A 134,059-nucleotide genomic window follows, 5' to 3' on the forward strand; every position below is an offset into this window, starting at 1 on the left:
GCTGTGGCACCGGACACACACAAAGGGACCAATGGAATAGAGCAGTAAATTCATAGATGATCCATGTGTGTAGGACTGTAACCTAAGGCACTGTCATTGTCTTGGTGTTTCAGCCAAGGCCCCGTGGCCGAGAACAAGAGATGACAGGTACCCACGTATTCTAGAGATGCCGGGCCATCTACGTGGACATCGCTCAGAGGTGCCCCAGACACAGTCTCCATCGAGGTGGGGCAGTGATGGGAAGAGAGGGGAGGGAGGTGGTCAGCGGGGACTTGTCAGGGCAGCGGTACTGCCCCTCGCTGCCAAGGAGGAGGAGAGGTGCAGCTCCCCACCACCACCAGCGAAGGGACTGCAGCCCCTGCCCCGGAGCAGGAAGCAGTGCCGGGGTGGGGGGCGTCAGACCCTGCGGAATGCGAGGAAGTTTGACGGAGCAGCTGAGGAGAGATTATTCCCTCTGCTTCTAAGCAATCCCTGACAGCTGAATGCGGGGTGAGTGTGCTCCTGGGGGTGTGCTGTGCTGCGGGGGGACCCCTCCCCGGCCTCTCCAGTCAGCCTCCTCCGGGATAAACCCGGGCGGGGGCGGGGGGAGGTCAGGTTACCAAGATGCCATTGCACCCGCCAGGGCTCTTCCTGTCCTGCAGCCTCTCTGAGCTTCCCACCTGGTCCCTAGTGAAGACAGGAGGCCGGCTGGCGTCACCTGATCCAAGTAAGCCCCAGGAAAGGAGTCCCGCCCTCTGCTCCCTCCAGGTATGGATTTGTTGGCTTTTACTGGGGCATTTCGCACCAATGTTAATACATTCACTCTGCTGTACGGACCCAGGATTGCAGCTGGGAGGCTCCAAACTGCTGACCGACCCTAGGCTGGTAGGACGCCCAAGCATCACCGACAGAGGCCAACACTGGACGCCAGGAGCCCCAGATGATTCACTGGTCTTGACAGATGTGTGGTGACCTCCTCATGCCGACGCCTTTGGACATGTTTTTCTCTTGCTTGTAACTCCCACCTCCCGACTCCGCCCACCCCAAATCCTCGCAGCCCCAGCGCTTTCCCCAGGATACCTTCCAGCCCATGCCTCTCACCCGTGAGTCTGCCCAGATCACGGACACCTGGGGATGTTTTCTCCAATTGTCTCCGGTTGGTTTTGTCTCCAGGTCCCACTTGCCAGCTGGGTTTTTGTTCGCTTGCAGGATCTCAGTTCCCTGACCAGGGACTGAACTCGTGCCCCCTGCAGTGGAAGTGCAGCGTCCTAACCACTGGACCGCCAGGGAAGTCCCCCCGCAACTGGGTTTTTGATGCTGGCCCTAGCATCCTTTCCTGACTGCCAGTCCCCGGGCTCTCTTACATGATGAGCTCCATGTAGATATTTTCAACATTTAAAGAAGGAACATTTGTGTATGTTTGGAAAACTACATAATAAAAAGTCAGTTAATACATAAATGTGAGGCTCCTCAAAATATTAACACTGGCTCCCCGCTACACTCCACCCTGAGTCACTCGGGGCCACGTGGTGAGATTACTAAGTAATCACCAAGTAACGCAGCTGACAAACCATTGCCAAATACAGTCCGTTGTGCTTCAACGTGACATCTGTGTTCCTAAAAACCACTGCTGGACACAAAATCACTCAATAAACAGCACCGGGCTTACGGGAGTAAATGGGGCCCAGAAACAACAAAATACCAGGGACACGTTCAAAACAGACAGGACCCGAGCGAAAACGGTAGCAGTTTTAACATGATAGATGGCTCATAAACACAAACATAGGAAAATGAGCACGGCACTTTACCTTGGAAATGACCTGAAGCGGGCTTGCGAACGGGGGGCTGGGCGGGGCTGCAGCCTCCTTGTCCTCGAGGACGGTGGAAAGTGTGACACCCACGGGGAACGGGTAGGGCCCGCTGTCCTCGGTTTTCCTTGACACTGTCAAAGGGAAGCAATCTTTCCAGCCTTTTATCCTGAGGCATGTGTTTCTGCCTTGGAGAGAGAGGGCCTTTGAAGCAAGCGTTTACAGTAAATATCTGCGTCATCAAAGTTGAAAATCTAAGCCAACATTATAGACTTCTTTTACAATTAACTTGGTAATCACTGCTGGACATCTGTATTCGACCTTTTCGTTTTCTATCACCGGCGCTCCGTGCTTTGGCAACTGCAGCGGGGCCTGAAACCACTGAGCCAGCCAGGACGGCGTGGAAACGGATGGCTCCTGCAGCACTGGCGGATCTGGGTGAAGGTGTGCACACACAAACGATGCCTTCCCCGCACGTGCTCCCTGGAGTTGTGAACCTGGAGCCTTAGACGTGGGCGGCGTGGAATGACTGTTTCTTCGTTTTTCTTTAATGTAGAAAAGCTCACCTGTGCAAAAGCAGAGGAAAGCCCAGTCTTTTGGGACCACAGGCGTGGTGAAGTGAGCTCGCCGGGAGCTGCCTGAGGCGTCCGGCTACCTACGTACGCGTGCATTGTGCGTGCTCGCGCCTGTGCGTGCGTACGCGTGCGTGCGTGCGCGTGGACGCGGGCTGTGCGTATGTGCGTGCGCGCATGCGTGTTTGTACCGGACTGTGTGCGCGTTGTGCGTGTGTGCGTGCTCGTGTCTGTGTGTGTACGCGTATGCACGTGCGCATGTTGAGAACTCCTGCCCCGCTCAGTTCAGTTGGATACGGCTTGATGCTCACGGGCAAACGCAAAGTTCGCGTTATGTTTTTCCCTAACCTATCAGTTGCTTTGGAACAAATTCACAAGAGTTATAAACAAAACTAACTGCAAGTGGAAACTTACACGGAGACATCCTTTCTTCTGAACACCACTCTCTCCTCGGTATATTATTTACTGATTTTGATCAATAAATACTTTATTTCATCAACACCTGTAACCCTCCTGAATCTAGGTTTTATCAACTAGAAAAAAATAGATTTAAAAAAAAAAAAACTTTAAAAAACAGAAAAGGAGAACAGGAGGAGGAGGGAGGCCTGGAGGAGGGGCTGCACCTGTTCCTGGTGGCCTGCACGTTTTCGAGGGGTGTGTGTGTGTGTGTGTGTGTGTGTGTGTGTACTTGTACATCTCTCTCCACATACTAAGCATAACTCCAGGGTGTTGATAGGAGCTTGCAAAATGCTCCGTCCTATCAATAGAGCATGCACAAAAGATACTGAAGATGGTATTAGTGGTATCTAGATGGCATTCTTCTCCTTCAGGCTAGGAACTCTCAAGTCATATCCAATTTCAGCCCTAAAGTTACCTACTCATAATGAGCGTGTCCTCTAAAATCCCACTCTCCACCCTCTTCAGTGACCCTGGGCTCAGCTCTCTCGCCCTCAGCCCTCACCAGCGCCTGTCAGCAGGAGAGTTAGTGTGTTTAAATACCCACAGACGTGTTTACAGTTTAGACATTTCCCAGGAGAGGCTGCCTCTGTGCTCTGCCCGAGTCCCGCGCCTTGATGGTAGTAAGTCCTTTCAAAGACCTTACTATTCCTGGTGATAATAATCCCAATCACAGTGACAGTCACCTTGTTTTCAGCACATCCTCTGTATGTGCTGGGGTCAGAGATAAAGGTTTGAGGCACGTGATCACATTCTACATTTACCACGACCCTGTGAGCCAAGTATTACTATCATCCTGGTTCAACAGATGAGCAAATAGACTCAGAAAAAGTAAGTAAATCACTTGCCCAAAGACACACAGTTAATAGGTGTGTGTTAAAAAGTCACCAGACACTCCGATTGCTCGCTGCCGCCTCTGCCCTTCCCCTCCCCCCCGTCTGGTAACCTATCTGAAACCACACCTCTTCCTCCATCTTTCCTTATCCCTTCCTCTGCTTTATTTTTGTTCACCCAATTTACCTGACCTGACCTCATATCATATCAATTATTTGTTTATTGTCAGTCCCCCCTTGAGACTATTAAGTCCTCAGAGGTGGGGACTTGGTTTTGTCGCTGCTGAATCTCCAACATCTAGAAGACGCCGGTCCACAGAAGTCACTCCAAAAAGATTTGTTCAGTGAATGAATATATCTCACGCTAATTCAAATTAGGCAAAGGTGAAATGGTGTCATGCAAAATATTATTAAAGCTTCACTTTGCCAACGATTCGAATGTTTGCAGATCGTAAGAATTCATCAAGAAGCACACAATTTTGGGCTTCTCTGGTGGCGCAGTGGTTGAAAGTCCGCCTGCCGATGCAGGGGACGCGGGTTCGTGCCCCGGTCCGGGAAGATCCCACATGCCGCGGGGCGGCTGGGCCCATGAGTCATGGCCGCTGAGCCTGCGCCGTCCAGAGCCTGTGCTCCGCAACGGGAGAGGCCACAACGGTGAGAGGCCCACGTACCGCAAAAAAAAAAAAAAAAGCAGCACACAATTTCAAAGCTGGTAGAACAGGGAAACTAAAAGTTGTGTTTATACTGCAAACCATAGTTAAAAGAAGAACCTCGGCTTCTATACTCCAAACACTTCAGATACTGAAGTGTGGGTTTTTCCACACCAAGCAACACTGACTGGGTACCCTACAATTTAACTCATTTCTGACACTGACCGCCCAGAGTCAGCCCAGACACCACAGGTTAAGGGCCCCATCCCACAAGACTGTCCCCAGCCTCAGACACCAGTCACAGGGAGTGGCTCCCCAGGTTAGCCACAACTTCTGCCCAGCTTGGCTACAAATTGGATGTTCCCACAACCCCCCGTCAGGTTCAGTAATTTGCTAGAACAGCTCACAGAACCCAGGGAAACAGTTTACTTACTATTACCAGTTTATGATAAAGGCTTCACCTCAGGAGCAGCCACATGTAAGGGATGCACAGGGCCAGATGTATGGGAAGGGGCCTGGAGAGTTCCAGGTGCGCCTCCCTCCCAGACCTCCAGGTGTTCACCTACCTGGAAGCTCTCCAAAGCCCTTGAGTCTGGGTTTTCATGGAAGCTTCGTTACAAAGGCTGATGGATTGCATCCCTGGCCTTTGGAGACTGGACTCAATCTCTGGCCCTACCCCCTCCCCAGAGGTCCAGGGGTGAGGCTGAAAGTTCCAATCCTTTAATCACAGGGTTGGTCCCTCTGGCAACCAGTCTCCATCCTCCCAGAGCCACCTCATTAACATAAATTTGAATGAGGTCAAAAGGGGCTTGCTATGAATAACAAAAGCTGTTCCAATCACCTCTATCACTCAGGAAATTCCTAGGGGGCTAGAAGCCCTGTGCCGGAAACCTGGGACAAAACCAAATATATATTTTTATTATACATACAATATCACCACGGGGGCACCATTTCAGCTGGAAGCTCTGGGTTCAGGACCCCCTGAGCCAGGCTGTTCTTAAACGATGGAAATCCTGGGAGTGATTTTGATGAGTCCTGCGCTATTATTTTCTCATTCACTAACATTATAATTTAAAGTATTCTGGGTGCCTATAAAAATATCACCCAAGTATTTACCATGTGCACATGGTGAAAAATTTGCCTGAAGTTCACCAACTTTGGAGCAGAAGTTAGATGAGATGAAGCACTCTATAAGGAAGCCCAAACCGCACCCTGGACCCTACCCTGTTCATTTAGGGGAGAGGACTCCGAGAAATGACAGAGCCACTGGCTGAGAAAACGGTGGAAAAGAAAGTACAAGCCCCAGATGGAGCCATTTGTGCCTCACCCTCACCCCGCAGCAAACCAAGGCTTCATGGCAGTTTCTTTCTTTTTTTTTTTAAGAGTTTTTGTTTTTTGTTATTTATTTATTTATGGCTGCGTTGGGTCTTTGTTGCTGCGCGCGGTCTTTCTCTAGTTGTGGCGAGCAGGGGCTACTCTTCTTTGTGGTGCACGGGCTTCTCACTGCGGTGCCTTCTCTTGTTGCGGAGCACGGGCTCTAGGTGGGTGGGCTCCAGTAGTCGTGGCTTGCGGGCTCCGTGGTTGTGGCTCACGGGCTCTGGGATCTTCCCAGACCAGGGCTCGAACCCGTGTGCCCTGCACTGGCAGGTGGATTTGTAACCACTGCGCCACCAGGGAAGCCCCTTAATGGCAGTTTCAATCCCTCCTAGAAATGTCACCTTTAAAGCAGCCAATCTGCAATTTCCTGATCAAGGTTGGTGAGGTACGACCCCTGCCTCCCCTTCTCCCAAAAGGGATCAGCCTGGCCTGGAACAATCCTTTCTTTTCTTTGGCTAATAGCTCCCCTTCCCCGCCCTCCTTCCCCCTATAAAAACCCCTCCAGCTCCCACCTGGATGGGATGCTGCCCATTCATGACTCAGCTAAAAAAGCCAATCAGATCTTCAAGTTTACTCAGGTGAATTTTGTTTTTATAACAAAACATAAAGCAACTCTACAGCAACAACAATAATAGTTAGTGACTTCTTTCCTTTGTCTCGCTACTTTGTATTTCTGTGGCAAAATAGGTCTTGAATCACGTGAGCCAAAAGCCACCTCTTGCCTGTAACGCGACCACCGGGCTACAGGGCCCCAAGTCTCGCCTTGTCTGTGGTTCCTGACTCAGCTTCACCTGCAGGGTTGGCTGCGGGAGACGGGACCCCGCCGTCAAGCCATAAGGGTAGTTTTCCAGCCACTCCGTACCCCGGGGGGGGTCCCCAACCCTTCACGGCCAGCCCTGAGCTGAGGTTTCTTCTCATCTGGATTGCAGGGGGTCCAATCAGCTGCCCAGAATAAGCTGGACGGGAACCCTGCGCAGAAGCCTTCGCTGATGCAAACCCGTGGCTCCCCTAGGCCACCAAACCGTACGCGGGGCCCTGTGAGAAACAGGTCACTCCTTTGTCCGGAACCCTCCTGTCACGGGCTCAGCTAAACGTTTGCTGCTCTTTCAAACACAGAACCAACTGCCAACTCATATGCAGAAGAGAATAACTTGAATGCTAACTTCCCCCACCTTCTGGGGCCCCGCACCCGCCTGTAAGGAGGAAACCAGAGTTACCTTTGAACCTTGAGGCAGCTCAGTCCATCTCCCTCAGACCCTCCCTGCTGCCTGGCTTCATCCGTTGGCCCAGATCCCATGGCACTTTCTCCCTCAGGGCTGTCCAGTGATCTGACAGCCTGGGAGACCGTGGCATGCTGAGAAGGCCAGTAGGTGGCCCTGGGGGACAGTCAGGACACTGCGATGTAGGAGGAAGGGCTGGGGGTGCAGGGGGGCGAGGAAGGAGGGAGGCTCTGTCCACAGCGAGCGCTTACCGCATTCCAGGTGGGGCTCGGCCCTGGGGTGCAAAGACAGCAGGACATGACTCGGCTGACCAGAGGGGCAGAGCCGGGGGCCTAAGGCTTGTGCACCAGCAAGTGAGGCACCTACCGGGGATCCTGCAGAGCAAGGACTTTGGGCAGGTGTTTGGGCTTCCAGGACTGCCAGGAAAGTGGCCCTCTGTGCAAGGAAGAGTCGCCTCTGGATAGCTTCTCTGGAGAGCGGGAAATGAAACCAAGGAAATGAATAAGACAAAGATGGAAAATATGCCGGGCGGGGTAACGGACAGACCACAAGCCGAGGCCAGAAACACGAGGGCTAACGCTGAGCTCTTCTGGGGACTGGCTAGGGGGGTGGGGCAGAATTCTTCAGGCTCCGATTTCCTCAGCCAAGCAAGGCTCTGGCTTGATGAGGAATAAGCCTACTGTGCACAGGGCCTGACCCCCAGGCAGGGCACTGAGAGGCAGCTACGGCTCTCAGCACGGGGACGCTCAGGTCCTGCCCGTGCACTGTCAGATGGGGGTAAGAGACACCCCAAGGATGCATCGACTTCAAACTGAAGTCACTGATTTCCACGATGCCTTGACACTATCCCCAAAAACATGTACTGAACACACTCAGCTTCAGAGGTAGGAACTCAGGGGGCAAGCCCAGCTGACCGTGACATCCCTGGGCCGTGGGTCATTTTGTTTCATCCCGAGAGTTGCTTCCAAGTTAAGGGAGGCGTTCAGCTGTGTACCAGCTCCGTGGAGCCATGTCACTCTGACCCACGCCAATACTCACCAGCCGTTTTCAGTGTGAAAATTTAGGTGCAGGCAGTGCCTTGCACTGAAGAGCATTTAATAAGTGTTTTGGGGAGAGGAAAGCATGCATCATATGCTCTGCTTCGGAAACAGATGGATTCTGGAGCTCCCATGTCTCCTAAAAAGAAGGAAGTGCTGCAGCCCGACCCAAGGTGGTACCACAGGGTCCATTCTGGAGGCAAGAGCCGGCATCTCCTCCCTGTGTCCCTGGCCGGCATGTCTTCTCCGTGTCCCTGGCGACGACGCACGTGACTGTGGAGGAAAAACTAGTTCTAGATCCCGGGGAAAAACACACAAGGAATGAGATGAAACGTCCTACTTAACTGGCCCCTGAACTCTCACAACCTGTTTTTCTGCTCTTTTCTACTTTATAAGCGTCCGTCCAAACTTTCTCCCGCTGTCACACCCACAGCCCTCAGGCCTGGACCTGCCTTCTCACATGTCCCCACCCTATCCGTCCACGTCCCTGCACACTGGTCCCGGCTCATCCACAAAAGAGCTAAAACAGGTTGTTGCTGTCTCACATCAGCCTCAAGGAGCTAAGGTCCTTTGTCTATAAGTTCAAGACAGAGAATAAGGCCTGGAGCTCACTGTTTTGACCTGCCAAGTAATTTCTAACTATAGAAAAGAGGCATGCAGGCTTCCAAATACTACTCAGTCACACACACACACACACACACAGACACACACACACACACAGAATGACCCAGCATGCACAAACAACGGGCATCTAGGTCCTTGGGTGGAGATGTCATTTTGAAATTGCATCTGTAGATCTGGAGGAGAATCTAAGTTTACCCCTTTCTTTCCCAAAGAGAGTTTACTGAACAGACAAGAATGCCGGGCCGTTGAGGCCAAAGCACAGAGGGCCTGACTGAAGGAGTGCATTTGGGGTTTTAGGCTCCATATCAGATTTAAGATACATGAAGATTAAAAACACTGGAACTCACCCAATAAGACAGTGTTGGTTGATCCCATACTAGTGAACTTATTACTTACAAGGGCACAATTCCAATGACTGTGGGACCAGGGGACCACTGATTTGGGGGCTGGAGCGCTCAAAGAAGGTAGGACGTTTCTTGGTGAGGTGGAAAGCCGGGCAGGTCCGGAAGGTCCCCACTTGTGAAGTGCACAGACGCACATGGTCTCTCTGCTGACCAGCTTTAAGGTGACACTAGGCAGAGATGAGCAAGGGGGTGAGTCAGAATCTGGCTTCGGCCGCCGTGTCCGCAGTGACACGCACACAGATGGAAGCTATGACCCGCTGGCCTGGGCCAGCTCCATTCCTGTCCTGTCGCCAAGCCCAAATTCCAGACTCCACCGGCCTCTCGGGGCAGCCGAGGAGCCTGCATCTCGGTTGAAGGGGTCTAGGCTCCTGTTCACTGCCCAGTAACAAGCCCTATAAGCCCCAGAACACCCTCCACCCCAGGCCCAGCTCCTGAGTCACCCACAGCAGAGCCCCAGCCTGAGTCACTCCACTGTCATAAATGCCTTCGCATTTCAAAGCTCCTCCTCTGAAAATACTGTCGATAACCACATCACAGCATAGAAACAAGAGCCTTAGAAACCGAATCTCAGAGCGGTGGGGTGAGCACGTGGAAAAGCCGTGTGTGGGCAGCTGACCCCCCAGCCAGCAGGTGTGCCGATGGGGAGCGCTGTCCTCAGGGCTCTGCTCCCCGCTCCCCGCCTCCTTCCAGTCCCCAGGAGGGTGTGGACTGAGGGTCCCCCAACGTCTCTGAGCCCCAAGGGCCGGGCGGCTCAAGGGGGTCAGCCTGACTCTCTCTCTCCTGCCCTCTTGGGCTCACTCAGCAAACTCACTCCCTCTGGCTCTCTAGGATTTCTAGGATCCTGGAGGCAACAAGGTTAGAAGTCCAAAACTGACTTCAAAGCAAAAAGCATCCACAGAGGGCTTCCCTGGTGGCGCAGTGGTTGAGAGTCCGCCTGCCGATGCAGGGGATGCAGGTTCGTGCCGCGGTCCGGGAAGATCCCACATGCCGCGGAGCGGCTGGGCCCGTGAGCCAGGGCCGCTGAGCCTGCGCGTCCGGAGCCTGTGCTCCGCAACGGGAGAGGCCACGACAGTGAGAGGCCCGCGTACCAAAAAAAAAAAAAAAAAGCAGCATCCACAGAGATAAGAAGGGTCACTTCGTAATGACAAAATGATCACATTTGGACAGTTTCCCACGTGGGGCTGTCCGGTGTTACCGGCAATGCACAGTGCTCTTATCAACAATCTTGCGTTGAAATCAAAATTGTTTTGAATATGATCAATTGACCAAGAAGATATAACAATCTGATATATCTAATAACCTAGATTTAAGTATATAAAGCAAAAGCAATGACTGAACTAAAAGGACAAATAGACAAATCTACACACACAGTAGGTGATTTTGACATACTCTTCTCATAATTAACAAACATGAAAGTCAGCAAGGATATAGATTTGGACAACCCAGATACCTCTTTGAAAAACAGTTCAGCATCATCTTTAAAATTACAGATATGCAAACCCAGAACTTCCATTTCGCAAGGTACAGCCCACAGAGAAACTGCACATGTGACTCATATTCAGAAATATTCATAACAGCATTGCCCACTGCCAGCAGCCCCGTACAACGGCCGATCCCCAGTCTACAGTCAAATGAATACGTAACTGTGGTCTACTCACTGGAGAGAATCCTATAAGCAGTGAAAACCAGTGCACTAGGTCTGCGCACAACAGCGTGGATGAACCTCAAAGCACGATGCTTTGAGGAAGAAGCAGGATAAAGGAACGGAACGTGACTCCATTCCCGCTGAAGCACAGTGTTTAAGGTACACACACGCGTGCTCGCACTATAAAGGGCAGTAAAGAGATGGTTATCACAGTCAGGTTGTCGGTCATTCTGGGAGGTCGGGGGTTGACCAGAAAGACGCACACAGGGGACTCCTAGGCTGCCAGTATTGAATTGTACCTATATTTTTATGCAACTTCAGGTATGCTGGTTGCTATTTACCAGTAAAAGCAATATTTTCAAAACTTAATAAAAGCTGGTCGAGCGCCCCCAGGAGCTGTCCTGCCTGGAGAAGCGCCACCCTCTCCTCCTCTGGTCCCTCCAGGCACCTGATTCTGCCCGCACCCTCAGCCCCCTCCCCACCCAGACGGCCCAGGGAGGTAGGCAGCTCATCCTGGGATGGAGGCCCGGGCTCTGGCCTCTCCCTGATGGGCAGGCCCTTTCTAGGCAGGAATGCCTGTTTCCTACCAAGAAAGAGGCAGGTGTGGGCTGCAAAGCAAGGCCCACCTCAGCCTGTTTGGGTTCGGGGCCCTGACCTGCCTCCAGCCCAGGAAAGAGGAATCCCTCACAGGGGCCACACTAGATTGTAAGGACCCACGTGGGGCTTTCTTGTTATAAAAAGCACATGTCTGCCTTCACCTCCCTGTCTCGGGCTTATCAAGGGCAAGCAAGGCTGTGCTGGGGCAATATTCAAAGATTTAGGATCTTCAACCTGTTGGCATTGGCTGTTCCCAAGGGCCGGAACCGAGGGGTAGAGGCAGAAATGGCAGAAAATTAAAGCCAGGCCGTCGGGGTAACATCTCTGACCCATGCTCCTTCTTCCATCCCTCCGGAAATTCCTGGTCCCCAAGGGGGACCTCATGCAGGGTATTCCCGGTCCGCGCTAGGGACCCAGCCAGGTCCTCAGGCTTCCGGGAACTTTCTTTTTTTTTTTTTAAATAGATTGCTTTCACCTGTATATAAAATACATTCCCATAACAGACATTTTCCAAAAGCCTTCCAACCGGAGAGCGTCTCCCTAAAGCCTGGGAAGTGTCAGCCTCTGGCTTGTTTTCCCTCTGGGGAATTCTACTGAGCCGCTTCCACGGGCGGCGCCGCCAAAAATGGGCAAGAGCGGCCTGGGCCCTCCTCCCAACGCATCAGCTGCGGAGACGGACGGAAAACAGGCTTCCTCGTCGTCGCTGAACCCAGTCCCGCCATCTTCCCTCTGATGGACTCAAAGGCCGCAGCACCTCGCCCTCCAGGGCGCCCCTCCGCTCCCATCCCCCCAGGACGCGCCACCACCAACATCCCTGTCCCTTCCCTAAGCCCCCCCTCCCCCTCCCTTCCGTGTCCATCAGGCCGCTTGTAGGGGTCACTCCCTCCGCCTCCGCCTGCTTCTCTCGCTCCCCCGCACCTCCCTGGGCGTCCGGTCCTCCCTGCTCGTCCTCCTGGGCATCACCGCCTGGGCCCTGTCTGTGCCATTTGTGACTTCCGGCTTCCACCTTTGCCCCTCTATCTTCAATTCTCCATACAGCAGCAGAGCGGCCTTTTAAAATGAGAAATCAGGGCCTCCCTGGTCGCGCAGTGGTTGAGAGTCCGCCTGCCGATGCAGGGGACACGGGTTCGTGCCCCGGTCCGGGAAGATCCCACATGCCGCGGAGCGGCTGGGCCCGTGAGCCATGGCCGCTGAGCCTGCGCGTCCGGAGCCTGTGCTCCGCAGCGGGAGAGGCCACAGCAGTGAGGGGCCCACGTACCGCAAAAAACATAAAAATAAAATGAGAAATCAGACCTAGCCAGGCTCCTTCCTCCCATCCCTCCCACCACGTGGCTTCCCTCATTTTCTGGGTAAGATCCAAAGTCACCCCCACGGTGACCTGGCCCTGACGGTGTCTCTCCTCGCTCCGAAGTACTCGCCTTCCAACCCGCTCCCCCAGGTTCCTTCAGTACGTCCAGCTCAGGCCCGGCTGGGGGTCTTGCCCCACTGGTCCCTCTGCCCCTATAGTCTTCCCTTTGATCTCCACGTGATTCCCTCTCTGCTCTCACGTGTCCTCATTACAGAGGTCTTTCCTGCCCCTGCCTCCTCACCCCATCACCGGCTCTGCTCACCTGCACGGTTCACAGAGGTGCATGACGTCACAGGTATATATTACACGCCTGTTTCCTGCCGACTCCTACACTAGAATGTACATTCTGAGCACAGGGACTTGGTTGGTCTGAATCATTTCTGCATTCCCAGAGCTGAGAACACTGACACATAGTAGGCACTCAATAAGTATGTGTTAAATGGATGAATCAGTGATTTAAAAATTATATAAATACTTTAAACATTTTATTTTACCTTAAAACACATATATATGGCCACTTATTTGCCAGTATTTTGACCCAGGGCCAAAGCCTTTTCTTTGTGCGGTGCCCCAACTGGGGATTCTTGCTGTCTCCTTTTTCTGCATAAGTCACACCTATAATGTGTTATCTACAATTTCAAAATCTGATTACTTTAAGTGGGCAGGAGATCTTACAGACTGTTGAAAAGCAATTTCAGTACAGAATGCTTCCGTTCTTATTTTCCCCCAGTCTCCCCTACACTTACTTTAAAGCAAATCTTTAAGTTACCTGTATTGAATCTTTCCAAATCATTCAACTTAGCTTTCAGAGAAGCAGTTCTCCCTTTTACACTCATGTTCACATACGTAATAGTTAATGGGCTGACTTCTTAGTGTGTAATCACATTTCCTAAGTACAATAACATGAACCATGGGCATCAGCTGGTTTAGGAACCCAGCTCCCCTCAAAGGTGTGCAGGTGAGCTGGGGAGACTCCAGGTTCATTGCTACTGCCAGCGAGTTTGCTCCAGTGAGACAGCATAGAGGAGGTCGGAAAATAGGACTCCTGTAGAAAACAAGTCCCTGACGCAAGCGCATGGTTTATCTGATGGAAACCGGTCTGGGTCCCACAGGAGAGAATCAGAAAAGCAAAATTAGGGCGGCTAAATGTAGCGAAGATCCAAACACAGCCTAGGCAAGAGATTTCCTTCTGCCCCTCCTGGCCAAGGAACTAGCGTTCATGAGAAGGAACTAAAGTTAGTATCAGAGCCATACTGAACGCTGGGTTTCAATCAATACAGTTAACCTGTATCATTGGTTAGTAAACAACCTAGCTCTCACTCTCTAGTAAGAAAGACCGGACAGTCATCCTCAATTCTTTGGTGATCCTTTAAATTCTAAATAAATTAATCCTTTTTAAAAGACAGACTTCTGGGGAGTTCCCTGGCGGCCCAGTGGTTAGGACTCGGTGTTTCCACTGCAGGGGGCCCAGTTCAATTCCTGGTCAGGGAACTAAGATCCCCCAAGCCACTCGGTGTGGCCAGAAAAAAAAAAAAAGACAGACTCTGAACCCGAAGTGAACCTAACTTTGAGCTCCTGCTTTCCTCCCTGGGTAACATTTTATACAGCCCCAGTGTCTCAGTCACCCTGTTCTTCTGGTCATTTGTCACCCACGTGCTGATGGGGAACGATGGCCTCAGCTGTGGGTCTCCTCCCATCCGGTCACTCATTGACACCCTCTTCCTAATGTCCCCCTGCTGGGAACCCGGCCTGGCAGGATCACATGCACATTGGTCATGGGATGTTCATCCTCTCCTCAGATGTACGAGCTTCAGAAGCTGCTGGGCCCTGGTCCACCATCCCCAACTTGGCCCAGATGTGGAATCAGTAACGAGCTCTACAAGCCAAGTTAAATGTTTATAATCCTTCAGGTAAAATTTTAGCCACAGCTTTCATGGCAGTTTTCAAATCTTCCTTGGGAATGAGGACAGAGCTCAAGGCCCAGGTCCTTTCCTCTGGGGCACTCATATGTATGTTTATGACACCTGCTCTCATCAAACCAGAGCTACAGGGACTTCCCTGATGGTGCAGTGGTTTAAGAACCCGCCTGCCAGTGCAGAGGACATGGGTTTAAGCCCTGGTCCGGGAAGATCCCACGTGCCGCGGGGCAACTGAGCCCGTGAGCCACAGCTACTGAGCCTGCGCTCTAGAGCCCATGTGCTACAATCACTGAAGCCCACGTGCCCTAGAGCCTGTGCCCTGCAACAAGAGAAGTCACCATAATGAGAAGCCCGCACACCACAGTGAAGAGTAGCCCCCGCTCACCGCAACAGCAACGCAGCCGAAATTAAAAATAAATAAATTTATATTAAAAAAAAAAACAGAGCCACGGTCCAGACCTTCCCCTTCTCTGATGGAATGACCAATCATTCTGTTAGACACAGATGTGAGCTAGTTCTGCTGCCTTGACTCCCATTCTGGAATCCATTTCTGAATGACCTGATAATGGTGACCTGCAAAGGTGATCTGGAAGCAAACCGACGACATGCCGTGCAGACCGATTCACGGGTGACAAAGGACCTGGCAAGGAGGGCCGGTGCATCCAGCCTTCCCAAAGGGCACATACCCTTCGTGGGATCTCAGGCCAGATGGCACTTGGGGCCACTTCCTCTGTTCCGAGTCCTTCCTCACCATGTGGCTTCCTTAGGAGTTTGCTTAGAGGGAAAATATGCTGTTCAGGCCAACACATATACTTGGTCAGTTTGACGGGTATATTTTTCATCATAAATTAATAAGACGACATTCAGACCTCTTCATTTGAATCTCACCATGTGTCTGTCTCTCCAAGACCAATGACCTCGAGGGTTCTGATAAGAGTTCTGAACGTATGAGGCTGAAGGCCAGACCCCAAGCGAATACCACTGTGAGGCTTCCTGACGTCTGGTCAGCCTGTCCCAGCTGATTAGGACGCAGAGCAGGGCTTCTCAGCCCTGACAGCGCATTAAGTGCGTGTTTAAAAGAATGTGGAAACACAGAATTCCTAGAAGAAGACACGGGCTCTTTGACATCAGTCTTAGTAATATGTTTTTGGATCTGTTTCCTTGGGCTAGGGCAACAAAAGCAAAAATAAACAATTGGGATTACATCAAACTAAAAAGCTTTTGCCCAGTGATGGAAACCAGCAACAAAATGAAAAGGCTGCCTACTGAATAGGAGAAGACATTTACAAGCGATATATTTGATAAGGGGTTCGTATCCAGAATCTATAAAGAACTCACACAACTCAATATCAAAAAAACAAACAATCGTTTAAAAACGGGCAGAGGACCTGAGTAGACATTTTGCCAAAGAAGACATACAAATGGCCAATAAACATATAAAAAGATGCTCAACATCACTAATCGTCAGGGAAATGCAAATCAAAACCATAATGAGGTATCACCTCACACCTGTCAGAATGGCTATTGTCAAAGACAAGAAATAACGAGTGTTGGCAACGATGCGGAGAAATGGGACCCTCCTGCACTCTTAGTGGGAATGTGAATAGGTGCAGCGGCTATGGAGGTTCCTCAAAAACTTAAAAATAGAACTACCATACGATCCAGCAATTCCACTTCTGAGTATGTATCTGAAGAAAATGAAAACACTAATTGGAAAAGATACGTGAGCCCCTAAGAAATCTTGCCATTTGTGACAACATGGATGGACCTAGCGGGTACTATGCTAAGTGACATAGGTCAGGCAGAGAAAGACAAATACCATATGATTTCACTCATATGTGGAATCTAAGAAACAAAACAAACATAACAAAACAGAAAAAGACTCATAGATACAGAGAACAAACAGGTGGTCGCCAGAGGGAGGGGTGGGGGGGATGAGTGAAATAGGTGAAGGGGATTGCGAGGTACCAACCTCCAGCTCTAAAATAAATAAGTCACGGGGATGTAACGTACAGCATAGAGAATATAGTCAATAGTGCTGTAATAACCTTGTACGGGGACAGATGGCTACTAGATTTACCGTGGTGGTGAATTCATAATGTACATAAATTCAAATCACTATGGTGTACACCTGAAATCGTATAATATTGTACGTCAACTATTCTTCAACTGAAAAAAAAAAAGGGAAGAACACCCGGCCTCATCCCAGATCAGTTAAAAGCAGAATCTCTGGGGCTTCCCTGGTGGCGCAGTGGTTGAGAGTCCGCCTGCCGATGCAGGGGATGCGGGTTCGTGCCCCGGTCCGGGAAGATCCCACATGCCGCGGAGCAGCTGGGCCCGTGAGCCATGGCCGCTGAGCCTGCGCGTCCGGAGCCTGTGCTCCGCGACGGGAGAGGCCACAGCAGTGAGGGGCCCGCGTACCGCAAAAAAAAAAAAAAGCAGAATCTTTGGAGGTTTCCCAGGAGATTCTAATGAGCTGCAGAAACTGAGAACCACTGGCTTAGTGTATTTCCCTTTCTACGATGAAGAAAAAGCCCTTGGGTTCTGGAACCAATGCGTACAGTCTTCTAATCTGAGTTCTACTAAGCATTAGTAATAGTACTGGTTACCATAACCCGAGGGCCTAATCTTTGCCAAGTACTATGTTATGCACTTTTATATACAGTATCTGAACACCTACAAACAACCGTATACGGTAGACATTGTTATCCTCATTTTAAATGTTTTATTTCATTTGTTTACCTGAAAAAATAGACTCAGAAAGGTTAAGTAACTTGACCAAAGCTCACACAGCTGGTCAGGTAAAGAATCCAGGTTGATCTGATTCCAAAGTCCAAGCTTCCCCATTCTGCCATGTTGCCTCTTAGCCTTTAATGATTGTAGGACGCATGATACAAATGTTCAGATTAGTAATGTTTTGGCCAAAATTCCATCCATGGAAAATCCAAGCTAGGAAGGCTGTTTCTCCAGAGACAGTTGACGTGAGGGAAACGGCTTGTGTTTAAGAGGGTCAGCTCATTTATGACTGTAATCTAATTTTGCAGAACAGCAAACTAGAGGATGATTTTGAGCTGAATTACGTTTGTATTTTTAATCAAGGGGCCAACATTATTGAGTATGTAATAACCCATCCTCTTAGTTTATTTTAATCCTTGAGAAAACAATAATTTCCCCCATTCAACTCACGCCCCCCCCCCCCCCCCCGCCTTGATTTTGGCGACTCACTGCCTGAGTTTGACAAGACTCCCGCATGGAACCAAATTATGTGCATAAAATATCAAAATGAAGGATTGCTCTTGCAGAAGCAGTTGCTGAGATGTAAAGGGTAAACGGCACTAGGCTAGAAGCACTTGTGGGGAGTGGCCTCCCGTCTCTCCACACCCCCAGCCTGCCCGCCCTGTTCCGGAGTCATCAGTGGATCGCGCACGGGCTCTCGGTTCCATCACAATTGCTGGGAAACCAAAAAGCTGGGCTGAGTTGTGCAAACACTGCCCTGCACGGAACTCTGATCCCGTCTCACACTGCTCACCAAGGTAATATCCTTTCATAAACTGGAGAATCAGGCTTCAGCGGTCAAGGTCAATGACGTGCACAGCGTCAGGGGCGCTGGCGTCCACGGTGCAGGTGCAGGAAGGACCCTCCTAACAACATGGTTGGATGGTGTGTCCAGACATTTTACTTTCCTTTGCGAGTTTGTGATGATCTCTCCACTTTGATGCTCTCAAACCCTGGACCCGCAGCCTGAACCCTGAGACACTGTTCCATGGAAACAACGGGTAAATCTGACGCTTAGCCCCGTGCCTGGGCGGGAGGTTCGTAAGTATCTGTTGAGTAAACGAGGGAGATGGGGGCAGGTGTGGCGTGTGCCCAGGACTTTGGTGGGGGCCGTATTGCGTTATTGCATCACGTAAACGTCACTGCTCTACCCAGCCGGCCTCGCCGTGGCGGGTCCTGGGTTTGAGAGGCGGCTCCATACGTTCGTGAGGATCCATCCTGCCCGCAGGGGGCCCGGCCGGCCACGGCCCTCTGGTGGCCAGGAGAGCCCAGGACACGACGGCCCAGGGCGGCAGTGACATCCTGCTGAGGGATCCGTGAGGGTACGATGAGGATGAGGGCAGAGGGCACGGCCTGCTCTAAGGCCCGGGGCAGAAAAGCTGGGCCTGGGAGTGGAGGTAGGGTGAGGGCGGTCCACTGTGCAGGCTGCAAACTCGAGCCCGGCGTCTCCGGGGTCCAGATCCCAGCCCCCTCTTTCCCAGCTCCCGCAGGGGAGAAGCGCCAGGCAGTGCGAGGGTAGGGCGAGCCCCGGCCTGCTCACAAGTGCTCCTTAAGTCGCCCCGTCACTCCTGTTCCTGGGGCTGCAGCCACAGTGCGGCATGACTGAGGACAGGGCATGGGCAGAAGCAGCCTTCCACCCCAGCACTTGGCACACTGCTCGGTAGGTATTAGACATTCGTCGGAACACAGCCCCTGAATCTCCCACCCTTCCCAGTAAAACAGAGGGCGTGGCCGCTGCTCCAAAGGGTTGAGGTGGGGATTAAACGAGACGAGACACCTGAAAGCTTTCCTGCACGACACCTGGCCGGAGCAGGTGCAAGTAAAAGCCGCGTGAGTCTGACCTCCTCCTGGGTCAACAAGCCTGCTGGGCCTTTCTAAAGCAAGATGTACAAGTTCAGTATTTCTCAAATCCAGGGAATGCCTGTGTTCCACGGGACGCCAATAGCATTCTGTGAAAATAAAAATCAGTGCCCAAATACTTTCTGAAATGTATTAAATAGTCAGACAGAAAGCACTAGGCACTCCTGTATGCTTGTCTGTATTATTTTTCACTGAAGCGCTACTAAGACGTGAAGACCATGGGGTTCACAGCTATGTGGTCCTGGGACTAGACAGGCAGGTCTGGACGCCGAAGAGAGGGCCCCAGAGAGCTCCCAGTTCATGCGGGATTTCAGGACCTGATGGAGGTGGCATTTCTTCAAATCAACGGGGCAAAGAGGTTTTATCCAGGGAATGACATCGGAACAAGGAGCTGGCTGTCTGATTTCTCCCTTGACTACTTCCAGGAAACATTCTATGATGTGCACAGAAGATGGATGTAAAATTTTTAAGCCATTTTTCAAAATCTCCACCTAATGAATATTCAGACATTTGCACTCAGCAAAACACTTGCTCCGTTTAAGACACAGCAGTGAAGCCGCTCATGGTGAGGATTCCCAGTGAATCAGCCACACGATCTCGTTCTGCACTAGCTCGGTCCCATTTCATGTGTGCGTTTTAGATGAGTTCTTCCAGCATGTATCCAGGAAGTGTGCGCGCTTTAAAAAGAGCCCTCAGGGGCTTCCCTGGTGGTGCAGTGGTTAAGAATCCGCCTGCCAATGCAGGGGACACGGTTTCGAGCCCTGGTCCGGGAAGATCCCACATGCCGCGGAGCAACTAAGCCCGTGCGCCACAACTACTGAGCCTGCACTCTAGAGCCACAACTGTGAGCCACAACTACTGAGCCCGCGAGCCACAACTACTGAAGCCCGTGGGCCTGGAGTCCGTGCTCCGCAACAAGAGAGGCCACCCCAATGAGAAGCCCGCGCACCGCAACGAAGAGTAGCCCCCGCTCGCTGCAACTAGAGAAAGCCTGGGCACAGCAACGAAGACCCAACGCAGCCAAAAATAAATAAATTAAATTAAAAAAAAAAAAACAAGAGCCCTCAAATTTCACTGCGGGGAATGGATTTACCGAGGCCAGGACTGGAGGCCGAAATGCTGACTGGGAGGCACAAGGTGGTGGCGACCTGGACCAAAGCCATGGCCTAGAGATGTCAAAGTAGGTGGGCTCAGGAGATTTAGAGGGTTGTCCTGAGAGGACTTGAGGTCTGGATGTATTGGCAGGATGGACATAAAGGCACGGAGGACGATTCCCAGTCTCTGACCTGTGTACGTGAGTGAGGGCAGGATGGGGGTTGAGCCAGTTGAGTCTGAGGTGTCTGTGTAACATCTGGATGGAGCGGCCCACGTGACAACTGGCTAGAAGGGCCTGGAGCTCAAGGCACCTAGGCAAGAGGTAAAGATTTGTCACTAGCATAGCTGATAGTCGGAGGCGTGGGGTAGGTGAGGTTGCCCCACCGGAGCGTGAAGAGAGGGACCAAACGGCCTGCAAGAGAACCCGCAAGAACCCCACCACGGCAGTCACGTCCTAAAGATCCTATCTCAGCATCTGGTGTCCCAAACCCGCCCGCCATCCCCAAAGCCGCCCCTTGGCCAGGCTCTCACGCCTTCTCAGCTGGATGCCCACAGCCTTCTCACTGGTCTTCCTCTTCCAGGCAGGAGGAATCCACTAAAAGGCTCTTCGCGAGCGTCGCTCTGAGAAATCAGTCCTCTACTTAGAACCCTCCCGAGGTCCCCTCTCTGCCTTTTAGGAAAATCCAGACTCCTTACCTGATCAATTACGCTCTTGGATTTACAGCCCCACCTTCCTTGCCTCTTGGTTCTGGCCACACTACAGCCGCACTTCCCAAGGAGGCGACGCTTCCTGTCCACAGCACTTTCTCACATACTGTCTTCTTTATAATCAGAGGCGTCCCCTCTCTATCCCCTCCTTCTTCTGAATAACCCTCACTTCTCCTGGAAAGCTCGGCTCAAGTGGCGTTTCCTCTGGGCGCCTTCCCTGCCTGCAGTCTGATTTAGATGCTCTGCCTCTGTGTTCCTGCATTGTCTTACTTACGTCCCCATCAGGGCTCTCCACACTCCGTATCCTTGCAGTTAATTACTGGCTCGCCTGTTTCCTTCACTGAGCCGCACGAGGCCTCGCTCTGTGTTCTTGGCAGCTGGTGGCACACAGTGGGTGCCCAATCACAGGAGCTGCATCAATAGATCCTTGCTGGCACTGGCTGAGCCCCTGCAACGCAATCCTCACCCTCTGGACCCTCAGGCAGCATCCACAGTGATGTCTAGTTCACAGGCCAGGAGCTGAATGAAGCCCGGCGTTTGCTCAGCTGACACGTGGAGCGGGGCTGGGATGCGCTCTAAACCACATGAGTCTCCTCTGACAGCTCCTGCGGAAACTGAAGAACATTTTACTCACGTTTTGTCTTTCTTCCTCAACTATGAGCTTACTTTCTACACTGTGAGCGCCGTGAGAACAGAAATGGTGTCTTAGCCATCTTTACATCCCCTGCAGCAACTGAAGGGATGCTTTTCACGTAATAACTCTCTTCAATATCTAAGAAGTCAGTACTAGGTTTCCGCTGAAGTTTCTAGACAACGCTGTTGAGGGACTGTCGCCCTGAACTGTACCAGGTGTATCTTACATGTATCTCAATTCCATTTATGACATTCCTACAAGATAGCCTTACTTCTGCCATTTTATAAATGAGGAAAGCAGGCTTATGGGCTATGGGACTGGGTCCTGAGGCTCTGAAGGGCTGGCTCGCTGCCCACTTAATGTGTGTCTGATTAGCTCAGCATATAAAGGAGAAGGCAATGAACATTACGGTCACCAAGTGACCACCAGTGCAGATCTAGATTGGTGCTGGGAAAGATGCCAAGAGACCTGTGTCGGAGAAACTTGTCGCGTCAGCAGCTGTCTCTGACAAGAGTTCCCCCTGGAGAGAATGGAAGCATGTTCGATACCAGTGAACCCGGGACTGCAAGGCTGCCCTGGAATCAGCCCTCCTCCTATGGGACTGCAACGCCTGCATCTCACAGAGTGGCACCCGGCTCCTGGGGCAGGTCCATCAGATTCATCGGACTGGACTTCCATCCGTCTAGCAGTAAATTCACTTCACAAAACTTCCTTTGAAAACTTTGCAAGTTGCCCTTCAACTGCATTTTTTTTTCTCTCGTTCTAAAGCCCCTCCACAGTCCTTAAGACGTATCACCTTTCCATAGAAGGAAATTATTTATGCCAGAGCAGAGGATAGATACGATTCATTTCCAATAAAAGCTTTCAAGACACCCAACATTCTTCACCATGAGGCTGCTAAGCTTATCAATCTGTCCTCAGTTATTAAATAGCTCGGAATCACTGTAGACCTTGTAACACGTTCTGGGAGTTCCCTGGCCACAGAGTAATTATCTCAGAAGTACAAGAGCCATTTCAACTTTGTACCTAATCTCAAATTCTACTGTTAAAGCTTTGCCCCGTGGCATGTGGGACAGAGGCTAATAGATCCTGAGCGTGTGAATTCCAGTGATTCCCCAGCCATCAGGGCTAGGCCTCCCCGAACTGCCAGGCAGTGTGAGTTTGTTAAAAGCAAATGCTTATGGGGCTTCCCTGGTGGCGCAGTGGTTGAGAGTCCGCCTGCCGATGCAGGGGACGCGGGTTCGTGCCCCGGTCCGGGAGGATCCCACATGCCGCGGAGCGGCTGGGCCCGTGAGCCATGGCCGCTGGGCCTGCGCGTCCGGAGCCTGTGCTCCGCAACGGGAGAGGCCACAACAGTGAGAGGCCCGCGTACCACAAAAAAAAAAAAAAAAAAAAAAAAAGCAAATGCTTATAAAGAAACCGTGGTATTCATACCGTGGAGTACTACGACCTAACCCCCAAGCCTGGCCCTCCTCCAGGGTTCTCAGCAGAAGGCTTCTATCTCATAAGCTGTGCCAGCGACACAAATCCAGGAGTCCTCCTAGACACTGCTCCCGTCGCCTGCACCCCAGCCAGCCCGTGGCAGGGTCCTGTTGCCCTGAAGCTTCAACACACACACCCACTCTGGCCCCTCCAGACCCCTCTCCACACCACAGCTCAGGATTTCCTTCTCAGAGCACAAATCTCCCCACCCCTGCCTGCCTGCTTTGGGATAGGATCTTAAGCCTTATCTCACTTTGTAACTACATTCAGTAAATCAATGTAATTTCAAACTGGTTCTCGTCAATAGCTTAATATATAGTAAAACAGAGTAGATATGATGTATAGAAGTCCAGACACTACACCGCTCATACTTGGGTTCACGATAGGAACTTAAAATATACATCTTTTGGGCAGAGTGCAATAATTGAGATGGCTTTTAGAATGATAAATACATGTAATGCTGGGAAAACAGGTAAGATGCTTATATTTTCTGAAGCTTCCATGATCCCATCTAATCATCTTATCCACGGACAGGCCATTTTGTAAGTCTACTTTCCTCATCATCCTATCATCCCTTTTTATTTTTCCTTAAATAAGTGCGACACTCTGGCAGGTTATTAAAAACTAACCAGTCAAGTCCAGCCAAGAAATTCTTTTTTCTTTTTTTTTTTTTTTGCAGTACTTGGGCCTCTCACTGCTGTGGCCTCTCCCGTTGCGGAGCACAGGCTCCGGACGCGCAGGCCCAGCGGCCATGGCTCACGGGCCCAGCCGCTCCGTGGCATGTGGGATCTTCCCGGACCGGGGCACGAACCCGCGTCCCCTGCATCGGCAGGCGGACTCGCAACCACTGCGCCACCAGGGAAGCCCAAGAATTCATTTTTGCATCCTAAAACAAACTCCATTTGGAAAATGGTTCCTTCCTGAAGGGAAAAGCCACCAGCAAACAGAAGTTTCAGTAAATAGGTTATAAACAACACAAGTCATCATTTATCACCCCAAAACGTGCACAGACAGTATGCGATCACTGTCTTGTTCCTGGGCCTTGCAGCGGGTGAGACTTTGGAACGACATGGCCGAGTACAGTAAAATCACGTCTCTTCTTCCGCAATCTTGTCAATGACCCAACATGCACTTTCCAGGATTTACTGGGCAAGGGGTGCACCACCTCACAAGGTGAGCCATCGCTCCTCGGTCACTTTTTAATGTCTTCTATCAAGTTGGCCACAATTCGGAGGTTCCTAAATCTGAAGAACCAGAGTGTTCTCCAAAGGAAAGTATGTTGAGAGACGGTGGAGTGCATCTTTAATGCAGGGTAGGTTCACCCAAGGCCGTTGTGCCCGCACAAACTGAAGGAATACGAAATCAACTCCTGCCACCTGAAACCTAGAGACTGGCGTGCTTTGCTCAACCCACCTACCTCTTTTCAAGTCAGGGACAGGCGAAGGGGTGCTTCCCACCCTAATGACCAGTGCAATCTAGATTCTCCCTGCGGTACATGATAGCACCCGACGTCCAGCTAGTTTAAAAGATGCAGGGCAGTGTGATGTGGAGCTAATACGAGCCCTGGCCTAGGATGCATGGCTCCCTGTCCGCCCTGTCCCTGCAGCCTCACGTGGGAAGGAGCTTGTTTTTCTAGCACAACCTCTGAGCCAGTCTAGGCACCCCACCTGCCAATGGTAAGACGCGCCTGCTCGAGGCTTCATTTCTTATCTTCTCTCACTGCTGAACCAACAGAGAGCTCTCCCTGGTACTTAAGGGCCTTTCTGCTCTTCCCACTGCTCTGTCCCAACTCAACCCTAGAAACAAAACACCCCCTAGACGGCAGCCCTTCAAATGCTGTACGTAAAGACAAAAGTTCTGTCCCTCTTAAGTATCCCATGAGTATTCCTTAGATGATTTCACTTTTCGACAATGCTCCCAACAGGTCAACTCCAGGTTGGCAGTGAACTTATAGAAACCCTGATCTAGAACTTCAGGTGAGTTCTAACACGGGCCCAAACCTGGATGATGAGAATCACCTGGGAGCCCTTGAGACCTCCATTTCTCATCTTCAGTCAAAATCTTCGGGGATGGATCTCGGGAATCTGAACGTTTGTAAGATTCCTCCAGTGATTCTGCTAATTATCCAGATTTGGGAATGACTTCTCAGTAGAGTGGGACTGTTTTTTTGATCTTCAAAGAGTTTTGCTTCTTTGAAAACAATTAGAAGGTATGACGTTTTCATTAAGGCCTAGATCAGTTTAATTATAGGGGCACATCATTGACAGCAGGTGAGGAAACTTAAGAAGGGAACCCAGTATTAAGGTGGATTATAGTTAAGCGGTATATGAGGAATCGTGTAAGCTTGTTTTTTCAGAAATCAGGGGTCCATAGTGGCTGCTTGAGGGAGAATTCCTGAGAGTAATTTAGAACCTTCCACAGGGAAACAAGGGGTTCAGATCCTCTGACACCTGGATCTACTACCTTCCAGCTGAGTGACTTTGGGAAAACTCACTCAACCTCTGAAAAGCCTTAGTTTCCTCTTTTGTAAAATGAACCTCATAGACACGGTCTTCAAGATGAATCTTTTAAAAAGGTAAAATGCTGAGTCCAGGGCCTATCACATGCTCAACTCAAAAATGATGGGTTATTTCAGCAGCTCTGGAGATTTAAAAAAAAAGGGTTATCACAGAAAACACATCAATGAGGACAAGAGGAAGAGCTTTCAAATAACAGGTATTGGAAGCTTTCAAATAACAGGTACTGGAAGACAAGGGAACTTGGAAAACGGGAGGGGTGGTCCTGGCTTTTCCACAGTCCACGAAAAACTCTTGAAAACAGACAGCGTCATTTACTCAAAGTTCAACACGATACAGATGATCATCTCAGCTCCCCACCTCCGGGTACTGTGTTCACTCTGAGAACAGTCCTTCAGGGACGTGAATAAACAAGAGCGCCTCCAGGCCAGGGTTCCCAAGAATGGTGAGGATAAATAAACAGCAGTCCCTCAACAGCTGACGAAGCTTCAAGTTCTCAAGTTCAAGTGCTGATTTTACAGGCGCAAGTACTACCCTGGAAGGGAGGAGGGGTGCTAGCAACAGTGACTGTTAAGATATCTTGCCCTCTGAGATTCTAAGTTTACATTTCTAAACTTGGGATTTGGGGAAAGACAACGCTACTAAATAAAGACAGATAAATGCAAGGTACGTGCTGAAGAAACACGCAGGCACGTACGGAATGCTATTTTACACAAATGGGATGTGTTCCGGGAAAACCTCTTTGGGTCACAAAAGTAGTAACTTCTGAGCAAAACCAGTAACACAGTGTCCTGTCCGAAGTGTGTACTTCTAGTTTGCAAATGCATCTGAGGAAAAAAGGAAAAAACACACAAAACCCGACAAGCACAAATAAACCAACTTTAATAGATATTATTTTGTATTTATATAGCGCCTTCTTCAAGAACCTTAGATGCTTTACAGACATTATATCTAATTAATCCCCACAACAACCCTGTGAGGTAGGTATTACTCCCATTTTACAAGATAGGGAGACTGAAGCACAGAGAGGTTAAGTGACTTGCCCAAGGTCACACAGTTAAATTCACTGAGGAGCCAGGACCTGAGCGCCTTAGCCTCCCAACTCCCAGGTAAATACCTCATGAGAGAATCGTTATTGAAAAGTAGCTTTAAAGAAAGTATCAAGAGTAGTAAGTTATGGGAGTGAGGTCTTTCTACTGCCGTCAAGGAAAGAAAAAACCCTACACGGATGGTCAGAGGCGACGAGACCCATATATTACATTCCTCACCTCTTCTCTTTGCCTAAAGTCTCAGGGCTCCTGTCTCGAGCCAGCTTCTAAAGGTAAAGCCGCCAAGACAGAAGCCATGTGACTTAGAAGTGAGACTTAATTTAGAATATTTACTTTCAGTTACGATAATTTATAGAAATTTTTATTCCAATATACAAAATATGGGATAGCCATCCCAACAAACAAGTACACAGTTAGACAGCAATCAGCCACCATTTACAACTGAAACCCGCCCCTCAGTTCCATCAGTCGGACCAGCACACCACCTCACAATGCGTTCTATATGGGTCACTTTTCTTACTTACTGTATCTGCATTTTTCCCCCCCGACCCTAACCCTACATGTTTTTAAAGTATACTGTATTTCTGAGAAGCTTCAAAACATTTTACGTAGGTGCAGCTGCACTCAGAGTGTACGAAGAAAATTGACAACCACCACCGCATCGCCCGCTCCTGACAAGTCATCCTATTAAACCGGGTGTAGATGTGAACAGTGTGTGACTACCATGGAACTCAAAAACAACGCTAGAACTTGCTTTAATAGGAAATTTAACCTTGGCTTTTACTTCACTGTATGTTTTTTTAAATGCAAAATGTAAAAACAAACACAACATAGTATCCCAATGCTGTACCTTTTTGCAAATGACTTCATCTATCTTTCTCATACATGTTGTGGCCCAACGCAAGGAAAAACTGGTTCAGCTTCACGTCACTCCTCGTCTCCATACTGAAAGCTGCAGAAATTTCGCTTTATAATTCCAAGACAATTTGGCTGAAGCCCTCAAAATAAAAAATGCACCCACCTCCGCAGCTATCGCCTTGCCCACATTCTTGGTTGTGATTCTCTGTGCCATGGTGGTAGATCGGGCAGGCCATATAATTTGTACCAGAACCATTCCAGCCAGGGTAAGGCTTTAGAAACTGTCTCTTAAAAAGCAATCTGTCAAAACATATCATCATTTTCTCCCAGTACATCTGTTTCAACAGTCCCATTAGCTAAGTGACCCTGTTAAAGATCGATCCATGGAACGAACAGGTGAAGTCATTTCCTGAGCTAAAAGATACAGATAATAAATGTTAATAATAGCAGCAGACAAAACATTTTTTTGTTGCTTGTTTTTCAGATTCAACAGTATTAGTAAAATAAGTTTACAAAATTACAACGATTAAAAGAAAAAGATTCCTGCCTGGAAAAAACATGAATAAGGAACATCTAAGGCCTGATTGCTATTATCTTGAATATATATTCAATTATTTTCAGCAAGTTACATTCGGCCACCGTCAGACAACTTCTTGATGCATGGCAAAGTGTCAACTGCAACGGTTTACATACATCTTACATCACACATATTACTTCTTGAAACTGCCAACAGAATGAAGTCTTAAACACAAAGTTAAATTCCAATAACATCTGTAAAGGCGGAAGGGGGAAAGAAAAAAAAAAAAAGACTTGCTTTCAAAGTACTTCTGGTCGACCTCATTAAAATGTAACCCTCACAGGGTCTGTTAGCTCTCCAGGAGCTGGGGCTGGGATGGATCACTTCTTTCCAGGATAAAGAACATTTGAAAGTAACGTAGCTGCTACGACATGAGTTTTCTAAACGTGGCCTCAACCTGAAGCAGAGCACTGACGAACTCTCAAGGTCGCACACCACTGCTGCACCAGGACTTCTTAGATCATTCCACAATGACAGGGAATTTGGGATAGTTTTTAATTTTACTGAAATTAAAACTGAATGAAATAACTGACTGACAACTAGGACAAATATTTAGCCAGAGATATCAGTTCCTCCCGAAAAAGAATATGTACCTCCTCTCATTGCAATTTTTCTTAAGGTAACTTATGATTTAAAACAGAGTTTAAAATTCATCTTAAAAACAGAAACAAACAAAAGGATTAGTTAAGCTGACAAAAACTAATAAAAATATGCTGAAATTTACTGACAGAATCATGGGCACTTCATACAATACTTAGACTCTACCAGTTTTAAGTAAAATAAATAAGGAAAAAAATTATAATTACAAAGCCAGTCTTTCCCCTTGGGGAAACAAAAAGCCACTTTTGACCAACTGTTCCCTAGATATACATATACTGTATATTATTATAAGCTTCTTCAGAGAAGCAAACGTATTTGTCTTCCTGACACTGGATTCTAGTATCTGTTAGTTTCTTTACATCAGGAAGGCAACTGCAAGTGTTGGGCCCAAAAGTATTTCTGGTTTACGCTTGAAAAGACCACCCAGTATTGCTTCTCGATGTGTTCAACCAGGCAAATGTATGCAGTGTGTCCAACATCATCTCCTGCAATTGTTGGTACAACCTCACAGATTCCTTTTCTTTCTACTGCACCCCCAAGGAGTTCAATCATTATTGGTGCAATTAATGAAGAGAAAATGCATGTCAATTACTGGAAGGCTGTTTTACAAGAGGAGCTGGTATCTCTGATTTCACTGCCTTGTTGTATGGAACTGCGCAGACAGCATGATACCTGAGCAAATCAATCAACTACCATGGTAGGAAGAGCGCGTTAATCCAGTCTTTGCTTTACTGTGTGCAAAGTGTGCTACTGCCCCCTGAGCTTCCTGCATTTCTCTTTTCTTGGAACACTGGTGCTTGATCCTTTCCCAAATAACCAGAGAAGAAATGAGGCAGAAAGTCTCTCTTTATCGCAGTTCCCTCAGTCCCGGGACTGATAGAAAAGGATGTAGCCAGACTCAGAGTTCTTTGAGATATCTGACGTCAACCCGTAGAATTCTTCGATAGCTTGTGCATCTATTTTCTGTGAGGCAAAACATAAACTTTAGTACAAAGACAAGCTCTTTGAACTGCTTAAATGCAATAAAATCTTCAACCTTTCTTAGAATAATGCCTTTCATTTTCTCATTCATAAAACAGCTCTGCACAATCCAAATGGCTTAAATTGAAAAGACGGATGATGCCAAGTATTGGTGAGAATGTGGAACAAATGGAACTCTCATTCATAGCTGGGAGGAATGCAGAATGGCACAGATGCCGGGGAAAATGTTTAGCATCATCTTCTAAGGCTGAACATCCAATTACCCTGTGTGTGACCCCGCAATTCTATTCCTGGGTATAGGCTGAACTATAGGAAACCACTAATTGTCAACCATTGGGGACCTACAAAAATGGCTGTTTCATATGGTTCAATCTAAAATGTACCCAAGAAAAATGAGGGCCTATGTCCAATAAAAGACTTGTACAAGGATAATCAAGGCAGTTTTATTTGTGATAGTCAACAATGGACAAAAAGTCCAGTTTCTAACGTGGTATATCCGTACAGTGGGAAATTAGACAGCAATAAAGAAAGAACTACTATTGCAGGCAACAAGAGCAAGCTGCACAGGTACTGATGAGTGAAGAAAGCCAGACACAAAAGCACTCACACTGGATGAGCCCCTTGTATCCAAACACAGGCAAACTTCATCACAGTAACATAGTAAAATTCAAAATAGGGGATTCCAGGGGATGGTGGGTAGGGGAGGAAAGCTGTGGGTACTGACCAGGAGGAGGAATAAGGGAGCTTCTTGGGGTGTTGAAAATATACTATATCTTGATCTAGATGGCGGTTATGTGTGCATGTGTGCATTCACGTAAAAATTTAAGTTGTTTAAAATTTGCATACTTTACTGTGCCTTATAGCTCAATAAGTTATTTTGTTAATAGTGTGGTTTTTTTTTTTTTTTTTTTTTTGCGATACGCGGTCCTCTCACTGTCATGGCCTCTCCCGTTGCGGAGCACAGGCTCCGGACGTGCAGGCTCAGCGGCCACGGCTCATGGGCCCAGCCGCTCCGCGGCATGTGGGATCTTCCCGGACCGGGGCACGAACCCGCGTCCCCTGCATCGGCAGGCGGACTCTCAACCACTGCGCCACCAGGGAAGCCCTAGTGTTTTTTTTTTTTTAAACTAGCTCTGTTGTTGAAAGATTTCCCTTGTTTTATTCTAAACATTTAAAAAATTTTTATTTATTCATCTATCTATCTATCTATCTATGGCTGTGTTGGATCTTCGTTGCTGCATGCGGGCTTTCTCTAGTTGTGGCAAGCAGGGGCTGCTCTTGGTTGCTGTGCAGGTGTGAGGGCTTCTCATTGAGGTGGCTTATCTTGTTGTGGAACACAGGCTCTAAGCACGCAGGCTTCAGTAGTTGTGGCATGCGGGCTCAGTAGTTGTGGCACGCGGGCTCAGTAGTTGCGGCTCGCGGGCTCTGGAGCGCAGGCTCAGTAGTTGTGGTGCACAGGCTTACGTGCTCCGCAGCACATGGGATCTTCCTGGACCAGGGATCAAACCTGTGTCCCCTGCATTGGCTGGTAGATTCTTAACCACTGTGCCACCAGGGAAGTGCCTATTCTAAACTTTTTTTTTTTTTTTTTTTTGCGGTATGCGGGCCTCTCACCGCCGCGGCCTTGCCCATTGCTGAGCACAGGCCCCAGACGTGCAGTCTCAGCGGCCACGGCTCACGGGCCCAGCCGCTCTGCGGCACGTGGGGTCCTCCCGGACCGGGGCACGAACCTGTGTCCCCTGCATCGGCAGGCGCACCCTCAACCACTGCGCCACCAGGGAAGCCCTCTAAACATTTTAAAGGTTAGCTGACCATTATAGCAATGGGACTGGATGTTAGGGAGCAAGAAGTAGAAATTAGACTACAATCTGAAGACCTGTCATATACAATGAGAAGCTGGAAGGAAAAAGTTAAGAGCAAAATACACACACAACTTTGAAGAAAAACAAGAAATTAGGAAACTACTTACTTCTACAATGTCGTCATCAAACAACAACCAAAAATCATGACTCTTAACTATTGCAATATAATGGCCTCGATTGGGACCACTAAAACAAAGAGAAATAAAAGTTAATTTTATACAAAGTTTATTAGCATTGCTCTTCTATGCCCTATATTCCACGTTCTATAAAGTAGAAAAACTGAAACAGATAAAAATATTCCTTATCTATTCTTTCCCCCAAAAGATCAAGCTACATTGATCTGAACTGGCATTCAATTTTAAGACCAAATAATCGGTACTCTACTTTGAGAGATATAACCAGTATTCTCTTTACATAAAGCTATACTATAAAATTCTTTGTGCCTTTTAAAATTATTATTATTATTATTTTTTTTTTTTTTGCGATACGCGGGCCTCTCACTGTTGTGGCCTCTCCCGTTGCGGAGCACAGGCTCCGGACGCGCAGGCTCAGTGGCCATGGCTCACGGGCCCAGCCGCTCCGCGGCATGTGGGATCCTCCCAGACCGGGGCACGAACCCACGTCCCCTGCCTCGGCAGGCGGACTCTCAACCACTGCGCCACCAGGGAAGCCCTAAAATTATTATTTTTGAAGTAATTTTCCAATTTGCTTCTATAAAAGATTGAAATAAAAATTTCTAGCATGTTTTGGGGGGAGGAGAGGTGATCACAGGCAGAACATGCTGAGTTAAACTACAAAACAATGCATGTAGAGTTATTTCTGAGTCTTAACCCTCGGCAATAGTTTTTCTTGAGGAAGGATTCCATGTGATGCTTGAAAAAGTAAAGATATCGAATCCTTGGCTCTGAAATCAAGCTCCAACTTCATAAACTTCTTTAAACAAGTGACTTTTTTTTTAGTATTATTAGTGCTAGCTTTAAGTACTTAACTCTTAGCGCCATTATAATTATTATAATTGCCTCTGCATCTCATTTTCAACAAATCTGGAATACAGAAATCTAGAAAAATGTAAAAATAAAGGTGGGATTATTTCTTTTAAAAGAAATTCTTTTTTTTTTTTGGCTGTGCCTCGTGGCTTGCAGGATCTTAGTTCCCTGACCAGGGATCGAACCCCATGTCCCCTGCAGTAGAAGCGCAGAGTCCTAACCACTGGACCGCCAGGGAAGTCCCTAAAAGAAATTCTTTACAAAGAACACGTCAAAGATTTTTAACCTCTCCCAGTTTAAGTATGACTCACTATAAAAGCTTATATATACTTTTTAAATCAAATTATAATTCTACCACAATTATTATATTACAGACTTTGAAGTAATTTTCAACACAGATTATTCTTTATGGTGAATACTACTTTAAAAGTAGCAACCTCAGATATAAGAATAAGCTGCCTCCAAGTTCCCTCAGATCTTTGATTCCATAGTTGAGATGAATATCTCAGGTGACAAAATGACACAAAGAGAGTACTTTTTCACTGTAGAGGAAAATACCTCAAAACTTAAAAAAAAACACCACTTTTAATGCTAAAATAAACCTCCAGTCTGATCATTACACCAGGGTTCTGTAAGGTACCCGATATCGTTTTCCTCTGCTCAGATGTCATCACTCTTCTTCAGAAACATAATGCTCCAAAAATGGAAAACAAAGATTACTGCTGAGGATAAGAGGCAGGAGATGGGCTGACACAGACCATGGAGGTTAAAGACTGTGACAGAAGTGGACTCCCTCGCAGCTGTCCTGACATATTCTGAGCAGAGAGCTGGGAGAGGGAGGGACAGCTAAGGAGAGGCTGGAGTACAACACGCTGTTAGTACAAGTTTCCAACAGCCAGGGGGAAAAGGATGAGTGACCTGTTTTAAAATTATTACAGGAGGAAATTCCCTGGAGGCCCAGGGGTCAGCGCTCGGCACTTTCACTGCCAGGGCCTGGGTTCCATCCCTGGTCGGGGAACTAAGATCCCACAAGCTGCGCAGTGCGGCCAAAATAAATAAATAGAAAATAAAATTATTACAGGAAATTCTAAATAGTCAATGAAGACTGTATGTTCCAAATATAAATGTTGATTATGTGACACTCTTGTGGTTTGAGAATTTTTTGAGCCATTCTATAAATTAAGATCTATAGATGAGATAGTACACTCTATTGGCTAACAGGAAACACACGGACTTCTAAAATCAGAAAGCTTATCTTTGAAGATTATCTCCAAAACCTTTTAAAGTGTTTTTCACAATCATTAACATGATGAACATATCCAATTAATCTCAGAAAGAACTTATTTTGTAAAATCGCTTTAAGCAGTGTTTTTTTTTTTTACCAATAATCAAGAAAAAAGGAAACGAAAAACTAACAGGACTTAAAGTTCCCAGAATAATATTTAAATAATAAGAACAAGTATCAAATCCAGGCAATAACACACTATTTTAATATGTAAAGGTTTTAAGAAGGAAATGGTAAAATGCATCTGAAATATCCATTTGAAATAAACTTATTTTCGTCCTACAGCACCGAGGGCTACGGAAGCCTCCACAGGGCCTGCATATCCGAGCATCCTGTGCGTGCACCTGCCCACCACCGAGCATCCTGCCACCATGGCCCACGGCCCTGTTACCTTCCACAGTGAACCACGACGGCCACGAGGTCGTACATTCTGTCAGGATTGGTTGCATCGCCTGAAGTGTTAAATAGACGAAGTTCTAAAGGAAAAACTACCCGGTAAGAAAGTTTTGTGTATCGATGGAGTTGATCCATGTATTTAAATCTTTTCAGATGCAGAGCTAGAATCATGGGCAGCTTTTTAACTTTCATCCTGTTAAAATAAACATGAAAACAAAATTTCATAAGACGTTCACCATGTCCTTAAAAGAACTATCAAACTTCACGATTCAAGTAACAGTTGATAGTTTTCATAGCCGGGCACTGCCCACTTGTACATATTTCTACTCATGACTTTTGTATTAGCAAAGCAAAATTCTGAAAGTCTTAAGACGGCCCCTGCCCCCCATCATCACCAAACCACATAATCTGACACAGCACTTGGTACGGCTCCCAAAGAGATATGATGGCACATTCCTTTATTAACAACTCTGTACTTCTGAAATATAGGTCACTGTGCCCGCTGCAGGAAAAAGCAGTTCCTTAAGGCCGCTCGCTCCTTCGGAGGTGAACGGAGGCTGGATCCATTTGTTCTATTCAGCTATATAATTCAGTAACAGACTGAGAGCAGGAGACAGTGAGAAAAGCATTAAAGACCATCCATTAAAGGCGTCTGCCAGAGACAAGGAACAGCTCCTTAGTAAGAGCGGTGGCTGCGTGCACCCTGGAAAGGGAATAAAATAACCTGGAAACGCAGGAGTGAAGCTTTCACCTGTAAAGCACGGGCCTCCCCATCCCCCAACGCCCTGAAGGACCCCTCCGGGCAGCCTCTCCCCGAGATGCCTCTGCTCCCCCAGTTCACTTCAGCGCCGACGCCTGATCTTCTGGCGCAAACAGCTGTTCTCCTCAACCCTCCATCAGCACTTTACACACTCACGTCATATCTGTACAGTTTATTACACTATAAAACACTTAGATGAGTACGGGTCGTTCTCTTCTAGGGCCTGGACTCCGGACGGACAGGGAGCATCTCTTTTATTATATTTATCCATCTAGCACACCTAGGTACCTGACAAACACTAGAGAACTGAATTCTGTGTGTGTTCAGTGAAGCAAAACACTGTTCGTGATTAAAAAACGACACTTGGTAAACCTCTGCCTCTGCTGAAGTGAAAACAACTCGTGTTATAGCATCATTCTAGATCTGCATTCTACAGATCTTACATGTGGTGCGGCAGCTGATTCCAGAAGTGTTTATTAACCTGGCTTTTGGGAAACATCAGCGAAAATAAATGTAAAACCTAATCGTTCCTGGAAAGCAATCTAGCAATACGAATCAACAGCCTTTGTGGCCTTTGCCTCAGTAATCGAAACTAAATATATCATCTCAAATACAAGATTTCTGAGAAGAATTCAGTTCTGGAGTTATTTTATATTGTGAAAAAGTGGGAGAATCCTAGCTATTCAACAACGTGAAACGCTGAAATACATTACAATACAAACACAACAGAATATTTTACAACTTCAAACAATGCTGTTGCAAGTTTCTAAATGGCATGGGAAAATACTTACGGAAAGTAAAAAAGTCAAGATATATATTTATATATACAGTAATCCAACTCTTAAACATCAGATGTTCAATTAAACTGGTACAGAGTTGCTAAAACAAACTCTTTCAAAACAATAAAAGCAAACTATCCTTTGAAAATGTCCAGTGAGGTGCAAACCCACAAGGATTTTTCTATGTGTTAAATATGTTAGTAGTGTATTAGATGCAGGCAGTTAAGATTAGGAAGAGGAACCAGATATGGCCTGGGGGTTAGGAAAAATGTGCTTTTAGAAATTAAGCCAGAGCAGAGGGGGAAAGGCCCAAATGGAGAAAACAGAACATGTCCAAATGCTGGCTTATAAAATACGCCCCATCAGACAACACGGGAGGAACACGAATCCTCCCAGCAGCACTTCTTCCCAGAGGAAACCCGACACTTGTGAAGAGACACAGGATAAAGTCAAACACAAATATTTGTGGAGCCACATTTTAAAGATGATGAGAGACTATCTCACAAAATTTTTCTCATACTGACATGGCTCAGGAAGAAATGAACACATAGATAAGCTGAGTCAAATTCATTATGGAGATTGTGAAGCAGAAGGAAGAACAAAGAAGTTGATTTCCTGCTTGAAACACCAATTCCACCAACACACCAAAGAATTGATAGGATTCTGGTTTTCCTTCCATTCAAACACGTGTGGAGAAAGGTGACCTTAGGGAGCTCTTGATCTCTGTCACTGTTGTTAAAAAAGTGGTCTCAGAATGTAATGTTTTCTCCAAAAGACAAATATGCTGAAGAAAAAAAGGGGAGGACAGAGAACTTTTTTTTCCTTTTTAGTTAAAGTTTGAAATAGACATTGATTTTTAAAATGTATTGATTTATGTATGCACGCACACATGCACGCATGCGTGCATGCTGTGCTGGGTCTTAGTTGCAGCACGTGGGATCTAGTTCCTTGACCAGGGATCGAACCCGGGCCCCCTGCATTGCGAGCACAGAGTCTTAAGCCCTGGACCACCAGGGAAGTCCCTGACATTGATTTTTATCTTCTGTAAACTGACTTATAAATTAATTTTCCATTTAGATTTTTTTAAATGGCATTTACACAATGATTAAAATTTGGATGAATTTACGATATACATTTTCTTGCTTTTACATCTTTAAAACAATAAGGTGTGTTCTTTTTGCACTAACGTAAGAGGTATTTACCTTCCTTTTATCTAATTATAGTTAGATAATATCTAATCATAATTTAAAACTATTTTTAAAAAGCAGAAGGATGGAAAAAGACATTAACAAAGTCAGCAAAGCTGGCTCTGGCTGATTCTAATATCAGACAAAGTAGAACCCAAGCCAAGGAGTGTTACTAGAGATAAAGAAGGACATTCCAAAAAAAAAAGAAGAAGGACATTCCATAATAAAGAGGGCCAACTAATCAAGAGGACACAATCTTCAAGTACCAAATACCAAATTTGATAGAATTAAAGAAATAAACAGATAAATGCACAGAGTTAAAGTCTTTAACGGACTTCTCTAACAAAAAAAGTCAGTAGGAATAGGGAAGGTATGAACAACCAAATTATGGATCTAATCAACATTTATGGAACACTCCATTTCAAACTGAAGAATATATGTTCTTCTCAAGTACAACTGGACATTCATTAATGTACTGGACAATGAAAGAAGTCTCAATAACTTCCAAAACACAGAGATCACAGGATATATTTTCCTGACAAAAATTAAAAAACAAAAAAATAGCAAAATCCCCCTGAAATATGGAAACTAAGCTATACACTTCTAAATAATCCATGGGACAAAGACAAAATCACAAGGGCAATTAGAATAGATTTTTAAATGGATGATAACGCAAATACAACATGTTAAAATTTGTGGGAACACAGCCAAAGCAGCGTTTAGAGGAAAAGTTATAGCTTTAAATTTTTATATTAGAAAAGAAAAAGGGCAAGTCTTGACCACACAGAAAAGCTTAATAATTGTACATAAAATTCCAGTTTCCTCTTATAAACTTAATGTCAAGCACGACTAACTGGGGCACATAGTGCTGGGGGTGAGGGGAACACGACCTATGACCATGTGTGACTGTCAGCAGACATTTAAGTTGCCTCCACCTCTTCTTGGTTATTGTAAATACTAGAGCAATGAACATGGGAATGCACATATCTCTTTGAAAATCCTGTTATCAGTTCTTTTGGATATGTACTTAGAAGCAGAATGCTGGATCATACGGTAATTCTATTTTTAATACTTTTGAGGAACCTTCACACTGTTTTCCACAGTGGCTGCAACATTTTACATTTCCACCAACAATACACAGTTCCCTTTTCTGCATATCCTTATCAACACTCATCATTTTCTCTTTTTATTTGAAAGTGGCCATCCTAACTAATGTGAGGTGGTATCTTACTGTGGTTTTGATTTGCATTTCCTGGATAATTAGTTACGTTATCTTTTCATATGCCTGTTGGCCATCTGTATGTCATCTTTGGAGAGATGTTTACTCAAGTCCTTTGCCCAATTTTTAATTGGGTGATGTGGTTTCTACTGTTGAGTTGTGTGAGTTCTTTATATTCTGGATATTAACCTCTTATCAGATATCTGGTTTTCAAATATTTTCTCCCATTCTGTTAATATTCTGCAAATATTTTCTCCCATTCATGTCATTTCATTCCGTTGTTTCCTTTGTTGCACGTAAGTTTTTAAGTTTGATATAGTCCCATTTATCTATTTTTGCTTTTGTTGCTTGTGCTTTAGGTGTCATATTCAAGAAATCACTGCCATACTCAACATCGTGAGGCTTTTTTTCCCCCTATGTTTTCTTCTAAGAGTTTTATAGTTTCAGGTGTTATGGTTAGGTCTTTAACCAATTTTGAGTTAATTTTTGTGAATGGTATGAAGTAAGGATCCAACTTCAATCTTTTGCATGTGGATACCCAGTTTTCCCACCACCATCTGTTGAAGATCATTGAGCATATAAATGCAGGTTTATTTCTGGGGGGCAGGGGTGCGGTGATAAGCCTGGCTACCTACAGGGGCACTGACCAAACTATTAAATACATAAGGATAAAATATATATATATATATATATATATATATATATATACACACACACATAAGGATAATGGGAGCCAATCTGTACTGTCAGAGGAGGGGCTTACAAATATTAAAAAGGAGAAAACCAGAATAAACCCTATGGTGTTGGATGAAACTGGAGGTACTGTTGTGAATTTGTGGTTTTTCGATACAGATAGACCAACAGATAAATAAGTACAGATGTAAATATGTGTACATATGTACACACACAAGCACGCATGTCCTCCAGCTCTGTTCACTAAGTGGGCCCAGGAACAGTGACACGGCAACGGCAACGAGCACACCTATACCACGGTCCTGGTTTTTAAACGTTATTCTCCCTCTAAAAGGAACCAGGGCTCCTTCGAGAAACGGCTGGTACCAGTGTGGGGGGCAAGGAAGGTACAAAGCAAGCCTGGACATCTTGTTGCACTACAGAGTAAAGAGGGGCTGGAGAACAAAGGGACGGGACAAAAGACACCAGAGGCAGCGGGAAGGGGCTCCTGCTGGCCAAATCGGGATAATGTGAACATGAAAATAAACGAGACAATCATTACCCACAGGATAAAACAGGAATCTCTGAGTCCTCACTGAGATTTAAAAAATGAAAAAAACTGTAAATATCCCCATTTCTCACCGAACTTTCAATCTCAAAATACATATGAATTACAACTGGGGAAAAGCACAGCTTCACAGTGAAGAATCCTGGGAGACAGCACCTTAGTCAAGTGTCCAAAGAGAACAGTACCAGTCACGAGATGTGCAAGACAGAGTACCAGAGCAGGCCTCAGACTGTCCTCGGAAAGGCCGGGTGCAAGGATGGTCCTGGGCTAACATCTGGGAACTTGATCGGGGGGTGTCCCCACTGTTCCCTAACTGACAAGCGTGTCTCGATGCCCCTGAGAACTGTCTGTGCAAATCATCTGGTTTATGCTGAACACCTGCTTCCCTTCCGGAAGCCTGGAATTTTGGTACATGCCAGGCAGAGGATGCCTACGTGTCCAGCCCCCAATAAATCTCGGCCACCGAGTCAGTGAGGAGCTTCCCTGGGAGACAACATTTCTCCCATGTTGTCACATTTGGTGCTGGAGGAACTAAGTACGTCTGTGTGACTCCACGGGGACAGGACTCTTGCAAGCTGGCCTGGCTTCCCCTTGGCTGATTGTACTTGTCCCCTTTCCCTGTAATCAATCTCAGCTGTGAGCACGACTATGTATGTTGAGTCCTCCAAGTCCTTCTAGTCAATCACCAAATCCAGGAGTGTCTTGGGAACCCTGACACTTGACACATAGAGAATCGTGTGCCATTTAAAAGAACACAATGAGAAGAACACAGCATCACTTCTGTGCGATTCCTGCCCAAAATACATAACCTGAACCTAATCATACAAAAACATGAGACAAACCCAAAGAAGAACATTCTATAAAATAACTAATCTGTAATTTTCAAGTGCCAAGATAATGAAAGTCAAGAAAAGACTAAGGAACTGTTCTAAATGTAAAAAAGACTAAAGAGACATGAATACTAAATGCAATGTGTAATTCTGGACTGGATCCTTTTTTCTATAAAGGACATTATTGGGATCTCTGGTGACACTAAAATAAGGTCTACGATAACAGTAACACATCAGCGTTACTTTCCTGACCTGGATGGATACAGTACATAGGAGACTTCCTTTTTGGTAGGAAACAGCTACCCAAGTGTCCAGGATCACATCATATCAGGAACTCACTCTCGAATGGTTTAGGGTAAAGAAAAAACATTGTTAGTATCGTTCACGCAACTTTTCTGAGCTTGATCCAAAATAGAAAGTAAAATAATCAGGATGACGATGATGATTCAATTCCTTGATACCGAAATACCGTCTTCATAATAATATACTGAGAGAAGGTACAAAATCCTATGCAGGAACAGTGGAAACCAGGGTGAGGGTGAGTAAAGTACTTTCCCCTCGTCCTTCCTCACCAAGAAGAAGTTTACATTATCAAGAAAGCTTCAAAGCAAAATATTTTAACTGTATTGGTTTATGATTATTAAACAATCACTAAATGCAGAAAGTCACCTGAGGGTACAGAGTTGGATACTGTTTATCTAGGAATTACCTAATGAGTCTGAGCTGTTGGTGATGAAAGAAATGTTTTCTCATCGCAAATTGTCATAGATCGCTTTCAGCTAGAAAAGCCCATCCACAACACTGCCAAAGAATCACTATAAATGTTAAAAACACTGACTTACCGTTTGTGTGCTTCCTGTTTGCTGCGGCATTCTTCACAGTAGTATTTGTATTCACTGCATAGAGTTTCTGTGTTGCTAAAACCCCTGTGTAAGACACAAAATAACTGTGTCTATTCCAGAAAGTTACGTATTCATTTAAAAATATTCTAAGCCCAAAGACAGTCATTACATGTCAAAATAAATAACTCTGCACTCACCTTAAGCAGTGAGTAATGGATGTGTTTTGTTCCACGTCAACAGAAAGGTCTAAAAAATCTTCATCTTTGCTGCTTATCTGTAAAAATAGGGAAACATTTTTGATTTCTTTTTTTTTTAAACATCTTCATTGGAGTATAATTGCTTTACAACCTTTGATTTCTTTAATCACTGTTCCAAAATGATAGAATTAAGTGCACTCTATTATTAGTATTATTAAGTATAATTAAGTATATAAAGAATCCTTTTTCCCCCCAAGTTATCCAAAAGGACACTGAATGAATAACTTTCATTATATGTACAGGTAAAACACCAAAGTGCACCTGTGACTGATTTTCTTACTGGCAAAGGCTAGTGTGATGTGAAATTCCATTACTTCTCCTAATCTTGGTAATACTGTGAAGCATAAAACAAACTGTACCATATACGCTATTTCTTAAAAAACACAGGCCAAGACTGAATGAGAATGTTTGGCAAAGGATGTGATATCTGTATTGTTTTATCATTTAAGAAAAAAATTTAGCCCAAAATGCCAAACTGTAATCTTCACTTATGACTTTCTTTTATTTTCCCCCAAAATTGAACAATGTTCTGTTTGAATTACGCATAAATCATCTTATAAAAATGAAGTTACTATTTATTCATCTGAACTGGAGTAGGACAGAACTTTAGTCATCACTTTTCCTACGTGCAAGGAGACGACGCGATGCAATGGGAGGGACCTCTGACTCGGTTCCCGGGGCCTCCCACTCGCAACGACTCTACACCCGCTGATGGTTTGTGATGACTTTTCAATACAACACCAAAAGCATTTAAAGAACATCGAAAGCACTTCCATGAAGGAAAAGACTGGACTTTATTAAAATTAAAATTTAATACTTAAAATTTAAAACTTCTCATCTACCAAAGACATGGTTCAGAGGATGAGAAGACAAGCCACAGACTGGGAGGAAATCTCTGCAAGAGACACACCTGATAAAGGACTGGTATCCAAAATATACGAAGAACTCTTAAAACTCAACGACAGAAAAACAAACAACCTGATTTTAAAAATGGGTCAAAGACCAGTACAGATACCTCACCAAAGAAGATGTACAGATGGCAAACAAGCACATGAAAAGATGCTCCACATCACATGTCATCAGGGAAGTGCATATTAAAACAACAACAAGACGCTACTACACATCTACAATAGAACAGCGAAAACCCAAAACGCTGACGACAGCACCCGCTGATCAGGAACCCTCACTCATAGCTGGCGGGAATGGCGCAGCCACGCTGGCAGCGCCTCACACAACTAAACATACTCTTCTCACCACACGATCCGGCAACTGTGCTCAGCGCCGTACTAACCAAAGAGGCTGGGAAGTTATGCCCACACAAAAACCTGCACACGCACGGTCCTAACAGCTCTGTTCGTAATTATCAAAACCTGGAAGCAACCTACATGTCCTTCAGTAGGTGAATGGATATACTCTGGTACCTCCAGACAATAAATCGTAATTCAGCAGTAAAAAGAAATGAGCTGTCAAGCTGTGACCAGACATGCAGGGACCTCAAATACGCACTGCTAAGTGAAAGAAGCCAATCTGCAAAGGCTGCATACTCTGCGATTCCAACCACATGGCATCTGGAAAAGGCAAAACTATGGAGGCAGGAAAACAAGCGGCGGCTGCCGGGGGTTGAGGAGGAGGGAAGCAGGAATCCGTGGAGCACAGAGTGAAACCACTCTGCAGGATACTGTAGTGATTGACACATCATTATACGTTTGTCAAAACAAAAAGAAATCAAAGAACAGACAGCACCAAGAATGAACCCTTATGTAAACTATGGATTTCAGATAATAACGTATTGACATTGGCCCAGCAACTGCAACAAATATATCTTACTAATGCCAAGGATGTTACCATTAGGGGGAAGTGGGGAGGGGGGCAATTTGGGAACTCTCTGTACTTTCCACTCCATTTTTCTTAAATCTATTTAAAAAGAAAAAGAAAAAAGAGTTCCTTATTAGTCTCTGCCAGTGTAAGTTTATGTGATTCAGTTAACCGAGTAGACTATGTTATTCTTTCCAACATCCATAAAGCATTTCCCTTACTTTTCTAGCTTGTGGACTCTTTTCCAGTTGACCACGCTACTCTCCTCTGCTATTAAAAACTAGCAGTACAACCATCACAGTAAAGACTGGACTGGGCAAAAATCATCAGTGAATGCTAAGTCTGGGGGGAGATTTTGATGAGGAACAAGAATATCTGTGTCTCCCACAGTCTCCCTACTAGTTACAAGGGCATAAAAAAGTCATTATGAAGTGGAGAAACTGAACAACATCGTGAATCGGAGATCAAAATTAATTTTACCAACGAGGGGCAGAAGGAACTGTGTGCCTGTATGTGATATCCTGACGAAGACATATTAACTATGAATTGTTCCGGTCAAGAATGTACAAACCGGGGCTTCCCTGGTGGCGCAGGGGTTAAGAAACCGCCTGCCAATGCAGGGGACACAGGTTCGAGCCCTGGTCCGGGAAGATCCCACATGCCACGGAGCAACTAAGCCCATGCACCACGACTACTGAGCCCACGTGCTGCAACTACAACTACTGAAGTCCGTGTGCCTAGGGCCCGTGCTCCACAAGACAAACCACCGCAATGGGAAGCCCGCGCACCAAAACGAAGAGTAGCCCCCGCTCGCCGCAACTAGAGAAAGCCAGCGTGCAGCAACGAAGACCCAACGCGGCCAAAAATAAAAAGTTAATTAATAAAAGAAAAGAAAAAAGAATGCACAACCTGCATCTAATTAGAAGGAAACATCAGGCAAACTTGATACGAGGAATGTTAGATTAAAGGGGGGAGGGGCACAGTCTTTAAAAATGTAAGTATCATAAAAGAGGAGAAGACTATGAACATGTTCCAGATTGCAGGAGGCTAAAGGAAGCATGGTGACCACATGCGACGCAAACCACTAAACTCTAAAACCAGACCCTGTGCTGAGAGGAGGCGGTGCTGTAAAGGGGGTCAGTGGCAGAACTGGATAAAGGTCCCTAAGTAAGAGTCTGACCTTTCATTCGTCAAGGGAGAACAAGGTAAGAACTTAACAGGAGGCCTGCGTCATCCGACCCTACGAGTAAATCGTTTTCAAGAGATTTACCTATTGCTCATCTTTACAAACTACCCAGCAAGTGGGTAGTTTCCCTCCTTAAGTGTACACAGGAGGCTTCAGCTTTTATTCCAACCATAAACAACAAACATAATTGTAGGAAAAGGAGCAACAGATTAATATACTTCCCTGACCTGTAGGTTTTACGAGCTCAACTAAGACTATAATTTCCAGAATATGGCTCTACGGTCTCTTGTAGCGAAACAAACTCAAATAGTTCAAACAGCAGCAAGTGTTTCTCTGCCACCTCAGTATTCACTATGAACAAGCGGACAACTGAGAGGCACATCTGTCACAGTCATATACTCTACCCCTGAGGATTACAACTTCCCAGTTCATCTCTCATACCCACTCTCAAAGAACACTTCATATAATGGATGAGATTTGTTCTACACGAAATTTTATGATATACTTACAGTCTCACAAGTAAGACATCTGGTTTCATTAGTTAATGTTCCCTGAAAAATCTCATGAACCCACGTTGGGTCTGGTGTGCTGTTGTTGTTTTCACTGTCAATATTCCCGTTGGGCAAACGACCATTCTGCTTTTCCTGCTTTCTCTCTTCCTGTAAGATGTCGGCGATCGTGTTCAGCAGGTAATTCAAGAACTCGTGGGCATCCTGCTGCATGTAGTTGTCAAAGAGCTCTGAAAGTAAGCGCATTTCAGAATTAATAACTTCATGAAAAAACTAAACTAAAAAAAAGAACAGTATTCCATCAGAGCTAAGTAAAATGTTTGGAACTGTTAGAGTAATGTACAAGAAATAGGTATCTTTCGCATATACACATTATGACTGAATTTGGAGAAAACAGTTACGATGAAAGAGAATCTTTAAAAGAATACTAATAGGTCAATGAGAAAAGAGCAAAACCTATCCTCACACATAATGTACTGAGGAGATAAGAAACAACCGCTTTTTATTAACTCATTTAATCTATTACTCCACAAATATTACAACATGGCAAGTTTTTTTTATTTTTGGCTGCTGCATTGGGTCTTCGTTGCTGCACGCGGGCTTTCTCTAGTTGCAGCGAGCGGGGGCTGCTCTTCGCTGCGGTGCGCGGGCTTCTCACTGCGGTGGCTTCTCTTGTTGCAGAGCATGGGCTCTAGGCGCGCAGGCTTGGGTAGTTGTGGCACGTGGGCTCAGTAGTTGTGGCTCGCGGGCTCTAGAGCGCAGGCTCAGTAGTTGTGGCGCACGGGCTTAGTTGCTCCGCGGCACGTGGGATCTTCCTGCATCAGGGATCGAACCAGTGTCCCCTGCATTGGCAGGCGGATTCTTAACTACTGCATCACCAGGGAAGTCCCAACATGGAAAGTTTTAAAGTAGAAGCTGGACAACCTCTTGGCAGTGCCAACGCAAATGCATAAGAACCACAGAGGAAGTTGTTCACATTAAAAAATACTGGGCCATACATGCTAGAGATTCTGATTAAGTCAGAGATGAGGCCTGGAACCTGCACTTTTCAAAGCTCCTCCAGGTGACTCTGCTGTGCAGTCAGGCTTAGGGAACAAAGGCATCATGAACTACCTATTTAATCCAGATTTTCTCTAAGGCCCCTTCCAAATGTGAGGTCTGTAACTCTGTGGAACGTTTCCTGTAGTTACAGGAATAAGTAAATGACGTGGAATCCTGAGGGTCGCTAACATTAAGTGCTTGACCTGTGCTTGCATAACGCACCCTGAGCCTGAAGAGGAAGGACTTCAGGGTCAGGGTCTCATGCCCTGTGACATTGCTATTAACGGTATTTCACAAGCGAGGAAAGGGGATCAAGTGGTAAAGTCACTGCCAGGAAGCGGCAGGGCCCGGATTCAAGCCAGGCCGTCCGGCCCCAGCGAGCCACATACAGGCAGCCGGGGCCACCTGGCCACACAAGGCGCCCGCGGTCCAGCCAACAAAAAGCACTCAGATGACCACCCAGTCAGGAAGCTTCACCTTCAGAGCTTCCGTAAACATTTAATAAGTGCCAGGAAGTTCACAGTTTACAGTTTTTTAAACGATAGAATAGAAATTGAGAAGAAAATTTAAGGAGAGCCTTCCTAAAATAAAAGGAATTTAAAAATTACATTTTAGAAGAGCTACAGACATGACTGCATAAAACTAAGTTCCATGCATTAGAACTCATTGAAAAAGTTAAAAACAGTGAAACCTGAAAGTTATTAACATCTTCAACATATAATATAAAGAGTTTATCTCAACATAACAGAAAACACAAAGTTGGCAAAGGACTTGAAATCAACAATTTATAGAAACAAAACTCAAAAGTTTAAATAAAACACACGAAAAAACATTCAACCCCACTGTAACGAAAAACGTCTTGATTTTCCTGTCTCTAAAATGGAATACCATCTTCCTCTGCAAGGTTATTATAAAGATAAAATGGGAGCAAGTGAAAATATTCATTTTCATGAATATTAAAAGAAAATAATGATTTTAATTTACGTGTCAAAAAAGATCTTTGAAAAGTATCACATTTAAGATGCGGGTGCTAGAGCAAGACTGTCTGGATCCATCCTGTGGTTCCACCTCTGGTCATGGGCATGTCACAGGCCAACACAATGATGCTAGGACTGCACCTGGAGCCACACTTCACTTCTCTGCTATAAGTCTGTCTTGAGGGGTTTGATTAGCCTTAAACAAACTCCCTATGTTATTTTTAATAACAATAAAAGCCCTGTGTCCTAAGAGTTCCTGCATTAGTGCATGTGGACTTAACCTCTAACTGATCTTTAATTTGCTGTACTGCGTGTCTTCTGGGTTTTGCCCACGAGGGACAGTGGATCCAAAGCATCTGACACCACTCCCACCACCTGCTCCGGCAGATGTCACTGCACACCACCCACACCGTGAGACACCTGCACCTCTGCAAACCCTCCAGCCATCCTCTCCGTCTCCGAGATCAAGCCAAGTCATGCTGGGAACCCTCAGATGGTGCCGCCAATGGACTGGTCTATGCCAAAGCTGAGATAACTGAGGTCAATGACTTTTCCCCTTGCCTCTCAAGGCAATAACCTCCATCCCTAAGAACACCACCCTGCCCCTCACCCCAGTCTCCTAGTCTCCACTATTATTGTACCTCATTTCCTTCCTCATCCTTGGGATTTTCTTCTTTCGCAACCCTTTGTCTGCTGTTCCTTCTAAGAGCTGCTTTCTGTTCTAAACTCCCCATTTCTTCAACCTTTGGCATCTTCTAGCTTCCTGCTGCCACCCCTAAACCACTACACTTTCACTTGCATATAAAAACTCTCCCTCAATCAAGAAAGCGCGTAAGATCTGGCCATCCTACCCTTAACCCTCACCCTTCTGTGGTCATGGCTAACCTCCCCTCGCCCACTAATGGCCTGACCCATGGTTTCTCCATCCACCCCGACTCCTGCCCTAACCTGCTCTGTGTCCAGGCAGCTCCTGGACGTGAATGGGGCCCCTCAAAAACCAAGAGCTTCCATCTCTCACTCACCCCTCCCCAGGTCACAAATCTAGAATCACCAACCTCAGGAGGCCCACTAAGACGAGGACTGCAGGGAGATTATGCTAGAGGCGATTCGGGGTCTTGAACAAAGTGGAAACGGACTGGGGGGGGGGGGTCATGGAGAATACAGAGGGAGGGATGATGGGAGAGGGCCAGGAAAAAGACTTGTAACCACTGCTAAGGGCCTGGTTAGGGTGAGGGATGGATAATTCACCACAGTGGGTAGTGATGGCTTAATGCCACAAGCTAGACTCACTCTCCCTCTTAAATTATTTTAGCATACATGCATGTTTCTCAAAACAAATATTTTTTGTAAAGCAGAAATATGCAAATGTTTTTATTTTTTTTAAAGATGAAATATCTTTTGGGAGGGTATGTTCCTTTAATACAGAACAATGACATCATATTCAAAGAAATACCTCAATTGACCTGAATGCTCTACAAATGAGATGCAAAGTAAATCAGAAAATACTCTATTTTGTTCAAATATTTTAAATATTATCATCCATTTTCTATAAACATAGTAAACCGAACATACCAGAACCTCGCAGAGCCTAAACTAAGAGCAGCCACTGTAGTTTTAAACATCAGCCAAGATCACATAAACCTCCAGACATCATGGACTAAACGGCCTCACAACAATCCCTGTAAACTGTATTATATTTGATTTCTAAACTCTTAGCTTTCTTATGGGTGGCTTTCTTCTCTGCAAAGTAGCATAATGGGCAAGGCGGACTTCAAACTTGCTTTGGCAAATTAAACAAATTCACTCACTCATTCACTCACCCAACAAATATCTAGTAAGCACCCCCGATGTGCCGGGAACTGGATTAAGTCCTCGGACTACAAAGGTGCATAGAAACAAATGGCTCCCGACACAGTCTAGCGGGAGAGACAGACAATGTCAATATTAAATAAACGTATATGAAACGTATAAGCTATCAAAGTCCTGGTACAGCTGTAACATCAATGCAAAAAAAATAAAAGAGGGAAACTGAATCACTGCCTAAAAGTAAGTTTTCTTCATAATTCAGAAATAGCTACAGCTTTTCATCATACAAAATATCTTTCATGCTCTTTTGCAGAAAAAGCATTAATGAATATGAGAAAATATTTACTAAAATCTATTTAATAGCTGTTATTTCCTCGCTTGAGGAAGATGTGTTCATATTTTTGTATCTGTGTCTCTCCATAGCACCTGAAACGCTGCTGTGCACACACGGGTTCCCTGAGAAGCAGCACCCTTCCTCCTGCATTCACTGCTGTATCCCCAGCACTCAGAACAGTCCTGCCACACATTAGACGCGCCTGACATTTCTTGAGTGAATGAAGGAAGGAACGAACAACAGGGGTTGGAACAGCTACGACGACATGAGAAGAATCAACTTGGCCCCAAACAACAAAGTGAAAAATGCACTTTGTCTCGAGCCGGCTGGTCTGACTTCAAGTCCTCCTTGATGATCCAGCTGAGTCAACTCAGTTGGTTAGGTCACAAACCTGTGTGTTAGCTCTTCTAAACGAGGGAGAACTCAGTTGGTTAGGTCACAAACCTGTGTGTTAGCTCTTCTAAACGAGGGAGAACTGACAGGAGTCAATCGTCACAAGCAGATGGCTTCGTCTCCTACCTCCGCAACTGCAGCGGTCTCCCGGCCAGTCGCCATGCTTCTCGCATTGCCCGTGGGTGCCCCTTCCTGCCGCCAGGCCCCCGGCAGCCAGGGGACCTTCTGATGCAGAGCGGAGCCCTCCAGGGGCCTCCCGTGGCTTTCACAATAAACCGGGAGCTGCCTGGCCCTTCCTTCTCTCTGACTTGACCTTCATCTCACTCCTCTCTACCTGCAGTAATTTTCTTGCTGTCCTTCAAGCACTCAGGGCAAGTGCAGTTTCTGTTCTACCTGCTTGTAACAACCCTGCTTTTGATCTTCAAATGACTTGTCTCTCACTTCACACCTCTGCTCTCACACCACTCATCAACTCCCTCATCCTCCACCACCTTGCCCTGCTTACTTTTATTTGTAGCAATGACACATTATCTTACGTAACTGTTTGTCTGTCTTTCTCGCTAGAATGTCAGCCCCATGAGGGCAGAGGTCTGTCTTATTTCATTATCCCTAATTCCTGCACAGTGCCTGGAACACAGTAAAGACTAAGCATATAATCATTAATGCGATGCAAATATCCCTGTCATCAGAGACAACATATATATGGAGCAACTGTTGTCACACCAGGTGCAGGAGCACAGTGCTATAGTGTCTTCTGCTGTGATTAGGTAACATAAATGAAAATTTTAAAAACAAAAATCCATTACTGAAATTAAAACAGATTCTTTCCAAGGGATATCTAAATGATTAGTAATATAAAGCAATAGCGGTTAAAACAATATAGAGCTAACATCCACTGGGAATACAGAATGGGAAGTTTTTAACATAACATGGAAGGAGATTGATTTAAGAACACTCCAGAAAATACATTCTAAGATGGCGGTGTGGGAAGATGCCGAGTTAGCGCCTCCCAACTAGGGTGCCTGCCAGCCACTTGTGGGGACCTTGACGCCCAAGGAGACGGGAGGAACCCCTAAGTGAACCGGTAGGGCATCGGGGGACTGAAGCAGGAGAAGTGGAAGCCAGACAGGATCGGTGCCCCTGAAGCCGGGGAGATCAGGAGAGGCAGGCGGGAGGGGCCCTTCGGGAGGAGTGGGAAAGGAACAGAGGGCAATGGCCTGGCCCACTTGCGCCAGGAAGCCTGCTAAGCGCCCAGGCTGGTACCCCTGCTCGAAAGCCCCCTCCAGGCCTCGTGGGCCAGGAGGGAGGCTGGGGAGAGCAGGAGAGGCAGATGGGAGGGACCCTCCCGGAGGAGAGGGAGAGGAGTGCAGGGCGTGTGCCCTGCCCACTCGGCCTGGGGAGCCTGCTGGGCTCCCAGGCCGGTCCTCTGCCCTCCAGGGCCCACCCCTCCCCCTGGCCGCACTGGTCCCGGGGGCATAGGAGGGAGGCCGAGGGGAGAACAGGAGAGGCAGGTGGCAGGAGCAGGAGAGGAGAGGAGGGCGTTTGCCCAGCCCACTCGAGCCCAGGAAGCCTGCTGGGCTCCCAGGTGAGGTCTCTGGCCCTCTGAGACCAGGGATGGGGGGCACGCCTGGGCCCCTTCTGTTCCTTCAGCCTAAGCCCCACCCCCCACAGCCCCAAGGCCTTTTCCAGTCCTGTGGGTCCGAAGAATAGGCCCCGCCCACCACCCAAACCTCGCCCTTGCTTAGGCCCCGCCCTCCACAGCCAAGGGCTTTTCCCCCTCTTTTTTCTCCTTTTCTTTCTTTTCTTTTCCTTTTCCCTCCTCCTCTTTTTCTACTATTGCGGTACTGATGTACTTTCCGGTTGTTGATTCATCTATATTTTTATTTTCATAGTCTTTCTAACATATCTGTTAGTTTCCTACTCTAATTTTATTTTTTACTTTGTTATTGTTCTCTCTCTCTCTCTCTTTTTTTTTTTTTGCCACCCCACGTGGCTTGAGGGATCTTGGTTCACGAGCGGGGGTTCTGGCTGAAGCTCCTGCGGTGGGAGCTCTGTGTCGAAACCACTGGACTAACAGAGAACCTAAGACCCCAGGGAATATTCATTGGATTGAGGTCTCACAAAGGTCCTCATCTCAGCACCAAGACCCAGCTCTACCCAACAGCCTACAAACTCCAGTGTTGGAAACCTCAGGCCAAACAACCAGTAAGACAGGAACATAATCCCACTCAAGCAGAAAAAAAAATTTTTAATGAGACGGCAAAAAAATATGTCACAGATGAATGAGCAAGGTAAAAACCTACAAGACCAAATAAATGAAGAGGAAATAGGCAATCTACCTGAAAAAGAATTCAGAGTAATGATAGTAAAGATGATCCAGAATCTCAGAAATAGAATGGAGGCACGGATTGAGAAAATACAAGAAATGTTTAACAAAGATCTAGAAAAACTAAAGAACAAACAAACAGAGATGAACCACACAGTAACTGAAATGAAAAATACACTAGAAGGCATCCATAACAGAACAACTGAGGCAGAAGAATGGATAAGTGACCTGGAAGACACAATGCTGGAATTCACTGCTGTGGAACAGAGTAAAGAGAAAAGAATGAAAAGAAATGAAGACAGCCTAAGACACCTCTGGGACAACACTAAACGCACCGACATTCAAATCATAGGGGTCCCAGAAGAGAAAAAGAAAGGGTCTGAGAAAATATGAGAAGACATTACAGTCCAAAACTTCCCTAACATGGGAAAGGAAATAGTCACCCAAGTCCTGGAAGCACAGAGAGTCCCATAAAGGATAAACACTAGGAAAAACACACCAAGACACATACTAATCAAAATAACAAAAAATAAATTCAAAGAAAAAATATTAAAAGCAGCAAGGGAAAAACAAAAAATAACATGCAAAGGAATCCCCATAAGGTTATCAGCTGATTTTTCAGCAGAAATTCTACAGGCCAGAAGGGAGTGGCAGGATATACTTAAAGCGAGGAAAGAGAAAAACCTACAACCAAGATTGCTCTACCCAGCAAGGATCTCATTCAGATTCAACAGAGAAATCAAAAGCTTTTCAGACAAGCAAAAGCTAACAGAATTCAGCACCACCAAACCAGCTTCACAACAAATGCTAAAGAAACTTCTTCAGGCAGGAAACACAAGAGAAGAAAAAGACCCACAAAAACAAACCCAAAACAATTAAGAAAATGGTAATAGGAACATACATATCAATAATAACCTTGAATGTAAGTGCCCCAACCAAAAGACACAGGCTGACTGAATGGATACAAAAACAAGACCCATATATATGCTGTCTACAAGAGACCTACTTCAGACCTACGGACACACACAGACTGCAAGTGAAGGGATGGAAAAAGATATTCCATGCACATGGAAATCAAAAGAAAGCTGGAGTAACAATACTCGTATCAGATAAAATAGACTTTAAAATAAAGACTGTTACAAGAGATAAGGAGGGACACTACATAATGATCAAAGGATCAATCCAAGAAGAAGATATAACAATTGTAAATGTTTATGCACCCAACATAGGAGGACCTCAATACATAAGGCAAATGCTAACAACCATGAAAGGAGAAATCGACAGTAACACAATAACAGCAGGGTCCTTTAACACGCCACTTGCACCAGTAGACAGATCATCCAACAGAAAATAAATAAGGAAATACAAGCTTTAAATGACACAACAGACCAGACAGATTTAATTGATATTTATAGAACATTCCACCCAAAAGTGGTAGAATACACTTTCTTTTCAAGTGCACATGGAACATTCTCCAGGATAGATCACATCTTGGGTCACAAATCAAGCCTCAGAAAATTTAAGAAAGTTGAAATCTTATCAAGCATCTTTTCTGACCACAATGCTATGAGACTGGAAATCAATTACAGGGAAAAAAAGTGTAAGAAACACAAATACACAGAAGCTAAACAGTGCGCTACTAAATAACCAGGAGATCACTGAAGAAATCAAAGAAGAAATTAAAAAATACATAGAAACAAATGACAATGAAAACACGACGACCCAAAACCTATGGGATGCAGCAAAAGCAGTTCTAAGAGGAAAGTTTATAACAATTCAATCTCACCTCAAGAAACAAGAAAAATCTCAAGTAAACAATCTAACCCTACAGACTTAAAACAACTAGAGAAAGAACAAAGAAAACCCAAAGTCAGTAGAAGGAAAGAAATCATAAAAATCAGAGCAGAAATAAATGAAATAGCAATGAAGAAAACAACAGTAAACATCAATAAAACTAAAAGCTGGTTCTTTGAGAAGATAAACAAAACTGATAAACCCTAGCCAGACTCATCAAGAAAAAAACGGGAGAGAACACAAATCAATAAAATTAGAAATGAAAAAGGAGAAATCACAACTGACACTGCAGGAATACAAAGGATTATAAGAGACTACTACAAACAACTATATGCCAATAAAATGGACAATCACAAAGAAATGGACAAATTCTTGGAAAGGTACAATTTTCCAAGACTGAACCAGGAAGAATTAGAAAATATAAACAGACATATCAGAAGTAATGGAATTGAAACTGTAATTAAAAATCTTCCAACAAAGAAAAGTCCAGGACCAGATGGCTTCACAGGTGAAATCTATCAAACATTTAGAGAAGAGCTAACACCCATCCTTCTCAAACTCTTCCAAAAAATTACAGAGGAAGGAACACTCCCAAATTCATTCTATGAAACCACCATCACCCTGCTACCAAAACCAGAAACAGGTATAACAAAAAAAGAAAATTAAAGACCAATATCACTGATGAACATAGATGCAAAAATCCTGAACAAAATACTAGCAAACAGAATCCAACAACACATTAAAAGGATCATACACCATGTTCAAGTGGGATTCATCCCAGGGGTGCAAGGATTCTCCAATATATGCAAATCAATCAATGGGATACACATTAGCAAATTAAGGAATAAACATCACATGATCATCTCAGTAGATGCAGAAAAAGCTTTTGACAAAACTTAATACCGATCTATGATAACAACTCTCCAGAAAATGGGCATAGAGGGAACCTACCTCAACATAATAAAGGCCATATATGACAAACCCACAGCCAACATCGTTCTCAATGGTGAAAAACTGAAAGCATTTCCACTAAGATCAGGAGAAGACAAGGATATCCACTCTCACCACTCTTACCCAACATAGTTTTGGAAGTCCTAGCCGCAGCAATCAGAGAAGAAAAAGAAATAAAAGGAATACAAATTGGAAAAGAAGAAGTAAAACTGTCACTGTTTGCAGATGACATGATACTATACATAGAAAATCCTAAAGATGTCACCAGAAAACTACTAGAACTGATCAATGAATTTGGTAAGGTTGCAGGATACAAAAGTAATGCACAGAAATCTCTGGCATTCCTATACACAATGATGAAAAATCTGAAAGTGAAATCAAGAAAACACTCCCATTTACCACTGCAACAAAAAGAATAAAATATCTAGGAATAAACCTACCTAAGGAGACAAAAGACCTGTATGCAGTGAAGTATAAGACACTGATGAAAGAAATTAAAGATGATACAAAGAGATGGAGAGATATACCATGTCCTTGGATTGGAAGAATCAATATTGTGAAAATGACTCTACTACACATAGCAATCTAAAGATTCAATGCAATCCCTATCAAACTACCAATGGCATTCTTCACAGAATTAGAACAAAAAATTTTACAATTCGTATGGAAACACAAAAGACCCCAAACAGCCAAAGCAATCTTGAGAAAGAAAAACGGAGTTGGAGGAATCAGGCTCCCCAACTTCAAACTATACCACAAAGCTACAGTAATCAAGACAGTATGGTACTGGCACAAAAACAAATGTAGATCAACAGTAAAGGATAGAATGCCCAGAGATAAACCCACACACATATGGGCACCTAATTTATGACAAAGGAGGCAAGAACATACAATGGAGAAAAGGCAGCCTCTTCAGTAAGTGGTGCTGGGAAAACTGGACAGCTACATGTAAAAGAATGAAATTAGAACACTCCCTAACACCATACACAAAAATAAACTCCAAATGGATTAAAGACCTAAATGTAAGACCAGACACTATAAAACTCTTAGAGGAAAACATAGGAAAAACACTGTTTGACATAAACCACAGCAATATCTTTTTTGACCCACCTCCTACAGTAAAGGAAATAAAAACAAAAATAAACACATGGGACTTAATTAAATTTAAAAGCTTTTTCACAGCAAAGGAAACCATAAACAAGACAAAAAGACAACCCTCAGGATAGGAGAATATATTTGCAAATGAAACAACAAAGGATTAATTTCCAAAATATATGAACAGCTCATGGAGCTCAATATCAAAAAAACAAACAATTCAATTAAAAAATTGGCAGAAGACCTAAATAGACATTTCACCAAATAATACACACAGATGGCCAAGAGGCACATGAAAAAATGCTCAACATCACAATTATTAGGAAAATGCAAATCAAAACTACAATGAGGGGCTTCCCTGGTGGCGCAGTGGTTGAGAGTCCGCCTGCCGATGCAGGGGACACGGGTTCGTGCCCCGGTCCGGGAAGATCCCACATGCCGCAGAGCGGCTGGGCGTGTGAGCCATGGCCGCTGAGCCTGCACATCCGGAGCCTGTGCTCCACAACGGGAGAGGCCACAACAGTGAGAGGCCCACGTACCGCAAAAAAAAAAAAAAAGAAAAGAAAAGAGTGTATAATTAATAAACTAATATGAAGGAAAAAGAACACTCCAACAATGAAAGTTAGTGGAGATGTTGAAATAGGTAATACACTTTCCAGAGATTTAAAACAAACCAGTCAATATAATCTCACTAGAGTTATGCAATGGATACCTTATTAAGTCTTCTTTGATTTGCATGCTCTCCTCTACATTAATTAGCGGGAAAAAAGTCAAAAGCCAAGAATCAAAACATATTTACAAAAGCCAGCAACATCAAGTAATAAACATGGTTGTCTATTAAATATTATTTCTGAGGTATAGAAAAATGAAACAAAGCTAATGAAAAGATGGGTTTGGAATATTCATTCTGGAATCAATTTCATTCAACAAAGTAATTAAGAAGTCTATTGTGTATCAACTGACTCTGCCTAAACACACAAAAAAATTCAAAAAAATTGAACTCCTAAAAAATAACAAATACCGGAAAGATACCCCAGCTTGGATAAGCAAACATATAAAGCTGCAGGTACTGAACCACACAGAACTTTCAAAACACAGAAACGTGAACTCTGCGTTCAGCAGGAGAGTTGATCTAAATTTAAAAATCATTGTTCAGGTAAAGATAATGTTATGGACTGCATGCACCTGCCCCTCTCCAAATTCGTATGATGGGACCCTAATCGCCAGTATGATGCTATCTCGCGATGGGACCCTTGGGATCTCATTTAGGTCTTAAGGGCTGAGGATAGCGCTCTTATAAGAGACTCGAGAGAGCCTGCTTCTCCCTCTCTCTTCGCCGTAAGGGGCCACAGCGAGAAGGTGGCTGTCTGCAAACCAGGAAGACAGCCCTCACCCGTCAGTGAATCTGCCGGCATCCTAACCCTGGACTGCCTGGCCTCCACACTGTGAGAAATAAATGTTTACTCTTTAACCCACCCAGTCTATGGTAATTTTGTTACAGCAGCCCAAACTAAGACAGAATACATGTGATATTTTATTCAACAATAAGGTCAAGGAAAATGTACTATTACATGAAAAGGAAAATAATATGCATTCTGTATAAGTTTATGTTTCCGATGTTGAACATTTCTAAAATACTAACAAAATCACTGAGAAAGGATGGCATGTTCAATTATCATGTACAGCTGACCCTTGAACAAAGCAGGGGTTAGGAGAGGTGACCCTCTGCACAGCTGAAAATCCACATATAACTCACAGTCGGCCCCCTGTATACGTGGTTCCTCTGTACCTGGCCCGCACCTGTGGATTCAAGCCACTGCAGATGCTGCAGTGCCGCAGCATTTACTATTGAAAAAAATCCTCATATAAGTGAAGCCGCGCAGTTCAAACCCATGTTGCTCACGGGTTAACAGTACATGAGTTTTCCACCAGGACAAAATTTTCCAAGTTTACTACCAACACAGACAAAAAGACTCTCTGAGAAGACTTGAATCACTCAGTTCACATTCTAACAGAGTTGTACTTGGCTTTCTTACCAACAGAAGATACTATACATATCTGCAATTCAAGAAAGTAAGTAGGTTTAGCTTTAGTCAGGGGAACACAAAAAAGATGTGTTTTTGTGAGCAATTAATCAACTGATCTATATTTGTATATGGAGAAAATGAACAAAATCTTTAACATAGGTATCAGATTCAAGAGCAGTAACCTAGGGCTTCCCTGGTGGCGCAGTGGTTGAGAGTCCGCCTGTGAATGCAGGGGACGCGGGTTCGTGCCCCGGTCTGGGAAGATCCCACGTGCCGCGGAGCGGCTGGGCCCGTGAGCCATGGCCGCTGAGCCTGCGCGTCTGGAGCCTGTGCTCCGTGGCGGGGGAGGCTGCGACAGTGACCCGCCGCGACAGTGAGAGGCCCGCGTACCGCAAAAAAAAAAAAAAAAAAAAAGAGTAGTAACCTAGAGCCATATTATTTCAGCACCTTCATATGTTTTAGGGAACGAGATATGACCTATGCTCATCTCAATTCATGTGATAATGAACAGGCCTCTCCACTGATGTGTTTAAAAACCAACACTAAAGACTTCTCAAGCCATATTTCTGTGCGCATCATTATATTTAATAGATAAGAAATCTAACGAAAAATACTACTCAGTTTTATTTCTACAATGATTGAAATGCCTACATCCAAACAAACGAACAAACAAGCAGAATTCTACATGTTTCTTGAGTCCATCTGAACCTTCTGAGGTAGCACACCACACTGGACAGAACACTGGGCTCGGATGTCAGGAAGAAGTGTGGGGCTCGACAGGTGACCTTAACGTCTCTGAAAGCCAGTGACATCACGTAAAGTGAGGAAGTAATGTCTAACTTATGCACTTGCTATGAAAATCAAATGAAAAATATTTTAAGAGAGAAAAGAGAAGTGGGATGCAATCAGTAACTATTTTTAAAAGTGGGGTGGGGACAGGAGGTAAAGTTAAAACTACCTACCCTAAGCCAGAAAGTTTACTTTATTGTGTTAGGTCTTTCCTTTCCCTGGGGTGTGACTCCTGGCAGGTCTCTTAGCTTCTGTTTTTTTCATGGCTAAAATGGGGGAAATAACATGCTCTCTCATCAGGTTATCGTAAGGATCAAATGAGTTAACATACACGAAAGCATTATGAGAACAACAAATGAACAATAAGTGAGAGAAAAAATCCCCAAACCCCCACAACTTTTCTTGACAGAAAAGCCAAGCAGGCAAAAAAGAGAAATTATGATTTCTCACTTCCTGGCACACAGAATTTGATCTTTGTACAACATACTTCAAGCAGCAATCACACCTCACAGTAATCACTGTGTGACCGTCTCCTCACTAAACTGGCACTGCATGAGAGACAGGAACATCACCGTTGGCTTTTCAGCAGCTAACGCATCATCAGCTGATGCTTGTTGCACCTGATCTTCCTGTTATACAAGCAATACATTAAGAAGTAGAAGAGGGCTTCACCGGTGGCGCAGTGGCTGAGAGTCCGCCTGCCGATACAGGCGACACAGGTTCGTGCCCCGGTCCGGGAGGATCCCACGTGCCGCGGAACGGCTGGGCCCGTGAGCCATGGCCGCTGAGCCTGCGCATCCGGAGCCTGCGCTCCGCCACGGGAGAGGCCACAGCAGTGAGAGGCCCGCGTACCGCAAAAAAAAAAGAAGTAGGAGAATTACCATTTTCTTTCCGTAATCTTGTTATGAACTTCTTAGGAGGTATGACTCCAACCTTTTTCTTCTGGGTAGCGATGCTGTGGAAGAGGTCTGCTAAGCACGTAAGAAGACTCTCCTTCTTCCTAGGTTGACTCTTGTACGCGAGAACTTTTTCCCGAAATGGACGACAAAAATAAAGTGCTTGAAGAACTGAATTGCAGTAGCAAGTATTCCCAAACTAGAATAGAAAAAAACATTTTTGTTAAATTTGAGGCAACACAGTTTTCAGAGAAAGAATGTCTATGTCTAAAGCTGAGAGAAGAGAAAGACAAGATAGGGAATTGATGATCCTCATAACTTAAAAGGTATCTGAGAGTACAAATAATTGTCCTGATTGCAAATTACCCATTCTAACATTAAATGGATGCTCTTGGCATCAGTTTCAGGTTAAAACGGAAGAAAAATACATGCAATAAATTTGGCCTTTATTAAAACTGAGTTAAAGAACTACAGAGTTTAAATAGTGAGATTAGTTAAGGTTTAGGCTTCTGGCGAATTCCTTTTCCAATTCCCATTGTTATGATAGTATTGGCTGTATAAAAGCATTTTCTATACTGTACGTGTAAAAATGTAACTCTCAAAAATTCTTTAAAAAAAATATAAGAGTGAGGTTTACTATCAGGTTCTTCAGTGCCATCCAAAAAATAAGGAAAAACAAGACACTCTGAAATATTAGATGAAAAAGTCATCAACGTGACAGCCTAACAACCACTGAAATGCCGAAATGCCAGGTCACATTATTCTCCATCCGTCAGAAGGACGTGGACTCGGCTCCAGAGTTGAACCCTGAACTGCAGCCCCACCTCTCACTGGCCACGTGGCCTGGAGCAGGTGACTGATCACTCAGCCTCAGTTTCCTTCTCTTTAGTAACAGGGGAGAAAGTCATCCTACTTTACAGAGAAAATAACACAGGGTTTAATAAATATTTTTCGTCTTCTTTTTTCCTTCCCATTAATAGACACTGACTCCCAAAGCTGGCTAATAAAACCCCTAGAAGTCCATCACTGAGGAGCTGGGGAGTTAAACAAGGGACGAGGACAGTTCTCAGAGAACTGCCACGGGGCGGGGTCAGGCATACAGAAACAGGCAAGTGGAGAAGAATGCTGAAGAACGGGCACTCTTCAATTATGTCCATAAATACATGCACATGTTTGCTTATATTTTAAAACTAGGAAGGATATATCAAAAGCTAATAAAAATGGTTATATAGAAAGGGAAAAGAGTAAGAGCAATGAAAGTGAGACTGCTGTACACATACACGGTTATAAAAAGTTTACCTTGTAACCATATTTTTAAAAACTAAATTAAAATGAAAAAGACAGAATAAATTCCTAAAATTGAAAATAAATAGAAACAAATCAGACCTAAACGTGTACCAAGTTGGTGGTAGAACTACGTAAAGAAAAGAGCGAGGGCTTCCCTGGTGGTGCAGTGGTTAAAAATCCGCCTGCCAATGCAGGGGACACGGGTTCGAGCCCTGGTCCGGGAAGATCCCACACGTTGCAGAGCAACTAAGCCTGTGTGCCACAACTAGAGCCCACGAGCCACAACTACTGAAGCCCATGCGCTTAGAGCCCGTGCTCCGCAACAAGAGAAGCCACCGCAATGAGAAGCCGGCACCACAAGGAAGAGTAGCCCCCACTCGCCACAACCAGAGAAAGCCCGTGCACAGCAAAAAAACCCCAACACAACTAAATAAATTTTAAAATAAATAAATAAATAAAGCTTTAAAAAAAAAAGAAAAGAATGACTTCAAATAACTTTAAAACAGGATTTTTACTATCCATGCCTACTGAACTACAGTCTAAGAACAAAAAGAACAAAGAAGTCTTAAAACAGCATTCAGTACTCACACTGTTAGAATTAACCCATTGATATTGCTATTTTGAAACCACTAAAGATATACTGTAAGACAAAGCAAGGAAGGAATTATGTTAATTCCCCTAGGAATCAAAAAAAATGTTTTTTAAATTTATTTTTGGCTGTGTTAGGTCTTCGTTGCTGCGCGCAGGCTTTCTTCAGTTGTGGCGAGCAGGGGCTACTCTTCGTTGGGGTGCGTGGGCTTCTCACTGTGGTGGCTTCTCTTGTTGCGGAGCACGGGCTCTAGGCGCGTGGGCTTCAGCAGTTGTGGTGCACGGGCTCAGTAGTTGTGGCTCGTGGGCTCAGTAGTTGTGGCATGCGGGCTCTAGAGTGCAGGCTCAGTAGTTGTGGTGCATGGGCTTAGTTGCTCTGCAGCGCGTGGGCTCTTCCTGGACCAGGGCTCAAACCCACGTCTCCTGCATTGGCAGGCAGATTCGTAACCACTGTGCCATCAGGGAAGCCCATAATCAAATTTTTTAACGTAAAGGAAAAAAGATACAATAGTAAAAATCAGAAGAGTAAAAGCCCTTTAAAGTTAAACTGGAATTAGAAATAGCAGTATAAACTCATGCCTCTTTGTAAACCTTAAAGTGTGTGTGTGTGCTTGTGTTCTCAGGTTCTGTCCACTGAAAAGGCCTCCACATCAGTAAATTTCCCCTGCATCCAGATTGTGGCCTCTAAAAACCCTTTTCCCACAAAAAGGAACTAGGACGACTTACTGATATGGCTATACAACGTAATGGACAGGAAATGTACAATGTACAAGATTAGCCTGGAATATCTTTTTGTGTGGCTTGAAGAGCCAACTTTCATCAAAAAGAATTACTGCAATGGATTAAAAAGCACATCAACTACACAAATATCTATGTGATTTATTAGTCTCCAGTGGAAGCTGTAAACAAGAATATAAAAAAGGAAAGCATCAAAGTTTTACCCCACCTTTCTCATAAAAACCGTATTTCAGGGGGCATTAAAGTTATTGTTTAGAGAATAATTCTGGCTAATAAATCCAGAAGAAATCATTGTAAATAATGGATTGGGTGATAATTATCCCTGGATACCTAAAACATTTGGTTAAAGGTTGGGGGGGGACTTTAAAATGGGGGGCTCAGACCTGAACGCCCAATGCACTCCAGCATCATTCAAAATGAACAGCCAAAACTTTACATCCCGTGATGTGGTGCACCGAGAAATATGTAGCAATTCCTATAAAGTATTCTTGCCTTAGAAAACAAAATAAAATCCCTAAACTTTAACCAAGTGTCTAGATTGAACTACCAATTTACAAGATACTCAGGGAACAGAGGAAGAAGTTAAATACCCCAAAAAAGGAACAGGACAGCGGACTCAGCGAAGATTTACAACTTCTATGTTCACACTGCTAGTCGGAGCCAAGAACTGATTTCGTAAAGACAGATGTGTTTACAGGCTTTCCAGAGAAATGCTAAAAGTATATGACAATGATGCATAGATATCGTGGATCGTGAATACAACCATGGATATCCTTCAATGAAGCCTCTCCAGGGGCTAAGTACGCCTGCAGTAGAATCTCCAATACTACTAAGATTATCGTACCAATCAATCAGTATTAATTAGTCTGAAAAATACTAGGAATTGTACAAGAGTCTAATGACTCCAATGGCCAACAAACTATGGCTTTGTAAACTGAACAGAAGATACAATCCCCGTAATTTGGACATTTTATTAAAGAATAAACAACAGGGAACTCTAACAACTTCCACAGAGCGGGCAGATAAACAAAAGACAGCAGCTCACAGTATATTAGAAACATTTATGATGATGAAGCTTGACCCACTAATAAAAAAGCAAGTAAAATAAGCTAAGGAACTGGCATGTGGAGAATTGCTGAAGTCCACCTCCTGCTAAGCTTCTGACTACAAGCAATAGGTAACATTACAACCAACCTTGGAGGCTTTCTACTATGGTCTTCTTTACTTACCTTCATCAACCCCATTAAAGAAAAAGTAAAGGTTGAAACTACTACTATTTCTCCAGAATAAACTAACTTTCAATCTTATTCGTAACTTTGAAGCTTTTCCTTCAATTTCCCTGATTTTTAGTAGTGACTTTCACTGAAGTTTCTGAAACCTAAAAACAGATCCTTCAAGTATATAGCTTACATGCAAAAGACGGTCTGGGATGATTTCCTCTGCACTCTTGCTTCTGACTAGGACTGAAACCCACCCTGTGCTTTTTCAGCTGGTTCTGAAGATCAAAGGCATGACCAGGTTTAAAATCAGGGGAAACAAATATTAAAGGTCTCATCACTGACTTCTCAATTGTTTATTGAACACAGTGACCTATCCCTGCTTTCTCTGAGTCTTGGGGAAAAAAAAAAAAAAAAAAAAAAAGATTTCTCATATCCCCATCAATAAGATCACTTTGAGCGCATATCCCTAATACATGCATATTTGTTTAGAAATAATATATGTACTACATTATGTACACTAAAAACATAACAAATGTGATTAAGATGAACATTTCAAATTATTATATTAATTTTTTATTTGCACTAAAAATTATTAAGTAAGAGCAATGAGACAGTATGCTTTTTTGTGAACTATGGGTTATAGATTTTAATAGAGCGATTTGACAGTTCAGTTATTTGGCTATGTAGTTTTAAGGGATATCAAAGTTGAAAAAGGTATCTCCGTAAAGATACATACATAGGTCCAAGTGGAAAAGACTCTCTCCTTGACAGCCTTTACTCTCTAAACTATGGTATTAGATAGTCGATCCTATCTATCAAATTTGTTTGAATTCATTTAAGTAATTACCTGTCTTGATAGCAGCAAGGCCTGGCCACTGAGCACACGGGATCTGAAACCAAGCTATCTAGGTTCAAGTCTGGTTCTGCTACCCGACCCTAGGAAATTACCAAGCCACTCTCTCTTCATTGGTTTCCTCGTCTGTAAATGACATTTATAACAGCGCCCACCTCTGCAACCTTGTAAAGAATTAAATGAATGATCTGCGTGAAGAGCTCACCATGGTTCGGAATACCTCATCACTACGTGGTTATTTTTGAAACAACCTTTTTGAGCCATCTGTCCCTTCTGAAAAATTAGCTTAGCTGAAATAGATTAAATCCTGTAATCCCTAAGTCTACACTTGAATCATAATAGATTGCAACAGCACAAATGAATAAGAGGGGTGATACTGTTAGCCTTTGGTACTACGCAACTCGCAGTGACACAGGAACACTACACACATGGACAGAGTAGTATGGGTGCCAACGTCAACCAATTATTAAGAATTAGTAAAGCTTAACCTATATCTTTCCTTTTTAGATAAAAATAAACACTAGAAATGCTCATACTTTGGTCCCCAATGAATCATCTTACATATTTCATTTGGAAACTACTGGTTTTAATCACAATATGTCAACAGTATTACCTTTAAAAAATGTTTTTAAATGTTTAAGTGCCCCACGGTCCTCCATGCTGGCTGGCGATGGTGCCATCCTGTGAACACCCTCCCTTCTACGGGAAGGCCCTCCTCCCCCAACCACAATCTGTTTAGGTGGCCCTGTTTTACATAAGTCTAGAACCCACGTGTCCCTACCCACCCCCTCTCTGCAGCCAGGTGAACCTAATCCAGATTCTCATGGACATCTGTTCCTCCCCCCTCCCTTGCCCCCCTGCCCCAGGCTTCCTCACGGGAACCGACTTCTCTGTGCAAGCTCTGTACGACTGTCAGTCACAGGCTCTTTCGTAGACCCTGCAACAGGGTCGGGCACTGGATCCAATCTGGCCAGAGGCCTTGGGGCAGAGTTCTTTGGTCAGGTTTGATATGGACGGTCTGGGATCTCTGATGATATAAGATGGCCATCAGGTGGAGAGAAGCTAAAGGAAAAGGAAACCAATGCAAAAGAAAACAGAACCAAGAGACACAGGCCTAATCAACTTTACAACCTACAACCTACAAAACCTTCCATTTTTATTTCTCACTCTCCTCCATAATGGCCCCTGTTCCCTGGATTCAGAGTTCCAACTAGTGACTACTAGCAATTCAGGTTAAAAGACTTTTATAACGGTCTAGCCCCACAAACCTACTTGTGTTTGGGAACCTATTGTGTTAGAAAATTAAAATAAAATCATATAATGAAATGATTTTTAAAAGGCTATTAAAAATGGAGAGACTGGGCTTCACTGCTGGCGCCGTGGTTGGGAATCCGCCCGCCAATGCAGGGGACAAGGGTTCGATCCCTGGTCCGGGAAGATCCCACATGCCACAGAGCAGCTAAGCCCGTGCGCCACAACTACTGAGCCTGTGCTCTACTAGAGCCCGTGAGCCATAACTACTGAAGCCCACGCACCTGGAGCCCGTGCTCCGCCACAAGAGAACCCACTGCGGTGAGAGGCCCGGGCACCACAACGAAGAGCAGCCCCCGCTCGCCGCAACTAGAGAAAGCCCGCGTGCAGCAACGAAGACCCAGTGCAGCCAAAATAATAATGATAATAAAATTTTTAAAAAATGGAGAGACTGTACAGAAAGTAGGAAAGAGATACTACTAGTCTAAATCACTACTATCAACTTTACTAAAATAAGTACTCATTAGCTACAAGACAAAGGAAAAAGGCAATCTGGTTTATCAGATTAAACAATTTGTTTTCAAAGAATTTAGCTGACTATAAACAGCAGACACGTAAGGGGGGTATTTCACAGCAAAAGAAAAGCTTCCACAGGCTCCTCTCCCTCCTCAAGGTGGCTTCTGCACCCCGAGCCACACAAGTATTTCCCCTCTCCTAACATCCTGTACCATCAGAAATACTAACGTATTCACAAGAGTTAACCCAACAGGAAATCCCCACTCTATGTATTATGCAAATCACAGTAATGGCATCAGAGTTACCATTAAGAGTAAACGGCCATAAAAGCTATCATTTGTGAAAATATTCCCCCAAGATAAAAACATCTACAACTGAAAATAATGGAAAACAGACTGTTATTAACAAAGTGAAGAGTAACCACTCGGAATTTTCTGGTAGATTAATTAACTGTGGGGTTTTGGGGTTTTTTTTCCCCTTCTCTCCATAAAAAAAAGAAAAACAGTCTAATTTTCTAACTGCCCAAATACACACACTATTTCCCAAAAGCAAGTGCTATTGAGGGATTCTACCACTTACTGGTCGGTCGCAAAAAGGGATCCAATCAGGCAGATCTAATGGGAACCCTCTTCAGTATTAGCTTTTTGTAAGAGCAATTACAATGAACCTGCACACTTAAGAACAGACTGATGAAAAGAAAATATACATGTGCCTCATTTTAACAGAATCCAATCGCTAGGAAAGATTAACCACCAAGTGCCTTAAAGCAGCTACCTTCCATGTTGTTTATAACACTAACTACTTGGCAGACAGGCACAGGGACGGGAGGAAGATGTTAAAATGTTCATCTCTCAATTAACTAAGCCATCTCCCCGACCCCTCAAAGCTCCAACCTTAATTTTTAAGGGACTACTATAATAGTGTGATAGCTCTACAAAGAAAAAAGGGGGAAGGAAACGAGAGAGAAGGGTGATGACAATTTAAGAGCTGAAAACAGAGCTTATGGAAAACGGTTAAAGGTACGCAACACAGCTGCCAAGTAGCCTGAGGGCACAGATCAAAGAAGAAGTTCATCACTATCCTAGTTCTGCTGCATCTACTCGGACCACCAGGACCACCAATTTATTTCTGCGTATAATTCAAGGTGTTCCTCAATCTTTCACAGCTGGAGCCCTGGCTACCTTAGGGATCTCAATTCCTCATCATAATAACCAGGCACAGAGATCAGAAACTGTTCCCAGAAATTCCTGCTTTCCTTGGTTTTACTGAATCTCGGTTACTCAGCTTCAGGGAGAAATACAAATTCTACCTTTTGAATTTAGACTGATACACATGAAGTAGTAAAAATGATACCTTCTTAGAAACTTTTTTTGTCTGTTTTTTTACACACAATCAACACTGGTATTTGGATACTGGTATCCAATTAAAAACAACATATCAGCAGAAGAAAAAATAATATAGAGAGAGCTTTAAGACTCGTTTACTTGTTTTGAGGTTATCTGCAAAAAAGTCAGTTAGACACAAAATGGAGAGACTGGAATGTTTATGCTGGAGAAGGTAAAGGGAAAACAGCCTTCAATATAGAAAATACTACTACTCTAAGGAAAATGGGTTCTTCTGGGACACTAAAAACGGGCACAACTTTTCTACAATTTAAGACACAAATTAGCTTTGGAAGCTGAGCCAAGTAAGGGCGGTAGCCACAGCCACAGGGAAAGGGCAACGAGACTGAAGAGCTGGGGTCTGCCACCCCCAGAACTGAAAGGGGGCTTCTGATCACTAGACAGCTCTGTAAGTATGCGCATTTCAGATATCAGAAGTAGAGGCCAGCCTGCTCAACAAACAAGAAAAATTAAATATATTCATTTAACTCTCCTCCCCACGATACCCCAATAGAATGACAGTAAAAGAACAGATTAGGCAAAAACTCAAAAGGCCAAAGACGACAATGAGAGATTAGAGGTATCAGCGAACTTCTAGAAAACAGAAGGCAGACGGAAGAGAAGTAGCCCAAATGTCTCTAAGAGACAAATGGGTAACAACGGACTCACCTCTAAAGGGTCAGAGACGTTTTGTGGGGTGGGAACCTCTGAGAACACAAGTCTGGTCCTCAGTCTTTAAAAGGACCATTTAGACCCCCAGGCACTCAACTCTTCCTTCAGCTGCAGGTTTAGTCTCCACAGAAGATGAAGAGGAGACTCTGGGTGGAGAACCCTTAAGGACAGCAGTGAGGCACCGAGCAGGAAACAGGACCAAATAAAACCCCGAATAAGCCCCCACCCCCACCCCAGACAGGCGCTGGAGGAGGCTTCCCGGCAGAAGATGAACAGCCCCAGAGAGACAGCTCCAGCTACTGAAATGGGATGGGGGCCGTGGGAGGGAGGGGCATTCGCCAGGGGCCACTCTAGACTGAAAGAGCAGCCCCACCACAACACAAGAAGCCCCAGTCATCCTTTCAGCATTTCACCCTTATAGACGAGTACAATTTGAGGAAAGCTTCCAACAGGAAAGATACCAAAGTTTAAAAGGGGGCAGGGAGGGCTTCCCTGGTGGCGCAGTGGTTGAGAGTCCGCCTGCCGATGCAGGGGACACGGGTTCGTGCCCCAGTCCGGGAAGATCCCACGTGCCGCAGAGCGGCTGGGCCCGTGAGCCATGGCTGCTGAGCCTGCGCGTCCCGAGCCTGTGCTCCACAACGGGAGAGGCCACAACAGTGAGAGGCCTGCGTACCGCAAAAACAAACAAACAAACAAACAAACAAAAAAAAAAAGGGGGCAGGGAATAAACTCCAAGGTCTCAGAAGCAATCCAGTAAGCATCAGAAAACCTCAGCAACAACAAAAACTATAAATGACACCCTGCGAAAAGGAACAGAAAACACTGCCCCCCTGAAACAAGAGAAGAAAAAAAAGTAACACCGTAAGAAATAAACAATGCAATGACCTGGACAAAAAAGTTGAAGATATAGTCTAAAATGTAGAATAAGGCAGGTGATCAAAAACGGGAGAATAAGAAAAATAAAGAATCAGTCTAAGTGCTTCAATACACAACTAACCATATCAAAAAAAGACAAAACAGAGAAATTACAATGATAGGAAGAAAATTATCCCAATAACAGTATCAGAAATGTTTTACAACTCAGGGAAATAAATCACCAGTCTGAATGGGTCCATAAACACTCGGCACAACAGGGTCCCCATCAAGACACAGGATTAGATTTCAGAACACTGTGGATAGAGAATATCCTTAAGGCCTCCCAAAAACTTTTTAAAACGGATAAAAAAAGCCCTGTACATAAGAGATCGAGAACCAGAATGGCATCCACCCTCTCAGCATCAAAAGAAGCCAGAAAGCAGTGGAGTAAGCCCTGAAAAATTGTGAAGGAAGGTTGTAACCTAGGATGGATATCTAGTTCTAACAATAACCAAAACAGTCTTAAATATACAAGATCTCAAAGTCTGTATCCATGCACATTCCCTAAACAAGCATCTACAGAAGGTGTTCCACAAAGCAAGGGAGGAAAAACCCTGAAAGAAGTCGGGATGAAGGAAAGGAGACAAGTGCAGGGAATGTGAAGGCGATGGAAGAGACATCGCCAGGTACAGGCTGTATAGAAGGAGCCCAGGGGGCTGGGTGGTACCTGACAGGCACGGCTCAGTGGAAACGGATACTGAGAAGGTCTTTTTGGCTTTCTTTAGTTCTGCTGAAGGCTCTGGGAAGAATAAATGAAAGTTTAGGACATGGAAAAATAAAGCAATGATTAATTCCATATTGGGAGAATGGGGGCAAGTGAAGTTGGGCAGGGATGGTGAGAACAGAGAGTGAAGTTTCTTATCCGCCACAACAGGAAGTCAGTAGTTTGTTTGTTTGTTTTTAATGGCAGTGTAAGTACCTTATTTAGGCTGTAAGGATACATTCCAGAAAAAATAGCCCGAGGACTAATGAGCGGCTTCCTCTAGGGAGGGGAAGAGGAGGAGGGTGGGCACTGCTGACCCTGTGTTACTAGCTTATGCCCAGCGCAGACAGACAGAGAAGGGTCCCCAAGCAAGGCAAGACACACATACCACTGCAACTGCCCTCCTCAAATTGCACAAGGAATCTATCTGTACATAATGACGTGCTGGTACTCAGTAACACACCAATCTGTTCAACATAACTTACTTTCTTACCTGTATTATCACCAATACACATATCTTAAAACACTCCCCATGGATCCACCTAACAGTGCAGTACAGCGTAAACTACCACGACAACTATATAACAAAGAGTTGCGGTGTTTTCTCATGATTCAGGAAAGAGTTAAAAATTCTAAAGAAAGCCCTTCCAAAGTTTTAATAATGTATAATTACAATGATTACCTCCATAAGGGCAAGGCTATGTTTTTTTCTCATATTTCACACTTTTAAATCTATACCACTGGAACAACGCCAGAAGCAAACTGACAAAGACGCTATAGACACATGGGGGCATTTACAAAACTATATTTATATCTGTACATTTGGACCACTTATATTTAGACACATAAATAATTCTCCAAGAATCAAAGAGATCATTTGGTCTAGGCCATATGAAATTTTGGTTATGAGAAAATTCTGACACAAAATAGGAAAAAAAATCAGGCTGACAAGTTAGAAACTGTTCCAAGACTCTTAAGACTTCCGGCAATGGGGACTTCCCTGGTGGCACAGTGGTTAAGAATACGCCTGCCAATGCAGGGGACACGGGTTCGAGCCTGGTCCAGGAAGATCCCACATGCCACAGAGCAACTAAGTCCGTGCGCCACAACTACTGAGCGTGTGCTCTAGACAGCCCATGAGCCACAACTACTGAAGCCTGTGCACCTAGAGCCCGGGCTCTGCAACAAGAGAAGCCACCGCAGTGAGAAGCCCGCACACCGCCATGAAGACCCAACACAGCCAAAGAAAATAATAATAATAAATAAATAATAAATTTAAAAAAAAAGACTTCAGGCAATGTTGTTTCCCTCCCATCAGAGATAATCTTGAAATTCCAAGTCATGTTTCTTGGCATTAAGTCTACTGATACAAAGGAACAAATTTCCTTTAATAAATTATGAACTGCATTCACCATTCTTAACACTACTTCCAAGCATAATTTGAAGGCTACGTATCAACGGATACTTACATTGACTAATCCAAAATAGTGCTCATTGACTGGAAACTGTTCTGGACCAATCTCTTTCTCTAATGCCGAGGCATTGGCGCCCTACAAAATGAAAAACAGACATCTTAGTATTTACAGTAGTTTCCCAATACTGTCACAATTATATACACATTACAGAGAAACCCTTAAAATAATTTTCTTGTTGGGGCTTCCCTGGTGGCGCAGTGGTTGAGAGTCCGCCTGCCGATGCAGGGGACACGGGTTCGTGCCCCGGTCCGGGAGGATCCCACATGCCGCGGAGCGCCTGGGCCCATGAGCCGTGGCCGCTGAGCCTGCACATCCGGAGCCTGTGCTCCGCAACGGGAGAGGCCACGGCAGTGAGAGGCCCGCGTACCGCAAAAAAAAAAAATAATAATAATAATAATTTTCTTGTTCCCTATAACTACCTAACATTATGGAAAGAAAACAAAGGGTGATAGTGAAGAATAAAGGCTTTTAATAATATGACCAAAAACTAGTTTGCAGGAACATTCTCATGGACAAAGCCTGGATCAAGGAATTATATCAAATCCTGTTCCTTGTTTTAAGTAATGGGTGTGAGCCCCTTCTGTATCACATGGTCTAACAGGAGTGTAATCTCAGAGCAGCCATCTCAGAGAGCTGAAATTTTGTGAAATTAAATATGCATATATTCAGTGACCTAACACTTCTTCAGAGGTATATACCTGAAAACTTCTCAGACAGAATTAAAGGTGACAAGAACGTTTGCTGAAATGTCACTGACGACTGCACAGCTGACTGCAATCTAGATGGTCTATAACACGACAGCATAGTATGTAGCAGTCAGAATAGATGAACTAGGTTTACGTGCAAAAACATGGATACTTATCAAAAACATAATATTAAGTAAACAAAGCAAAAACGAGATCCACATATATATATATATAAAACAGTACATGGCAAACGGGCTGGAAGAACGTACATGAAACACACTTGAGCGGGGCTGGAAGAGGGCCGGGATGTGGAACTGCAGGGTGAAGGACAAAAAGGAAAAAATAAAATAAAGCCCAACAAAAGAGGGGCCTTGCCCAGACAGTAACTGTGTGTCATGGTCTCAGGAATACGACCGACTCAATTCTGTGCATCTGAGGTCTCTGAAGGAAAAGGGACGGGGAGTCGGGGGAAGTGGTTGGCAGCACACAGGCCCTGAGTACCAGCACACACTAGCAAATGGGCTCAAGACGTAGCCTGAAAGGGAAGTAAAAGCAATTCTGAGAACATAGTAACTCTGCATCGGTCTACCTGGAAATTCCCAAGAACACACACTACCAGACAAATACAACTGATACTACTCACAAAACAGCCCAACACCACCTTGCGGAGCTGCACACAAGACGACAACACGACACACACACCATGCCTCTCCAAGGGTGCGACCGCGGTCAACACCACCAGGTGCCCATAGCCCACCCCTGCTGTTTCCTAAGCCTGGGAAGCCCAGACCTTTTTGTCAGACGATGCCTCTTCAACTTCCTGATGGGCCAGGCCTGAAATAAGTACTGGTGAAAGGGACCGGGTGGGTTGGTGGTCGAGTTCCACCAAAAAGAGACATTTCCTCTAAAATGCCCTCCAGCCATCCAGCACTTGGATATATACATGATACTGTCTTTATTTTTTTAATTTAGGAATTACTATTCAGCTTTCTGTAAATCCCCAACACAATCACTAGTTCACAGATACTGTTTATTTCTAAATTCGGCTCTCCATGAACTGTTTTATAACAACATGAAATTCAGTTATTACAGCAACTTCAAGATCCACTGAATAGAACCGTCTTGGTGGAAGGCTACAAGCCCCGCTCTCCGCCCCCGCCAGCTCAAGTATCTTGTCGCAGAATTTCCTCACATATATTGAAAACTGTCACTAAGCCACATGTAAGAATTTAAACTGATACTGGTGTATTCAAATGAGTATAGTCCCTTTCCCACAAAAAAAAAAAAAAAGACAAGAAAAGGTGCTATTATCCAAAGTACAACCTCAAGCATCTATGTACTTGGGACAATAAAATACCAGTACACATACCCGGGGAAAGCATTTCCGGCCCTCGGGATGAAGCAAGAACAGAACACCATGCGAGCATTCTCCACCGTAACACCGATCGCGTGCCACACCCGTGTGCTCTGACCGCCGCCCCGTGTCCCACTGGTGTCCCTACACCCTTCCAGGCGCTGCTCAGAAAGCCCTTCCCCCACCCATCCCGGCCTCAGGGTAGTTTTGACTACGGTTCAAGCTCTTAGCCTCTCTGTGCCTCAAGTTCCTAAGGGTAAGAGGGAAATGGCACCAACTACTTTACAGAGTGGCTACGAATAAACTGAGTTGAAGCTTTTGTAAAAGCATCTGGCTGTGCCTTGTACGTGAGCCGGTGTGCGTAAATGCTGCTTCTCTTCTCTCCCTTCCCTTCAATTCCAAGGGGAAGAAAAGCTACTCTCATTGGCCAGTAATATTAATAAATATGACCGGCTCCATGCAACAGCTAAGAAATAACAAGAGAAGGAAACAAAAATCAGAAGGAGAAAATGAGGAAGCTCCATTAAAAAAACAGATCATCTCCTCAATCTGGCCAACTCCACAACACGGCCGCTGGAAGAACCCTCATAATACTCCCCCAAAGCCGAACCACCAGCAGAACCACAGTCCAATGAGGCCGGATTGAGGAGGAGGTTAAGTGCGATGAAGTGGAAACTCAGACCACTGTCATTTAACCTTTCTGGTAATTTAAGAATGTTTATTTGCAAAATAAAAGGGCCAGTCTCCTCAGCAATTTTCTAAACCCCCAGCTCTAAGCTTATCTGTTGGGTTTTCAAGTAAGCGTTTACACAAACTTAGGTTTTCACAGCCGAAGATCAGGTAATTTCGAAAGTGCCTTCTAACTTAACATTCTGTCATATTTCCAATCACTTTATCGACACTTCTGAGGACACTACTGTATTAGCACAAAGCTCCAGGGAATTCTAAGCCAACCGACACATGCCGAGCAACACGATTCGACAGGGAGGGATTGTGGCTGCAGATACAGCAAGGGCAGCAGCTCGAAACGGACAGTACAGAGAGGACGGAATTGGCTTGGCGACACCTCTAAAGCAAGGCACAGAACAGTAAACTATACCTCAGCACAGCATAAGGACGCCGCAGAGCGGATCCTGTGAACTACAGGAGGAGAGTCCCACGGCAGGAATTCAAGACTTTCTTGCAGAAATGACCAGAGCACACGCCTACCTCTAGCCAAATGCTAACTACAAAGGCAGAGTGTAGACAAGGCAATCCAGTTTCCGATGAGTGCTTTTTTTTAAATTTCAATGTTTTCAACACTACAGTTAGATATAACTGGTGAAAAACCACCACGAAGCCGAAAACTTGCCACACAATTTTTAGTACGTTTACCAGAGTTCTCAAACATCATCCCTTGAAGATGTTATTGAAGGCTGACACTGCCTATCGTGTCAAGTAAGTCAGTCAAGCTCCACAAGATTTCAATTGAGCCTAGAACAAGTCAACATCCAACAGTAATGGCTCTGAACAGCCCTGCATCCCCACAGCTGAAAAACAGGACCCCACTGCAATTAACAATGCTTTACGAAATCACGATTCTTTACTGGGATAAAGGGAAGAAACACTGGTGTTCTCAGGAATTTCTGCTCTAAAGCTTTCGTGAGGAACAGGATTCATCTGTTTTGTCTGAGAACACGGCACGCTCAGAAGGAAGAAGACATTCTTTCTGACTGTTCTGTCTCCATTATTGTAACTTACATAAGATTATTTTAGACTCAGTATCTATTACTACAAATTCATCAAGAAGAAGTAATTAGATATTCGTGACCCTCCTGATGAAGACAACCAAAAGGTGAATGAATTTTTTAATTAAAACAATAGTAATTTACTGAGCTGGTGAGAAAATCAGGAATCTGCAGAAACCAAAAAACGAAGCCATGGGAGAACGCTGGGAGATAAGCAAATGCCAAAGACAGATTTTACGTGGAGGTCACCTGCCAACACTAGTGACCTGTGCACCCTACTCTGACAGCTGGATGGAACAGAACATGGTAACCAGGTGCTGAAGCTTAGGGCCCACCAAAGACAGGGAGGCCAGCAGAAGACCCCAGCATGACAGTGAGCCCAAGAGGGCTACGTCTTCAGCTAAGGGGGAACGAGAAATAACCCTGCACCGCAGAAGGAGATGGCAACGAAACCTGCCTGACTTGTCCTTGGTGTGGGAGTGCGGGAGGTGATAAATATCTTCCCAACGGTCATAACCACAAGCTGGCCATAATCAAAGCTTGTGACCCAAATTCACACGTGCTATATGATCTTACAAACAAATAAAATCGGGCAGAAAATGTAATTCAAAGAGGTCCTGAGTTGACAGTGCCCTCTTCCACCCTACAACTAGCAACCAACAGAATTACAAACTCATTCTAGAAGACAAATTCAATCCACCCCACGAAGAATTCCCACAAATAAAACTCCAAGAGATTTGAGTTCACAATCAAAAATCACACATACACAGAAAAACAAAAAAACAAAGCACCACGAGTAAAAGCCAGCAGAAGCACAGATGGCAGAATTAGATTCAAGATATTAAACACCAGGACTATTTCAGACATGATGTAAAACAAATGCTTAATATGTGCAAAGAAATAGCAAAAGCTTGATTATAAGAACAAAGATGAGAATTTAAAGCCTAAGCTGATTTTTTTAAAGAACCAAATAAACTTCTAAATATAAAAATTATAGGGCTTCCCTGGTGGCGCAGTGGTTGAGAGTCCACCTGCCGATGCAGGGGACGCGGGTTCGTGCCCCGGTCCGGGAAGATCCCACATGCCGCGGAGCGGCTGGGCCCGTGAACCATGGCCGCTGAGCCTGTGGGTCCGGAGCCTGTGCTCTGCAATGGGAGAGGCCACAACAGTGAGAGGCCCGCGTACCGCAAAAAAAAAAAAAAATTATAAAACTTTTAAATATAAAAATTAATTGAAAGTTAAAAACTCAATGGTAACTATGAAAACAGTTCAAAACAACAAACAACAGTGGTTCCCAGGGATTAAGGAGAAGGAGGGATGAACAGGCAGAGCTGAGAGGATTTTTAGGGCAGTGAAAATACTCTGTACGATACTATAATGAGGAATACATGTCATTGTACGTTTGTTCAAACCCACAGAAAGTACACCAAGGGCACACTGTAGTGTAAACTACGAACTTTAGGTGATTATGATGTGTCAGCATAGGTTCATCAATTGTAGTAAGTGTGCCACTCTGGAGGCGCTGTTGACAAGGGGTGAGGCTGTGCACGTGCGGGCAGGAGGTATATGGGCAATCTCTGTACTTGCCCTTCAATTTTGCTGTGAAACTAAAACTGTTCTTAAAAAAAAAAAAGTTATAAAATAAATAAGTAAATAAAATCAGAAAGAAAAAAAACCTCAATAGCTGTGCTTGAGAAACAAGGTTCATATTGGATAATATTTTAAAATCAATATCCCTGTCAATATAATGCTACTAATTGAAAATAAAGGTTTATTAAAAATAGGAAGTATTGTTTTACGGAAAGAATTTCATGGAAAAATGGAGCCATTATGGAGCTGCTGGGAGAGACCAGGGTACACTAAAAATAGCACTCAACTAGCAAAGCTACAGGCTTGAGTCTGGCTCTGGCCATGCCACTAACTAGCTGCAATACCTTGAGAAAAAATGCTGCTCTCTCGGGACCTGGGTTATCTCGTATGTAAGATCTTGATCGCTATAGTACCTCCATCCCCACATTTCTAACAATGTGTGAACCTACTGGCTCTTCCAATCTTATTAAAAGATTAAGGATAAAATGTTGCACAGTCTATTAAAGGTCAGACACTAACAAGGCTCTGGATGGAAGTTAGTACAGTATCATCCGCAGAAACAGTCATCCCATGTAAGACGTTGCAGACCATGGAGTAAGTGCCTCCTTAAACCTACCTAGTGTGATTCTTAGAAAGCTGAATCACGCCAAAAATAACCACCCAAGCGAAAGAAGAGTCAGTTGAAACTATAAGGATACCCTTTATTTGTTGATAAGGATACCTATGTTTTGAAGATACCATCTGCAAACAGGAAAAAAGAAAATCACTTGGGAGACAGCTGCTTCTGATTAAATAATGTCTACACAGTCAATCGTGGAAAACACACATCTGACTGCCCTGCATGTGCCATTATGAGAAAGAAACAATTACACAAAAGCAAACTGATACCCAGGAATGTTTTCAAGAAAGTAAATTAAGGAAATCTCTTCCACAATCTAAAGCTAGACTATGGTAAAAAATGGTATCTATGAAGACATATCATTTTGAAAAGCTAATTATGTTCAGTGTATACTGTTTAAGAAGACAGGGGGGCTTCCCTGGTGGCGCAGTGGTTGAGAGTCCGCCTGCCGATGCAGGGGACACGGGTTCGTGCCCCGGTCTGGGAGGATCCCACATGCCGCGGAGCGGCTGGGCCCGTGAGCCATGGCCGCTGAGCCTGCGCGTCCGGAGCCTGTCCTCCGCAACGGGAGAGGCCACAACAGTGAGAGGCCCGCGTAACGCATAAAAAAAAAAAAAAAAAGAAGAAGACAGGGTACTTAATACATTTTAGTAGGAAATAAAAAAATGATGAAAACCTAAAAGATGAACATCTCCATCAAGAAAACATACTTATCAAGAATACAGTCGTCCCTCAGTATCTGTGGGGAATTGGTTCCAAGGACCTCCACGTGTACCAAAATCCAAGGATGCTCAAGACCCTTAGGTGAAGTGGTGTAGTACTTGAGTATAACCTAGGCACACCCTCCCATATGCTTTAAGTCATCTCTCAGTTACTTATAATACTCAATGCAATGTAAATGCTATGCAAATAGTTGCCAACACACAGCAAATTCAAGTTTTGCTTTTTGGAACTTTCCAGAATTTTTTTCCCAAATATTTTCAATCCTCGGATGTGGACCCCACAGATACGGCCGGCCGGCACTTCCTTCTTTACGTTAGATAGTTACAGTTCTTTATAGCAGATAGTCTGTATTTAATACAAACATGAGAAAATACATTTTCCCCACTTCTGTGTTTCAAGTCATATCTTAGAATCCAGTGTTTACCGTTCCAAGTTTAATACTGAAGTGGGTCAGATCAGGTCAGTACCCAAAGGAGAACTGCCAAAACAGGCAGGAAAGGCTTCCTGATGATCAAAGGAGCAAGTGACCTTAGCAAACTAAGAACAGTTCTGGAGGCACAGGAAGAGCTGACGTGAGGATGTGAACACATCCTTTGACTGCTGTAAAAGGATGACTCCAAAGTACGAAGAGGTAAGAAACAAGTTTCTGTCTCCTAAACAAGAAAACGGAGAAGAAAGAGAAGGCTGAAAGTCCATGCCTGTTCTCCCGGGAAACGCTGTACCCCCGAAACTAAGTCAAAGACAACAAACATTTTAATGAAAAAACAAACCATTTCCATACCCTCAGTTTCAGGCATCATAAAAATCATCTCAACGCAGCAGTCCTTCAGAAAAGATGAACCTCAGTAAGCATCTGAGTACTTCTGCCCAGCCCTGTGCCAAACGCTGTGGAACGTTATTTTCAAACAGTCACACCCATTAGTGGCGGGGTGAGGACAACTCAGTGGGTCACAGCCACCAGTGTCTCTTTCAGTAAAACAGAACAGATGACAGTACATCTCCCTACCAAGAGTAAACAACGGTCTGTGGAACTTTGGTTCCGATACTCCAGTATGCATGTATGAGGTCTAACTGTAAAGCTGATTTTCACTGTGGGTTCAAGTCAGAAAACTTTTGATATACATTAAAAAGGATACAGAGAAACTGCCGAAGTCATAACCCAGTTGGGGAGTACACAGTGAAAAAAAATTAGTTTTTCATGATGACAGGTAGAAAATTATTTTAAAAATAAATCTAAAGTTATAAAGGAGAGAACAGATACCAAACTGCTCTGCTACAACACAGTACGCACTACAGGGTGTCAGGACAGGAAAGACGCTGAGAGCTGGAGAATTCGGGGAAGGCTTCACAAACAGACGGAACGAAAAAAGCCAAGCCTCGATTTTCCTTCCGAGGTATTTTCATCAGCGCTTTGCACGTGCCCTGATGCACGTGAGGGCGGGTCCCCCTCCAGCTCAGGCTGTGCGGCACTGAGCGAGGCCCACAAACCAGGAGGCCTGCCTTCCTGGCCTGGTTCTAACACGTGAACAACTAAGCGGCGTCACCTTCTGCAAATCACTGCTCGCTTGCCTCACCAGCAAGGTGAGAGAGACCAGATGTGTGGCACCTACTGAAAACCTAAAATGCTTCAATTCTAAAACAGCAGCAATATAGAGTCACACTGAAGGTGTGAATTTAGGGCAAGCTATTTCACCCCGAACCCCACTTCTCCCATCTCCCAAACAGGGCAAACGACAGCCCCTCCGTGGCCTGTTTCCACCAAATGGACAGGAGGCGTTCAGAGCGAAGCCTGGCACAGAAGGCGCTGAACACGCAGTCCCTCTGCCCCTTCCTACTCCCACCTCGGGCTGGACCCCTCGAAGACCTGAAATTCCCACAGTGACTGAGGAAGGATCTGGGGGGTCCCACACTCAGGACAGTCATTCTAAGAACCTTAGGCCCGCCACAGTGGTCTTCTCTGCTTGTAACTCTGCCATCAGAGTTACAACGGGCTCCACGGAAAGGACAAAGGACCCCGGGACTGGCCCGGACCTAAGACGGCGCTGCCCTGTTGCAGCAGATCACAGGGGCTGCGAGTGCTTTTGAGAAGCAGCGGCCACACGGGGCAGAGCCACCCTGGCGAGACGGGCTGTGCTGCCAGCAACTCGCAGCCGAGCAGGGAGGTCAGAGCCCAAGGCCAGCGCACGAGGCAGGGCCCGAGGCAGGTCCTCCGGAAGCCATCTCCGTGAGCTCCTCAAAGAAGGGGAAACCGTACAAGTTCACTGTCCAACGGTAGGTGTGCACACGTCCGTGTGTATGTCTCATCCTCCCTCCTACCCGCCTGACCACACCCCGCCCCCAGGATTCTTCCCAGAAGAAATTAAAGGACCTTACTTTCTCCTTCAACTGCCACCACAAGCACATATTACACGTGTAAAATTCCTCATCTAAGCTCTTCGGGAAAACTCAGTTCTATGATTAATCACTGGCCAAAGACTGAAAATTTAAAGTTACTCAGAAGTCGGCACTTATGTAATCCTCTTCACCTAAAAGTGATACATGTACAGACATGCCATGTAAAAAACAGAAGCTTAGGGCTTCCCTGGTGGCACAGTGGTTGAGAGTCCGCCTGCCGATGCAGGGGACGCGGGTTCATGCCCCGGTCCGGGAGGATCCCACGTGCCGCGGAGCGGCTGGGCCCGTGAGCCGTGGCCGCCGAGCCTGCGCGTCCGGAGCCTGTGCTCTGCAACGGGAGAGGCCGCAACAGTGAGAGGCCCGCGTACCGCAAAACATTTTAAAAATTAAAAAACAAACAGAATCTAAGCAACAAATTACACACCTGCATCACTACTGTAAATCAACGACTAACAACCAAACCAAAAACAACAGGCACATAATTTTAACCTCTAAAAATTCAAATATCCACTAAAACTCAATGTTCCTATCAGACATGAGCTAAAAGCTACAACCTTCAAATTATCTGACCTAGTATCTCCAACGAAAAGCTTTGTTTATATAATTCGTGGCTAAATGTGTGTTACTTACAGAGAATATTTATATGAAGAGAATAAAAGAAGACATAGATTCACTTCAAATCTTTGAAGTCAGTCAAGGAATGGAAAAGTGTTGGCACTGACCTGGTGCCACAACCAAAAAACCCATGCGTTGACCTGTATGTGATCACGAGACAAGGAATTACTGAAAAAATCTCATTAATTCATCTCTGTCAAAGTAACAGCGGTGACACTGGACATCTTTAGCAAGAATTACTCTGGAACTCCTTCACGTTTAGCTTAACAATAACATCAGAAAGAAAATTCTCCAACATGACCAAACATACTTAATGATTTGAATGGGCACAATGCATTTTACAAATCCAACCCTTCTACCAACACCAAATAATTCACAAAATACCTTCATGGACAGTTAAACATTTAAAACACAGCTATATCTGAACTCCGCCACTGGCACCACACCTACGACCAAAAAAGGGGGCAAGGTTTGGTTTTCACAGCATCTCTGCATACCTTTCAATGCAGAGATTCACCGGCATGGCCAAAAAAAATTACAAGAAATGTTTCATCATTTGAAGCCCTTTCTACCACATTCTTGACAGTTTTAACATTCTGTGTTACCAAATGTTTCAGCTCTATAAAAAACAAGGGGCCCTGGACTGGCACCAGGCCAACCCTCAGACACCTGACTTGGATGCCTGACCTGTGCGGTGGTGCTCAATCAGAAAATGTGGGGCAATGCTCTTCCACTTGAGAAAACATGAACACCTCTATTTTCCCCAAATCCTATGTTACAGTAAAGTGAATTATTTGTAAAGTCCCTCAGGTTCCTGAGAGGAAAATCACCATATAGTTAAAAGGTATTATTAAGTCGAAGTGAAATCAAAATTACGTAAATTATTGACTGACTTATTCTGTTACTATAACAACAGAGTTCATACTCCGGATTCTAGGGGCTAACTGTAACAAAAACTAAAATTATCATCAAACTTAAATAGTTTTGTCAAATATAGAAAGGAACTGACTGCAGCTGGCACCACGTGGAGTCCTGTCCAAAACATCACTCAAAGTGGAATGAGGTCACAGAAAGGACAGAGCCGGAAGTTCCAGGGGTCAGCCCCTCCACCAACACCATTCAGCTGAAAAATCCTCAGCATCAACTACTGCAGAACACTGACGACCAGGGGTTGTAAAGCTCTTCTGATAAATTGAGAACACTTTCTACCTCATTTTATGAAACCAGCATTACCCTGACTCTGAAGCCAGACTGAGACTCTATAAACTACAGGCAATATTCCTTACGAGCAGATGCAAAAACCTCAGCAAAGCACCAACAAACCCAATTCAGCAACATATTAAAGGAATTATTGACCAAGTGGGATAAATATCCAGAGTAAAGAACTCCAACAACTCAAGAACAAACAAACAACCCAATTAAAAACTGGGCAAATGACTTGAATTGACATTTCTCCAAAGATGATATACAGCTGGCAAATAAGTACGTTTAAAGATGCTCAGTATCACGACTCATTAGAGAAATGCAAACCAAAATCACAACGTACCACTGCACACCCAACAGGATGGCCGGAATCCAGGGGAAGAAAATGGAAAATAACAAGCATTGGTGAGGACGCGAAGAAATCTGGTGGTTCCTCCAAAAATTAAATATGGCATTACCATGTGGCGCAACAATTTCAATCCTAGGTATATATCCAAAAGATGTGAAAACAGGAAGTCAGACGCCTGTATGTCAGTGTCCACAGCAGCATTAGTCATTACAGCCAAAAGGCAGAAACAACTCCAAATGTCCATCAAGAGGGGAATAAACAAAATGTGGAATAATATAACGGAGTATTATTCAGCCATATAAAGAAATGAAGTACTGATTCATGCTACAACATGCATGAACTTTGAAAACATTATGCTAAGTGAAATAAGCCAGACATAAGAGGACAAACAGTGTATGATTCCACGTCCATGAAATACCTACAACAGACAAATCCACAGAAGACAGAAAGCAGACTAAAAAAAACAAAAAAAGAAAGCAGGCTAGAGGGCAGTGAAGTCTGCAGACAGGGAGGGCAGTGAGGAATGGGGAGTTTTACTGAACGGCTACAGAGCTTCCGGTTGCGGTGATGAAAACATTTTGGTTGGAATTAGATAGTGGTGACGGTTGCACAATATGCTGAGTGTAACTATGTTACTGAAATCTACACGTAAAATTAAAATGGCCCATTTTATGTTATATATATTTGACCACAATTTTAAGAAAAAAAGAAAACGACCAGGTGATCAAGGGTCAAGGATGCCACACTGGGATCCCAAAACAAGAGTTAATAAAGACGCTTCCTTTCCCACCATCGTTTTCCTGGAGGCCAAGTCACTTGCTGAGATCCAAAATTTCTTGGGTGAAAAACATAACTGCAGGGATCAGATAAGGCCAAATGTTGCTTGTTTAGTGTCACAAGCCCAAAAAGATAAGTTAATCCTTGAAGCAAACAACATCTACATTCAACTGCTTTGATTCAGCAAGCTACAACAGTGCAAAACAAAGACATCAGGAAAATTCTGGGAGGCACCACCTATGTCAGAAAAGATCCGCTCAGCAGGGCTGAGAGTGTCCTCCAGCTGCTGAAACAGCAAGAGGCTGAATGACACCCAGTGTTCATGGGTGGCACTTCTTAAAAACTGCAGTAAAATTCATCTTTTAAAATAAACACAGATTTACATGTTTTAAATACAACTAGAATACAATTTTCAGAATGCAAGGAGAAATCAGTGTGGGAACCTGAGTTTGGCAACATTATAAACTTCCCGTGCGGAGGCAGCGGGACCAGCGGGGGCCCAGAATCGGGGACAGAGTCTGAGCCCAAGCTCCGCACCACTTCATGAGCCATGAACAAGTCACTGTAGCCGGCTTGGTCTCCTCACCTTTTAACACAGGGAAACACCTACTCTGCCGAGCTCACAGGTGTGGAAATCAAACAACAAGGGTGAAACTTCACTTCGTAAAGGAATTAGAAGCATCAGTCACTCAAATTCTCCTAAGTGATCGTTTTAGCAAACTGATCAACACAATGGAAAATTCCAATAGAAGACAGTGAAGTACTTTACTTGTACTTTGTTTTGGAAGCTACTTGTGTAGGTAGAAGGAAAATACGCAGCTCTTTTTTGTGGCCTCTCCCGTCATGGAGCACAGGCTCCGGACGCGCAGGCTCACCGGCCATGGCCCACGGGCCCCGCCACTCCGCGGCACGTGGGATCTTCCCGGACCGGGGCACGGACCCGTGTTCCCTGCATCGGCAGGCGGACTCTCAACCACTGCGCCACCAGGTAAGCCCCACAGCTCTTTAATCTATCCAAAAGTCTGAAGTTAGCTCCCTCTGGACAGCTGTAGTAAAGACTAGAACCAGCATCAGATCCCTTTTGTATGCCTTGTGTAACACTTTTATTTAATAAATACTGCAGGTTCACAAACTGAAAAACAATGCAAACTGTGGAGGGTAGAGAGTAAAACCTAAGTGTTAACTGCCACTCCCTCCCTTCAGGTCCTTTCCCCAGAGACACCGGCTGGGAACAGCTTGGTTTCCGCTCTAGGTGGTTATTATCACAGCTGTAAATAATCGTTATCTCGTCAACAGCTTTAAATCTGCCCTGCAAATGAAAAACTGGCACACACACACACTCCTCCAACTCTCCTTCCCCACGTCACCTCCTAATTTTTATTACAAATAACTAGATATAATACTGCTTTAGGGAATCTAGTAATTCTACATTTAAATCTCTAGCTAGATTAACCAATTTCATAAAGGACTAAATACCCGCTATGAAAACAGCTGCCTCTCCCTCTCCCTCTCTCCTTCCTCCACTTGTTTACCTACGCAGGGACCGTAACACTTACATTTGCTTCTGCAGTGACAACTAGATCTGCCACCCTTTACTTAAAACCCAAGAGCTCCACGGACAGCGGCCCAGAGGGCAGCTAACGCCGCTCAGGAGCTTGGCTCGAAGCAGAAGGGGAGAAAGGTGCTGAACAACTTCGACGTAAGAAAAGCTTAGTAACGCACGCGAAAAGCTTTACAGGTGACTGCCGGAAAACAAAGAAAATATCATCACTGCAACAAAAGGTGGTACCGGAAAGCCAAAAAGAACAAAGCGAAGGAACAGAAATGTGGCCCTTGGTCATTAAACTACTGCCACTTAAAGGAGAACCAAGTTTCTTGTTCTCTTTCAAGCTCCCACTTTTCCTTAAGTTTCTGGAAATCCTTGCTTAGCTGTTCTGGCTCGTGAATGAAAGATGACCAGCATCGGTATCTCTGGCTGGGATTCCTCCGCATTTGTCCTGAAAGCGCTGGTTCCCAGTTCCGAGGAAGCGGGTGCTTGGAGGAGTAGGGAGGCCGGGTACCAGGGGGCGTGGCCAAGGGTGGCTGCATCCCAACCCCACGTCTGCAGGGACACGGGCCCACCACACGCCCCTCCCCGATCTCTCCACTCCTGAGCCCTAACGGCCTATCCGCCCCCCAGACAGAAGGTCACCCGCTCTCTGCAAAGACCACGTCTCTGGCCTGACCCCACGTGCCAGCTACTCTGTGTGAACAGGAAGAGAGAAGCCTCCCCTGAGCCAGCTCTTCCAGCGATTACCATGGTGATGGCATCACAGCCACATGCCAACCGTGAACTGCAGGCTCCACATTCAAGCTTCCACAAGGGCTCTCCTGGGAGGACCACAGTCAATTGTTCTGTTCAGTGGTTCTTTTCTTTCCTGTCACTACTTTCCAATCCTCTAGGAATTCCTCAGAAAGATCTGGTCCATCGGTAGCACCATTTACCCTCTACCTCTGCTGAAGTTTAATGAACTCAGCACGGGCAGCCGCTCAGCACACGCGTGCAGACACATCTTTCTGTTACTCCCACAGACACTGCTGAAGAGGCGGATGTGCACAGACTGGCCTCAGGGTCCTTCACGACAGACTTCTTCTAAAACAGGAGTTTTTATTTTAACAAGTGTATTACTTCAAGTAGTCTACTCTCCACAGAATATATTATCTAAATCATACAAAAAACTTTACTAACAAACACCTACAGTCATGGAAGGAGCCTCTCTGGTGCTCAATCTCAGCAGAAACGCACAGCCCACACCAAAGGCTGTTTCAGTCAGACCACTGCTCCCAGCAATAATTTCCAACAAGGTTCTCTTCGATATGACATATAGAAACGTGTGAGAAATTTATAGATCAATTATCTACTTCAGAAAAATATTCAAACTTGTTCAAATTTATAAAAAATAATTTTACTAGTCATACATGTAACTGAAATGTGTCACCACACTCAGACAAAAAGGACTAAAGAAGCTCTCTTTACAGGGTTGCTAAAGACCCATGGGACAGCACTTGGAGGCAATGTCCGGGGAAGTGCTTTGACCAAAAGCAATTCAATTTCTAAAATTTCTTTATCACCTTTGGCTTGCCATCTAGACTCATCTTCTGTTACATTCTGAAACTGACACAGCAAAAGGGGGAAAAAAGGTCTCCCCTATTCGGTCCAAGAGGAGGGAGAAGTAAGAGTCCAGTGAGTCCAGGGTGAGAATGCACACATCACCTGCCCAAATACACGGGGCACCCTCAGAGAAGAGGGAGCTTCTTTCCATCCCGGTCCCCTAGAGTCTCTCCTATTACCAAAAAATACTCTCACAATTACTACACTTTGAACAACAAAGGGTTATCCGAGGAAGTCTGAAACAACCCCAATAAATGATAATTTTAATTCCTTTAGAAAAGAAGTAAGAAATTTGAACACATGTATTAATTATGCTAGAAATACAATCTCATTATAGTACGCGATGGATGTTATAACAAAGGCGCCTTTAAAATCACTTTCATAAAGGGTAGACTAGGTCAGCAATCAGTGATACATTATACGGCGATACTGGCAAACGAGCAAGCAGAAACCAGTGGTCAATATTACATGAACAGATATGCCATTCCAAGCCACAGTACCCACCAATGCTTCGAGACCAATTTAGCAGTGCTGCCCGTAGGGATAGACGCACTTAAACGAAACTAGAGATGACGCGCTCTGACCAACTGCGCCGGATGTCACAAAAGCATCAAGAACAAAACGCTGCTGCTAAAGATGCCTACGAACAATCCGAAGATGAGTCAGATTACATCATAAAATGAACGAAAACATTCACAATTTACTTTTTACCTCAGATCTCTGTGGGTAACAAAAGTTATAAATATAGGTAACCCTTTACTATATCAGCCGCATCCCTAAACATTTACATAGTCAAACACTTAAATATCGAGGTCTACGAAATACACAAATCCTAAGATATCTGCTGTTTTCTACATAGGATACAACCACATATCCACATGCGCAGCCAGGAGCAAGCTGGGGAGGGGGGCGAAGGAAACATGCTTCCTTCACTGTCAAGCTGGGTGAGACGCCCCACCCAGAACCCACGAGCTTTGTGTTCACGGGGTTCCTTCCGTCTACAAGTCAGGCAGAACTCCGGCTAGAATTCTTCCCACCAGAGGCCGGAGTTACTGCGGAGCTATGTTATCAGGGGACTGTCTCCCCAACACAGGTCCACGTGAAAAGCAACTGCGAAGCGCAGGCGAGGCCCCACCGCCGGCAGATTCTGAAATGACTTTGTGCACGTGTGTGTAGCTGCCTACCCACTAGGCACCACGAGGACAAAGCAAGGTATGGACTAGACAGTCCATATCCGCAGGGAACATACAGTACAGAAGAGGAAGACCAGGATCCAGCACATAAAACGTTAAGTCACACAATATTTCGATAATAAAGCGATACCCGGGATTTGCCTCAAAATAATCCGGGAGGTTTACAGTAGGTGGGACGGAAGGAGACACAGGCTGGTCAAGAGGTGCTCTGGGCCGCAGCCAGTGGATAGGTGCACAGCGGCACATGACACTATGCATCTACCTTATAGATGTTTGTTTTTCTATAATAAAAAGAGACTACGCTTGGTTAAAACAAAATGCAAAACACGATTAACTGCCAAATAAGTGACACAGATAACTGATTAGTTCAGAAGGAGGCAGCCCCTCCACATAATATAATCACAAGTAAGATGTTTACCACACAAAGCAAGAATTAAACCTCAGTCAGACTGAGACTTCTCACTGATCGTGAACGCATCATTGTGGTGGACAGAATTAAAGCGTTCTCCTCAAGTGTGGGCAGGGCCAGTGACCTGCTTCCAACCAACAGCATACGACAAAGTCACGGGACAACAATTCTGTGGTTGTAGAAGAGTCTGCATTGCTCCCAGGCTTGCTCTCTGACTCAGTAACTGGCTTCGAAGAAGCAAGCTGCAGTGCTGTGAGACAGCCCATCCCATGGCAGAGAGGGCCATGGCAGAGGGGGCCACATGGAGGAGAGGATTACATGGAGGACAGGTTCCATGGAGGAGAGGGAACTGTAGGCAATCTCTCAGCGCTAACAGCCAGCCAAAAGCCAGGGCCCTCACTCAGCCTTGCCCTCTGCAAGGCTGCAATCAGTGCGTTGGCCAGAGCTCAGTTCTCATCACAGCCTCAACTGGCAGTGGATCTGTTATATGATAAATGTGTGTTGGTTTAAGCTGATAAATTTGCGACTATTTTCAGTTCCAAAGCTCTACATTTGCCACATTTTGTATCGTGTCTGCCCCTTTAGTTGTGCTATTATTCCTTCTCTTGAGTTTAAAGAAATCATGATTCTAGAACTCTAGGATACGGCAGAGAAATCCACGCTCACTCTGCAGTAGGAAAACGACGCCCGCTCTGCCCGAGACAGTGTGCCAGGTGTCACGGCACACCTTTCACTTCCAAAGGGCCCCAGGTGAGACAATAAATGATCCCCGCAGCCTTGTATTCACATTCTACATGTTAATCATTATCTTTCCAGGCACAGTCACCTTATTCTTTTCAGTTTGCTCCTACCGAATACACTACACATCTCTAACTATTACTGTTAACATTTTGCTGGACTTTTCCCAGACTGATGATTTCTTCGGCAAAGAAGTTCAGCATACAAATCAAAATATAACATTTAAGATGCAGACACACTGAACGGAGCGCCTTCGCTTACATCTGAATGGAGTATGATTAGTTCCTATAACGCTGATATACCCTGCGTTCCTACAGCTGTGATAAATTTCCTACAGCTTATGTACACACATGTATAAAACTGTTTCGAAAACTGTCGTTCTTAGATAAACTTAATGTCTGAAACTCCTTTAGAAAGACAGTTTTCCCACAGCAATTCTCAACATGCAAGGCCCACCTTAAATTATTTTACATGGTAGGATATAAATAAATGCAGGTAAGGTCATACACAAGTACTTGCCTATACTGATTCAGATATTTAACTTAAAAACAATTTCTTATATGGCTAACGTGTACTAGGTACTATGCTAAGGACGGAGTATACAAACTTGACTTATCCCTACAGAAAAGGAAACTGAAGTTCTGCCTTTGTTGTTCACCATCAATGTACAAGTGACAGTGAAAAAGATATTCTAGGATTATTGTCCCTCAAAAAGGGTCTACTAATTACCCTGTAATAAGGTAAAATACAAATTAAAAGCTCACTTCCTACTTGCAACACATATTACTAGTGTACTTTCATTAAAAATCACGCAAAAAGCTATTTACGAAGCCCATTTAAAGTTTCTCATCTAACATAATTCTAATCTCAAAACAGACTAGTTCTTTTAATACAGACAGTATGTTTTTGGTAGGGCCTAACAGAGAAAAAATAGAAAAACTCCTGCACTGTCCCATGAAAGAGAAGATGGTGGGAAGATGGTGGGTAGTGACTGGGAGGGAACATGACGGTGGCATCCGAAGTGCTGATAATGTTGTTTCTTAATATTGGAGCTGGTACACAGGTGTATTTAACCTGAAAATTCACTGAGGTTTATACTTATATGTTAAGCAAATCAGTATAGTTATGAAAACATATAGAAAGTCAAAAGTTTTAGATTATGAAATCTTGATCCATATCAACAAGGTATATTAATCAAACAAATAATTTTTAAGGCTTATCATGCCCCCATAGGCAATATAAGCTACAATAATATTATAATAATAATGAGGTACCATTTATTAAGTATCTATAATGGGCCAAGGACAATACTAGGTACTTGATATATATAATCTATTTTATCTTCAAAACAACCCTTTTAGATATTATCCTAATTTTATAGCTAACAAAACCAAAATTAGCACTTTGAATCCTTAAGAGACCGGAAGTTTGACTAATACTACTCTTTCTTCATACGTAAATGAAGCTGTATCTAGCTATAACAGATTCATTTTAAAAGATCTTAACTTGAAATTAAAAATTTTTAATTGCAAAATGTTCATTTGCTCCAACAAGAGATTGGAAGATCTCACAATTATTTCCATGTCAGCTGACAGTGAGTATTCAGCCAAAACAACGTACTAAAACTACAGATTACTACATAACTTCAAAACACTACACAAGAATTCCACTAAAGCCTTCTGTAAGCATTCCAATTAAAAAGGAAGAGGATTCAAGGAAGTTAAGGGGGAAAAACTAATGTTAAATCTGATTTGAAAATATTAATGTGAACTATTTAAAAATATGATTTCCTTCATTGAATATGTGTGTAACTTTTAATCTAAAGGTTAATTTTTTTCACTAGAACCTAAATTAAGAAAGAGGTAAGTATAATTCAAAACTACAAAGAGAAGGCCCTACTCCCCGGTGGGAAGTGCTGACGTGCCAGGGTTTACAGGCGCTGATGATCCCTGACATCCAGTGACTCCACCACTGTGCTGGACAGACCCTTCCCCGTGTCTGTCCCTCCCCCTTTCTACTCACCCCAAAACTGCCTAAATTTTTAATGAATTTATTTATTTATTTTTGACTGCACTGGGTCTTCGTTGCTGTGCGCAGGCTTTCTCTAGTTGCGGCTAGCGCGGGCTACTCTTCGTTGTGGTGCGTGGACTTTTCCTTGCGGTGGCTTCTCTTGTTGCAGAGCATGGACTCTAGGCGCGCGGGCTTCAGTAGTTGTGGCTCACGGGCTCTAGAGCGCAGGCTCAGTAGTTGTGGCGCACAGGCTTAGTTGCTCCGCGGCATGTGGGATCTTCCCGGACCAGGGCTCGAACTCATGTCCCCTGCACTGGCAGGCGGATTCTTGACCACTGCGCTACCAGGGAAGTCCCCGAAACTGCCTAAATTTTAACTGGGGATTTCCACCTGCAGTAAGAAGGTAATGTGTAGACAAATCAAGAGAAGTGCTAGTATGTTATTAAAACTCGTTGTGCTGATACAGGGAATTCATAATTTGTGATTGAGTAGACAGTGAGCCATGAAAATACAGGGTTGCTCGCAGACACCTAAGGAGTTGAAGAAGGGACCTAACATTTACTGAACCAGACCCCTGACATACTATATTATTTACTCCTCCTAGTAACCTCAGAGCAGTATTTTTGGACAAGCAGTTGAGTACGGCAATTATAAACAAAGACTCTGGATCCAGACTTCCAGGGATTTGAATCCCAGCTCTGTATGACACTGGGAAAACTCCTTAAGCTATCTGTGCCTCAGTTTTCTTATCGGTAAAAGATAACACCAGGAGTTTTGACAGGGCGAGAGAGAGTCATGGACATATACACACTAACAAACGTAGTAAGGTAGATAGCTAGGGGGAAGCAGCCGCAAGGCACAGGGATATAAGCTCGGGGCTTTGGGACAGCCTGGAGGGGTGGGAGGGGGAGAGTGGGAGGGAGGGAGACGCAAGAGGGAAGACACATGGGAGCACATGTGTATGTATAGCTGATTCACTTTGTTATAAATCAGAAACTAACACACCATTGTAAAGCAATTATACCCCAATAAAGATGTTAAAAAAAGAAGAAAAAAAAAAAATAACACCAGTTCCAACCTCAAAGAACTACTGTGAAAACTAAATGAATTAAGACATGTAAAGGGCTTAGAATAATGTCAAGCACACAGTAAGCACTACCCAATTGTTACACATATTATTTTTGGCCCATTTTACATGTAAAATAAACTCAAGGGTTTAAGGTAACATGTCCAAAGTTGTAACTAATAAATGGCAGAGGGGGAACTTGAACGCGGGTCTGTGTCAGACACAGAACGCCTACTCTTCATCACACTACCCTCCCCAAACGTCAGGTTCTCCTCAAGTAACCATACAAGTGTAAGACATTTCCCAGTGAGTCTCCTTCTTGAAGAATGACAGGTAGCAAAAGACATGAAATTCTGAGCCCCGCTTTTCCACGTGGCAACGGTAGCCCTTCTGCGTGAACCATGTGCCACGATGCTGCTGAGCCAGAGTAACCAACCGATCGGGGCTAAAACACACCTTGTCCGTTTGGCTAAGGAGCTGAATTTATACACTGTTTCTATGGGAGAATCAATAATGAGCGCCAATCAACTGACTTTAAAAAGACCTTTGAAAAAAAAAAAAAAAGACCTTTGGAAATCAGTCTGTTAGTTGAAGACTTCCTGCATAACCACTTTCTTCCAATGCTTGCTATTCCAGTTTGGTAGCTTCTCAGAAGGAAGGACAAATTAGTAATAACATAAACTAGTTCCCACATAACTTCAATCTAAACCACTATGTTGAAGGAGTTCATTTAGAATCTGCTTATCACTGTGAAATATCGGGATCTCAGATTTAGTTCCCCTGTACTACTTGTTACTATAAAGGGCTAGTTGTCATAAGGTCCTTTGTTAACTCCAAAACTCTCTAAATCTGTTACACCAAACTTTTGTTATCAATAGAGAAAATGAGAAACAACAAAAATAAGTATATCTTGGTTTCCAAGACATCACAGAATAGAAAGATATAAGAGCAAATATATTAAAATGTCTGATTTGAGAGCACTAACATTAATAATTAACTCAACTACCCACAGGACAGTAAAAGAATATTTAATACAAATTGTGTTTTAAAAACCATGTTTGCCACTTATGGAAAAGACCAAGAGAACATACAAAAAACATGTTGTCAAATACTAGTAATTGATTAATGGGTTATAGGTGACTTTTAGTTTCTTTACACATTGCTGTCCATCACAAACATTTATTCCTTTTATAATCAGCAAAACAGTAAAATTTCTTATTAAGTATCCATGTAACTAAAAGAAAATATTACACAGCTGTGAAAGACTTGGGTGTGGGAGGCTGGGTAGAAGGTGACGGACTGAGCAGTCACAAAGAGGAAAAAAAAAAATCAAGCAGTCAGCTAACTACTGATACATCGACTTCCAGAAAAGGTCAGCCATTATTACTTTAATGCAAAATTAAGTATAAATTCCACCAACTACAGAGCTCCAATCCTGGCTCATAAGTGAGGTTAGAGATATTTAAACTAGTTAGTTTAGAAGATACCCAAACTAACTAATTGCTACTCCCCTTAAAAAACTACAGTTCCTTGAGTCCCTATCTTATTTCTGAAAGAACTTAAGATGGCAATACTCCTTTAAACCATCTGTTATGAATTGAACTGTATCCCTCGCCCCAAAAAAAGATATATGGCAGTCTTAACTCCCAGTAGCTTGGATTGTGACCTTACTTAGAAACTGGGTCTTTGCAGAAGTAATCAAGTTAGAATGAGGTCATTAAGGTGAGCCCGAATCCAATGACTGGTGTCCTTATAAAAAGGGGAAATTGGGCTTCCCTGGTGGCGCAGTGGTTGAGAGTCCTCCTGCCAATGCAGGGGACGCAGGTTCGTGCCCCGGTCCGGGAAGATCCCACATGCCGCGGAGCGGCTGGGCCCGTGAGCCATGGCCGCTGGGTCTGCGCGTCCGGAGCCTGTGCTCCGCGGCGGGAGAGGCCACAGCATTGAGAGGCCCGCGTAACGCAAAAAAAAAAAAAAAAAAAAAAAAGGGGGAAATTTAGACACAGACACACACAGAGGGAAGATGATGTGAAGGGACACAGGTAAAAGTGGCCATCGACAAACCAAGGAACACCTGAGGCTCAATACTTCCAAGTGAGGCTATCAGAGGCTAGGAACAGATCTTTCTCTAACACCTTCAGAGGGGGCATAACACTGCCAACACCTTGGATTTGGACTTCTGGCCTCCAGAACTGTAAGACAATAAATTTCCCTTGTTCTATGCCACCCAGTTTGCAGCTCTTGTTACAGAAGCCCTAGAAATCTAATACACCATCCGATAAACATGCAGCGGGACACCCTCATAACCACTGCCCTTCCCAAGAACACTAAACAATTTTATCCGTAGAATAAATACACAGTGAAGCTAATCTACAGGCACCACAATATATAACTCATGAAAGGAATTCATACTATCATTTCATTTTAGTTTGTGTCCAATTTTCTTATGAATGTCTTCTGTGAGAATGTAATATTTAACTATAGTAATATATTCTTGGTTGAGACGTAACGATTCTGAATTAATCTAATCATTCTGACGTACAAAGTTGATATATTATACTATAACTGAAATGTTCCCCCCCCAAAAAAAAACCACAAACTCCCAACTGAAAGGTACAGGCATTTAACACAAACCAGAATTTAAGAATATATAGATCAGGGCTCCCCTGGTGGCGCAGTGGTTAAGAATCTGCCTGCCAATGCAGGGGACACAGGTTCGAGCCCTGGTCCGGGAAGACCCCACATGCCGCGGAGCAACTAAGCCCGTGAGCCACAACTACTGAGCCTGCGCTCTAGAGCCTGCGAGCCACAACTACTGAGCCCACGAGCCACAACTACTGCAGCCCATGCACGTAGAGCCCGTGCTCCACAACAAGAGAAGCCACCGCAGTGAGAAGCCCGCGCACCACAATGAAGAGTAGCCCCCGCTCACTCCAACTAGAGAAAGCCCGCGTGCAGCAACAAAGATCCAACTCAGCCAAAAGTAAATATAAATAAATTTATTTTTTTAAAAAAGAATATATAGGTTATAAACACAAAGAGACCCACAAACAGGCACACAATAGTGAAAATGCTGAAAGTCAAAGACAAGGAGAAAAACTTGAAAGCAGCCAGAGAAAAAGGATGAGTCGCTTAGAAGGGACGCCAGTAATACTGACAGCTGACTTCTCAACAGAAACAAGGCGGCAAGAAGGCAGTGGGGTAACATTCAAAGTGCTCAAATAAAAAAACTGTCAACCAAGAACACTAAATCTGGCAAAGCTTTCAGACTAAATGTGAAACAAAGATTTTCCCAGACCAAACCAAACCAAACCAAACAACCCTGACAATTTTTTGCTAGCAGACATGACTTAACAAGAAATACTAAAGGAGGCTTTCAGGGTGAAAGCACGTGACCTCAGATAATAATTGTTGCCCACATGAACAAAAAAAGAGGACCCGTGACAGTAACTGTTTCACTACAGAGGACACCATAAACACATTTTTTTCTTTCTCCTCTTAACTGATTTAAAAAGCAATTGTATAAAATAGTTATGTATGTACAATATATAAAGTATTACTGGGCCCATGACATAGATAAATGTAATATACGTCATACATATACCAGTAACAGCACAAAGGGGCGGGTTGGAGCAAAGCTGTAATGGGCTTAGCAAATAGATGGTAAAGTACTAATTATGACAATGTACTGCTGTGTTTATAACATTAACAGATGTAATATATATAAAAATAAAGCCCTAAAAGGGGAGAAAGGGAATGGACCTATATAGGAATAACATTCCTATATACCACTGGAATTATGCTAGTATAAATCTAAAGGTGATTCTGACAAGCTAAGATGTATATGGTAAAATTTATAATTTTATAAATTTTTTCCAACTCCTGCCTTTTTTCCTATTTCCCCTTTATTGCTTTCTTTTGCATTAAGTGTTTTCTAATGTAGCATTTTACTTTCATTATTGATTTTTTCAAATATATGAAAAAAATATATAAAGGACTGCAAGTCCTTTGAGGACAAAGTCTGAAACTTAAATGCAACTCTAGTGTCTAGTACATAACCTACTTAATGAACATCATTGATACTGATTTGTAAAAATGAACCTGACTGCTCCATTGTTGCATTGGGATAAATCGTATCCCCCCAAAAAAACATGTGAAAGTCCTAACTCCCAGTACCTCAGAATATGAACCTTATTTGGAAACAGGGTCATTACAAGGGTAATCAAGTTAAAGGTCATCAGGGTGAGCCCTAATCCAGTATGACTGTCGTCCGTATAAAAAGGGGAACTGTGGACACAGAAACAGGCGTGGACCGAGGGAAGACGATATGAAGGAACAGAGACAAAGTGGAGGACATCAAGTGAAGATGAAGCAAAGACTGGAGTGACGCATCCACAAACTAAAGACTGCCTGGGAACCACGCGAAGCTATAGGAGAAAGGCAGAGAGCAGCCTCCCCACAGCCTCCAAAGGCGCCAGCTCTGCCCACCCCCAGCCCCTGCTGATTTTGGACTCTGGCCTCCAGAGCTGTGAGACAGTAAAACTCTGTTATTTTAAACCACAGTTTGGGGTTCTTGGTTTTGGCAGCCCTAGGAAACTAACACAATTGATGTTAAAGAAAATGAAAATATGCAATCAGTATTATATAATCCAACCTTTCTAGTATGATCAACACTGAAGATGATGGAGAATTAAAATGAGCACAGTTTTGACCCAGAATGAAGCAATATAATGACAAAGGAAAATGTCCATTATATTCAATACATTAAGTGAAAAGAGCAAGTTGCAAACTTTATTGGGGGGGGGGGCGGTGATGACACACACAATACTGTATGTTTATATATGCTCAGGTAATGTCCAGCCACACAAACACACACACACACAGACTCTAACAAATAATTAACTCTTGGAAAGGGCTGCCCCTCCTTCTCTTTGCAAGAGAGAGGTTTTTTTACTTCACACAATTTTGTACTTTTTAAAATGATAAATTTTTTTGACTTTCTGAAAATGAAGAATTAAAAGAAACTACTGTTTCCAAGGAAACCAAAGGTCCTAATATTCTTTAACAATGCATACAGCTAAACCTGAGTGGTTTATTTCACTTTTAAAATCCTCATTTTGAGAGTTCAAAACAATTCATTCAACCTCAAAGGCATATATACCACCCCATTTCTAAAAGTGACAACGTCATTATAGTTCAGAATCAGTACTAAACATAGGTTGGCTGTAAAAAAGACAGAAGGAAAATAAGACAAAAATAGGTCTATTAATAAAAATTTCCCATAGGATAGTATTTAAAGAGGAGTTGTGCGGTATTACAAATAAATAGATGAAGAGATAAATACTTTCGAATACTCTTTTCTAGCATTTAAAGTCAATAAAAATATATAATTGACAGCTTTAAAAAAAATAATATTTACCAACCACTCCATGTCTACCAGGAATACAATTCTGAAGGTTTTTATGAATATTCTATCATGAAATTTCATTTCTCAACTGGGCCACGCCTATTCAGCCCAGCCTTCTTCCTGTCACAGCACCACGTCCCATTTAGAGAGGGCTCATCAGCTTTATGTCAACCAAAAATGGACCCGAATATCCTAATTCTTGTTAATCATCCAGCCTGGATTTATCGTCTCTAAGTTTGCTAAACCGGTTTGCGAAGTACTCAGCACCAGCACCACTAAGGGCCACCGAGTGCCAGATCTCCACACACATTCCCCGGGAAGCTGAAAATTACAGAAGTCACCTCCCACTTCACCAAGTTTGCCGAGATGACCCTGGTCATCATTAACAGAACACACTGGGGTGGTATAATAACCACAGTGCGGTCCCAGAAGTAAAAAGGAAAGATGGTGACATCTGGGGTGAAACACTGCAACCAAGAGAGAGAGACGGCAGGACATGAGAAAGGAAGGGCAAGGCAGCCATGCCACCTTGAAAGGACTAAAGTAATAGAACAAACCACAAAGAGAGAGACAGAAAAGGTGGAAGAGTCCACTCGTATCTTTTCAGTTGAAAAGTGCAATCTATAAATGTCTTCAAAGAAGAAGACAAGTGAAGAAGATACAGATTTCTTTCAAAGAAGATGCAGACTTTCAAGCATGGTCACCAGGTGAAGGCTGGATTTTCACAGGGAAAACCCACCAGAAGTTGGGTGTTCTCTGCACTACCATAACCCATTCGGGACACGCCGAATGGGAAGCTCTGTAAGACCAGAGCTTATCACGGTCATCTGTATTCTCAGGACCCGCATACACCCTGACAGAATGCAAGCCTCCATGAATGCTTCCTGAAAGTACTCATGAAGAAAGGCACTTTACAAAAAAAAAAACAAAAGAGAGAGAACACGTCGCTATTAGCTTAAAAATAATAAATCCACCCCTCCCTCCATGAAAAGCACTTATATACTTATTCACCATCAGGCAGAAGGCTTACTTAGGTCACTGAAATAAAAAGCACTAAAATAAAATCAAAGGCAATAATATTCTAACTCCATTAAAGTACACCACTATTCACAAGGAGGAAATGCTGGTTGGTTCCTGCACCTATGAAGCATTTCAATAAGAACATCTGTCCGTTATCACTGGAAGAACATCCACTTCTTGTTTTAAGTTGGAAATAAATTTTTATTGGCATGCAGCTTTAGATGCATGGACGGCTACAGATGGAGATTCTAAGCAAGCTTAGACATTCCGTAGACACCACACAACTCTTAGGAAAAGCTAATGATCTTTCTTTTGAAGCAGCAGCAGCAAAGGATAAGCCTGTGAACACACAGGGGAGTGAAGATACACAGCACCCCACGCAATCACGTTCTATATTAAATATCACGTACTTCACACTACATGATATCACAAAATTCTTTACTGAGTACTTTTGTGAAAGTAAAGACTTCATAGTTTTTCTTCCAAAACGAATTACGTATATAAACTGTCTCTCCCCTTCTAATACAAATTCTATGCACAAGGTTTTAAATGATGAAGTCTTATGTATAGTTATTTTCAACAATACTGGGTCTCTGATTAAATTTTTAAATTCAGCAACCCATTAACGCCTCATAACATCTAGCATTTACCCTTTTCTACCGACACCTTATTTTACAGATATTTAAATAATCCTCTTCTAAAAAAAGCAGGTTGGGTAACTGCACCGCAGGCCAACAAGAGATATCATTCCAGTGGGGGCAGAGGCATGAGTGAATCAAGTGCAACAGTATGGCCTCAGGAAAGAACAGGAAAATCTGAAAGGAAATAAGGCCTGAAGCTAATTTTAAAACACACGCTTCATTCTAACAATGACAAAAAGTTGGAATGCTTTTTTTTTAGTAGAAAAAATAAGACTTTTCTTCTGAAAGTAGTATTCCCCACTTATCTAAACTTCTAGAACATATTTGAGAATGTTACAAATTAGAACATTTTTATTCCCATACAAAAGGAATAAAATCTTTCTACAAAATATTCAAAACAGGGAAAAAAGATAATCTACATTCTTAGTTTGCAATATTATAATCTAGCTCACTTAACTTCAGAGTAAATGTCTGCTTTCTCAGAGGCATATACCATTAATAATGTTTATATAATTTTTCTTATGATGAAAATGAACTAAAATAACTGCACTTGACTTTAAAAATTTCAATTTTGGTTACTAGTATTAGTAGTGCCAATGAGTCCTTACCACACAGAGGGGAGCAAATCACTTTACAAAGGTAATAATAATTACAAACACTACAGATGATTAACCCTGGGCCAGGTACCATTCTATAACCCTATGAAGTGGACATTATTTCACCCCCATTTTACAGATAAGAAAACCGTGGCACAGCGAAGTAACTTGTTCAAACTCACACTCATACCCACAAAAATAAATGCGGAATCTCAAAAAGGGTACAAATTCAAATCTTTTTTTTTTAAATTTAATTTTATTTATTTATTATTTTTGGCTGCATTGGGTCTTCGTTGCTGTGCGCAGGCTTTCTCTAGTTGCTGCGAGTGGGGACTACTCTTCCTTGCGGTGCTTGGGCTTCTCGTTGTAGTGGCTTCGCTTGTCGCGGAGCACGGCCTCTAGGCGCCTGGGCTTCAGGAGTTGTGGCATGCGGGCTTCAGTAGATGTGACTCGCAGGCTCTAGAGCGCAGGCTCAGTAGTTGTGGCTCACGGGCTTAGTTGCTCCGTGGCATGTGGGATCTTCCCAGACCAGTGATCAAACCTGTGTCCCCTGCATTGGCGGGTGGATTCTTAACCACTGCGCCACCAGGGAAGTCCCTCAAATCTTTTTTTAAAATGGCATTGTTAAAGAAAACAACGTCAAAAATAAGTAAACAGCATGGATTAGCCCGTCAATGAATAAAATGGTGCTATCACTAACCTCCAGTAAATATTTTTGAAGGAAGAAATATATTTACTTTGGACCGTAATTTTCCATAAACTCTATAACATTAAAAAAAAAAACAAAAACAGGGGGACCTCCCTGGTGGTCCAGCGGTTAAGACTCTATACTTCCACTGCAGGGAGTGAGGGTTCAATCCCGGGTCAGCGAACTAAGATCCCAGAAGCCAAGCAGCGTGGCCAAAAAAACAAACAAACAAACTAGGAAACTAAGTATAATTCATATTTAACTATATCTAATTCCACGCACCTTATATTATTTAAAACATCATCAGATGCAACCTACTGAACGGGAGAAACTACTGCAAATCATATATCTGATAAGGGACTAATATCCAAAATACATAAAAGAACTCAGACAACTCAACAGCAAAAAAAAAACCAATGCGATCAAAAAATGGACAGAAGATCTGAATAGACATTTTTCGAAAGAAGACATACACATAGCCAACAGTAACATGAAAAGAGGCTGTACATCATTAACCATCACGAAAATACAAATCAAAACCACAATGAGATATCACCTCATACCTGTCAGAATGTGTCAAAAAGACAAGAAATAACAAGTGTTGGTGAGGATGTAGAGAAGAGGGAACCACACTGTGCACTGTTGGTGGGAATGTAAGTTGGTGCAGCAACTATGGAAAGCAATATGGAGGTCCCTCAAAAAATTAAAAATAAAACTACTATATGATCCAGCAACTCCTCTTCTGGATATTTATCAAATAAAACAAAAATACTAACTCAAAAAGATAAATGCATGCCTGTGTTCAATGCAGCGTTATTTACAACAGCCAAGATATGGAAACAACCTGATGTCATCAATGGATGAATGGATAAAGAAGATGTCGTACATGTATACAATGGAATATTACTCAGCCATAAAAAAGGACTTAAAAGTCTTACCATTTTCGACGACATGGATGAATATCATGGGTATTATGCTAAGTGAAGTAAGTCAAAGACAAATACCATATTATCTCACTTATATGTGGAATCTTAAAAAAAAAAAGGCTCACAGAACAAAGAACAGACTGGTGTTTGCCAGAGGTGGTGGAGGTGGGGGGGGTGGAGAGAAATGGGTGAATGGGGTCAAACAGGTAAAAGAAAATCAATTAAACACAATTAGCATTCCCAAAATGATGGTATCAACAATCATTTATAGGGCTTCCCTGGTGGTGCAGTGGTTGAGAGTCCACCTGCCAATGCAGGGGACGCGGGTTTGTGCCCCGGTCCGGGAAGATCCCACATGCCGCGGAGCAGCTGGGCCCGTGAGCCATGGCCGCTGAGCCTGCGCGTCCGGAGCCTGTGCTCTGCAACGGGAGTGGCCGCAACAGTGAGAGGCCCGTGTACCGCAAAAAAAAAAAAAAAAAAAAAAAATTTATAAACACTCAAAGGATCAGAGAATACTGAGTTTTCGATCTAGAAGGAAACAAACACAGAAGGAATATTTACGCGTCTAGTCCAACCCTTTTATTTTACAGATGAGAAAAACCAACCCACAAAGTTTTAGGAGACTTTCCCATATGCACAGATCTAAATGTCAAAATCTGGATTAGAAGTTTCCTTCTGGTCCAACTGCTCTTTTTAATATACCATGCAGTAGGATACATTACAAAATACTATATTAAGTTTCTGGAATTGAGCTACTGAAAGAGAATTCAAAACAAAATCAGATTATTTAAATCTAAAAAATGAAGGTTTCTGGAAAGGAATTAATGCTAGCTAAACGAATGCTTAAATAATCTTTCCTGAGACAGTAAAAGTTTCAGGAGAGCTTCAATAAATCTGACTTTAAAGGCAGGAAGAAAGAACTTGTGAGAAAATGGAAGTGGACTCAGTCTCTGGGGGCCTATCAGAAGCCCAGAACCAAGGAAGAAAACTAGGTATGTTGCGATCAAGTCTGGCTGAACTGGCCACATGGGTCGTGGGACAGTAAATAATTAACCTACTCAGAGATCTATTATAAAAAGATTAGTTGGAGGTGGAAGGAGAAAACCACCAAGAGGTAAGCAAAGCCAAATGATATGAGACTAGAGTTTTTATACCTGCTTCACCTAATTGAACACGGTATTTAAAACGATACTTGTTAAGCATATGAAAAGTTTCAAATCCCAATGGTCTTACCTTTATTTGTGGTAAGTGCCAATAATTCACATGGAAAACTGAAATGTGAAATTTTACCTAGGGCATAGTTTTTTGAAAAAGACAAGACGGACTTCCCTGGTGGTGCAGTGGTTAAGAATCCACCTGCCAATGTGGGGGACACGGGTTCAAGCCCTGGTCCGGGAAGATGCCACATGCCACAGAGCAACTAGGCCCGTGCGCCACAACTACTGAGCATGTGCTCTAGAGCCCACGAGCCACAACTACCGAGCCCGCATGCCACAACTACTGAAGCCTGTGCGCCTAGAGCCCGTGCTCCGCAACAAGAAGCCCGCACACCGCAACGAAGAGTAGCCCCCGCTCACCGCAACTAGAGAAAGCCCATGCGCCGCAACAAAGACCCAATGCAGCCAAAAATAAATAATATAAATTAAAAATAGATTTAAAAAATAAAAATAAATCAAAAATAGACAAGACAAGCTCTGGGAGGGAAAGTAAGTTATTTTCTTTTCTGCTGCCTTAAGAGTTTCCAAACTCTTTTTTACAGAATACGTTCCAAATTTTCTACAATGAGAATGTGCAGTTTGTAATGTCCAATATGTATTTTAGCCAAATTCGAATGATCAGCAAGCTTAAATAAAACTTATTCTAAAGGATCTCTCTGCTACGGTCCTCAAACACGAGTTCAAACATTCCTTATCGAACCATTTATATGACAGAAGACTCCTTATTTTTGAAGTTTTCATCTCTCCTAAATTAACATTAAAAACAGCAAAATTAGTAAACCAATGGCAACTCACTTTGAATGTTCCCATCATAGAAAACACTTTTTTACTACTAAAATATTAATAAAAATTAATTAAATATTTCGCTAATAAAAGAATCACACCCACCCTATTTCTCAATCATTTATCATTTACTCCAATATTCGGACTACATGAAGAGCCTACCCCGCACCCCGACGAGCAGGGCACCGCGGGGTTTGAGGTTCTCCTCCCGCCCCTCCCTCTGGAATGATAAACTGCACTGACCACACACGCATCTGACTCTGCGTGAGTGACCCCAGCGAGACTCAAACAATAAGAAAGGACAAAGAGCCAGTCTCACCTGTGACTTTCCTGCAGTAAGCGCAGTCAGCTTAAAGTTTCCCACGCGCAGGGTGCTGTGCTGGGTACAGGCTTTTCCAAAGCAAACCTGTCAGACCCACCGAGCAGCAGACTTGTGGCCTTGGTTGGCTTCAGTGACACCATGTTCTAGGGGATCTAGCTGACACCCAGTGACCGGGGGTGGTCAAGGAGCCAGGCCACCCCACGATCGACCACGTTCCCCTGCAACGACTTCTCCTTTATCCAACCCCCTCCCTGCACGCCCTTCCCCGCCAGGACTCCTACAACCCAAACAGGAAGCGAGGATGCTTCTCACATCGGTGGAGCCCCCAGCGCTGCGCTTCCTAACACCCTGACCCGTATGGTCACTTCCTACTCCTGGACCACCACAAGCTGCTCTACAACTTCCACTTCAATTTCAAAACACAGGCCATCCCTCGACATGCATTCGGTCACCTTCCCCATTATTTCACAATTATGAAGGATAATATTAAATATTAGGTAGCTACTCTGCGCCGGGCCCTGAAGTCTGAAGCTACTTCATCAGCAAAACAAGCACCACGTGACACTGAAATTATTTCATGGGCAAACAAGAGGCATTTCCAGAGGTACCCTGCAAACTGATTCATTGCAACCTAAACATAATCACTCACACTGTCAGGCTGTAACACTAACTTAAGAGAAACAAACTTAACTGACTTTCACATGCCAGAGGAACATAAGAATAAGACACATCAAAAGAGATTTGTTTTTAACAGTTACTTAATCCTATTAAGGTATTGCTATTTGCCCAGGTACCTTGTGTTGACATGTGAAAAAATTATGTCAACGTTATTACTTATAGACTAAAACGTCAACTCATTATAAGCGTTTTCACAGCTGCTGATTCTGAGAGATCATTCTCATTAGGACCAGCCCCTCTCCTCTGCATCACCCCACACACAACCCCCATCTCAGGCATGTTTAACCAAACTTACTGCCCCCAGACATCAGCAGAAGAAATGAAGGATGCGGGGGGACTTTTACTGTATGCAGAAGGTACTGCTCCACCAAACTGTGAAATAAATGATAGTCCTTTCGCTTAAGGCCTTCAGAATCTAATAAGGAGATAACAGAAAAATTCACAACACAGCAAGTATGGTAAGTGCTACTGAGATCACAAAACTGCTGTGAAATTGTATGAGGGGGATGGAGGGTGGGGAGGGACAGGGCTAAGATTATTCAAGGAAGGCTACCTGCTTGAGAGACAGCTGTGACCAGGTCAGAAACCTACAAAGGCACAGAGATAAATACCTTTGCTTTTCTTGACTGTCAATTTTGTAGTATCTCAGAAGACAGACTGAAGTTCTCTTTAAAGAATAAGATTGCAGGATACCTTGACATATTTAGCACTACCTTGGGAGCGCATCAGAATGTATTCAAATATGAACACAGGCACATACAATTTTAACACTACTTTTTGGATCAATCTCATTTGGCCGGCCACTGATGTTTCCCTATCTGCCAACAATACACACACACCGCATGTAATTAATGCACCTGAGCGGAAGCCCTAGAGAGAGTTTTGGAGTCTAAAATTCTTGAGATCAAAATCCCACTTACTCAGTGTTTGACTTGGCAAATCTCTCTCCGCCTCATTTTCTTAACCTGATTAGAGCATATATTAATACGTTTATGTGAATATTGTTTGTCTCTCTTAACTAGAATGTAAACACTATGAAAGCAGAGGCTGTCTTGATCACTGCTGTATCCCCAGCACTCAGCACACTCTCTTGTGCGTAGTAGGTGCTAAATGTATACCTGATATACTTGAGTGGATGAAACAGTGAAGAGCAACACATCACTCCACAAACTCTAGACTTTGACAGTGAACTATGACCTGACAATCTGTGTAGCTCAGCAATCTGGTAAGATTATCACTTTCAAAGACTTAATTATCACATTCCTTTAGAAAGACAATAATAACTGGCATATCTAAAAATAATTAATCTACCTGATCCTTGGAAATCCTTTTAATACAGTCCTTTTCAACTTCCCTGGTGGCGCAGTGGTTAAGAATCTGCCTGCCAGTGAAGGGGACACGGGTTCGAGCCCTGTTCCGGGAAGATCCCACAGGCCGCGGAGCAACTAAGCCCGTGCGCCACAACTACTGAGCCTGTGCTCTAGAGCCCGCGAGCCACAACTACTGAGCCTGTGAGCCTCAACTACTGAAGCCCACGCACCTATAGCCCATGCTCCGCAACAAGAGAAGCCACCGCAATGAGAAGCCCACGCACCGCAACGAATGAAGCACAATGAAGACACAACACAGCCAAAAATAAATTAATTTTTAAAAAAAGAAAATTAAAAAAAAATACAGTCCCTTTAACATCAATGGTTCCTAAAATATGAATTGTGCAAGAAAAACAAACATCCATTTGAGGAAATGGATTCTTCATGATTCATTCTTCAGTGTGATGTCTTTAATACTGTAGATTTTAATCCCACTTGATTTCAGCCATTTTTATACTGTTCCTCAGCGTGCAGTACAGAATCTGCTTCTAAAGCATCTTTTCTATCTGATTCACCGCTCCTTAAAGAAAGGTATATGAAACGTACCACCCTTAAATGGAAGATTGCTGGGGGGGATCTCCCACATGCATAAAAAGGTCTGATAAGCCATAAAACAGAAGGAAAGATTTCAGAAGTCTTTAATAACATCATCACTAGGCCCACGTGGTGAAAAATAACTTTTCTTCTGTGATGGCTCATACTTAAGATGGCAAGATGTAAGTCATAAGGAGCTAATAAAACGAATTCGCCCCACCGTGTGGAAAACTGGTCCTTCTGACCAACCACAAAACACCAAGATTTAAACGCACCCACGTTTTGCTCAACTCGGGACTTTTCCACAGGCATTAGTACTTTTCCCTTAAAGTCGATTTAAAAGCCCCAGTAAAACACAGACAGCAACCCTTGCCGTCAGTTCCTGCACAGAAGCACTTGAAGCCACACACTGATGCGTCTGGGGCGTTCAAGTAAACAGATGACAGGAACGCTTAAGCTGCTTTGAAGATCAACGTGGATTCCCAAAGACAAGATCGCCACCTTGACACGCGGCTGGAAACGGGAGAGCTTGTTCCTCTCAGAAGAGGAGAAAAGGGGGAAATTTTCGACAACACTTATTTAAAGTTTCCACCTTCACACACACCCCCTTCCCCTCGGCGCCGGCGGGGACTCGGCCTCGCCAGAGGCGCGGGGAAGAAACCTGAGCCGACTTCCGTGGCCTCGCGGCCGGTAAGGGGACCCTGCCTTCCCGCCGCAGCCCCTCGCCCGCTGGGGACCCTCCGGGCCCGGCCAGCCGGGCCCGAACCCGCGCGCCGCCGGACGGAAACGCGGGCGCCGCTCGTGTACTTCCACCTCCGGCCCCGGCCGGGCCCGCGGCCCGGCTCGCGCGCCCACAGCCCGGCGCCGCAGGGACCCGCGGCCGAGCCCGGGCACCGACGACCCGCGCCGCCCCCGCCGGCCACCCTCGCGCGCCAGCCTCCCGGGGCCGCTCCGCGCTTGCTTGCGCCCCGCCGTCCAACCGCCCCCGCCCGGCCCGCGCCGCCCCCTCCCGGCCACGGTCCAGCGCTAGGCCGCGCGGGCGGCGAGGGCGGGGACGGGGGCCGCCCGCCGCCCTCCCGCCTCACCTACCATGGTACAGATGGAGGCGAATTTGGAGACTGTCATTAGGATTTCCATCCGCCCAGCGCCATCTTCCACCCAATCACAGCGGCGGCAGCGGCGGCGGGCGGGGGAGGAGGGCAGCCGGGCCGCCCGCTCGCACCGCAGCCAGCGGGCGGACCCCGAGCTGCCGCGGACCCACGCACCGACCCTGCTCAGCGGCCACTGCCGTCGTCGCCGCCGGCGCTCCGGCACTCCCTGCCGCGGGCCCCAGCCCCCGCCTGCCGGCTGCCCGCCCGCCCCCGGCTCCTCCCCGGCGCAGGGCGCAGCCGCTGCCTCGCGGCCCGCGCCAGTTCGCGAAGCCGCCCGCCGCACACCCCGCCCAGCGCGCTGGGGAGCGGGCTCCGCCGAGGCCCTAATGCCCGGCCTGCTGGAAGCTGCACTGCCCGGCGGCGCGCCCCGCCCACCCCTCGGGGCCCCGCCCACTCCCCGCGCCGGCGCCACCCGCTCCCCGCGGATGCCTCCCCGGCTCCGGAGCGCGCGACTCGGAAAACTCCCGCGCCTGCTCCACCCCGCGCTCGGCCGGGGCGGGGCTCGGAGGGGCCACCGCCTCCCGCCCGCGGCCCTCGCGGTCCTAGAGCCCGCGCACCACGAGAGGTGCAAGAAGGGTGCTGGGGGTGACCAGCGTCAATCCTGGAAGGGGCTGACTAGCAGCCTCTACCAAGGGCGAGGGAACAGCTAGCCCAGACAGAAAACTGAGGGGGTGATCTCGATAATTCTGGGTGCGGTGGGAGGAAACCTGCTTCTGAGCGGTTAAAATAGCCCGGGTCATCCAATGTCCCAAGCACCTAAAATGTAAGGTGGTTTGTTTCTTTTTACATACATTGGGTGAATAACCTGGGTCAGAACACCGTAATTTCGCGAAAGACAAATTAATTAATTAAAAGTGAAAGAGGCAAAGAAGAAACTATATTTGGCTCCTTGAATTAAGAAAGGTAAATTATGGGGAAGGGGGCGAAGCTGATTTCCGCCCGCTTGTTGGCCATAAATTTAGAATTTGGTTATAAATATAGTATCTAAATATACTTGTTCTGAAAGTTGAGTTGCAAAATAGGGAAGGATCTCAACCCAGCAGTGATGATGTTATTCCCAGGGACAAGAAGTCCCACAAGTAAGAAAAATGTCCTGTGAAAAATGCTGAAGCAGTATTAGCCAGGGGGGATAGTTCCTATTTTCCGCTTCGATAAAATGCATCATTGCACCCTGCTCTTCGTGTCAGACAGCTCAGCTTCGTTTCTTCCTATTTGAGAAAGAAGTTCAAGTTAGTAGAATAACTTTATAAATTATTGTATTAGAAAGCTTGTGATTTTTCACGATTGAAGAACTGATGGGATGCTTTTTTAGTTTCCCCCATTTCAGTGGGGCAGAAATGACAAATGACAGACGAATCTCTAAAATCAGATATGCCTTAACTCTTCAGTTCAAAACATTTAAAACACAAAACATTCAAACAAAATTTAGGTGAAAAATAGATTTCTGGTACATGCATGCTGTTTCCATAGTGATTTCCATTATAAGCTTGCTTGGGGGAAACAAAATTGCACACAGAATATAGCCAAGTCCCATAGTAGCTGGCCTGCTGCTCCAGGCACCTGCCTCCCTGGAAGCCGGGACTTCCCTCATTGCCCTGATACCCGAGCCAGTGCTAGAACGTGCCAGAACCACACATTCAGGTAGCTGGGGTGCTCACCTCCCCATTTCCCTGCCTAGACTTGGAAGTATCACCCACCTGAGTTGTTTCTTGCTATGTTCCATCCTGCTTAGACCTCCAGGGCATGCCTGGGCCTCCTACCAGTGTTGCCATGCCCATGACAGACTGGGCCCTGTCTGTCTCATCTATTTGGATGAAAGTCTAGTTGTCATTCTGTCCCGTCGAACAGGTCTAATGTGTCAGAATTTGAGCCCCATCTCCATCTAGGCTGCCCACCAAGATCTCTCCTTGTGCATGGAACAGAGGCCACCAGCTTTATACGTAAGTGTATGTAAGAACAAGGGCTTTTCTAAATGGATTTCTGGTAGAATTATCTGAAGTTGTTTAGTTGATGTTATAGCCATCTAAATTCACAGATGAGGGACTTCCCTGGCAGTCCAGTGGTTAAGACTCCACGCTTCCAATGCAGGGGACACAGGTTTGATCCCTGGTCGGGGAACTAAGATCCCCCATGACGCGTGGTGTGGCCAAAAGATTTAAAATTTTCAAAAATTAAAAAAATAAGTTCACAGGTGATAACACAGATCCTAATAGCAAACCTCCCAATGCCTCGCCTCCCCAGCGTTAAGGTTGAATGGAAAGGCACAAATGTAAAGACAGAATCTTCCATGTGCTAGGTGCTGCACTGGGGTGTTTTTTTGTTTATTTGTTTGTTTTTTACCATAGGTAATGCAGATGAAGATAAGATATAGCTGAAATGTCACACGTGTACCCCCAGAACTTGAAAGGGATCATCTGGACTTAGAATACAGTTTTTACCTGCAACCGTATCAGCTTTACAAAGAGCTTCATTGTATGTAGGGAAAGATGAGTTTGTGTACAACTGACCTCTTTCAGGCCTTCCTGAGTGTATCAGCTACAAATTACACCCAGATAATTTCAGGGACCAAGCAAGTAAACAAATTAGGGCAAGCTCATTCCATTTGGTTAGCACGACATTTTTAAATGGTTTTGTTTGAATAATTTTACACAATCCTTTCTGGTCCAGTTCCTTGCAAGCCACTTCATCTTTTCTGTTCTCTTCCTGTCTCCACTTAACCACATGCCACTTCATATATTTCTGCCACCTCTCTTTTCCACGAAGCCATTTGGGTTTGCACCAGCTGACATCAATGAGTGAAATGCTGCCCTTGATGGGGCGAGGAAGGATGTGGTGGAGAGGGGGTGGAGAGGCATGTAAGACAGCCACAGCGACAGGGAGTGCTTATCAAGGAATTATGCGTGCACCAAGCATTTCCTCAAATCCCCATAACAACCCAGTGGAGTAGGTGCTGTTATCGTCCCCATTTTCTAGATGAGGAAACGGAGGCACAGAGAGAACTTTCCCAAGGTTGCACAAGTAATAAGTGATGGAACAAGGATTTTAACCCAACTCCAGAGGCCACACTTGTATCCACCCTGCTAACCCAGCTCAAGTCAAAGTGCCTCATTCTGACTCTAACAGAAGGAGGCTGAGAGGCGCTCACTCCTTTGGGACCAGGTTACGGCTACAAAATAAACACAGATAAGTATTTCTTTGTCTCACTTCCCTCATCTGGAAAATAAGGGTAATGATTATTTCTACCCCAGAGGGGTGTGACAAGGATAAAACATGGAGACACAGTTAGAAAAGTGCCTGGCACTCAGCATGGACTGGAGAGCTTTGAATGGACATTCAGTATCAACATTTTAAAAGTCAGGATGGGCAAGTACTGCCCTCAGGCTGCCAGTTTACTCTCTCTGATATAACAAGCCTCTGCTGTGTGCCAGTCGCCTGATTAGTATTTTATTTTATTTTGTTATTTATTTATTTATTTTGCGGTACTCGGGCCTCTCACTGCTGTGGCCTCTCCCGTTGCGGGGCACAGGCTCTGGACGCGCAGGCTCAGCGGCCATGGCTCACAGGTCCAGCCACTCCACGGCATGTGGGATCTTCCCGGACCAGGGCACGAACCCGTGTCCCCTGCATCGGCAGGCGGACTCTCAACCACTGCGCCACCAAGGAAGCCCCTGATTAGTATTTTAGATGCATTTTCCAATGTAACCTCCCAGGGCCCTTGGAGCTGGATCATTTTGTGCTCATTTTACCACGTTCACCATGGCCCTGCCCAGCCAGTGTAGGGCCAGGGGCCACACCCAGACACTCTGACTTGAAAACCCAGGGTCTCTCCCCTTCTCTACCCTGCTCGTTGACAGCTGAATGAATTAACCTTCTTGGTGGCGTTAATTAACATCATCCAGCTGTCCAGAGGTGAATGTGAATCAAAACAGTGATGTTCTTTTGTTGCTTTGAATCAACAAATCAGTGACTTACTTTTCAAGGCTGATTTCTAATTCAGATGAGTAAAGTCAAAGCATATGCCCTATGGATATATGACTCTTATTTGCTGGGCAGCATGGCATATAGCTAATGTATCTAAACCTTTGTCGTTATTTAAATCTAGGTTTTCAAAGAGGGCCAAAGGCACAGCCCCTTTACATTCTATTTAAAACTGAAAAATGAGTTCATTCATTAAAACAGATATCTATTGGTCATCTACTGATGATTAAGAGAAACCTGTGCGCTCAGGGAGTAGACAGATGAGTTTTATGGAAAATGAGCTGGGAGAATGGAGAACTAAGTGCAGTCAGCTCTGAGGCAGGTGAGACTAACCCTGCCTGCGGGAGGGACAAGCTGAGGACAGCCTCACAATCCAGAAGAATAGGATGGACAGTGGCGGGGGAGGGGAAGGCAGAGGGAAAGTCACGTGCACTGACCCATAGGAGCCAGAGGGACGTCTAAGGCTGCGGCACTGAGTGTTCTGTGGAGTTTGTGGAGATGAGTGTGGAATGTTAAGGGGACAATCTGACCCACAGGGACACCAGCAGGGATTATGGTCTCTGGAACCTCTACCATCATATCCATCAGTATACTAAGTGGTAGAATCAGCCTACCTGAAAACCTGTTTCTTGTTCTTCATAATCTCCATTTGGATTCCCACCCTGGAATTTGTTGAGGCTAAACATGGCAGAGACTCTCAAGGAGACATCAAACTAACAGGTATGTACCTGGGGAGAAAACCTTGACTTCCGGTGAGTACAGAGGTAAACTGGAATATTTTCTTTGGTCCTTAGCTCCTCACTAAGCAGGGCCTGACTGCAGGAGGCTGGGGAGCATCCCGGCTGTTTAGGAAAAGTGCAAAAGTTGCAGGGCTTAACTTGAGAAGGGGATACCTTTTCAAATGCTTCCATCAGCCACCCCTTTCTTCTGTGAAAAGGGGAGAACAGAGAGAGACAGAGCCATAAAGCGACAACCCTGGATACAAACATGATCCATTCCAGTCATGTAATTACTCAGCAATGGGCATCTGGATTGCTTTTTTTAGTCAATACATATCTGTTGAGTACCTCTGACTCGTGAAGTCTTGTTGGAAACAGGGAACAAAGAAGCTTGTTCCTTCAAAGAGCGTGCCATCGGGGCTTCCCTGGTGGCGCAGTGGTTAAGAATCCGCCAGCCAATGCAGGGGACACGGGTTTGAGCCCTGGTCCGGGAAGATCCCACATGCCAGGGAGCGGCTGGGCCCGTGAACCATGACCGCTGAGCCTGCGCGTCCGGAGCCTGTGCTCCGCAACGGGAGAGGCCACAACAGTGAGAGGCCCGCGTACCGTCAAAAAAAAGAGAGAAAGCGCTCGCAGATACTCTGCTGTTTCTCTGACTGCCTTCCGTCTGGAGTTTCCCATTTTCAGTTCAGCATTTACTCAGCTCTTATAAGAAAGTTCATCAGAAAAAAAAAGGAAAAGAAAAGAAAATGTACTTTCTGGACTCCAGAAAGTCTCAAGCATCTGCAACTTCCCCAATCACAGCTCTGATTTTCTTTACTGTGCCTTTAGGTTTTTTCCTCTGGAGACAGCTTCTCACTTCATCCTGCCCTCTCCTTAACAACCTGCTTCCCAAAAATGTCAGGGTGGTTTTTCTATATGATTTACCAGAGTTTAACCATACACTTGGAGTTTGTATTGTAAATGTTTGGCTCTAACTTGTGGTTTTACTGCCATTTTTGCCTCTTCCCGCCCACCGGGCCTCCTGGGCACTTGACCTTGAGGAGCCTGCCTAGGGTACCTAGTACGGGGCAGCATACCCACTGCGGGTTTCCTGAGACACACGAGCTCTGTCATCACTTGAGACAAACAGGCATGGCTCCCACTTCTTCTTTTTAAAAATTATTGAAACAGCAGAGCATAGCAATGTTAAACGCAAAAATTCCAAAATATATTTAGCATACAGAAACTCCTGTCAGACATACAAGAAACAGTTCATGGTGATTTCCCAGGATTGTGGTAGTGGGAATGGGTGAATTGGCGAACAGGATGGAAGAGAGAACTTTACTGCATACTTTTTATGCTTTTTGAGTTTGCAAACATGCAAATGTATAACTACTTCCAAAATTAAGTAAATTGGGTTTTTTTAAAACTTAAATGAAAGACAGTTATGTGACAGTATTTTTAAGTCACTAGGCACAAGCCAAACCAAAAAAAAAATTTTTTTTTAAGTAACTTAGTGCAAGCCTAGTTCAATTCTGGTCTGTCTCTGCCTAAACAGAACACACACTTGAACTCTGACACTTCCTTCCTTAGGACTCGGGGCTCTTCTGCCTGCATTGGCTCAGACTCTGCAAGTTAAGGAAGATAACAGTCTCTTTACAGAAGGGCAAGCTTTTGTTTGCCTGCTTCAGGAGGGCTAGCAATGGGTGTTTCTCCTGCTCTGTCAAAAGGAAGAGGTTGGGGAGGGAATGAGAGATGGGAAGAAGGGAGGTGAGCCCAGAAACTCCTCTCTGTTCCTGGCGCTCCATCCTCCAGGCCCCAACAGAAAAGAGGTGAAGTGATCAGTTCCTCACGTGATCACGTGATCAACAATCACATGACCACCATTACCCAACACCGGCCCACAGAACGGTCCTGTGCTTTTCTGCAGCACAGGAAGAATGCTCATCTCCCCAGGCAACTTAACCTTTTCTGGGTGTTTTTGTAGGGCTTTTTTTTCTCTTTCCTTTAGCCTTTCCCAATTCCTTCTGGTCAATTCTACTACGCGTGGTAGAAATTTTACTTTTTTTTTCCTTTTAACAACAGTTACACATAGGGGCAGATATATCTGCTTTCTGACACAAAACCTGAGGACACACAAACGACAGATGATACCAGAATATCTTTTAATAGGTCTTCCAGGTAACAGGGAAACGCATGCCCATCTTTCCAAGGCTCAAGCCCAGGGCTGCTCCTTTTGACAACCTGGGCACACAGTGTCCCCAGAGGAACTGCTTCCTTATTTTTGCTGCCTGTAAGCAGCAAGGAGCTTTTTATTTTAAGGATCCCACTGTCAATCATTACTAAGAAATAAGAAATAGACGATGAAAATAATAAATAAGGGGAAAACAGATTTTATAAAGCTCTACGGTTGTTAGTAGTAGTCGACTCCTGAGATACCAATGGGCTTCAAGTTAAGAATTAGGGTGCCGCCTTGGCTGAATCCCTCCCCTCCACCCACAGAGGATATCCAGTCTGCGGTCCTGAACAAGCCCTTTACCCTCTAAGCTCCAGTTTCCTTGTTATACGAAGGGAAGATCCCTACTTCATCAGGTTGTTGGGGAGATAAAATGAGATACTGCACATAAGGACTCAGAACCACAGCTGGCCCTCAGCATGCGTGAGATGAAAGAGTGCCTGGCTGCTTCCCTGGATTCTTTCCTCTTTTCTCCTCAACAAGGTGATTCAGAACAGTGTACGGTTGCTTGATTCAAAGGGTAATGAATTCACAATAGCCAGATGTGGAAACAACCCAGGAGTCCATCAACGGATGAGTGGATAAACAAACTATGGCAAATATATATAATGGAATATTATTCAGCCTGAAAAAGGAACAAAATTCTGACACATGCTACAATATGGATAAGCCTTGAGGACACTATGCTAAGTGAAATAAGCCAGTAGCAGAAGGACAAATACTGTATAATCCTACTCAAAAGAGGTATCTAAAATTGTTAAATTCCTAGAGGCAAAAAGTAGAACAGTGGAAGCCAGGGGCTGGGAGGAGGGGGAACGGAGAGTTGGTGTTTAATGAGTACAGAGTCTCTGTTGAGGCTGTTGAAAAGGATTTGGGTATACCCGGTGGTGATGGTTGAACGGGAATGTGAATGTACTTAATGCCATTGAACTGTACACTTAAAAATGGTTCAAATGGTAAATTTTATGTTACATATATTTTAGCACAATAAAAAACAATCATTAAAAAAAACTCACCAGGGACTTACAGATGACACCAGTGTTCCTTTATACGGACTTCCTTTGCCCTCTGGTCCCACAGATCACTTCAGTTACGTTGACTTGCCTCCAGATTCACCTCTTCTGCCACCCTTAGGTGCTGTCTTCTCAGCGCTCCCAGGGGTCTGCCCGGGGATCCCTGCTCCATTCTGAAGCATGACCGGGATGCAGAGGCGACAAACACGCCAGGTATGCCTGTGGCTCAACTTGAAACCAGGCCTCGATCCCTGCCCCTCTGCCCATCTGCTTTAGTGCTTCTCCTTCACAGGCTTCCCTGGTCTCCCTCTTTTCCACCTGTGCTGACCCTTTGGATCGAGTGACTTAGCTTTTGGCTTGCCCGCTTGGCTGGGCACCTGGCCCTGTGAGGTTCAGCTTCCTGTACCTGCTCCCCGATGACTCTGAGTCTGCCAGGCAGCTGAGGTCATTTTCTGCGTGTCCCCAGCAGGAGCCACCAGTCACCGAGGCTGGACACTTGAGCATCACCCATCTCTGCTTTCCCTCCTCTGCCCTTCCGTCAGTTCCACCTCAGGAACACCTAGCGTATGTGCTTCCTTTGGGACCCTCCCTCCCATCCCGCTTGAGATCAGGGCCCAGCGTCCCCTAACAAGCCACCGCACCAGCCTCTATTCTGGTCTCCCTCCTCTAGTCTGGGCCCCTCTGGGCCTCTCTCCCTGGGACAGCCAGAGCTGTCGTCCCCAGATGCAAACCTGGTCCTGGGGCTCTGCTGCTGAGAAGCTCCACAGGTCCCCAGGGCTGCAGGACCAAGCTGAAGTTCTCTGCTTGCCAAGACAGGTCCCTCGCCTTGGCGCCCACCTGCCACACCAGCTCCTCCCCTTGGCGCCCACATCTCATCCCAACACACTGAGGTCTCCCTCTCCCCACGCGCTTCTGCCACCTCTGCCTTCGCCCACGTTGCTCCTCCCGCCAAGAAGGAGCATGTGACCTGCTTTGCCCAGAACAATCTCTGTTTACACCTGTTGCTCGGTGTAATTACTAATAGCCTTCCTTTCGCTCTCCAAAGTGTCCTGGCTTAGGCAACAAATTGTGTGGTCACTGCATCTGCCCTAATTCTTCACCTGGCAAACCTCTGCTCATCCTCCACGGTCTGCCGGATGTCGGAGGTGCTGGGAAGCCTTGCCCGTCTCCTGCAGGCAGTGCCCACTCAGCCTTCTCCCTTCAACTTCATGACAGTGTCTATCACGGCGCATTGTTAGGGAATCGTCTGTCTCCCCCGCTAGACTCCTGGAGTCTTATACATCTTCTCATCCCCAGCACTCAGAAGAGTCCCTGACATAAAGTAGGTGATCAGTTAAAGTTTGCTGAAGAGGAATGAAAAAGATAAATTCATTTATTAAGTGAGAACTGCATGCCCGGCGCTGTTCCAGACGCTTGGCAAAGCAGATGACCATCCACGTTCTCGTGGAGTTCACAGTTAAGGGGAGGAAATGGACAAAAGTTAGTTTCTGAACAGATCACTGGCGGGGAATAGAGGTATGGGATTTCCTTTGACTAAGCGGGCTCACCCCCAGAGCTGGGCTGTCCCCTTGAGGCACAAGGCTGTCTGAGGGATGAAGACCACCCTGGCCAAAGCAAGCATTCGGTCAGAAGGGAAGAAGCAAAATGTGTTGATGAAAGCGGGGTCAGGGAGGTGCTAGGATGCTGGCTTTGAAGATGGCCAAAGGGAGCACAAGCCAAGGAAAGTGGGTGGGCCCTCAAAGCTGAAAAATGCAAGGAAATGGACCCCTTCCTGGAGTGTCCAGAAAGGAATACAGCTCCATCCAGACCTTGAGTGTAGCCCAGTGAGACATGTGTCAGACTTCTGATCTTCAGAACCAGAAGATTAAATTGAAGTTCTAAAAAAGGAGAAGGGAAGAAGCAAGGAACAGATGCTGGGTAGATGCGTCCATTTGGTAGGATTAGGGGAACGATCCACTTCCAGGCCAGAGCTGCCTCTGGTCATGTCTTCTTTCCATCCTGTCAGCGTATCTCTGGGGCAGTATGTTTAACTCGTTTGAATGTAATTCCGAATGTTATCATAAACTTACATTAAGCACCACTGATAGTCATTTTTAGTCATCATAATATCAAATCTGTACGAAAATATTCCCAGACAGATTGCTCCCATTCAAATATTAAAATAAAAACAAATCAACAGGGTTTCCCTGGTGGCGCAGTGGTTGAGAGTCCGCCTGCCGATGCAGGGGACACGGGTTTGTGCCCCGGTCTGGGAAGATCCCCCATGCCGCAGAGCAGCTGGGCCCGTGAGCCATGGCCGCCGAGCCTGCGCGTCCGGAGCCTGTGCTCCACAACGGGAGAGGCCACAACAGTGAGAGGCCCGCGTACCGCAAAAAAAAAAAAAAAAAAAAAAAAAATCAACAGACATGAAAATGGCAATATGGTCTATCCCATGGACATAGTTCCAACAGAAGAAGGCACTCAGGGCACAGTAATTACCAGGCCAGACCTCTTCAGGATTAGGTCTACCCTGGAAAGCCCTAAATACCTTTCTTCCTGGGTCTACTCTTAAATGGCCTGAGAAAGGCTCAATCCTATAACCAAAGCACATAAAAGAAATTTTCTTCTCACTGTCTTTTTTTTCCTTCAGAGATGACGGAGCAACAGGTTTGTGGGTGAGAATATCAAGTAGGCGTCTCGATGATGCTGATAATGAAGTCGGTTGCAGAAAACGGGAGCTGCATCAGACAATACCGAATAAATTATTTTGTGCTGTCTCCTTTTAATGCCTGGGTTAAAGCAACCCAACCCAATTGCAGTTCCGCAACACTGTGTGAGTGCTCCAGTGAGGCAGAACCCTGCACCATCCAGCGATCCATCACCTGTTTGAACCTGAAAAGGTGTCGCTCTTAATCTGTGCCTCTTCATTCCATGCCTCCACTCTAATTTAAGTAATTTCCTGCTTCCAATACTGCAGCAGATTTCTTCCTTCTTCTCTTTCTTTTGTTCTTCTTTTTTATTTTTTATGAAAATTTTCAAACATATAAAAAAGTAGAGGGGGGCTTCCCTGGTGGCGCAGTGGTTGAGAGTCCGCCTGCCGATGCAGGGGACATGGGTTCGTGCTCCGGTCTGGGAAGATCCCACATGCCACGGAGCAGCTGGACCCGTGAGCCATGGCCGCTGAGCCTGCACGTCCAGAGCCTGTGCTCCGCAACAGGAGAGGCCACAACAGTGAGAGGCCCGCGTACCACAGAAAAAAAAAAAAAGTAGAGGGCATAGTAAAATCAACCCAATTTACCCATCACCCAATTTTTCTACAAAAAATTTACATATGGTAACATGCATGGATTTTAAGTGTACGATGTTTTGATAAATGTATATACTTGTTTAACTGCCACCCCTAATCAATATATAGAACTTTCTCATCACCCCAGAAAGTTCCTTTGCCATCCCCCAGTTTGGCAGTTATCAATATATAGCCATGCTGGTTTCATCGGTGCCCCTACCCCTGGACCCTCCAGGATGATTTTGAAGTAAATCCAGACATCATATTATTTTATCTGTAAATATTTCCTTGTATTTCTTTAAGAGATCACCAAAATATTATTATCACACCTAAATGAACAATAATTCCTCGGGGCTTCCCTAGTGGCGCAGTGGTTAAGAATCTGCCTGCCAACGCAGGGGCCCTGGTCCGGGAAGATCCCACATGCCGCGAAGCAACTAAGCCCATGCGCCACAACTACTGAGCCTGCACTCTAGAGCCCACGTGCTACAACCACTGAAGCCCATGCGCCCTAGAGCCCGTGCTCTGCAACAAGAGAAGCCACCGCAACAAGAAGCCCGTGCACCGCAGCGAAGAGTAACCCCCGCTCACTGCAACTAGAGAAAGCCCATGTGCAGGAACAGACCCAAAACAGCCAATAAGTAAATAAAGTAAATAAAATTTTAAAAAACAATAATTCTTTAACATCAAATACACAGTCTGCATCCACATTTCCCCAATTCTCTCTCTTTTTTTTTTTTTTTTTTTTTTTTTTGCGCTACGTGGGCCTCTCACTGTTGTGGCCTCTCCCGTTGCGGAGCACAGGCTCCGGACACGCAGGCTCAGGGGCCACGGCTCACGGGCCCAGCCGCTCCGCGGCATGTGGGATCTTCCCGGACCGGGGCACGAACCCATGTCCCCTGCATCAGCAGGCGGATTCTCAACCACTGCGCCACCAGGGAAGCCCCAATTCTCTAGTTTTTTAAAAAAAAATTATTTATTTAGGCTGTGTTGGGTCTTAGTTGCGGCATGCGGGATCTGGTTCCCCAACCAGGGATTGAATCCGGGCCCCCTGAATTGGGAACATGGAGTCTCACCCACTGGACCACCAGGGAAGTCCCTCCCCAATACTCTTTTAATAGATTTACACTTGGTCTCTTCACTTTTGATCTATTCCATTGATTTTGAAAACCACTCCAGATGAACATTTCCAGTCCACCATCATGATTACCTACTGTGTGCTCCTTAGTCTAGCATACCTGGACTCCGTATATAACTTTCCAGTTTAAATTCCAATGTTCCTCCTCATCCAGCTATCCTTCTACAAAAGAAAAGTAGCTTTTGTATGAATAAACCTGTTTCCCCACTGCTGAGAATTTGATTATGTATCTCTTCTCTCCACCCTGCCCACAAATGTTCATTAAATAAATGTTTGCTGAATACCGACTAAGCACCAGAAACGAGCTAGTAGCTACAGAATAAGTAGTGAACAAGATAAATATAGTTCCTGCCCTCAGGGAGATCATGGCATCCTCCCCTCTCTACCTGTTGGAACCCCGTTTACTTTAAGGTAAAGTCCAAATGTCACCTCCACTGTGAAGACTGCCCTGATCTCTTCAGGCAGAAGTATTCTTTCGCTTCTCTAAAACTCCTGCTTTGCTCATTTGTTCTGCTTCTAGCCTACGTGCCACATAAGGACTTTGAACATAAGCCATGTAGACATAGTTACTTCATCTTTGTAATACTTTCACCATCTAGTGGGAATACAGTGAATGACTGAATGAATATGTTAAGACTAGTTATTTAAAAAACTGCCCATGGACTGCTAAACCTGAAACAACTGTTTAAGGAAACATATCTGACACGGCTTCAACTCGGCATAGGTGACTGCAGTGCCTTGAGGACACGTGGGGAGAAAGTTCATCTATAAAGCAACTGGCAATTGGCCTGGAGATTAAGAGGATGTACCCTGAAGTCTTGTCATCTTTTAGTTATTTTGTCCCATTAAAGTATGTTTCTGAACTTGGCACAGGGAATTAAAAAGCTGATTTTCTATGGTCGGAAATTCTTAAAAATACTTCTCTGTCATTATAAAACTTTGAAAACATGTAAAAGCATGAAGAAAGAAATTAGAATCATCCATAATCCGCCGTTCAGACAAAAATCACGGTTAACGTTTTGGTGTATTTCCTTCCAGTCTTTTACGTCTGCAGTTTGAAAAGAGTCTGCTCTGGAGTGCGGGATCTCACTCTGCTGCTGAGGATGGGCGGACTTATGGAGGAGAACATTCTGCTTTCCGTATTAAAGCAGCGCTGTCTCTGTCGCCTCCACGTTCTGCCTTTCCTCGCTGATGACTCTCTGTTTCTTTTTCCCTACATTGCGTTCTACCTCTTCCCCCACTGAATGCAGTTATGGTTTTGTGACCCTACTTTGGGTCTTCACTCAATCTCTGGTCCCCACATCATGTCCCTGATCAGCATCTCAGAGCCCTGTCACTTCAAATCCATTCATTGCACCTCCTTGACTCTGAAACCAAGTTCCTGGGCCAGATCTTGTCTTTATCATACTTTTGCCCCACTTGTAAGCATTTTCGCATGGCATTAAAAAGACTCTGTAAATTGAAATTGAATGGTTGCATATTATTCTCTTTTCTGTTTGGCCATAATTATCCTAACCAACTTCCAATATTGACCTTACGTTAGTTTCAATTTGCCACTATTGTGAATAACATTCCAATGAATATCTTTGTAAATAAATCTTTAACCATGTATCAGATGACTTTCTTAGGTCAACTGTATAGAAACAAAAGGACTGACATAAAATATGGCACAAAATATTCGATACATATTGCTAACTTGATTTCTAGAGAGTGTGCAGACTTACACCCCCACAGCAGAGTATCGTGTGTCTTGTGGCATTGTTGCCAACCTTGAGCATTACTGTCAAAATAGAGAACAAAAGGGAATTTTGGAATAAAAATAAGATTTCTCAACCCGATCAAGAGCATCTGAGGTACAGTAGAAACTAACGCGATGTTGTAAAGCAACTATACTCGAATAAAAATTATTTTAAAAACTGAAAAAAAAAAAAAGAGCATCTGAGAGATGGACTGGGAGTTTGAAAAAAAAAAGGAGAATCTGAAAAATGTACAACTAGCATCACAGTTAATGGTTTCAGACCAAATCCTTTCCCCCTAAGATCAGGAACAAAGCAAGGCTGTCCACTCCAACCACTTCTATTTAATGGTGCATTATTTTAAAATATTTGCTTATATGAGATATTTAAAAATCACTGTGCATTTTAATTTGCATCTCTTTGTTTTCGAGTTTATAGTTTATTAGCTATTGGTAACGCTTCTCTTGTGAATTATGTATCTGAAGTCTTTGCCCACGCTTCTGTTGTTGTCCTACGGTTTTTTAAGTTATTTGTATGAGCTCTCTATATTTTTGTCTTAAATATTTATTTTTACAAATTTGTAGTTTGCTTTTTGTGAATGCCACATTTTTGCAATATAGAATTTTTATTTTATTTTTTAATAGTGATCAAAACTCTAGAGTTTGTCTCTTTTTAAGTTGTTTTTACGCTTCACCATTTCTTTTTACAATTGCATGGTACTACAGAAACAATACTGCTTCCGTTTTCAAGAACTCGTTAGGTAGTTCAAAGCCCTGTAAACGATTTTCCTATGAAAAGTAGTTCTTATTTCCTGCAACTGATATTACTTGTGTCGTTATAGTGCATCAACATGAAAAAAAAAAAATGGCTCAGAGAATCTAATTTGCAATATTGGTTCAAAGTTACAACGTGTAGGATTTATATTCAGCTCTGAGTCATGCTTTTATCTATAATTCTCAATTAAAAAGATGGTGAGGTTGATTATTCAAGAAGCCAGAAAGGAGCGTAAAATTTTATGAAAGAATTTCACATGGATAGTTTAATTTGGACTGAAATTTCACCTTACTAATCGTTCAAAGTGGAAATGAAGAGTTTTCTCCTGTTCAAGAATAGCTAAAGGAGAATAAATAAAAACGGTTATTTTCATGTGTCATCCATCAATAGTTTATTGACTATATTGAGTATTGAATTTTCCAAAGGTTGTTAGTCTAAAAGGGGATGATTTTTTATTTTTTTTTTATTTTTTTTTTTTTTTGGGATGATTTTTTAATGTTAGTCTGTTAGTTTATGAAAGTGACACTCACGAATCTTTCATTTGACTTTATTTGTAGTTTAAGTCATGTATAATATCTCCAGGTCAGTAGCTGATAAATTATTGTATTTTTATCATACTTCATATTCTATTGTCTCATAATGAGTTTGGATGTGAGTAAGATAAGATGTACCTCAGAGTAATTACTTTCCAGAATTAATATCAGCATGTGATGAATAAGATTCTTATGACATCAATATTCTCAACATAAAACAAAGGGAAAGTCCAGGTGAAGCAATTTAAGAGAATAATTTAGACGAAAGAACAAGAAAGAATCCTGGATTACTGAGCTTCAAAAAGAATGCATCTATCAATCACAATTTCAAAATACATCAGTGGAAAGAGGAATATTGCACTACACAGCACTGCTGAAAGGCGCTCTGGATTTGGAAACACACAATTTGAGCCCCTAGCTACTTTGCCTGCTCTGCTTCCCCTATGCCAATTCACTCCAGCCTCTCTAGAATTTGCTTTCTGTCCCAGCACAGTGCCTGCATGGAGCAAGGACTCAACGCATGGTGACTTTTATGAACACCTTTGCGGTAGGTCCTTGGGGAACAGAGTCAACGCTCATATGCCAGGAGGGTGGGCTGTAGGGTCAGGCTGTGGGATGTGACCTTGAGCATGGTTATCTAACCTCCGGGTGTCAGTGTACTCTCATTTCAAGTGAAAATGAGAATAGCATCCTAGGGCTTCCCTGGTGGCGCAGTGGTTGAGAGTCCGCCTGCCGATGCAGGGGACGCGGGTTCGTGCCCCGGTCCAGGAAGATCCCACATGCCGCGGAGCGGCTGGGCCCGTGAGCCATGGCCGCTGAGCCTGCGCGTCCGGAGCCTGTGCTCCGCAACGGGAGAGGCCGCAACAGTGAGAGGCCCGCGTACAGCAAAAAAATATATATATATAGCATCCTAGGTTTATGTCAGGATTCAATGAAACCAGGCATACCAAATACCTGGTATATAGTAAGCATTTGGTACACTTGAGCTGCTCATACACAGAGGAGAGAAAAACACAACCAGCTGGATATTCTCTGTCTGTATCATCCTCTGCAAGTGAAACAAAACCGCTTAATCAGGTTTAGCTTCACGAAATAAATAAATACCCTCCCCGCCACCCACACACATACACACCAGCAGTTTAGGAAAATAGAATTTAACTTCTCCCACACACTAAATAAGCCAGAAGGTAGCCAGGGCTGCTCTAACCTGTACGTGATTATCTGGATCCGGGGGCCTTTCGTTGTATTGCTCTCCATCCACAGAGAGCTGCCTCATGGCCCTGGAGGGATCCCTACCATCTGATCTCCTTTTCCAGGCAGTGAGAAGGAGAAAGGGCGGGGGGGGAAGGGCCTGCCTTTACCCTTTAAAAATATTTGTCAGTAGTTGTATCCAACACTTCCATTAACATTCCATTGGTCAGAACTTGGTCTCAGAGTCCCATCAAGTTATGAGGGAGCCTAGGAAACAGTCTTTACTCTGCGTGGTCACGTATCCAGCCAATAACTGGGGGTTTGAGCACAAGCAAAGGAGAGAATGGACACTGGGAGGAAAACAGCCCGGCAGATAACAGGCTGGCTCAGAGCAGGAAACAGAATGATAATATTTAAGAGGAATGAGGTCAACCCCCCAACTTTATGTATTTGCTTCCTTATTTGTTAGGGCACAGTTGTCAGTGGTTTGCTTCATTGTGTTTTATGTTTTAATCCTAAGAATTATGAAAAGGATTACGGTCTCAGCCCTCCTGGAAATGCTTACCAGAAGAGTATCCAATCCATTCCGACCTCAGCGCTTAGCGAGGAAAAGCGCCTAGGAAGGATTTCGAAGAAAAGCCACCAGATGACTAACCGCTCAGAATAAGACCTAGGACGGACCCTTAAGGAAGGAGCGTGAGCCAGCCAGGGAAAGAAACGGCTAGAGGGTGACTAAATAATGATCTCCTGCTACCCAATGGACTCTGCCCCAGAGGAAAGGGGAGAGGAGGAGGAGGCAGAGGAGGGCCAGCTGTTCATCTCCGCTGAGAATGGAGAGAAGGGAAGAAGCAGAAGTGACTTAGGGTGACCTGTAAGGAGAAATGTGCTGAGCGGGCGGGCGGCTGTTAACACACCGCAGGTGGAGATTATACGCGGACCTCTCGGAACTCTGAGATATTTGCATATGCTCCTCCCCGAAGGCGGGGTTGGGGGCAGGAGGGGCGGGGCACAGGTTGAGGGTGGGTGAACCACTTGAACATCAATGGTACCCTCTCCCGTGCCTCGGTTTCCCTCATGGAATAACTCTGTTTCGGAGTTCAGAAAAGGGATACTGTGTTGATCTGAAAGATAAGTTCTGGTTTTGCATGTGTATAAAAACCAATAACTACACAATGTCAGTATCTTGCAGATTAGATCCTACAAGGAGAGAGGAATGGATTTTCCATGTTTTAAGATATCATTTTAAGAATTACAGTAGTAATACAATGGCTTTCCAGTCAAGATGGTACAGCAAGGTGCATTTCATCCTCTGTGAAAACAGTAAGCAATGCCAAACGAAATATACACAGAGGAAACTTTTTTAAAAAAAGATAGAACATGGCTCAGAAGTAAGACAATTACTCATGAGGACAAGAAAGAGAAAAGAAACAGTAAGAGCCGAGTGGGACCTGGGCTGTGGGTCTCAAAATAAGCAGTGGTGGCTGAGAATCTGATTCCTATGGTGAGGAGGACAGAAAGTCCCAACTGAGATTAAAGACCAAAGCCATGGTCACTGCTGAAGCCAGGCTCTGGGGTACAAAACCCCCTTCCCCCCTTTCCCTTTCCCTTCTCTAGATCCCACTCCGCAGGGGGAAGGGGTTTCCCTCCGAGCTCTCCTAAGCTCTGTAAAAGGCAGCCACCCTGTGAGGTGAGGTCACCACGGATCTGCAGGTCTTTCTGCTTCTCTCCCGTTCCCTATTTCTGTTCAAGTTTGCCATTGCTCTTACATCTTCATTCTGTTCTACAACTATAATTATGTCTTTTGTGCTCTGTATAGAGGTTCAGTGCAAAAACAAGTGATGCGACTGAACCCACAGAAAAGTATAGTGTCATGACACCTGCGTCACGATGAAAGACTTTTCTAAATTCTCTGTATAGCTCAAAATCACGTTTTAATTAGCTTCCTGTTCGGATCATGACTAGCTTGTACAGCATTTGTTTTGTCTTCCCCAGTTTCTAGTCTCCTTTTGTGTGTATGAGTGTGTGCGTGTTTACATGTAGTTATTGAAATATCTTCACTTTGTCATTAAGTATTTCCAGGTTCCTAAATATTCAATGTGTGTAATGAAATCTATTTTCTTCCTAAAGACATCTTCCTGGAGGGCTTTTACTTCCTGTTTTAATCTGAACTGACAGCTCTCCAGGCCTGTTACACACATGACCCCCTGTGGTTCCTGGGCTTCTGGGATTCACACCTCCCACTTTCGTGGATTCCTTCTCCCTTTGGGAGGAGCACATCCCTTGATTAATTTTTCCAGAAAGGGAATATGGAGAGATAAACTTTGTGAGTACTTAACATTTTAATTTTATCCTCACATTTGCTTGTCTGATTGGATGTAGTTTTAAGTTTGGGGGTCGTTGCTCCCCTATGTTTTAGCAAACGATGTCACTTTAGATATTCCTGATTCTAAAGTATTCCTTATTTCCTATGAGAGACTTCTTTTCTTTCCTCACTGCAAAATTTAGCGGTTTTCTTTTTAAACTTGGCATTCTGGACCTTAATCAAAATACGTCTGTGTGTGTGTGTGTGTGTGTGTGTGTGTGTGTGTGTGTGTGTGTAATTTAATTCCTTGTCTTTGGTACTAGTCAACTTTTTCCACCTCAACACTTAAGATTTTTTTCAGTTCAGGGAAATTATCTTTAGTTATTTCTTTAAACACTTTCTTTTCATTCACTGTTCTCTCCTTCCAAAACTCCTATTAGATAGATATCGAATCCTCTATGTTTCTTAACTTTCCCTCATTTTTGCTCCATATTTTGGAATATCTCTCTGTCCATATCTTCTGGATCACTGTTTGATCTTTTACTTCGCTCAGACCTTCTACTTTTGAGTTTTCACTTTAGCAATCATGTTCTTAATTTTTGAGAAGTTTGAATTTTCTCAGGGTTCTTTTTTCATGGTCATCTGTTCCTATTCTTCTTTTCAATGGATAAATAGTCTATCTTTTGGAGTTTAGATTAGAAAGGTTTTTTTTAAGTGTTGTTTCTTCTCTCCCACTCTCTGAAACGATGTGTTCTACTTGTTCAAATTGGTCTTTCACAGCATTAGTTGCTTTTAAACTTCTTACGATCTTCGATTGGCATGGCTTGGCTTAGGAATGATGGGACACATTGATTTTTACAGGCAACTTACATGCGTTTCCTTTGCAAATAGCTATAGACCCATTTACCTGAAAGGTCTCTCCCCCACCTCGCTCTCACTCTCCATCCCCACCAGAACCGGGGGCTGGCTAAGAAGTCTTTGTAAAGGGGTCCGTCCCCTTCACAGGCAGGCTTGGAATTGTGAGAACCAACAGGAATCCCCTCTGATAGTGGAGACCTTTACCTGGGGCCCCGTATGGGGGTCCCAAGTCTTAGCCCCGCTCTGCCTCAGTCTGCTGCCCCCACCCCTTCACGTGGGATCTCTGCAGACACAGCTTTTACACTGTCGGAGTCAGGACTCCCAGGGCTGCGGCCCCAGCAAGTGGTGCTTCTCCAGATATTTCATGGAAGGGAGGGACTAACTGTCTGAGCCAGTCTACAGATGGCCCTTCAAGTCATCCCTCCTTCTCTCCCAACTTGCTGACTCCAAGTCCTGAAATTGCTCCAGGGCTCTGCCAGGAAAGACAGCCACTACTTCCATGGTGGTCTGGAGTTATCATTTTGTTCTGCTGTGATCCACTGTCTATCCACTTTCTGTCTTCTAGGAATCTTCTAAAATGTCTTGGCCGAGGATGGTGCTTTCTTGTTCTCAAGGCCCCCACGTCTTTCCACTGTTTTCCCACATCCTTTCCCATTTCCCTGGGATCTACTCGGCTCTGGGCTTACAAGTGGGAAGAAGACAGACTTGGTCCCTTTTCTCGTGGGGTTTATGATCTTGAGTAGGGGAACAGACAACTCATGGCATTAGCACAGTGTTACAGGAGGGATTCCCTGACCAGGTGAGAAAAGGCCTGCAAAGGAAAGGGTGTTTAAGCTGAGATCTGTAGGATGATCAGGTTTTCTGTCGGCACAAGAGGAGGGGTGTGGCCAGAACAGAAAGGAAGGGGGAACCGCACTCTAGCCTGAAGGAACAGCATGTGAAAATGTGTAATCCCTGTAGGCGAGGGTGGCCAGTGCCTAAGGGATCTATCTATACGTGTCCTTATGCCTCATGGGACAGGATGGGCCCAAACAAGCTGCCTCTGAGAGCTGCCTGCCTGTCCTAAGATGGTTCCTTTCCTGTGTTTTTCTTTCAAAGGACAAAGGGCATCAGGGTCTATAAAGGGCTTCTGCTGGAAATGCTTATGCATATTATCTCCCTAATTCTCTCAGTAACCCAGTGAGATAGGCATTACCAATACCAGTTTAGAAGTAAGGAAATTTTGGGTCTGAGAGGTTAAGTAACTTGTCCAAGGCTAGTAAGTGGTAATGCTGGGATTTTAATCAGTTGAGGAATCTCTAAAGTATGCTTTTCTACAGCAGGTACCAATGTCTTTTTTCCCCCAATGTTTAAAACTGTAGTAAAATACACGACATACAGTTTAACATCTTAACCATTTTTAAGTGTACAGGTCAGTGGCATTAAGTACATTCATATCTTGTGCAACTGTTTCCTCCATCCTTCTCCAGAACTCTTTTCATCTTGCAGAACTGAAACTCTGTACCCATTAAATAATAATTCCCCATTTCCTCCCCCTAACCCATGGCAACCGCCATTCTACTTTCTGTCTCTGTGAGTTTGACTACCCTAGGTACCTCATCTCATTGGAATCATGCAGTATTTGTCTTTTTGTGACTGGCTCATTTCACTTAGCATAAAGTCCTCAAGGTTCATAGGCGCCAATATCTTAATACCCTGTACCTCCTGATAATCTCCAGAAGGAAGAATGTGCCCCAACTCGAGCGGAAAGCGGGAGGAATTAGGTTGTGATAAAACTCAACCTCATTAAGGAGACTGTTGAAACAGTGGTGTATCAGCAGAGGACACTAGAATTTTCAAAATCTCAAATCCTGCCCTCGCTAGCATATAAGATCTCTGACTCCATCGTATATTAAATGGTCAGAAAGGGCATCCTGTCCTGGCAGTCTAACTTTAATCGGTTTGATCCAGAAAGCTTCCTGCCCAGTGACATGACTCCTAAATTCTATTCTTGAGAAAGGACCGCTCCCTTAACATTGGAGCAGCATCGAATTATTCATTCGTTTATCTGGTGTGTGCTATGTCATGTTCCAGTATGGTGGCTGGTTTCCATTTGCATCTCTGACCCAATCTCCACCTTCTCCACTCTGCCTGTGTCCCTCGAGCTGACCTGTAGGATTGGCTTTCAGTTGGACTTGGGTAATTGGAGGCACCAGCAGGAGATTGGAGACCGGCTGGCAAATTTATTACCCTGGCTTTCTCTCAGCAGGGTGGCTGTGGGTTGGCTGCTCAAAAGGCAACACTTTCGGGCACCTAGTATGCACCTAATTATCTGGAAAATGCTTACACTATGCACTTTCTCTATCAGCAAAAAAAAATTAAAAGTAGTTTGCCTTCATGTGCCAAGGATAGCACTATGTCTTAACTGTCCTGCCTTAGAGCTAAATCAAATCCTGCTATCGTAATATAATCTGGAGGGAGCTTGCTTGTCTCGCTATTCTATGGGACATGGCGCTGGCCCATTACACTGATGGCATTATGCTAATTTGATCTGGGGAGCAGGACGTGGCGGGCGCCTCAGGTGCGTTGGTAACACGTGGACTTCAAGAAGTTGGGAGATAACCCCCTGGGAAGTTCAGGGCTGTGACATCACTGATGGTTCCAGGGGCCCAGTGGTCTGGGGCATGTTGGGGTGTCTCCTGCTACACGGGAGAGATAGCTGCTGCATCTCGCCCCATGTACCACATAGGAGACACAACATGTAGTGAGTTTAGAGGCAAACTAAACCATATTTTTCTGTGTGCCGCTCTGACCTAATTACTGGGTATCTGACAAGGCTACTGGTTTTGAGTGGGCACAGGGTATGAAAGGGGTTCAGAAACAAATCCAGGCTGCGTCACAAGCAGTCTGAGCAGCAGACCCAGTGGCATGGAAGGACCTGAGGCAGACAGAGATGCTATCGGGGGCTCCTGGCAAGCCCAGTAGGACCCAAGTGAAGTCAACTGCTGATAACTAGTTTTTCAGTTGAAAAGCAGCTCCTGGACTGTCGCAGAGCCCCACAGTGACTGAACATTTGACCCTGGGTCACAAAGGACTATGTGATTTAAGCCACCCATCACGCCCGGGACATGCCCAGCGGCATCGTTGTAAAGTGTGAATGATACATTGAGACCAAGCTCTGCAGGTCTGGAAATCACAGATCAGTCAGTCCAGGCTCCACACGGTACCTCTTCCTACTGCCTGACTGCCTCTCAACGCATGCCGATGGCCTGATGGCAAGTTCCCTGCAGCCACGTACAGAGGAGGAAAAGCGGGGCTGGATTTATTAATGGATGCACATGGTAGGGTGGAACCAGACAGCAGGGATGAGCCGCTGAGCTGCAGCCCTGCGCAGGGATGGCCTGAAAGTAGGGAGGGAGAGGCGGTCCCGCCAGTGGGCGGAACTCCAGGCATTCCTTCTGGTTTATTCTGTATGGAAGGGAAGGAGGTCTGAGGAATGCCATCCATCCAATTCATGGCCAGTGGTAACATGTTCACCACGTTGATTGGGGACATGGAAAAAATAAATTGTCTGTTTAGTGACAGGAGAGCTTGGGGAGAGACGTGTGGCTGGACTTTTTGGAATGTGCACAGAACGTACACAGGCTGTCAGAATACAATTCCACAGACTGGGAGGCTTAAACAACAACCATTTATCTTCCCACAGTTGTGGAGGCTCAAAGTCCAAGATCAAGGTGCCATCAGGACTGGTTTCTGGTGAGGCCTCTCTTCCTGGTTTATAGAAGGTGGCCTTCTCTCCGTCCTCACCTGGCCTCTCCTCTGAGCATGCATAGAGGGCTTTTTGATGTCTCTTGGTCTTTTTTTCCCTTTGTTCCTCATTTTTGTTTATTAAAATTTTTCTCCAGCTTTACTAAGCTATAATGAACATATAATCGTCCTCTTCTTCTAAGGGCAACAGTCCTATTGGATTAGTGCTCCACCCTTTAACTTTAATTATCTCCTTAAGGCCCTGTCTCCAAATACAGACACACGGGGGTTAGGGTTTCAACACATGGATTTAGGAGGTACAATGCAGCCCAGTGCGATAATTAGGTGGTCAAGGTGATGCACCCTGTGGATGTGTGTAAGTCTCTTCCTTGCCACCCACGTGCCTGCTCCATGGGCCCATGAGCAAAGGACACATGAGGCGGGGGTGGAAGCTGTGCACAGGCCAGTAGCGTACTCTCTCTCACCAGCACTGGTCTGGCTCCTGACAAGGCTGAATGTCCAATCTGCCGGCAGGTGATAAACACTGAGACCCTAAAATGGCACCGCTCCACAAGGGGACCAGCCGGAGACCCCTTCCATTATGGAGGGGTCAGAACCAGCCTCAGAGAGACAGATCTCTGCTCCCATCAGGGATTTTCCTTCCCTTCCCCCAGGACTTCTGCCAGCACCAACATTCCTGAACTTAGAGAATGTCTTATCTATCACCATGGTGTTGCAACTCAGCATCTCCTCCCCAAAGAAGATGCATTTTCAGAGGCTGTCATTTGCCAGTGGGAGCCATGGAATTCACTGGCTTTATCACATGCTTCATTCCCTAGAAAGAGATTGCTTAATAGAGGGGCCTGCTGAAGACAGATATGGTGACGGCTGGAAGGCAAGACCCTGCAAGGTGGGTACCTGCCTAGTGGATGCAGTCAGTTCCCCAAACCAGCAGCCAGCATTTGGTGCCACTGCCCCCATAACCAGACTGCAGTGGTCTGGGAACCAAGGTGGGGGATAGGAGTGGCCCTTCTCACTATGACACCAAATAACCACCAAAAGAAGACCTGCTTCCTGTCTGACTTCGGGCTTGTGGCCTTGGAAGGATATTTCTGCAGGGAACACATAGTTCCATTCAATTGGAAGTTGAAACAGCGTCTGACCCTCAGCTATTTGGGGCTCCTAATGCATGATAACTTTTGAGATCTACTCTCTTAGCAACTTTCAAATATACATACAGTGTTATTAACTATAGTCACTGTGATGTACAGTACATCCCAGGATTGATTGATTGATCGTGGCCCCACCATGCAGCATACAGGATCTTAGTTCCCCAACCAGGGATCAGAACCCGTGCCCCCTGCAGTGGAAGCGTGGCGTCTTAACCACTGGACCGCCAGGGAAGTCCCAGGATTTATCTATTCTAGACCTGGAAGTTTGCACCTTTTGACCACCTTCACCCACCCCCACACTCATTTTCAGGTTAAAGTGGGAACAGAATCGTAAAGACCTGTCCCCAGCCTCCTGATCCAAGATGTAGCAGAATAGCATGCAGGATGGAAGGCAATTCCGACTCCCCAGAGCTTCTCAAACTTTAGTACTGTTACGTGTCATCTGGCGACTTTGTTAAACTGCAGAGTGATTCAGCAGGTCTGGGTGGGGTTAAAGATTCTGAATGCTAACAACGGTCCAGGTGACGTTGTCCTTGGGTCTCACTTTGAAGTCATACAAGGCTGTAGCTCTGTGGTTCACAACCTGTTACAGTTTAGGCTCATCCGGGGGCTTTTAAGAAATACTCATGTCTACTCCCCTCTCCTAGAGATTCTGATTCAATTCACCTGGGGCTTGGGTTTTGTTTTTTTTTTTTTTAAGTCTGCCATATGATGCTAATAGTTCCTTAGAGGAATGTTTTTAGGACCGAGTGACACAGTTGATTATTTCCAATTCATTAATGATGCATTTTGAAACAACCTTTCATTTAATCATCCATTCATTTATTCAACCTCCAACTCTATGACTGAATGTTTCATTTTAGAGAAATTATGTCTATGACTTCATTTTTCAAATAATTGTTAGCATTTTCTAGAAACACCTACATTCCTTATGCTGGATTTTCATCGGGTTACTACATAATGACATTAAACTCTGAATAGCATCCTTCCCACAAATTTCATCCTAAGCTGCTCCTTTTGGAACTAGACAATAGCAAAGGAGAACAAAATTAAAAAGCTTAGACAACGGAGAAAAAAAAATCTATCTTCAGTTTATATTTTATTAGAGGTGACTTGCCAATCTGATGATAGGTTAAAATTATCCAGAATAAAAAAAGAGTGAGTAGTTCTACAAAAACCTTCTTTGTTAATTTTTAAGCACTTCCCTAAGGAGTTATGCATATAACTAAAATTCTAGGTGACTTCACCCAGAGAGGTGGACTTTGCATCTATTCAGTGCATGCAGGAAAGAAGGTAGAAATACCGTTTCAATCTTGCTATGAATGTCCTTATGGATGGCTCCTTGTGAGCATGTGCAGAAGCGGTTGTAGGGTACCTACTAGTAGAATTGCTGAGTTATAGGGAATGTGAACATTCAACTAGCAAGGTATTATCAAATTGTGTCCAAGCGGTTGTGTATACTTATCATCCCACCAGCAGTGTGTAAGAGTTTCTACTGATCTTTGAGACTTGTGATTATAAGACTTAGTTTTAGCCAATTCAGTGGGGTTTATGTGGTAGGTCATTATAGTCTCTTTTTGCATTTCCTTAATTACTAACAAGTGGAGCAACTTTTTGTATGTTTACTCACCATTTGTGTTTCTGCTTCCTGTGAAATATGTTTTCATGTGTTTGGACCGTATTCCCATCGGTTGTTTTTTTCTGTTCGTTTTATACGATTAATCTGAATACTACTTTCTTCTTCAGCTCTATGTGTCTGCAAATACATTCTCCCGGTTTGTAGATTGTTTCTGCACTTTCTTGCTGGCCTGCTGATGAACAGAAGTTCTTAATTTTAACACAGATTAACATAGCCAATCTTTCCAATTAGAGCTTCCTGTGTCTCGTTGAAGTACTTCTTTCTTACACAGAGGTTAAGAAAAGATAGTCTCCTGTTTCTAAGTGCTTCAAGGTCTTACCTTTCACATTTAAGTGTTGAATCCTTCTGGAGTTACATTTCATGAGCCCACTCTTATGGGCTGATTCACATGTAGAAATGATGCCCACAAATCCCCCCCAGAAAAAATTGCCTGGTGTCTGCTCTGTGGCTTATGAAATCCTCCCCTTACACACGAGTCCGTCACTTCCTCGCAGGCCGGGATCAGGAAAAACCTGGGGAGCCTTACAGTCATAATTACTTCAGCCCAACCTGCTAGAGTGAATTAGTTCCTTAGTTCCCAATCCTAATTGATCTGATAATGGCAGTAAACGTAAAAGGAAATTATAACGCTAAATACCGAGCAACGCCCCCCCCGCCCCCCACCAAAGTGTACTTTTATGCCTCCGTACCCTGCATTTTGATAACCGTTAAAAGGACTTTCTGTAAAAAGAAGAACACTAGTTACTCCTATATAAGTAAATTAGCCAAATAACCCAAAATGACCAATTAAAGATACGGAATTTAAAAGCAACAGCCAACTCTGCAGTCAAATCCATACCTCAGCGGCAGGAACTTGACCAAGGAGGGATGCCAGAGGCCAGCACTGCTGACACATTGCTCCGTTTCCAACATGATGGAGCACTCCAGAGGGCAGTCAGGAGAAAAGTCAAGCACTCTGCACTCCGAGATAAACCAAACATTACAGGGTCATCCTAACTGGTTCAGATCTTCCTCCAAGATACGAAAATATTGAAAATCCTATAAACCTGGATTTCCAAACAAAAGCAGTTTGAAGCC

At 44.6% G+C, this 134,059-nt stretch overlaps 1 protein-coding gene across 1 annotated transcript; it reads right to left on the minus strand.

Moving 5' to 3' along the window:
* Window positions 1–29,322: 29,322 nt before the first annotated feature.
* Window positions 29,323–106,769, minus strand: USP12 (ubiquitin specific peptidase 12). Its single transcript, XM_065896029.1, has 9 exons — window positions 106,659–106,769; window positions 70,781–70,861; window positions 59,172–59,385; window positions 44,758–44,987; window positions 41,188–41,264; window positions 40,991–41,074; window positions 34,129–34,326; window positions 31,574–31,652; window positions 29,323–29,586 (listed from the first exon to the last, which is right to left on the minus strand). The coding sequence occupies exons 1-9, from the start codon at window positions 106,704–106,706 to the stop codon at window positions 29,485–29,487; spliced, it is 1,113 nt and encodes a 370-aa protein (XP_065752101.1). The 5' UTR covers window positions 106,707–106,769; the 3' UTR covers window positions 29,323–29,484.
* Between the last annotated feature and the right edge of the window lie 27,290 nt (window positions 106,770–134,059).

The sequence above is a fragment of the Phocoena phocoena genome, chromosome 18 (genome assembly GCF_963924675.1).
Source record: "Phocoena phocoena chromosome 18, mPhoPho1.1, whole genome shotgun sequence".
Classification (NCBI taxonomy): Eukaryota; Metazoa; Chordata; class Mammalia; order Artiodactyla; family Phocoenidae; genus Phocoena; species Phocoena phocoena.

Coding starts and splice junctions, on each gene's coding strand:
- USP12 (XM_065896029.1), bottom strand. CDS start 106,706: ATGGAAATCCTAATGACAGTCTCCAAATTCGCCTCCATCTGTACCATG. Junction 59,386..70,780: donor ACTATTTTGGATTAGTCAAT/GTAAGTATCCGT, acceptor TTTCTATTCTAG/TTTGGGAATACTTGCTACTG. Junction 44,988..59,171: donor AAGATTACGGAAAGAAAATG/GTAATTCTCCTA, acceptor GCTTACTTTCAG/AGCTCTTTGACAACTACATG.